Consider the following 144,179-nt stretch of genomic DNA (forward strand, 5'->3'; position numbering starts at 1 on the left):
TACGAGATTACAAGAGACTTAGGACACTAATCCCAACACAAACCACACCATATTATTGAGGATATGTGGCATCAGTACGGTGTCAATATTAGTTATGACAAGGCATGAGGTGCGAGAGAAACTGCTTTTGCTCTTGCAAGGGGGATGCTAGAGGAATCATATGCCAACTTGCATGCATATGGTGAGGCTTTGAAGATAGAAAATCCTGAAACCCCATTTGAGATGAAGCTTGAAGAATCAAAATATTTCAAATATATGTTCATGGCACTAGGTGCGAGTTTAAGAGGTTTTAAGAGTTTTCGACTCGTAATCATTGTACATGGTACTCATCTAAAGGGTAAGTACAAGGGAACAATGTTAGTTGATGTTGCAATGGACAATAACTACCAACTGTACCCATTGGCATATGCAATTGTTGATAGTGAGAATGATCGAGCTCTGAAGTGGTTCATGACGAACCTTAAAACAACACTTGGAGAATGCCCTAACCTTGTATTTGTCTTAGATCGTGGACAGAGTATGCTAATGCCGTTGATGTCGTATTCCCCAATTCTTACCACAGATTTTGTACTTACTATTTGAAGAGGAACGTGGAGAAATACTTCAAGGATGAGTTCGTTAGAAAATTTTTTAACGATGCTTGCAAAGCATATTGAGAATCAGAGTTGAAGCACCATTGGGTCCAAGTAATGAACTACAACAACGGTTCGCTTGCAAGATATTTGGAGGATGCTGATATACAGCGATGGGCATGGTGTTTGAGGCGTTGGAAAAGGAGAGGAAAATAAATATGCAACTTATGTTATGCATTGATCTCCATACGTTGATGGTCATGCGTTGGACTAGAAAATATACAATATGCGTTTAAGCATGTATACGATGACCATACGTTTCTGCCACAAGTTTTCTCGCTTTCTCGCTAAGTATAACAAAAACGCAAGTTTCTTAAGATGATCTGAGGTCGAACATAGGGACTTGTAACTTAATGTTTGTGAAGTAATGCATTTGAGGCAATGAATAAAAGTAAAAAAGATAAAAGTAAAGGATTATGCGCTACTCCTACTCCTAACTAAACAAATTGAGCAATGGAAGTTTAACTATGAGAATTGATAAAGATGCAAGAGTCGTTAACGCATAATAATATTCATTATGTTAGGTCGCCCGAGTAATCTCAGCTCGTCATACTAACGCATTGCGCACCTCTCAGTGGCTAGCCGCATGCTTATATCTCTATAATACATGGTTGCGTCGAGCATAAGATCGTGCCTATCTCTAGGAATAATGCATACTTTGCTTTAATGTGTTCCACTACTCACCCTTTTAGGCAGTTAGTTGCGGCTAATTAGCTCATAGACAAGAATTGCAACAGCCCATAGACAAGCGTTGCTACAGCCTCACACCAAACGAAGAGGATTAACTCACTATACTCGCACAATGCACACCTCTCGGTGGATTGCTATATGCGTCCTATCTCTAGGCTACACGATCGAGTATGCAGTCGCCTTTGATAACTAAACGATGAAGGTAAACGATGAAAAAGATGAAGAAGATGAAGAAGCTGGCGTTGAAGGAATTTAGATATGCATTGATTACAAAATATATTAATGTCTTAAGCCAAAATGTAACACAATACAGAGACAAGAGGAGAAAGGGAATGCTAGATGAAAACAATCTCTTGTTTTTCATCCGAAATGCGTCAAGGCTGCTTGTGGTGCCATGGATGGATGATGGAGAAGTCTCTCTCGAGCTCTATCTCTAGTGAAAACTCCGGTCGTCACTCGAAATGGATTGTGGAGGTGAAGAATCCTCAAGGAAAATCTCGCTCATGCTCTCATTTGTGATCGCAAGTATCTGCCTTAAGGCAAAAGCTCGGATGCCTTGAAGTGAAGGTCCAAGGTGTTATTCATAGAGCTTAAACGCTGACAGCATTGGTGGTCTCGCTCTGAATCACTGCCACTTCTGACGTGGTAGGTGAAATGTCAACATCATCTTATCCTTTTGATACTCCCAAGGTATGCGTTCATGCTTGTTTTTTCGAAGTACCAACGCATTCCACCTACCTTGCGATCAACCCTCTATCATGGGTATTACTCTGTAGCTGCAACATCCATGCGATGAGTGCATGCAATCAACTTTGCGATGGTCTAGGATTCAACGCATGCGATCGATTCCTGCGATAGCTACAAAAATAGACATTTTGACGCCGTATAACGCATGATATAGTGTTAGCGAGGATTTTTAGTGCTGATCGACGCAAGCTCACTTTTCACATAAATTCTTAGTATTATCACCGCATATATTGCTTGTTAATCCTTATAATTCTAAATAAAATGCTACAATAGCTTATATTTCCATCCGCTATCAATGTTACCAGTTCAGGAATCGATATGATATATGACCAGCAATAGTGTCGAATGCTTCAATGCTATTACCAAAAAAGCCCGAGTGTTGCCAATAACTTTGTTGCTAGAATACATAAGAGGTCACTTCAAAGTTGGTTTCATGAGAGGCAAACAATGTTGTCTAATAGCATCGACACATTCAAAGTATGCAGAGGAAATAATGGATTTAGAGTGTGACAAAGTTAGGCGATACTGAGTAAATCCAATCGATTATTATAGATTTCATGTCAAGGGCGATGGATTAGATGGTATCGCCAGTCTTAACACTCGAGAATTTAGTTGCGTACAATTTCAGTGTTTGGAGATTCTGTGTTTGCACGCTATTACTGCAGCTAGAGAGTGCAATACTAATCCGTTTACTCTATGTAATAGATTCAATAGTTTTGATTCTTTAGTGCTAGCATATACAGAGTAAATAAACCCGCTTGGTTATGTATCCGGATGGAAAAAGCCACCAGGGTATACTGAGTTAAAAATACTCCCACCGAAAATAGTGGTACAGGTTGGTAGATGAAGAGTAAATAAGATACCTTTTGCTGGAGGACATGTCACATTAAAAAAACGTGGACAGTGTGGTCAATCGGGACATAATAGAAAAAATTGCAATGAACCACTTGATACGTCCAAATGCAACAAACAGGCAAGGATCGAGACTCAAGGGACTCAGACAATGACCAATACTTTATAATTTAATACCATGCATTATATTGTTCATTATGTAAAGTAAGGAATTTCAGACAAATACTCGATTCACGATACTCGATGCATGTTATTCGTTACAAGATACTCGATGCATGTTACTCGATACATGATTACTCAACAATACTCAATCCAATGACTTCACTCGATATACGATACTTGTTATACCATACTCGACGTAAGTTACTTAATACACGATGCAAGTTACTCGATACTCGATGTCTGTTACTCGATGCTCGATGCATGATACTCGATACACGACACTTAAAATCATGTACGTTCAATACACATACAATTGCTTACTGTGGAAAACTTGCTCATATGAGTATGGAAATATACGAATTGCTTATTTAAAGTTAATAGGTTCATACATTTATAAAAATTGTTAAAATTTACATAGAAAGATCTAATAAAAAAGTTGATCGGCTCACAACTCCGCACCATTTTGCAACCTATATTCATGCATTTTATCTTGTTGTAAACTCTCCAAATTGACCCAGTCGCCATTTATTCAAAGAATTTAAGATAGAATATCCCACAATCTAGTGTATCTGACCCCTGTAGGAAGCTTGTATTAACACGGCTCAACTTCCAAGGACTATGTGCAAGGTCAGGCTTTGCAACATGTAAGTTCTAGAAAAGTGCTAGTGAAGGGAGAGTAAAGCATAGAGGCCCTAGGGATAATACCAGATCCTTCTGTGTGATATACTTGGGCAGTGAGAAATACAAAAGGACGCATCCAAGGTTCATGTCTATCACCAACATAATCTAGTGCTGCTTGTAATTGAGTGAGCTATAGATATAACCAACATCTGCCTATCCAAGCTTATATTCAACTACTTATTCGACATGATTAGTAGTGTAGGTGTGATCCTTGTCTGGACAAAACAACGAAGAACTTTTTAGTTATATGTGACATTCACCTTCAATCCAAGTAAATATTGATGCAATACACTAACCTCGTTGGACTCAAACACGTCTCATTGTATTGTTTTGATTGGCAGTGAGTATGTACACTTCCACCTCATAAATCAAGGTATGACATGTCTACTCAGTCGGTTTGCAACCTTTTGGGCAACTATTGATATGATCTCATATGCCCACACCTACCATAATTCATAAACGATTATAAAACAAGAATAAATAGTAACTCATATTGTAACTAAAATAAGTAGATCTCGTATGACCAATGGATGGATTTTACCTGAAATGCATGAGGCAACCCTGGTAGGTTGTACTTGACAATATAGTTCTTATTGTTCTTGGATCCTTTTTTATACTTATCTACCTTGCCACTCATTCCTCTTTGTAGTCCAAGTAACATCTTCTCCCATAGCACGTTTCCCCAATCCATGGAATTAAAGTAATCAAAATCCTCCACATCAATTAATAATGTCTTATCAACATTTTCACTCGTCTTCTCCTTCCCTATCACACCCAATTCAGTATAACAGACCAATGTCATCTTCACAACATCCGTGTTGTTATCAAACTCCATCTCCTTGTACACCATCTCTAAGGTACTAATGTGAATGTCCCCCCCAAAATCATTCTTGAAGTACCTACTACATAGTGATCCAAGTACTTCACCCTCCTCACAACTGTTAGATTAGGTGACCACAATCCCGTCACCAATAGGAAGTCTTCTTTTGAGAATGTAACAACTGTACAATTTAAATAGAAGGTTATTGCATCCTTCCTATCGTCTGCAATCTCCCTTCATAGAATATAGTGGACTAGTGGACTGTTGAAGATAATGTCCATGTCCATGAATCAGTCAAATACCATATTCTTGAAGAGAGCAAGTTGAGTGGGAGTAAGCTTCTCTTTCAAAATCTTGTTAGCCGCCCCAATGTGAGAGAATAGGCTGGTCGCTTGGCCTGGGAAACAATCCTGGGGAGAAATCTTGAATTTTCTAGCCATATTGCATAGAATAACAAAGAATACCAAAAATTAAGCATTTTATTCAATACTCGATACACGATACATGATACACGATTGCTCAATAGCAGATACACGATACATTCTACATAGTTTCCCTTATTTGATACACGATACACGATATATGATATACGATACATGATACACGATTGCTCAATAGCAGATACACGATACATTCTACATAGTTTCCCTTATTTGATACATGATACACGATATACGATACATAATGGCTCGGTTTGATTTTCCACCTTCATGACTTATCCTACTCAAACCTTAAACTCTAGGCGGTCTGAAATACCAAAAATATGAAAACTGAAACGAAAAAATTTGAGCTCTAGCCAAACATGCAAGATATGGAATCGAAATGAAAATCGTATCGATCGAGTATCGAGGAATATGATGCCAAAATATAACAAACAAAGAGACAAATGATGCCAAAATATAAACAAAGAGAAGAATGTTACCTGATGTAAAGGGAATTGAGAGAATTTCGAGTAGAGGAAATAATGGATTTCAAATGGGTTAAAAATTTAAAAAGTTCAAAATGATCGAGTATACATTAATCAAGTATCGAGTACGGATAGCTATGATCGAATATACATGTGTCAGTTGCACACGTATCGAGTGACCACACATCCAAATATCGAGTGAACGTGCATCGAGGATCGTGTGACGAGTAATCGAGGATCGAGTAACGAGCTATCGACGATCGAGTTCTTTGGTAGTGGCAGACGCGCGAGGTGCATCTCAGAGGCGAAGCAATAAAATCATATGTGGATGACATCAGCCGAAGGTCACTTTCCATTACTTTTTCTATAAATGGCCATTTTTCATTTGGGCTTCCCAAATGAGGCCATTTGTACAAAAAAACCCAAAATGAAATGAGTTGCTTATCTTTTTTCTTTAAAAAAAGGCCAGTGTAAAAAAAAATATGCCAAATCACATGTCAGATACGTGTCAGGGAAGTATCGATATCTGATACGTATCTGATATGGATTTTTTGCTTCACACGAAATATCTCTACTTCATCGCACAAATATGTTACTTAAGCTTATTTTAAGTTATATTTTAAAGACTATATAAAACCATCAAAGTTGAATAGCAAATCAAACTTATTTGGATAATGTTTCAATGAAATTGAGTCTTTTGAGCCTAATGCTCCATTTGACGTCACGATTTAGACAAATGATTTCAAATGACAGGATATTAAATACAGAAAATGATTTCAAATTATTATGTGCATTTGGAATCAAATTGATTGGAAATCATTTAAATGAAAATTTCAATCAATTTGGTTCCAAACAAGAAATTTTCATAATCATGATCAAATAAAAAATCAATAAAATAAAAAAAATTAAACAATAACTCACAAATGTCTAGAATCAAATAAAACCAAAAGGTAAAGAAAAAAAAATCAACTAATCAAAACAAAATTCTCTTTAGTTATTATTATCTATTTTCCATTTCAACCGTTTTTTCTCATAGATTCTAGACATCTAAAAAAAAGTTTACGTGATTATTGAACCAGATAAAATGAAGCTAGAAGCTCTAAATGTCATCTCAGGTGAAATTTCCATGTTTAATAGCTCCTTAAAAGCATCTTCAATACTATAAATAAGTCGATTATGCTCTCTAACCATAGCATTTGCCTCTTTTAACAACATGATTTCCTATACATTACGAAGAAAGAAACACACACATTAATCTTATTAGAATATTTTTTTCCAACAACAAATATGGCTTAAAATATAAGGAGGTACCTACTTTTATCAAGTACAAGACCAACTTTATCCGTAGTATTTGTTAGCATCTGCAATTTTTCTCCAATCAAATCAAGAAGTGACGAAAGAAGATGCTTCATTCATTGATGCCTTTTGGGACTCACTATTCATAGAACCTTCATACTATGGTTCTATGAATATGGTATTAAAAAAAAATACATAAATGTTGTTTACTTGAATCCTTTGATAAATCCATTTTAAGAAAATATAAAACCTAATTAGCAGATAAATAATCTTGCCACATATGTACTGCAACTAAATCTTGAATTTGTTCATCTTTTTGTCCATCCTCAATCAAATTTATTGATGCCATAAGGCTAGTCTATGTCACTAACCCGAATTTCATTATCAACATCTGAAGTTAACCGCTCTTTTGAATCGAAATTCATAAGAAAATTATGTAGAATGCAAGCTACGACTGTTGTAGTTTGTCTTAAAATTGCAATATGGTTCAGTCCCACTAACTATAATTGGAAACCTTTTCTTAATAGTGCAAATACTCTTTCAATTGGATTTCGTAAAGAAGCATATCTATGGTTAAATAATTTTTTTTGGAGATTGTGGTGCATGTGCTGAATACTCCTTTAAATGATATCTTGTCCTACGCTAAGGTGTGATAAATCCAGACCGTAACATAAAACCGACATCACCAAGGTAATATTTTCCTATAAACAACAGTTATAGAAGTATATTTAGCATTATATATGATTTATTTGTTTCATTTACATAACTCTAGGAGAACTTTTATATGTATACCTGAAGGAATTTTTATATTGTCTTCTATTGTTAGTGCATTGTCTAGAATCTGAGGATCTAAAGCAAACCCTTCCCATCTAGGTAACTAGAGTATTTACCGTAAAATATAGAAAATATCTTGTGCTATTTTGAATATTTTGAGGTGTTTAGACCCATTTGGCTGAATTAATTATTTGTCCTCCAATGAGATGATTGCTATTAATACTTGATGAAAATATCAACTCACTGCTTCACTTGATTGACTAAAGAAAAATCCAATTGTTCTGTTTCTCACATTATGTGTAATATGCAAAATCTTGGCTATCTGTTTCTCTATAGAATCCATCTGTAAGATATCTCTACTCCGCTCATCGTTAGAAATAAAACTCATCAATAAAAGACCCCTAAAAAAAAATCAAAATTGAATCTCAAGAAAAATCAAATATTATATATATTTTTTACCAACAACCATTTTAATCTTCAATCCCTAACCCATCTTTAGTAAGGTTTCGATTCGTTTTGTTTCTTAAAGAAAATTAAAAGAAACAAAATTTTGTTTAAGCTAATTTACATTCATATAAATGAAACAAATTAAATCAATGTAGAATTGGAAAAGAACATATTATTCTTCTGAGTAGAAAGAAACCAAGAAAAATATAGTACTTATCTTAGCAATCATATTTGTCTGCACGAGGTTTTGAAAGAAACTTGTTTCGTGGAATTTGAACTTTTCAATTTATATTAATTTTAGTATAATGAGTATAATATCTAATACATAATATTGTGATGCTTTCAAAATAAACTTTAACATTTAAGTTAGTTGATGGCTTGTTGATCTTCTTGGATGATCGACCTTTGGGCTTGTTGATCTTCTTCGATGATCGGCTTTTGGGCTTATTGATTTTCTTGGATGATCGACCTTTGGGCTTGTTGATCTTCTTGGAAGATTAGTGTTTGTACGTAGCTTTTGGAGAAATGTATTTCGTGAAGTTGAACTTGCGTTGATGTAAATTTGATGCGGATGTGGTCCGATCTCTAGTACTTGATTATCTAATTCTCTCTTAGTTGAATGTGTATGCTTGGCTTATGGAAGTGGAGACTTGGAATAAACTTTGAGTGAAAATTTTTTCAAAAGCAAAATTTAAAATATTGATTGAATTAAAATCTTGTACTATTTTAAATTTATCCAAACATGAGATGATTTCAAATTGATTATGATTTGAAATCATCCCAAATTGTTGCATTCCAAACAAGGGGGTAAAGGACCACAAAAACCTTTCATTCAAGTAGCATCCATCAAACTTCTCAACAAAAGAAAATTATTTTTGTTATGACTATATATACACACACACGTTTCTAAGCATTTTTGTTAATCTTTGTTTGGAGGGGTTTTGGTTAAATCAACATATCTCTATTTGGAGGGATAGTGAAAATTTTTAAATAAACATTATTTAAAATGGTATATCACAAAGACATTATTCAAATATTGTAGTATGATTTCGATAATATACGATATATATCTTTTTCATATAGATCAACTATATATTTCTAAATTGAATATACGATACATAATAGTTATGTCTATATGTAAATTGAATATACGATACAAAACAAGACTCTACCGAAACAAAGCCGAAACAAAAGCAAACACCATCCACTTGGGAGAAAAACAAAGTAAAGGAAACAAAACTCCACAACCTGGGGCCAACTGCAAAACAAAGAACAACGACAAGAACAAAAAGAGGAAAACATCCGTAAATGCATTAAATAAGACCAAGAAGATCAACTCGCCAGGAGGCAGTACGAGCACGAACCGTAGAGACCATAATGTGAAATAGAGCAAACATCGTTCTCGGACTACCCCCATGAAGCCGCCGATTACACCCCTGCCAAATGTAGTAGATGGAAGCACACTAGAAGACACGGAATAGCTTACTATGCACCCCCTTACCCGATCCCACTCGACACACCCAAGACAACTCAACATCCCAACCCGCCACCCGATGAGATGAACCCAACTGACGCAACACACCTAACCACACCTCTCTCCCAAATCCACACTCAAAAAATAAATGATCCCGCGACTCCACACCTCATCCACACAGAAGACACCCCTCTGACAACACATCCCAACTTCTCAACCAATCTCGTGTATCCAACCTGTCCCTCATAGCTAACCACGCACAGAAGGAGTGGCGCGGAATACCACCCCCAGACCACAAAAGCCCTGCCCAAGACACCCTAGGACGATGAGGGCGCAAACTTTCTCACGCACTAGCAATAAAAACCGACCACTAGCACCTGACACCCAAACCCAATAATCTTTCTCCCTCACCCTAGGACCCATTGCCTGAATAAGACCCCAGATCTCAAGCAACTTTCATGACACTGTGGGCCACCTCCAACCTCCTTCACCATCCATAAACTCCGACAACGCACCTCCATACTACTCGCTGCATCATAGATCACCATAGGCCCATATGAATCCATAATCGCACCCCTCGATAACCAAGAATCCCACCAAACAAAACATGACCTTCCATCATTGCCAAGTCCCTAGCAACGATGCCAAAAACTTGTTGGATTATAAAAGGAACGGGTGATGGGGTTATTGCACGCAATCAAGCGTTGGACATGCTTAAGCTATGAGTTTATGCCTATGCATCGGAGGTCATGCGTTGGAATGAAAATGCGTTAATCTAGTATGCAATGACCATGCGTTCCTATCACAGGTTTTCTTGCCTTCTCACCAAGTATAACGAAAACGCAATCTCAGGTAATCCGAAGTCGAATACAGGGACTTGTCACTCAATACTGCTTGTGAAGTAATGCATTTGAGGCGATGAATAAAAGTAAAAAGAAGTTTAATAGATATACACACTACTACTCCTAACTAAATAGATAGAGCAATAGGAGACTTGCAATGAGAATTGGTAGATACACAACAACCGTTAACGCATAGTAATGTTTATTATCTTAAATCGCTCAAGTAATCCCAGCTCATCGCACTAACGCATCGCACACCTCTCGATGGTCAGCCACATGACTATATCTCTATAGTGCATGGTTGCGTCGAGCATAAGATTGTGCCTATCTCTAGGGACAATACATACTTTGCTTTAGTGCGTTCCATCTCTTACCTTCTCAGGCATTTAGACACGGCTAATTAACTTATAGACAAGCATTGCAACAACCCATAAACAAGCGTTGCTACAGCCTTTCACCAAGCAAAGAGGATTAACTCATTATACTTGCACAACGCACACCTCTCGGTAGGTTGCTACATGCGTCCTATCTCTAGGCTACACGATTAAGTATGCGATCACCTTTGATAAATAAACGATCAAGGTAAATGACGATAAAGATAAAGATGATGAAGAAGATGGCATTGAAGGAATCAAGATATGCATTGATTACAAAATGTCTTAATATCTTAAGCTAAAATGTAATACAATACAGAGGTTAGAGGAGAAGTGAAAGACTCTGCGTCAAGGCTGCCGATGATGCCATGGATGAATGGTTGAGATATCTCTCTCGAGCTCTATCTCCGACGAAAGCTCCAGTCGTCACTCGATCTAGTTGGTGGAGATGAAGAATTCTCACTGAAAATCTTGCTCATGCTCTCATCTGTGATCGCAAACCTCTGCCTTGAGGCAGAAGTTCGAATGCTTTGAAATGAAGGTCCAAGGGGCTATTATAGAGTTTAAACATCGATAGCTATCATGATTGCGTTATGTCTCACTGCTGCCTTTGTCACGGTATGGGTAAATGTCACATCGTCTTATCTTGTTGATACTCTTAAGGTATGTGTTCGAGCTTGATTCAGCTGAAGTATCGATACATTCTACCCATCTTGCGATCGCTCTTCTATTATAGTTGTCACTCTGTGGCCGCAATTTCCAATTGATCACTGCATTCGCTTGATCACCACAACTTCCATTCGTCTATGCGATAGCTCGGTTTTCAGCGCATGCGTTTGTCTTTGCGGTCGCCTGGCTTCAGCGCATGCGTTTGTCTGCTTATTTCCAACGCATGCGTTTGATTCCTACGATAGCTACAAAATAGACACTTTGGCACAGAGTAACGCATAATATTGGGTCAATGAGGATTTAGGTGCTAATCGACGCAAAACTCAATTTTTCACAAATTATAAGTATTATCACCGCGTTTTCTACTTGTTAACTCTCATAATTATAAATAAAAGGCTTATAATGACTGATATTTCTGCCAATTATCAATCACCCACCATCAAATGAACCAGATGTTTGAATCTCTCCCTACAACGCAAGAGAACCCTCAAGCACCAAGACCTCCCAACCTCACATGAAACAACCCACAAAGACCGCCCACACAAAAACTAAGACCATAAAGGAAACATCTTGTTTTTTATTTCTAGTTTTTAAAAACTAAGCCTATTTACTCCTAATTTCTTACAATGATTTGCATCTAGGGTTGGCAAAAATCCCAGAGCAGGAAATCCCCAGTTTGACTAGGGATGGGAGTCAAACCGGGGATTCTAACCAGGTCTCGATTGAAGACAGGACAGGACGGGGAAGGTATCTCCGTCCCATCCTCGACAATTTTTTTTAATATACATATATATAATTTTGCAAATAAATATATATACCCTAAAACTATTTTATTTACAAATATGTATATAATTATATATAATTAATATATGTTTTTAAAAAAAAAAAGAACGAGGATGGGTCCCAGGGACACATTTCCCTCGACAAGGAATCCCCGTCCCTGTCTCTGCCTTCAATTGGTGGGGACGGGGGCAGGGATATGGGGAAATATCTCCACGGGGTTGGGGATGAGAAATCCCCCCATCCCACCTCGTTCTTGTTGCCAACCCTATTTGCATCTTTCTTAAGTTCAATGGTTAAATTCTTAATCAAATTCCAAAAACAAAAACAAAATTTAAAAGCTACTTTTTTTTAGTTTTCAAAATTTGGCTTAATTTTTTTAAACCATTTGTAAAAAGTACATAACAAAGAAGAAATTTAAAGGTGATAGTGTCAATAGACTTAATTTTCAAAAAAAAAAAAAATTAAAAATTAAATAGTTACCGAACGAAGTTTTTTTTTTTTTTTTGAACATTTTTAAAATAAGGTGGTCGTGGATTAAACTATATACTTAAATATTCCTTTTGAAACGCTCATATAATTGTGCTGGGCCAAGAAGAGAAACTTGAGCATGAAATAAACCAAATCAAATACATTCAAGATAGGAAAAAGATAATGATACAACCTATTCCTTAAACAATAGTGAGGAAATTCTTAAAGCTACAAAGATTACAGATATTATATTAAACTTCAGCACGTTTATTTACTTCGTGACAACTGTGTTTGTCGCTCGATACGAACGATCGGGTGCAAGTGGTTTTTTCTTTTCCTCCTTTCCTCTCTTTTTATGAAGATGTGGGGAAGAAACAAACAATCAGATATGGCCAAGGTTAATATAGAGGCTGAGGCTGCACTTTTCTCTTAATCCTATATGAGAATGAAGGATGAAAGGTTAGGAGATGCTATATCTGAAGGTAATACAAACAATAATACTCCTTTCATTTAATAATTCAACTGTGAATCAATTAATTTCAACTTATTCATTACTTTCAATGCCCCACATTATAATCAATGTCTGCATCTTTTTTTGGACAGTATTTCCAATAAAAAAAAAAATCTAAAAAAGAGTCCTCAATGTAAACAATGATAACATCCTAAATTTGAAGCTAGAGATTAAGGTGGACCAAAAGGCTCCTCCTAACTCAATTATTGCCAATTCCCTCAAACACAGTGGACTTTATCCACTGCTTCCCAGTTTTCCATAATAAAATCAAACTCTATATTGAAAGACCATTACCTGAAACCTAACAGAGCACATATGTTGATACAATATGGGACTCGATAGACGTAGAGTGACACCTCATAGTTTACTCTATTAGCATACTACTTAGGAGACTTTAGCTGCTATCACTTATTCAAGGGAAGAATGAGCCAATCAAGAAAGCCCTAAACAAAGTGATTGCCTTACTCAGCCCAATAAGATCACAGGTAAATGTGATGTCACACTTGATTTCTTTCTTAATAAAGCAACCACTTTCATTGAGAAAAAATGAGATAAAACAAAAGGGCATATAGAAAAAACAAGCCCACAAAAAGGAGACCAATCAAGCAAAATAGTGCTTATAGAATAGTTATAAAAAACTACAAAAGAAACTTCGAATTCAAAGTCCAAAGAGAAACAAGAAACCTAATAAGGGCCCAAAAGTCACTAGGCTCCTTATTCAACCTTCTAAACACTCTATTGTCCCTTTCATCCCAAAGATTTCAGGTGATAGCACAAAACCCCGCCAACCATAAGAAAAGGCCCTTCTCATGAAAAGAGAGGAACTCCCCAGCCATATCACTGACATCCCTTTGACTGACATATGCAAAGTCAAAAGTATGGAAGAACAAATTCCATACCGAGAGCGCAAATTCATCTGTCTAAAGGATGTGATCTAGGTCTTCCTTCACCTTCCACATAGAATACAACAAAATGGACCCCATAACAATGACATCCTCCTCAAGAGCCAATTGAAGGTGAACACAAGTGCATTTAAAAAAAGAATATCACTTGCTTGGGAATCTTGATCCTCCAAAGCGCAGAAAAAAATATACTCACTAGAAGGAGAAGGGTCCAACAGATAATGAAAAAAGGAGTTACAAGATAAACCCTCCAAAGGATTGGGAATCCAAATATGGGCATCCCTTCTTCCACGCCTAAAGCTAAACTCTCCTGATAACGACAACAAAGAAATGGCGTCAGTCGCTTCCCTTTTAGTGAAAGAGCAACTGAATCCGAAAAAAAAAAAAATGACACCAAGTTCCCCAACCAAGATAAAGAATAGACACAAGATGACTTTTAAAGGAGGAAAGATGATAAAGACGGTTGATGTTAATACTCTTAGATCTAGAATGCTAATCATGGATTTAATGGAAAAGGTAATACAGGCATTTCTAGGGTAACAGCCACCTAGGTCAAACTACAATCATTCCTACAAGGAATAAAATATACAACCCTATTATGACTCCTAGGTTATACGGAGTTCTATATTTTGTTCAAATTTTAGCAATAGTCCGTTCACTTTTCCACTTTTAAGCATTTCTATTTTGACACACATTTTCCCAGCAATTCTATTTTGGTGCATATATTAATACTACTTTTACTTTAGTGCATATTTATTTTTAAACAAATCAAATTCAATCCTCAATCATTCATGTGATGTCACATGACATAATCAAATTTCATAACTATGATGCATAACTGATGTTGGAAACTCAATTGTTCTGAAAATACAAAATTTACAACGATAAAAATGATATTGACAGTGCCTCAGAAAAAAAAAAAAAAGGATATTGACAAGGACCATATTTGTATTTCATTTTATTATTATTATTTTTGTTTGAATTCATTTGAAGGATAAAAACTAAGCCATTGGCATGTATAAGCAAACCCTCAAGGCTGCAAACCAACTAGGGAGGGGAAAACACATTCGCATGGTTCAAAATCCCATAAACATTAATTTCTTAAACACAATCAAATAAACACTGAACTCTCTTATGCATTCTTCTCAGGTTTACTAATCCAATGAAGTCAATGCCATCCTTTTTTGCAAGAGATCACCAGTGCTGAATCTCCTTGGAGCTGATAACTAAAGAAATACATTAGCTTTTGATGAGAGTGTGTTGAACCATAATCAAACTATAAGGGCCTAGATCAGATTTGAAGAATAATCTGGACAGACTTTCTTCATCCATGTTAGAATATGCGACTCTTCTATCTCCTTCCATTGAGTCAACTATAATGCTAACTTTAGTTTTAGGAGGATTATTAGTGACAGAGAGATGATGGTGGCGTCTGAAGAATAGAATTACTGTCTTCCAGATAGGATGATGATAGGAATGGTATTAGAGGGGTAATAGGGGTATATTAGAAGTTGGTTATAAATAGGGAGGTAGGGAATGGAGAAGACAATCAATATTTGGTATATGAATTAGGGCTTGAGAGTTATTTCAAGATTGAGAGGGTCTAAGTACCTCAAATACTTGGATTATCTTATATTTTTGTTATAGTTCATCTTTCAATATATCCGGGTTCTAAGTTCTATCAGACGACCGAGTCTAGGATCTTGACTTATCTAGTTCCCATTCTTTATTTTCTTGACATGTCTGCTCATGAAAATTGCTTGAAAAGGTAGGTATACATGGCAAGTAACCAGTGAAGGATCGATCACTACAATCTAATTTGGAGGGTGTTTGTTACATTCACGAGCTTCCATCCTCAACGTCCTATGGGAAGATGGCCCCTGGCATCAACATCTCCTGATAATGATTCCTTGTTCACGTGCTTCCATCCTCAACGTCCTATGGGAAGATGGCCCCTGGCATCAACATCTCCTGATAATGATTCCTTGATTTTCCCACAAAATCGTGCACAATCCTTTCTAGAAAACAGGGAGAGTTGTGCTTTATTTTAAGCCTATTGGTCAATTACATTGACTAATGAGGATGCATATGCATTTCAAAGTGCCACCGGGTGGTACATGCTTTTTTCCCAACTGCGGCTGCATGTGTAACAAGGATCCTGAATCCATATGACATCTGTTTGTCTCATATCCCCAATCCTCATAAATTTTGGTTTTCAATCCAAGAATCTTTCAGTTGGCAAGCTGCAGCCAGCAGTTCCTATCAATCCAAGAGATCTTGTTATTGCCACATCGGTCACCAATTTAAGAAAGAGAAAGAAACTCTGTCTCCACATTATTTGTCTTCTTTAGGAATTCTTTTGTTCGAAAGAAACATTAGCATCTTTGACGAGATGAAGGATACTTTTGAATCCTTTTTGGACTCGATTCTCACTTTAGCATAATATACGTTAAAATCTAATCTTCCTTTTCCCATGGTGGCCACCGTTAGGATATCTCCTAACAAGAGAACACAAGAACACAAAGAACAAACAAGAAAACTAAAAGATAAAATTATATTGCAATATCAATTAAGAAATTACAATATACCTCAGCACATTCTAGAAGGCTGAGAATCCTCTCCGGAACTCCCAATTAGGAAATCACCACAAAATTCTCCAGACCTTTCTCCAACCCTCCTATTTATAGCAATATTCAATAACTAACTTCCTATCTAATTACTCACATACCCCTTACTAATACCATACTATCTAGGTACCTTAGAGTCACCTACTTAGGATTTAATATCCTACGAGTTTCCTTGACACCCAAATGTCGTAGGTTCACTCGGGTTGTCCCGTGAGATTAGTCGAGGTGGGCGTAAGCTAGCCCGGATACTCACGGATATAAAAAAGTTTTTTAAAAAATTAATCTTCCTTTTCCAAACTATAGTCTTAACACTCTTTTGGTCAGATGGAAGGTCCTTTTGAAATCCATAGGGCTTGGGGAATCTCCTAATCTCTTTTGTAATTTCATTCGTCAACAAAATTTCCAATGCCTTTGAAAGAGAAAAGGGTCCTGCTTTGAGCCTCAATTACTTTCAGGCATCTCTTTTCTTATTTAATAATTGGAAGTTTAGCTAGAAAGTGTGGGCTATCCACACACATATTAGCTAAGTGTTGGCTCACATTTTTTTCTCTCCCGTTGCATCTTGTGATCATCATCTCTCTCAGTGGAAATCTTTTTTTTTCTTCCAAAATTCTACGTAAAATAATAATAAAATTACTTAGAATGCTTGCTGAAAACAATTTAAACAATAGCCAACGGAAGAATCAATATTAGAAGTAGTACAACTTCCTAAAATGAAAAGATAAAATGAGTTTAATGATGAAAAACTACCTCATTTATTAAAAGAATGGGTAAATAGTGCAATTTCTTTATGAACTCACCAGTTATCTTGAGCCCATACACAACCTTCTGTATCAACCACGTGTAGGCTATATGCATGTCTTGATTTTGGAGACTGATTCTCAAAGCTAGTTCACGCATAATAGAGAAATTGGACAGCAATCAGCTTGAAGATACAATTATCATAATTTTGTTTTAAGGATCAAAATATACAACCCTAGAGAGTTTAGCTCATACTCCTCAGGATGCTTAGAAAAATAACCAAACTTAACATGTAATGTAGATGTTTAATATTAACCAGTAGTCTGGACAAACACAAATTCAGAGACATTGTAGAAGGATAGATTAATTGGGGAAAAAACATCAAAAACAACGATGCAAAGGTTTGAATACAGAACATCCTGAACCAACCTGCTCTGATATCATCTTTAATCACTAATTGACCCAAAAGGTTAAGCTCATTATAAAACCATAGAAAACATCTCTTCTTTTTCGTTTTGAAAGGTAGAAAACATCTCTTTTTATATATGAATTTGAATCAGTAGCATTAGTATGATGGTATGCAGTGTAATCACTTAAAAAGAATGCACAGAATGAATCAGAATACTTCTGTGTCAATGCCAATGGGAATTCAACTGAAGTTGCTAAGATAAAAAATTGACCATGGTATAAATGTGAAGACAAACCACATTGTCTATCAACTAATGAAATGGTTTTACTATTCATTCCACATACCTTTGATGAATAAGGTCTCCATGAATGACAACCAAAGATCCAGCTTTCACTTCAATAGGCACGAAATCTTTCTGTTCGTAAGCAGGAGAAGGTTTATCGAAGTACACTCCTTTGTCACCTCTAAGAAACCTTCTAACAAGTCCATCTAGAAACAAGATTCGACAAAAAATAAAATTAATCAGACATCAGGTAAGACATTTCTGCTATTTAAGAAGTGGCTTGCTAGGGGGATACTTTTATGTGATCCAGGAATAGCCCAAAGACAGCCGTTTGTTGTATTTGCATCTTCAAGTGCCAGCCATAGCCCCGTGCAAGTAGTTGGTTCAGTGTAAAGAAATGAGTTATCCTGGTGAGGCACTACTTCACCTCCAATACCTGGTTGCTGTCAGTGAGTTTTCCAAACGTTATTGTACCATTAACTTATAATAATAAACTAGTATTGATAAATTGTACTGCAATATAGGGAGAACCTTAAATATGTACATAGACTGAATGACTATCGGCCTCTTGTATCCCAAGGACAACAATAAACCTGAAACCTTCTCAGAGTCCGAGAAGCTTTTGAAAACTGGGTCAACCTCATGTAATGCTACAAAAGGGAAGGTTAAATTAGGAAAAAAGATCCCAATTTTGCATCACAAAAAACAAAGAAAAATGCAAAAATCAACTATAAAGTATGGTGATAGTTGCAACTATATACTTAAACTTTCAATGGTAAAACTTTAGCCCTCAAACTTATACCATTGTTAAAATTGGGTCCTCAAACTTACAATAGTTGTGAAAATTAGACTCTCAAATGATAAAAACTTATGTGAGAGTTCAATTTTTATCATTTGGGATTCTAATTTCTAAAACTATTGTAAGTTTAACGGTCTAATTTTAACACTTGTATAAGTTTGAGGCTCAATTTTCAGAATTAAAAGTTTGAGGGTATAATTACAACTACCATCATACATCAGAGGTGGTTTTTGCAATTTGCCCCTAGAAAAGGGCAGCATTTTGAGGTTTTTATAAGCTTCTAGGCATGGAAAAATCTATTTTGAAAGTCATAAAGACCAAGAGAAAGTAATAAAAGTTAGGAGTATCGTTAAACCGAAGTAAGCAAAGATGAAGTTGAAACCCATGCTAAAGAGACAGAAAAGACAGTTCAAAAGTTTCTACCGGGTCAACAGTCTGCTAAAATAGAAGAATACAAACCATGACCAACTTTGTTAACTGAGAGTTCCTTTGCTTGTTTCAAGTTTCCATCCTCTCGAAATGCTTTTTCTGCAAAACAGAAAAATAGAAAGGAAGATGAAAAGAAAAATAAAAAGGCTAATGAAAACTAAGTAGTAGACGACTCATGAACAACATATTTGAACACAGTCCTATCCATGACCAAATCATGTACACATTTCCTTTTTAAAAACTTTCAATTATCCTGAAATCTCACTGAAAGAGCTCCATCAATAACGAACCATGGCCAGCATCTACACCTAAATATGCCATGGATTACGTGTGTCGAACTCAACACATATTTCTTTTGCACACGAATGGATATACAAGTTTTGAATTGGCAACATAAAACTTCTCTTCTTTTTTACTAATTGCTTAGGAACTAAGTTCCCAGACACTCTGATACTAAAATAAAGGGAAGCTAATCTAATCCCTTTTTCAACGTTCCAAAACAAAGTCGATATGAAATGAAATTATCACAATGAAAACTTAGAAAGACGATAAAAGAAAACACAAAAGTAGAAATTGTGGATACCCTCAAAAAAGAAGGAAATATTCTCAGCGCTTTCGAAGAAGTAATCGTCGGTCAACTGCCGCTGTAGAGTAACAAAAACATGGAAAGAGTATACATCAATACAAACAGAGCATTAACGATAGTAGTTAGAAGTTGGAGCACAAATTTCGTCTTAATCAAAAACCTGATTTACAGAAGAGAAAACAGAGGAAGTGGAGCAGTCAAATCCCTCAAGCAACTGCTCCATTCTGTTTCTCATGGCATGAATTTCATCAGGAGTGGCAAATGATTCAATCACAAGATAACCTGCAAGAAAGGTAAACAAAGCAGGAGGAGAAGAAGTTGGATGAACAAATTATAGAAATTGGAAGTGCGATGATGATGAAAAAAGGGTTGAAACTTGAAACGTACCGTGAGAATCAAAGAAATGGAGTTGATCCGAATCGAGATTACGAACAATTCCCATGGCAGTCTTACTTCAATCGCTTCTATGGATTTTCTCAGATTGAAATGCCTAACAGAGTTTGCAGGTAATGATACAAATGGGAAGAACTCCACCCAGATATTCGTGTTCAAATTTAAAAGGAACGTATCTATAAAAAAAATACAAAAATCTTTTAAAGGAAATATCAATATCCGTTTTAACTTCAGAAATCGGATTAGGTCAAATTAAAAAATGATGGAACATTTGATTTAATGTTTTATAGTTATCCATAAATTAAAGATGGATGTGGTGAAAATAAAAGATGATCGTCTTCTATTTTGCATATGAGAATATTATTAGATTTTTCATAGTAATAAATTATTTCTGTATTTAATTTATAAAATTAATCACGACATCTATATAAAATTTCAATATAATTTTCTAAATTATAAATTTGATTTTTATATATTAATAAATTTAAATTAATTATTTTTAAAGAATATTAAATAAATTTATTTTAATGATATATAAAATAAATTTATGTATCAAAAGTTGGGAGAGCGTGGACATCAAGAAAACTCACAGGGTATCATCTGCCAGCCTAATCATCCTATTCGCTCCAACAGATAGACATGGTTTTGTAGTCAAAGCAACTTCGTCACTTTCGTGTACCCATTGGACAACAGCCTTTTTGGGGGGTTCCTTAGGGACTGATCCACTGTGCATAGATTGACTGAACGCAGAAAGCCTTCCATTGACAGGCGATCGTGTTTTTCGCGGGATTTCTAGTTACTCATGTCAGCATTCTCACTTATGATATCTCAAGGTGTTGCACCAAAAACCTTCCCTGATTGATAGAACGTCCCGCTACTGACACTTGAAAAAGTTGCTTTCAAGGTCTCATCGCTTCGGTGAATCACTTGAGCCCCGATACATTTTTGGTGCCATGGAGCTAGACCAGTGAGCTATTACGCTTTCTTCAAAGGATGGCTGCTTCCAAGCCCACCTCCTGGTTGTCATCGCTCGATCACTTCCTTTTCCACTAAGTGATTGCTTAAGGACCTTAGCGTACGATTTGGGTTGTTTCCCTCTCAACTTTGGATCTTAGCACCCCAAAAGTCTATCTGTACAAACAATCTAGGCCTGTATTCGGAGTTTTCCTGATGTTGGTAAGGCGAAATGGAGCCACCCTAGCCCATTGAGTGCTCTACCTCGGGCCATCGACATCATACGCTCTACTGAAATAGATTTCGCGAAAAACTAGCTATATCCGATCTCGATTGGCCTTTCACTCTTAGCCACATGTCATCCTTATATTTTGCCACATACATGGGTTCGGTTCTCCAAGGTCTGTTAGAGCTCTCTTCAACCTGCTCATGGCTAGATCGATTGGTTTCGGGTCAAATAGGAAGAACTTCAGATCCCACTATGGAAAGCGCCTATAAATAATGCATGGGAATAGCTTATTCTCATGCATAAAGCTTCAAAACTTATACCACACAATGGATGTCTTGTCACTCTTATTCTGATCCTATTTCTCTCAATCCAAATGCCTCCTATGGGTTTAAACACAACCACAAAATTATAAAAAGAGGCTGCTTAATTTTTTATTTTAGGTAAAAAATGCAACTCAACTTTCAAAACACATATGATTCATCCCATGAGAAACTAGAAAAAAAAAATATAAATGAACTTTTAAAAGGCGTAATCCTTGTGGAGGTCCACTTTAAGTAAAACCCCAAAATGAAAATCCCAGTTTACAAATTATATATCCTTCCTTATATATATATATTTGAAAAATTATTTCAAATGATAAAACTACTAAAAATATTTACAAAAAAGATAAAATTTTAAAATCTATAATGATAGATACTTTCCTATCAGGGTCTATCAATATCCCTGATAGACTTCTATCAATGTCTACAAGCGTCTATCATGGATAGTTTGGTTCATTTTTTTCATATTTGAAAACAGTTGTATATACTTTAGTAATTAGCTATGCTAGCTCAAGGGAAGTGTAAGAGAAGTTTTCTTTTTCTTCTTTTTCTTCTTTATTTTCTATTATGTTGTGTTATGTTTAAAGTTATGCTTTTTCTGTTTTTATTATGTTATGTTATGTTAGTCTAATGCTTAATTTTTTTATTTTTGTAACTACTTCGTTTTATAATAACCAATTTACAATTATTGTATATGCAAATATTTTATGTTCTTTAATTTTGTAAATAATTTCCAATATTTGATTCTATAAAAAAAAAAATCCAACATATGATATTATTTTGTAATTATTTTTTCATTTTTTTTTAAATTTATGCTCTTGCATCAACATTTACACTGATATTTTACAATATACATATAAATGTTATCTTATTTTATAGAAATGATGATTAAAAATGGTCAATTACAGACTAATTCAGCCATAATCAAAGATTCATTAACTAATTATAAGATTTTTCATCAATTTGTCTAAAATTTTTCGAAATTTCCATCGATATTTTCATAAAATCAGGATCTCAATATTTCCATCGATATCGATGTTTCAAACATTGCTACTAATATTAATTGTATATAATAGAATAAATATATTTTTTCCCTTAATTCATCACATTGATTTGAACGTTTCAAATTATTCTTTCAATACATTGATCCTTGTTGGTCTGTTATGAGCTAGCAAGTGGACCTTATGAACTTACAAATTATAAACTTTAGTGATATGAGATAATTAATTAAATTCTTTAATTAATTAACCTTCATTCATTAACTATGGGGCAACCCACTATAGACTCGTAGTTGCACTCTTATGCACTGTAGGACAAGTTGTGTCTATGGATATAATCATTACATGTAAGTCGATTCTTTACGAGTTGTTCATAATTACAACTGGGTCAAATCTCCGTTTTATCCCTATAATTACCCTTTATGTCCTTAATTACTACTGATCTTCTAATGAACAATTTGTTTATGGTCCAACAATAAACCAAGTCCCTCTCAGACTAATGAGAGGATAAGACCTTTTGTTCAAGTCTTGGAGTCAGCACTTAAGAGAACTACTCATCTACTTACCTGTTGGATGCGATGCGGTTAACATATACTGCACTGGAATATCTATGCGTTAAACTAATTATGCACCCAGTTATAGTAAATCATGCACTGGTCACAAGTTTTCTTATAAATTACCAAGTATAATAACCTATAATTTTCTCGGTGTGAGCCGAGGTCGAACATGAGGATTTGCAATGTGAATGGTTGGAACGTACGTGCATGCAGTGAAAACTAAAATAACTATAAATAGAGAGTAAAAAGTCATGCGATGAAAGAAACTATGCGACAACTATCTAAATAGGCAAAGAATTCTCCGAGTGTAATTCTGAGAAACTTATATAAACAGCAACTTTAACGTGTTGTAAGGAAATATATGGAGAAGCAGGACTTGGGAGAAGTCAATACCACATCCTTAAGTTTAGTTCTAAGGTTAATCCCAACTCGCATCATCTGTTCATCGCACACCTCTTGGCGGCCAGCCACATTTGTCATATCTCTATGACGCATGAATGATGATGCATTTAGTATAAGATTATTTCTATCTCTTAAAACACTTATTCTTTGCTTAGTAAAATCCAGAATTACTTACCCTCTCGGGTAGTTGGTTATAGCTACTTGACTCAATGAGTGATCATATGTAAGTATTTAAATATCCACACATTAAGCAAACAAGATTAACACTTAAAAATTTAATTTAGCTCATAGCATTAAGCTCCCCCCTTACCCCATTGAAAGTAGTTACTCACGATGACTAAAAAAATGGTGGAAGTAAAGAGAGATGAGATCATGGAAGTATACATGTTGATATTGAAGGACTATGAGGTCTGATGCAGAAGTGGGGATCAGTCCTAAATTTCAATTTCATAGAGAATTAAAATTATAATGATCAATATCATGCATATTATAAAAGATAAATTGGCAGCATGCTAAAAAATAATATAGAAGGAAGTTAAGGTTCGTCTTTACTTACCCTTGAAGTCGTAAATCTTCATGAATTCCTCCCCAATTGGTCACGAACTCAACTTGGATCACGAATAAAACCACATCAATACCAAATATCTATTTGGTTGGACACCACCAACAATGAGACCTCCGTATTCTCCTTAGGGTGAAGTAAGAGCAAGAGTTGTGAGCTTTGCTCTTAACTTTGGTAGAGGGTGAGGGAGAAGAATTTTAGTAGAGACCTTCACACATACAGAGAGAGCGTCTGCGTGAACCACAAGGGAGAAGGAAGAAAAATGTTGCATAACTCCCTCTACCTCATCCCACAGTTCCTGAGAGAAATTAGGGGAGGGAAGTTATTTTTAATAACTCCCTCCCTTTTAATTCAAATTTAAATTTTAAAAAATTAATGTAAATAATAATACAATAACTAATTTATCATATATGTTATATCAAATATAACACATAACATATGGTTTATATTATATCAAATATAATATAACCTATAGTTTGTAATACTCTCAATAATCTATGGTATTTGATATAAATCAAATTTATATTAAGTACATTTATATGAATCCAATTCATATAGTTAATACTTGAATCATATTCATACATTTATATCCTCTCAATAAACTTTATATTATAATGTATAAAATACATCATGTTAATTATATCATATATAGTTAATTTAAATTAATTATATTATATATAATTAACTCATCAATTATTTGAGCGATTCAAATTAATAAAAAATTAATTTGATTCTTAAAAATCCCGATTGATCTATAGAAGGGACCTTATAGACATGTAGATTGAAGCTTGTTAGGTTTTTAAAGGATGTATATTTTATATGTTAATTCCCCCAAAATTGTGTTGATTATTTGCTTTGATTGCTAATTTTGTAGGATTAAACGATCTTCGAAGCATTTTGGAGTTATTACAAGAAAATTGTGCCAAAAAGATAAAAATGATCAAGAAAACCAACAAATTGAAGAGAATCGAATAAGGCTGTTGGATCATCAACCATCGAGTATTTAGTAGAATACTGTCAAATAGCATCAAGTAAAGACTATCGAGTATTCAACCATCTTTCATCAAGTCATCGAGTTTCGTTTCATTCATTTTCCATCGAGTTAAGGCAATCGGGTAAAGAGCATCTTGAGCGTCAAGGATCAAGTATTGACCGTCGAGTGTCAAGAAACGAGTATTAAACAGAAAAACTTGATGCGTTCGTTCTTCTTTCCGGATTTTGACGCGATCCATCAGTGCGCTTCACGATGACTTCCTGCTGGTATAAACAAGTTCAGTTCTTCAACGAAGAGAGAGAGATATCATTTTTCAGAAAATCCATCATTCTCTTGAGAGAAAAACTTAGAAGAAGAAAAACCCATTTTTTTAGAGTGAGTTTTTGAATTCCAAGAGCGATTCTTGTAATTTTCTGTGAGATTGAGTCGATTTGTACTTAGACTTGTATCAATATGCAACTATCAATAGAATGCTTGAAGAACTTCAACCTCCATGAGTAGGTAAATATTTTTCTTGGGGTACTATGTAATTAGACATTTTTTTGAGACTTTTCTTGAAATTTCTTTTATGTAATTACTTTCCTTTGAATGTTCTTACTGAGATTTTAGAATAAAATTGATTAAGATTGAATTGACGAATCAAGATTAATCAATTTTTGTATGCAAAAATTACATGGTTCTATGACAAAATTGTAATTGTAATTGCAAGAATTAGTAGTCTTGATAGAAAATGTGACTTCTTTTCCTTTTTTCTTTAAAGAATCTATTAATTCAGAACATTCATGTAATCAATCTTGAATTTTCAGTCTTTTGATTTCAAGATTGGAATAGTTAAAAAAACCCATGAGTTCAATGCAATTTAGGGATTAGTTGTGAAATGTCTTTAGGAAGCAATTAAGACCTAGATGAGGGTTAATTATGAAATTAGCTAATTAGGGCATTATGAATTTATTCTTAATGAACTATTGAATAATCTAATTGCATGATTTCTTATTAAGTCAATGATAGAATTGCTTAGTTATATAAAATCCTTAGATTTAATTTCCATTGAATTTTATCTCACGATATCTTTCTTATTTCTCTCATCAATAAATTTCTTATATCAATTCTTGTCTTTTGCTTAGTTAGTTTTCTTTAGTTTTTAAAACAAACCCCCCATTTAATTTTTCGCATTTAGGAATTCAAATAGTCAATTTTTAGGCCAATTATTTGCGGTTCTCTTGGGATCGACCTCTTACTTCCACTATTACTATGTGTTAGTTCTAGTTGTAGTTAGAGTTTAAATAAATTTCATTTGTTTTGGATAGATAGAATTAACGACACCTACTTTACACCGAACAAATTGGCACCATTGCCAGGAAATCGTGCAATTGATTTTTTAGAATTTAGAATTCCTTCTAAGAAATAAATAATAATAATAATAATAAATTCATAAAAAAAATAGTTAGTTCATTTTAAGCTTTCCTTTTGTATATGACCCGCTCCTCTCAGAGTTTGCTTTGTGATTTGATTTTAGATATTGACCATGAGGAAAGAAGATTACGAAGGGAAAGATCTAGAAGGGTGTAAGAAGAATTTGAAGATTTGGATCAAGAAGAAGAACAACCACAACCAAACATCATGGGCGGAGCAAGAGAACAGACTTTGCGTGAGCTAGCTAAACCAGATTATAATCAACAACCTCTTTGCATTGTATATCCGGAGACAGTTGTCCCATTTGAGCTCAAACCGGGGCTAGTACATTTAATTCCAACTTTCAGAGGGCAACCTAGTGAAGACCCTTACAAACTCATGAAGGAGGTCCACTTTGTTTGTGACGGGATGTGTCCTCATGGAGTGACACAAGAGCAGCTCAACCTTAGAGCTTTCCCCTTCTCTTTGACGGATGTGGCTAAGGATTGGCTATACTCCCTACCAATGGGTTCTATTACTACGTGGAGTGGGTTGGAAAAGAAATTTTCAGAAAAATTCTTTCTGGCATCTAAAGCTCATAACATAAGAAAAGAAATTTATGGAATTAAACAAAGTGTAGGAGAATCTTTGTATGAATATTGGGAAGATACAAACATTTATGTGCATCTTTTCCACATCATCAAATTTCTGAGCAATATCTAATTTAATACTTCTATTAAGGTTTACTCCCGTCTGAGAGAAACAATATAAATGCGGTCGCTGGTGGAGCTCTAGCATACAAAACACTGACCGAAGCGAGCCAACTCATATCAACCATGGTGGAGAACTCTCAGAATTTTGGGACAAGGACTCTTGATGACAATGTTGTTCAATCTAGTGAGGTAAGTGAGCTTAGATCACAAGTATCTAATCTAGTTTCTCTTTTTACTCAGGTAGCCTAAGGAGGCCTTCCCCAAGTCAAACTGTGCGGGGTGTGTGGATTAGTCGGTCACAATTCTGAGGCTTGCCCACAAGCCCAAGTCAATGCCACTGGTGGATTTCCGAGAAAATACGACCCTCATGGGCAAACATATAACCAAGGATGGAGAGATCATCCCAATTTCAAGTGGGGATCTCTAGGGCCATATGAGAACCGTAACGTACCATCTTCCTCAAGCTCCTCGGTATGTCTCTAGAAGACGTAGTAAAAATCTTGCTGACCATTCATTAAAATTTCAACAGGAACTTCACAATTTGTAAAAGGATAACATTCAACTTCATCAAGAAATCAAGAAACTTCAACAAGACACTAAATCCTTTCAACAAGAGACTAGACAAGGCTTAACAAACTTGGGCCCTTAAATCACACAACTTACAACTGTGGTTAGCAAGCTTGAGAGTAAATCTTATAGAAAGCTTTCTGCTCAACTGAAGCATGCAAACGTAAGCACGATCACTCTAAGAAGTAGTAAGGAAATCCCCTCCTCCTCTCAAGATGCAACCCCGGTTCAATCTCCTCCAAAGAGGCAAGAAAAGGTAATGAAAGAACAAGAGAGCAAGGTAAGTGAGCCAAAAGAGACTGCTATTTTTCTCGAGGTATGTGATTATTCTCCCCCTAAGGTAGAACCGTATGTACCCAAGGCACCATTCCCTAGTAAACTAGCAAGGCCTAAGGTAGAAGATGTTGACCATGAGATAATTGAGATGTTAAAAAAGGTAAAAATTAATATCCCTTTGCTTAATGTTATTCAACAAATACCTAGCTATGCTAAATTTATAAAAAACTTGTGTACTAAGAAAAGAAATGGGAAGGAAGAGGAGAGAATAACTGTTAGCAAGAATGTCTCTACTTTGCTTAAAAAAGATATGCCTAAAAAATGTAGAGATCCAAGAATGTTTACCTTACCATGCAAAATAGGAGATAGAATCATTACTCATGCCATGCTAGACTTAGGTGCATCAATAAATGTAATGCCCTTTCATGTCAATGAAGATCTAAAATTGAATGGCCTAAAAAAATGAATGTTTGCATACGACTAGCGGATAGGTCATATATTCAACCCTTAGGCATTGTTGAAGATGTTTTGTTGAGAGTCAGAGAATTAATCTTTCTTGTTAATTGTTACATTCTAAAAATGGACGAACCTTACTCTACTTCCTCTTCTAATATTCTACTTGGTAGACCCTTCATGAAAACTGCAAAAACAAGGATAGGCGTAGATAAAGGGTCTTTGTCGGTAGAATTTGATGGAGAAGTAAAATCTTTCAATATATATGAGGCTATGAAATTTCCAGAGGAATAATTATCCTTTTGCTCTATAGACACATGTGATATTTTTTATGAATTTTTATTGAATATAAATGAAAATTTGGATTGTTTGGTTAGCTCATCTATTGATCTTGATGACGACGACTCTTCGGTTGATTCTTTGTTTACTTCTAATGAATATGATTCAAATGATAAATCTTCTAATAATGATGTTGTTGAATCTCAGGTACAAGGGATCGAGCTTAAGGCCCTCCCTTCACACCTCAAATATGTCTTTCTTGGAGATGAAAAAGCCTTTCCAGTGATCATATCTATGATAGGATACATAAGCATGCAACGGAAGCAAAAAAAATCAATAAGCACTCCAATTACATTTAATTTGAGTTTTAAAGCATGCATTTTCAGAAAAACACAAGTGGGTTTCATGTTACATACCTCTTGACGAATTCTTCAAATTTCAAGTTGTTCTTCACTCCAATTCAGGTTCAAATCAATCGTGAAACACCAAGAGATTTTTTTACTATTCTCAGCCTTGAATTTGAGTGGTGGAACTCAGATTTGAGTGAATTTGTTGAAGGTGTTTTGTGGGTTTCAAGAGGAAGAAGATGAATGAAGCAGAAACTTTTTTCTAGCTGATTAACTACTTTCTTCTTTAATTTCAGAGTGTTTTATAACTCTCTGAAGGAAATCAGAACTAAGATTTCCATGAGCAATGGAACAAGATTATTCCAAATTATAATCATGAATGAACATATATTTACAGTCGACTTCAAACAACGGTTATAAAATTCATACAGAGAAATTATAGCATGAATATCTACAAACGCAGTAAGGGAAAACTCTACACAATTTACAAATGCGTCTCCACGCTTTGATGCGTGACCCTGATTGAACAACAGCAACCACAAGCACTCGATCTACACAACCGCAACATCGCATGAACACTTCGTGCTCGTCCTCAACGATATCCTTGGTCACGAACTCCTCCGCAACATGAACGGACTCCTCCAAAACACCATGAATGACCTCTAGAAAACCTCGACGGTGTCGAGTTGAGTCTGACACCACCAACAAGGCGATGTTGGTATTCTCGGTGTGAGAATCCAGAGGGTGGGCTCTGTTCGAACTTGGTATGAGGCAGACGAATGGAGGAAACAACGATCGCGTACACGACTAGGCAAGTGGGAGATGGCGGAGGCCTATCATATAGATCGATGCCAAATCGTTTAGATAAAGCTATGTGATTGTTTAGCAAAAGCTATGCAATCGTTTAGCAAAAGCTATGTGATCGTTTAGCTCGGTCTGTCGCGTATAGACTCTACATGATCGTTTACCTTGGGCCAGCAATCGTCTAGTAAAGCTATGCGATCATTTAGTAAATATTGCATGATCGTTTAGCTTGCTCAGCCGTCGTTTAGTAAATCTGAAATTACTTGACGACTTCGCGAGTTTCTTTTCGCGGAGAGAAAACTCAAATTCCTTTTCAAACTCTTTGTAAAAATTCATTTCAAAATAGAAAAACCATTTTCCTTTTAAACTCACGGTTACCATGATCTAATAACCACCCACTACTTTGGCTATTTAAAAGAAAAAGTATTAATTATCCGATAATTAATATTATTATAAATATAAATGATAACCAACTTATCATACTATATTTATAGCCTATAGTTTTAATATTTCATCTCATGAGACATATAAACCATAGTCCTTTTTCTATTCCATGGTACTTAATATAAATTTCATTTATATCAATCCTTCACTAGATGTATCTTATACATCATACCTATTATATCATATATAATCAAAATACCTCTTGTCAATTTGAACATTTCAAATCAACACCAAGAATTGATCCTTAACATAATCCAAGCTACTAAGGGGACCTCATGGACCTATAGCTCCGAAGCTCCAACGGTATGTGAATAACTAACTAAACTCTTTAGTCACGGGATCTACCATCCGTTAACTGCTAGGCACTCCACTAAAGACCGACAACTGAACTCTCATTACTATAGATATATTATGTGTTCATCTTAACCAATCAGCAGTGTGAAAACCCTTCACAGATCGCTCGTAAGTACACTTGGGCCAATAACCATTATGCCCCTGTAGTTACATCTGTCTCCTTAAGTACCACTGATCCCTCTAATGAAAATAAGTCATAGTCCTACTATGACTGAGTCTTCTCTTCTAAAGAGAAGTTGTGGCCACTATGTTCAAGCCCCGGAATCAGCCCTTAAGGGAGCAATCTCTCTACTTATCCCTGCTTCAGGAAAGAAGTGAATTCCATATTGTGGATTGAGTTTCCAGCTCCCAGATCAGACAAGTCCCCAAAAAGGTAGGCATGTTGAGTTGGCAATGTGGCCACTCTCACCCATACTAATCAGAGAACCGCCCTCAAAGGCAGAAGTTCCCAAAACACTCAGGATTGAGGTCATGTCACCTATGATTGTTTAGGTGAGATGCAAGTCTCTAGTATCAATGGCGTTATATACAATCTAGTTATCTCGTGGTTCAGGTCTTATACAAACTCTTTCCATAGGACACCCCTGCTCCACGTTTCCACACGAATGGTCAGGATCTACCATCTATAGTAGTTTACAACACTTGTAAACCTCTACAAAGCGAGCCGTATCCGTAGTGTTACCAGGATCAGGTATCCCCCTTAATCCTTATGCTACAGACCGATTTAGGTTATCACTTAAGGCATGATCCACTTGTATATCACATATACATGCTTAAGTTTACATAAGATAACCAAGGAGCTTTGTTTATTAGATATGAGTAAATGCTAGAATTAAACAACATTTATTTTATTCATTGAACAATGTGTATCTTTACAAAACAATGAGACTCCGAGAGAATTAGGACACCAATCCCAACAATCTCCCACTTGTCCTAATGACTCGAGAGACTAATGTACAATACAATATAAAACTGTACAATATATAATAAACTAGGGCATACCCCAGTATCATCTCCCAGTTTCCCTAGACAAGATGCCGCATGTCTTTCAGACCCAGACTCTCCAAGTGACCCTCGAACACTTTAGCCGTGAGGGCCTTTGTAAAGGGATTAGCAACGTTGTGCTTCGATGCGATCTGCTTGACTATCACGTCACCGCGACGCACAATCTCCCTAATCAGGTGATATTTCCATTCTATGTGCTTACCTCGACGATGACTTTGAGGCTCCTTTGAATTTGCCACAGCCCCACTGTTATCATAATAAAGAGTGATAGACAAATCCATATTTGGAACAACTTCCAAATCTGTAAGGAACTTCCTCAGCCAAACAGTCTCTTTAGCTGCTTCACAAGCTGCTATGTATTCTGCTTCCATAGTGGAGTTCGTGATGCATTCTTGCTTGATGCTTCGCCAAACTACAACCCCTCCATTCAGAGTAAACACTGACCCCCGATGTCGATTTGTGAGAATCTCGAAGTTAGAGTCCATGTATCCTGTAAGGATCAGATTCTTATCTTTATACACAAGCATGTAGTCCCACATTCTCCAAAGATACTTAAGGATCGTCTTGACCGCCGTCCAGTGATCAAATCTTGGATTGGACTGATATCGACTGACAATCCCTATTGCATAGCAAATGTCGGGTCGAGTACACAACATTGCATACATCAAGCTTCCTACAGCAGAAGCATAGGGAATCCGTCTCATCTCCTCAACCTTTTGAGGTGTCTTAGGACATTGATCCTTAGATAGAACGATTCCATGCCTGAAAGGTAACAAACCCCTCCTGGAATCCTGTATCCTGTACCTGATCAACATTTGATCAATGTACGATGCCTAAGATAGGGCTAATCATATGTTCTTGTGATCCCGGATGATCTGGATCTCGAGAACATACTGTGCCTCACCCAAATCTTTCATTTGGAACTGGGCAGCTAACCAACTCTTAATGTCAGTCAGATATCCTACATCATTCTCAATGAGTAGGATATCATCCACATACAGTACCAGGAAAGCTACTGAGCTGTTGATGATCTTCTTGTAAACCCAAGGCTCATCAACGTTCTGGTCAAAGCCAAACGACTTGACAACAATATCAAATCTGATGTTCTAAGATCAAGATGCTTGTTTTAGCCCATCAATGGACCTATTAAGCTTGCAACTCTTTGCTCTTGATCTGGAACTATGAACCCCTCTGGTTGAGTCATATAAATGGTCTCCTCAAGATTACCATTCAGAAAGGCAGTATTGACGTCCATTTGCCATATTTCATAATCATAAAATGTGGCTATAGACTGGAGAATCCTGATAGACTTTAGCATGACAACAAGTGAAAAAGTTTCCTCATAGTCAACTCCCTTAACTTGGGTATAACCTTTGCCACGAGTCTAGCCTTAAAGGTTTGCACCTTTCCATCTACACCTCTCTTTCGTTTATAGATCCACTTACACCCAATAGGTCTCACCCCATCAGGTGGATCAACAAGCTCTCAGATGTTATTTAAGTACATAGACTCCATTTCTTGGTTCATGGCCATAACCCATTCATCTTTGTCAACATCCTCCATTGCTTTCTTAAAAGACAACAAATCCTCGATCCCATCATTCGTAATGACATTTTGGGCTTCAGTCAAACCCATGTAGCGATCTGATGGGTTCATAACCCTCCCATTACGTCGAGGTAGTCTCAACTCTTGAGCTAGTTAACTAGACGTCCTGACCTCAACAACTCTTGAGCTGGTTGACTAGACGTCTTGAGCTCAACAACTCTTGTTGATCTGTCGGTCTGTTCAACAACTTTTGTTGAACCTTCAGCAACTCAGTCTCACTTCGTGGCTTATGATCCCTCATGTGATCTTTGTGGCTTTTGATCCTTCGGTTGACTAGACGTAAAACGAGCTTACTTCGTGGCTTATGATCCCTCATGTGATCTTCTTCTAAGAAGATAACATTAGTGGAAACAAACACTTTATTCTAACTTGGATCATAGAAGTATCCTCCTCTCATTTCCTTGGAGTAGCCCTAATAACTTGTAGAAATACAAGTTATTTATATCGTTTTATTTAGATTATGCATCAAAAAGAAAGAAAAGTTACGTCGACAGTATAGAAATTGACTTAGAAATACGAAAATTGTAAAGTGTCGTGAGCACACCCACTAACCCCATTGCGATGGAAAAATGGAATGTCTAAGCCTTTGTTTTGCAGGAAATAGGTCACCGGATGCGACAATCACTCAAGGACAAAAAGAACGACGCATTATCACAGCATGTAGCAATCATTCAAGAACAAAGAAAGACAACGCAATTGCAACGCATGCGACGATTGATCATGGACTCAAGTGATCAATGCATTTCCACCGCATGCGGAAATCGATAAAAGATCAAAAAAATTACACCGCATGCAGCGATCGATCAAAAATGAGAAGAGTAGCGCATTCGTAGGGACTTCTGACATATGTACAACTTTTCTGTTGTACTATTCTGACAAATCAATCGTGGAGTAGAGCGGACATTTCAACTAAGCCATGCCAGGAATTATTAGATTTTCAAAGCGGGACCAATAAAACAGAAAGAGCCAAGGTCTATAAATAGCTTCATCGAATTCAATGAAAAGGAGGCTGGTTTGAAGTGACAATCCAGAGAAAATCTGGGATAACGACGAGACAAGACTGAAAGGTAAGTCTCCGAGCAAGAAATTATTTCCATCCCCGAAGAAGAAGCTCTGTGCGAAAGGTCACTTCTACCTAGAAAGCAAGCCTAAGAGGGAAGCTTTCCACTCCATTTCTTCCACACGCTGGCAAGCACAATGTCTTCGATCGAGATCTGTGTCAAGACATTGACACTCTTTCTGTATTTGTTTTTATTTTCGAATTCATCTACTGTATTCATCTATCTTTAATAGGCAAGAATAGGGACTTAGAGATAAACTCTATTTGTCAACACTGCATCACATGCACCCTAGGAATAAGAATGATGATATGTGGTCGCCTTGTTTGTGTATCATCGCATAGACAAGAAGTAAAGGCTTATGTGTAGGCCCTATAGACACCTCTGCACATACATCGCATGCATTCTAGCATTAAAATCCGTAGCATTCACACCGAAAGGTGGTTTCCTATTGTATAAGTGTTGCATGATCACATTAGTTTGCATTGGCTAAGGTTCCCTTGCGGTCACTCTTAAGTTTTACAACGAAAACATCTACGCATTTTATCCATTTTCCCATTCATTTACTTCATGTCAAGGTTTGTCGTATCTCTACCTTTCATGCATATTCTCATTGTGTTGTCTGTTAGATAGGAGTAGGAGTAGGATTAAAGTAGCAACATCCCCTCCATTCTTTTATTTATACCGCTGCATGCACATCACCGCAAACATATAGCTACAAGTCCCTGTGTTCGACCTTGAATTACCCGAGAAACTTGCGTCCATGTTATACTTGGTGTGAATGCAAGAAAACTTGTGGTAGGACGCATGGTCATTGCATACATTCGTTAACGCATTTTTCATTCCAACGCAGGATCATCGATGCATGACTATCAATGCATATCTTAAGAACATGCATCGTACCGCGTCCAAGGGAAGTTGGTTGTCGAGTAAAATTGACTTCAAATTTATCACCATCAAGTTTTTGGCGTCGTTTCTGGGGACTTGGCAGCTAAATATTTGTTAAGTTTTGTGTCTCTGCGAGCAAACTTTTTATCTTGGGAGTATTGCAGCTTGTGCAACCAGGTTGAAAACAATATTGAAGTGTAGGCGATGATCTGAAAGTCAATGTTAACCCCAAGGTAGAAGGGCAATTAGTCGCAAAAGAGCTGAAGGCAGTTCTAAGCTCATGACGGCCGCATGTGCCCAACAATTGCTGGAAGTTCTAATGGTCAGGGCAACTTGACCCAAGCAGTCGAGAACCATCTCCTGCATGGAAGACTCCTTGCGGTGACAGCACTCTTATTTTTCCAGGGATGTCTTCTGCTCTATCTTTACTTTGCTTTCTTAGTATAGGTTTTTTTTTTTATTGTTATTTTGGATATATGGCTACTTCCTTGGTTGTGGTACGTTTGCTCTTGTAGGTGCAACAATAAGTTTCCTCGGTTCGTAGTTCAACGGAAGAATTCCTTTCACCCTTCAATGCATGGCTTCAATCACGTAGATTCTAACGCATGTGCGCATGCATTGTTCCACCTAAGGTATTTTCTTGTTATCTTGTATGCCTTATCCTTTTGAAATCCTTTCTTTACCGATTGTGTTGTTTTGCGATGTTTCTATGATGGTATGTATAGTTCACCGCATTCTCTAACTAATCAACGCAAGGCATCCTTTACTTTTAATAGCTTCTTCAAATTTTGAAAGTATTAAGTTTTATTTTGTGCAAACCTTCGTTCAAATATTTATTACCGTATTCTTGTAATTTTGTTTTTAGCTTTGCGAAGAGAATGCTGCAAACCTCTAAGTTTGGGGGTCGCAGCGGTCTCGAAGAATTGCGTTCATTATATTGCGATCATTTGTTTTTTTTAAAAAAAAGGTTGAAGTGAGATTTTGGGAATAATAACTCCACTGTCAACGCAATGAGGAAACTCATGTTGATAAGAGTTAAGCTGTGAAAGGCACTTGCTCGAAGTTGGATGTCCGCATGACACACATGAGGGCAAGCCAAAATGAAGGCAAGTCACCAGGATCAGTGCATTAACGCAACTCCTCTGTCCGGCGCAAGCCAAAACAAACGAGACAAGAGTTGAGTTGAATATAGAACGCAACCGAAGTTAGATGCCTACATGACACACATAGGGGTAAGCCAAAACGAAGGGTGTAACCACGTTCAACGCCGCATTTGAATAAACCATCTCAAAGTTTTGAAGTATTTTGAATGAACGCAATCTCAAAAAGCTAAACACAAAATTGCGGTGAATGAATAAAAGTTTTTTAGCAAAGGCTTGCTGGATTTAACTTAGAAAAGATCTTTTTGAAAAAGCAGCCTAAGTGGAGGAGAGCATTGCGGTGATGGTCAAAGGTGTGTGTGAATTATATTCTGAGAAGCTGGTCATCGCAAAGGAAAGCATGAAGGTGAGTTAGAATTTCTCAAGTATAACGCATGATTGAGGACAAGCATGATTTTAAGTTTGAGGGTGTGATGACATGCAGAAATGCATGCCATCTTATGCCTTTTACTTAGAATTATGAAGGTTGTTAGGTAGAATATACATCGATCATGATAGGAATTCACAAGAATATGAGCTTGTGTTGATCAACATGTTGAAACTCAACTAACCTGTTATTTTGCGTTAATTATCGTTCAATGTTCTATCTTTGTAGCTAATGTAGAAGATGAACGCAAACGAAGAAACTGGACCACTGCATAGACGATCGCATGCGAAGAAACACTCCATCGCAAAGGCAAACGCATCGATCAACGCATGGATGTTGCGGTAATCAGCCGTATGCGTCCATCGCATGGGAGTTGTGCTCGTCAAGCGATTGCGGTCATCATGTAGAGTTGCAGTGTTAAGTGAATGTGGCCATTGAATGATTGCAGCTACGCAACAACACATTCTAATGGGATCAACCCAGGTAGGTGGAATGAACGCATCAACGCATCTACCTCGAGAAAGTCCAAAGTTGATGTTGACATTTTACCTACCACGCCGTTAGCGGTAGAAGTTCAGAAAAGGACTAACACGCCGAATGTCAGACTTAGAGCAGTCCAATTAATGTTGTCGCGACCCAAGCTCTATAAATAGAAGCCGATGAGCTGAAACTCATTTTATCCAAGGTTTTCGTCTGAGGTTCGCCTATGGTGGATCCTTACGATCTAGACAAACGCGTGAGAAGACGGCTGAGAGTTCTTTACCTCCTTCATCCATTCCGAGTGACGATCGGAGCCTTCGATCAGAGTTAGATCTCAAGAGAGCCAGCTCCTCCGCCCATCCATGGCACCACCAGCAGCCTTGACACACATCCGCTGGAAGCAAATCTTTGCTTCCAGCCGGTCATTTCTTTTCCTTTCTTTTCTCATATTTTATTGTATAACATTTTTGAATTAAGAAATCAATACAATCTGTTTTCAATGCATTTCTCTATTCCTTCGACTCCATCTCCATCTTCTTGCTTAGCATCTTTACTTTCATTGTAACACTTAGTGGGATTGCTTGGTTATTGCATACTTAGTCATGTGGATTAGGGATATGAAGCATGTAGCAAACTACTGAGAGGTATGCGTTGCGTGAGTATGTGAGTAATCTTATTTGCTTAGTGTGAAGCTGCTGCAATGCCTGTCTATAGGCTAATGCATTGCTTGTCTATGAGTGAAGTCAGCAACAATCAACTGCCCGAGAAGGTAAGTGATTGGTCGCATTAAGTAATGTATGTGTTGTTCACTAAGGATAGTAACAACCTTGCATCAACCAAGTTCATGCGGTTACCTTGTCCTATGAGCGCATCATTCATCATTTAGACATACTTGAGAGAGTAGTCTATAAAACCCAAATCTAAGACTCGAGAGAGTGGATTGGAATGCATAGGCAAGAATGAGGACTTAGAGATAGCTCTATTTGTCAACACCATGCACCCTAGGAATAGGAATGATGATATGTGGTCGCCTTGTTTGTGTATCATCACATAGACAAGAAGTAGAGGCTTATGTGTAGGCCCTATAGACACCTCTACACATACATCGCATGCGTTCTAACATTAAAAGCCGTAGCATTCGCACCGAGAGGTGGTTTCCTATTGTATGAGTGTTGCATGACCACATTAGTTTGAATTGACTAAGGTTCCCTTGTGGTCACTCTTAAGTTTTGCAATGAAAACATCTCCGCATTTTATCCATTTTCCCATTCATTTATTTCATGTCAAGGTTTGTCGTATCTCTACCTTTCATGCATATTCTCATTGCATTGTCTGTTAGATAGGAGTAGGAGTAGGAATAAAGTAGCAATATCCCCTCCATTCTTTTATTTATACCGCCGTATGCACATCACCGCAAACATATAGCTACAAGTCCCTGTGTTTGACCTTGAATTATCCGAGAAACTTGCATCCATGTTATACTTGGCGTGAACGTAAGAAAACTTGTGGCAGGACACATGGTCATTGCATACATTCATTAACACATTTTTTATTCCAACGCATTATCATCGACGCATGACTATCAACATATATCTTAGGAACATGCATCGCATACCGCGTCCAAGGGAAGCTGATTGTCGAGTAAAATTGACTTCCAATTTCCCGCCATCAGTTATGCAAACAAATCTTAATTAACGGCATGCTTTGAAGAAGAAAATGATAAGGGAGAGAGTTCCATACTAGTTGAAGATGTTCTTCACACTTTGGAACTCCAAAATAGCGGAAACCTACAAGCGATCTACCAACGCCCAGCATAGCGTCAACAACAGTGGCACGAACAACCGTGAACACGAACGTCGTGGGGATGACACCACCATTAAAGAGTCCCGGGTATTCTCAGAGTGAAAATCCAAAGGGTGGTCTTTGGTGAATTTGGTAGAGGAAGGAGGAAACACGAATCATGTAGGTGATAAGCAAGTGGGAGGGAAAAAGATGCCATCGCATAGCTCGCTTATCGTTTAGGAGAAGCTACAGGATCGTGTAGGATTTACTTAACGATCATTTAGGAAAAGGTATACGATCGTTTAGCAAAAATGGCACACTATATGATCATTTAGAGAAGCTATCCGATTGTGTAGGAAATAGCGTGCGATCGTTTAGGCACGAGCTAAACGATCGTTTAGGTGGAGAGGACTATCGTATAGGCTCTCGTTTTATGTAAGCAATCGTTTAGATGTTCACCAACGCACATTCTCACTTTTCTCTTTGGGTGATCGATTGAACAACTCAAAATTGAAAACATTTTTCATTTTAACTCATCAGTTACAATAACTGACGTTGCCCCACTAACCCACGTTCGAACATGAATTTTTGGCTTAATTATCGTATAATTAACCAATTAATTAATTAATAAATATAATCATATTATATTTTATCCTATAGTTTGATATCACATATCTACTTTAGTATTTTCTCCTCTACTTGATATAAATCGTATTTATATCTAATTTCCTCCAAAATAATGTATCTCATACATTTAGCCAATTATATCATATATAATTAACCAGTCCAATTATATCATATATAATCGAACTTCCTCTTGTCAATTTGAACATTTTAAATAAACCCAAACACTGGTTCTCGACTTTATCCAAGCTACCCAAGGGACCTAATGGACCTATGGCTCGAAGCTCCAACGGTCCGTGAATAGCTGACTAAACTCTTTAGCCACGAGATCCACCATCTGTTAACTGTCAGGCATTCCACTAAAGACCAACAGCTGAACTTTTCTTACCACAGATATATTTCCGTGTCCATCGGATATAACTAATCATGAGTACGATGGCCCTTCACAGATGCTCGTAAGTACAGCTAGGCCAAATTACCGTTTTGTCCCTGTAATTACACCTCACTCCTTAAGTATCACTGATTCCTTTAATGAATAATACAACATAGTCCAACTATGTGTGAACACCTCTCGGGTTAAGAGAATGTGTGTGGCGCCACATCGTTCAAGCCCTGAAATCAGCCCTTAAGGGAGTTATCTATCTACTTACCCCTACTTCGAGGAAGGAGTGAATTCCATCTTGTGTAGCTGAGTTCCCAGCTCCCAAATTAGAAGAATCCCCAAAATGGTAGGTTTGAATCGACGATCTAGCCACTCACACCCATACAAATCAAAGGATCGCCCTCAATGGCAGGAGTTCCCAACTCACTCAGGATTGAGGTCATGTTACCTATGGTCATCCTAGTGAAGTAAAGTCTCTGTCATGAATGGTGTTATACAACGAGACATTAACACTTCTTGGTTGGGTCTTATGCAAACTCTTTGTATAGGATGCCCCTGCTCGTATGTCCCCAACACGAATGATCAGAATCAGACCATTTGTGATAAGTCACAACACTTATGACCATTCCACAAAGCGGACCGCATCCGTAGCATTACTAGGATAAGGTTTCCTTCCTATATCCATATACTACAGATCATTTTGGTTATCACTCAAAATATGATCCACTTGTATGTCACCACATACATGCTCGAGTCACATATAGATAACCAGGGATTTTATGTTTATTGGTTTATAGTAAAGCAAATAAAACAAGCAACTGAGCAAAATAAAGATGTGAAGTAAATATCATATATTAACAACACAAGCGTTTGTACAAACTGTTTATAAACTACAGGACACGAGACTTTAGGGCATCAACCCCAACAGTACCTCACGTGAGCAGAGAAGTACTTCTCGTAAAATCATTCTTTGAATTGTCCTACGTTGTTTGGCCCCTATTAGCTTCTATCATTCTTTCGGCTGAGTGCCACCAGCACTTGGCATTATCAACGAGAACAAAGGCCGTCACTGCAACTTATGCTATTTTGGGCACTTCATGTACTGAAAAATCCCTTCCATAGTGGACAACCATAACTCTGTTTTAGTGGGGTCTTTCAGGGACCCATTAAACGTCGGAGGGTCATACTTCTTAAAGTCCCGTAGATATTCGGCCTCCAAGGAAGGGCTTGCCACAGTTTGAATCGAGGCCTTGTCTTAGTTCTGAACTTGTGGTACCAGGGGTGGCACCTGCTGCGACTATGCGTGCTGAGCTAACTGCTCAGCCACGATATCCTTTAGCTGCCCTACTACAGCTTGTTTGACGACATTCTCAATTGCTGCAGCCATGGTAGTGTACTCTGTTGGAATCTCTGAGGAAGACGGTCCTGTTGGGGGCACGGTTGAAGTTCGAGGCCCGCTTCTTGGTCTAACCCTTCGCCAGGTTGACCCAAAAGGGTCAAGAGGCGGCGAGTCCCACATTTCTTGGCTTTGCACCTCAGGGTCTTGTACATCAGTCCTGCTCCCCAATAACATTTTTACCTCGACTGCCCCTTCCTCTAGTTTGTGGTGCCATACTTGATAATCACATGAAACACTTTAACAAAACGCTAGTAGGGAAACCCGTAAAAAAACGACTGTACAACAGGTAAAATTTCATACATAGTTCCCTAGAGAACTTAAGGGACATACCTGGTGATGACGAGAGATCCGTTTGTGGCCATAAGAAACATTTTGGACTCACGATGTAAATCAGTCTACAGAACCTAAAACTTAAGCTCTGATACCAACTGTAAAGACCCATATTTCTATTATGTTTCTAGGACGCTACTCTATGCTTGCATAGGCTTGACAACATATTTCTCGAAGAATAATTAAATAGAGAGATTTTTTTTATTTCATTAAACAAAGCTCAAATAATAAAAAGAAATCTTGAAAATATCGTTCGAGGTACCCCTGACCCAACTTTAAAATAAATAACAATTAAATAAATCAATAAATGAAATCAAAGAATATTCATAGGTTTTTAAATGCCCATCTCCTAAATTAGACACTAGTAAATGAAAACTATGTGTGGAAGCAATAACTCGTCCAAATGCCAGGTCATAGATCGCTTTTGTCATTCGCCGGTTTATCTCTACCTTTACTTGAAAAACATGAATGAAAAAGGATGAGTATATAAGTATACTCAATAAGCGACCCACTACTGGACCCACCCAGTAATCTGTTAACCCTCGTGTCTGGATACAAGTGCACAATGACATTGTAGGCATAAACATAAGGGGCAAACCCAAAGGCACGCTTTCATAAGTAGTGCACAATCAGCTCTTACATTTTGAGTTGGGTAATATGAGTTATTCGAGTTGGAACACTCCTAATTTCAATCAAATTTGACATCTTAAAACACTTCTTTTTTTCTTTTTTTTTTTGAATTGGAGTAAATCTCATTTTCAAATGGACCAATTGGCACCAAACAGGCCGATGTTATTATGCAAAGTTTGTACGAAATGTGAGATAAATTTGTACGCTTTACCGCTTACAAAAAGTTGATCATACAATACAGACAATGTCTGCGGAAGCAAAACCCAGAATTGTAGGCGTATTCTTCGAAATGATTCAATAGCGGAACTGCAAGGCAAGGTGTAAAGCTTGAAGATCATGACGAACCCAAATCCCTTTTTCATCTTTACGGTTGTCCGTCTCATCTTTCTTGTATCTGGAATTCATTCCTATCCTTCAATTTGATTGGCTTCTTCAACACGCAAACCCCTCGTATAAGCAATTGCAGACGATTTGAGAATCGGGGGAGTTTTTCTTTTTCTTTTCCGCCGTACGAAAATGGATGACGAGGTGGTTCAGCGGGTTCTTCAGGAAGGCAGGGATTTCTACCAAAAACAACCCTCCACTTCCACTTCTTCCTCCTCCATCCTTCAATCGCTGCCTCTTCATGTGGTATGTACAATCAATCGCCTGAAATCTGTTTTGTTTTTTTTGGTTCTTTTGTTACTGACTCGAGCGGATTGGATTTGGATTTCTGAATTGATTGTATTTTTGTGTTGCGTATTCTTCGTAAATTTCGATATAGAAATTTGAATCCCCTTTTTTTTTCTTCTTATTGTGTGGGTTTGTGTACACTGGTTTAATGCTGTATTGGATTCTTGAATTGATGCTGTTTTTTCTTCATGATTTTCGTCATGCAAAGCATATTGTGATCTGGTAGCTTTGATTTTCTCGTTCACATGAACTGTTGTGTTTATTTATTTATTATTTATCTTTTTTGTATTTGTTTGAGTTGAAGAAATTTGAACCTGAACCTTTTAGGTGAAATGTAATATGATAACATTTGGACTTGTTTTCTTATAACTTGGTACTATAATTTTCATCTTTCCTAATTAAACACTTGAATTCTTAGCTAAATTTTAAAATAAGAAAAAAGTATTTTAAAATTATGTTTTTCTTGGCTTTTGAAAACATCCTTAAAAGTAGATAATTTCAATCAGGAAAATACTACAATAGATGACAGTAGTATTTATGAACTATTTCAAAAACCAAATAGTTATCAAATGGAGCTTCAACTAGCTGAGTTATGCTCATTTAACATTCATTTGATTTGTTCTTTGGATTTATGCTCAATCGTCTGTATGTGATGCACTCTGAAGAAAGCTTGTGAATAAGGCTAATCATTTCCAAAATTGACATATGCAGTCTTTCGATCATGGATATTATCTATTAGTGAAATCCATTCAAGAACTTAGAGAGAAAAAATATGGACTTGTAACAGTTGGCATTGGTGGTCCAAGCGGCTCTGGTAAAACCAGGTATAACATATATGTACTTTTTCTTTTCCTTCCTGATAAGAAGCATTGGTTAGAGTTACTTGCCTCCCTTTATTTGCTCTGATATATCATGCTGTGTGGTTTTGTTGAAGCTTAGCAGAGAAAGTGGCATCTGTAATTGGCTGTAATGTTATATCAATGGAAAACTATCGAGATGGAGTCGATGAGGGGAATGATTTGGATTCAATAGACTTTGATCTTCTAGTTCAGAATCTTGAGGTTATTTTGTCTTCTTTACTTGGCTCTTCAAGGGACCTTTACTTTTTATACTGCCCAGAACTTTGAATTCCATTCCACTATTCATGCTGAATTTGTAAAAGCTTGCGAAAAAGCAAAAGCATTGATTTGGTTGAGTTAATTTTTAATAGTAGTTTCCAGTGAAAAATAATGTTTTAAAATGTCCCTTCTTTTCCACTCATTATCTATGTCTGGCTTGCAGGATTTGACAAATGGAAAAGACACCATGATCCCAGTTTTTGACTTTCATCTAAAGAAACGGGTCAGTTCAAAAGTAATAAAGAGTGCTTCATCTGGGGTGGTAAGTAGTGATTACTGTAGCTTCTATGATTTGTGGATTTGTGGACTGATTTCTTTGCATTTTTTTTTTGTAGGTAATCATTGATGGAACCTATGCATTACATGCAAAATTACGTTCTTTGCTAGATATTCGGGTGGCAGTGGTAATTTGTTATTATATTCTTTATTTCTAAAAAGGATTTTTGTGTGTGAAAAGTTTCCAATCTATTGGTTGCATGGATCACATTGGTCACGTGAATCTTTAATAAGAACATTCAAACTTAAAGGAAATGTTGGGATATAAGATTCATTATCTGTTGCAAGCTTGCTTTCATTACTCCTTTATAATTTCATATCTTTAAGTATCCTTGTTTTTCTTCATCATTGTTGTGATTTGATTTATTTTTTTGTCTGTATCCTTTTGTATCTCCGAGCATTAATCTCTCATTTCCTTAATGAAAAGTTTTGTATGCTTTTCTAAAAAAAACTAACTTTGCTCCAGGCATGACTGTAGCCTTTTTTTGGCTTCTTTTGCTAGTTGAAGTAGTAGTTGATTTATTTATTTTTGGCAAATTAGGTTGGTGGGGTTCATTTTAACCTTCTCTCCAAAGTTCGGCATGATATTGGAGATTCCTGTTCATTAGATTATCTTATTGATAGCATCTTCCCATTGTTTAGAAAACACATAGAGCCAGACCTTCATCATGCCCAGGTTAGTTTATCGCCTTTTCTCTGTTTTTGTACCTGAAACTTCAGCTTTACCTTTTTATGTGTTTTAATATTGCAGATAAGAATTAACAACAGCTTTGTCTCATCATTTAGGGAGGCAATATACAAGCTGAAATGTAGAAGTGAGGTCTGTGCTAATATTTTTATTTTTGCTAACTACCTATTTTTGTATGTTAGAAATGATGTCCAAAGATTTTTAAAAACTTTATTTATTTATTTTTAAATCACTTATGGCTTGAGGCATGACTTCCTTCCAAAAGCCTTATCACGTTCTTTCTCATTACTGGTGTTCTTTTTGCGAGGATAGGGAACAACTCAAGTCTTCCAATTGCCCCTTTGCTTGTGATTACTGGAACTTCATTCTTTACCTCTTTAATTCACACGTGGCCCTCCCCATGGATACAATATCCCTTCTTTCTTTGATACTTATGGGGTATCTCTTAAACAATATAAGGTCCATGGGCTTGTTAAATTGTTCCACCAGTTATGAAAGAATTTTAAGAAGTTCAATTCCAGGCTTCACTATGGAGGTTTTTACTTCCTACTCAACTGATGTTCCACGAAATATAGGAGTTTCTAGAAGAAGTTTTTGGGAAAAGTAAAAAAATCTAAACCTATCAAGGAAGAAATTCCAAAGAGCTCTGTAAATGGCGAAGGTAGAGAAAGACAAAAGAACAGGAAATTGCAGGGAAGCAAAGGAAAAAAGGAGTACGAAGTTGTGAAGATGACAATGAGCCTTTTATGGAAAAGGGAGCTTTTTTTTTTTTTTTATATAATTTATTATTATTATTATTATTATTATTATTTTAATGTGCCAGATGGATGGATAGCAGGATTAGCAATAGTGTTTCGTTGCAACACCAGTGTTGAAGACAAAAGTAAACTTAAATGTTCCCACAATTCAGTTTCAATATTGGCTACTAAGTGAAAAAATCAAAGAATTTGAAAATTCACTGGAAATCTGATGATGTATAGTAAAATAAGAAGGATCCGGTGACTTGAATAGATTAAAAACATAGTAGAACCACTCCTGAGATAGCTTTTTTTTGCAATTTGAAATCAGAATTGCAGTAGAAAAACGATCCATAATTTATTGCAAAAGGGGGAAATTCATACCTGGTTCGTCCTCTCCCTCTCATTTAACTACACTGCCTTTCTCTCCTCCATTCGCAGAAATCTTTGCTGCTAAACTCATCCAATATAAGGCCTAACTAACGGAAAGAGACCAACTGACAGAAAACTTTATCGAAGTGGTCAATTGGGTTTATGTTTTTCAATTAGAAGTTTGTAGGTGAAATTGCAACGATTTCCATAGTAAAGTTTAGGGGTGATTTGATTACTTTCCATTATACTGCATGTCCTTATTTTTAATGCCATCTTCTGATAGCTTGGAGTTAGAGCGGTATTAAGGAGTTCTTTTTTTTGGGAGGAAAGGATGGTAGTAAGATTAACCATTTGGCGCATTGGCAATTAGCTTCCAAATCCCATTCCCATGGTAGTCTTGGTATAGTGCTTTGAAACATAGAAATTTGGCTCTCCTTACTAAATGGGGTTGGAGGTTTATGCAAGAACCTCCTTGGAGAAAAGTGATTATTAGCATACATGGATCAACCATTCCCCTTGGCATACCAAAAGTAAAGGCAATTTGAGTTTCAGAAGTCATTGGGTTAGTATATGAAAACTAAAGTTGGCAATGGAAAACGCACTTTGTTTTTGAAGGATCCCTGGTTTAATGGGATTTTTTTGAAGGATAGACTTTCCTTTTTGCTATCACCATCAATCCAGACGATCCAGTGTCTATGGAAGGTAACATTTTTCTCATATGGTAGCAAGTAGGTTCTAGTCCTTACTCCCGTCTCCTCCTTAAGCTGGCATGTGGCTGTTCCATATAGCTTAAAGGGTTTCCCCATGTCATGTTTGGCCACCCATTTGTCAAGGAAGATCCTTCGGCTTCAATTTAATAGAGTTTTTTAGAACTTCTTTTTAATCTATGGGTCGTGATGAACAGTAGAACTTTGAATAGTCTAGTAGACAAATACTTTCTTTTTATTTATTTATTATTATTGTTATTTTTCTAACTTCATATCATAAATGAAATTGGTTGGTTTCCTATAAAATAGAAAATCTTCATAAATTCTTCGTACTTTCTAATATCCTAGAAAAGGATATGCTGAGTTTTTTCTTTTTCCCTATAACAAACTGTTATGAGTTATTAAACTTCCTCGTCTTGATTTGAAGTCTCTCAATGTGGGTAATAGTTAGCACATGTAGATAACTATTTCAATTATTTTCTTGCACTAAAATGTCTTGTTTTCTGACAGTTCCCAGATGTACATTCTGCCCATCCTTTTCAAGGAAATAAAACGCATACAGACAAGTAGGTAAATCAGTAAAACTATTTCAAGTATCTACTTGTCGATATAGGTTGGTCTCAGTGATAAATTTTGTTCAAATTTCAGTTTTATTGAGATGTATCTTAGGCCTCCATCTGCAAGTGAAGAAGCACGTATAAATGACTGGATTAAAGTGCGACAATCTGGTATTAAGTACTACCTCTCACTTGGTGACCAGAGGATAGTTGACAAAAATTTTATTATCAGACCTAAAGCTGAATTTGAGGTAATATATCTAATCCCCATTTTGATGAAGCACTAAATTGTTCGTATCAATTCCTGATGAAGCACTAGACTGTTGCTGTAGGAATTGATAGAAGTTAGCAAACTCCTGCTACTTTTTGTCCATTAATATTGTTGGGAATTGTTAGTGGCCATGACATTTTTGTTTTAACTACAATGCAAGTATTCTGTATTAGTTATATATGGAATTTTGATTATGGTAAAAAAAAAAAGGGTTGTCCCGTGATATTAGTCGAGGTGTGCGTATGCTAGCCTAGACACTCACAGATATAAAAAAAAGAAAGAAAAAAAGAAAGAAAATTATGGTAAAAAGGGAATACATTTTCAGGGGACTTCCTAGATGGGACATTTTATGCAATGAGTTGGAGGTTTGACCTTGAGGAGAGTATGGTTTCTAAATGTTCATGGTGTGGTTTAAAATTATTGAACCTTGGAGCCTTTTGTTTATTTTGTTATTATTTTTTATAGGACACATACATTTAATTGATATGATAAATTACAAAAGGGGATGTTCTATCTAACGGATTTCAAAAAGCTTTTATAATTGGTCATGGGATTTGTAAAGTGATAATTACAAAAAGGTGAACTCTATACCAATTGTGAGGAAAAAAATTATGAAATGGCGAACTCACTTTACACCAATTGTGTGGAAAATTTAACAAAATGGCGTTGCACCAGTTGAGAGATGAGTAAATAATAGATGTAAGAAAAGATTGAGGCTCTGGTTCCTTTTCATTGAATATTCGAGAGTTGTAGATCTCAAAAAGGCCCCAATAAAATTTTGCGAAAGAATTCTTTTCTTTCTTGTGAGGATGAGCATGTAAAATGCAGAGCCCTTCCTATATATTAGTCAGTTAGTGTCATATAGTGTTTACGGTTTAGCATTTCATTATTTTAAAATTATGTTAGTTGACTTTGTTTTAGAAGTTATCATCTTTTGATACATTATTTTTCTGTTATCCATTGATGGATTCCAATTTCAGTTGATTTTACTTGTTTTCTATCTTACTTTGGAGCAGGTTGGACGGATGACTTTAGGTGGATTGCTGGACTTGGGCTATACAGTGGTGGTTGGTTATAAAAGGGCATCTATATTCGTAAATAAGGGCAATGTTTCTGTGTCACTTGAAACAATTGATTCTCTTGGTGAGACATTCATGGTGCTTCGAAGCTCAAATAGAAAAGTAGGCACTGATTTATCCTTCAACTTATATATATTTTTCCTTGAAGGCTATTAGTTTTGGTATGTTCCCCTTGTTTTCCTGTGATTTGAGACTGTTCATACAATTTTCAGATTAGGACCATGGTCTCTCTAATATGTGTTAGTCTTTTATGTTGAGATGAAATTCAAGTCTTTTTGTATGTTTCATATCATAAATGAAATTTAAGATTTTTCATTGTTGAGTTTATATCCTCGTCATAAACTTATTTGCTTCTTGAGGTACTCGACCTAGTGAGAATGTGGTTTTTTTCTTGATGGAAGGGATTCCGTTCCATGGTATATCATCCTTTCCAGGCCTATGTCCAATTGTTATCCCAAATTACCTTTCTTACAATTTCTTTTCCCACTTCTGTTCTTTTCATTTGGAAATAGTTATTTTTGGTTTCGGTTGATGATTTCAGTTTTCACTCTAGTCTTCATTCCTCGAATACCTATTTTCTAATTTTCTTGAAGTTGAAGAATGTATTTGCTAGCTATTGCATCTATGTCATTCCTTTTTCATGGTAAAATATTTCTTGCTACATTTATTGACTTTCTTTTGCGTGAACTGCTCTATGAAGGATTAGAAGTGGCAAGTTGTACTTGTTCAATGATGTTGAACATGTTTTTCATTTCATCCCTGCTCCTTTGTTTTCTCCTTTCCTTTTTAGACAGTTGGAGAAGAAGTGTTGAGGATGGGTATCAGAGCATCTTGGATTACAAAGTCTTATCTGGAGATGATTCTTGAAAGAAAAGGTTGGATGACGCTTCAACTTTGGACTCTAGTATTCCTTGCTCTGATGTCCTTTTCTTTCTTCTTTACCTCTCCTCCCTGTCTTTCATTTTCAGATTTATCTTGCTTTCTCTGATTTTTTGGGGTGGCTTTTCTTTCTTCTTTCCTTCTCCTCCCTCACTTTCATTTTCAGATTTATCTCTCTGATTTCTCTTTTTTTTTTTTTTTTTTTTTTTTTTTTTTTTTTTTTTTTTTTTTCTATAGGCTTGGTACTTGTTCATCCCTTTAGAATCTAGTGTTTCTTGTAATTTTCTAAATTTTGGTTTGTTGTTTACTAACCTCACCTGCAGGTGTACCACGATTAAATACACCTCCACTTCTACCAAATACATCTCTGGCTAGTAACCAAGAAAAGGTTATCATTGCTCCCAGGCCTATCCGTGTTGCTTCAAATCCTGTTTCTCGACTTGAGGATCTTTCTCAGCCGTGGACCCGATCTCCAACAAAATCTCAAATGGAACCAGTAGTTGCAACGTGGCAATTTATTAGCCCACCTCAGTCTGATAGTTTAGCGACTGGTATATTTCTTTAACATTTATATAACCAATTTTATATGTGTGATCTATTAGAATGTTACATGTTTAGATTACTCTCATGAAGCAACCACAGATCCCGCCTCTTTCAGGGACTCTTTGAGGCTTGCTCCAATGCCGGATTCATGTGACCTTGACAGAGGTTTGCTTTTAGCTGTTCAAGCGATTCAGGTAGTAATGCTATGTGAGTTGATAGAGAACAGTTGAGCACTCTTCATATAATTCTCCGTAGTAAGTGCAGGTTTGTTCTTGTTTCAGGCGTTATTGGAGAACAAAGGTCTTCCTATTATTGTTGGAATTGGTATGACATGTTTGCTATCTTCGCATATCTTTCACCGTCCCCTTTAAATGTTTGGGCTTCATGAGGAAATTTTTCTGAGTATGGTTGTATTTCTACTTTTAAGTAGTGATGAGTTACCATGCTATAGCGCCTATTGGATTTTTGAAATATATGTGAAACTCAAGATACTACCTTTGGGTAGGACACCATGTCCCCTTTCTCTCCCCACCCTCCTTCCCCAGCCTCGACCTCAACCACCTTGAGCATCCAAACAAACCCTTTCTTTTCTACAATAGAGCGGAAACAATATTCCATTGAAACCAACCACATACCAAGGAAACAAAACTCACAGAAATGATGAAAAACCGTACTTCATCTCTATCCTAAGCTCCATACTTTGGTTGATCGATTGTTTCGTAGAACTTTAGCACACACCCTTGATCAACTATATGCCCAAGAATTCAGATTGAAAGTTCAGATGGTGGAGAAGATAATCAGAAGGGATTCTTCGCAGAAGTAGCCAAATTTGACAGCATTTGGGTGGTTTTAAATCGTTGTCCCTGCTAGAGAGGACAGGAAGGGTAGAGTGCTTTCTTATTAAATCTCTTACCAACTAATTAACCATCTACCACAGTAATAAATATCCACCAATGACTCATTCGTTATTATGAGACCAAAATACAGAAGAGTCATACTCGTTCTAAACATTAGAGTTCCATACGTATAGGCATACATGAAAGACTTAGACTAAGAATAGTAAAATTACAATAAATGACAAAAGACTAATAAGCTCCTATAGTTACACATATATACTGTAACACTCCTCAAGCTGAAGCATACATGTTCATCTTGCCCAACTTGTTACAAAAGGTGATCAATTTGAACTCCATTTAAAACCTTCGTGAAAATATCTCCTAATTTCTCTCCAGTCTTCACATATTTAGTAAACACCAAACCTTTTTGTATTGTCTCACGAACAAAATGACAATTTCAATATGTTTAGTTCGCACATGAAATACTAAATTGGATGCAATATGAATAATAACGTGGTTGTCACACCACAACTTGGTGGAATTGTAATATTGAACAACTTTCTAGTCTTCTACTAAGTAGACACTAAACATTTTTGTATTTTCTCACGAACAAAATGATAATCTCAATATGTTTAGTTTGCTCATGAAATAGTAGGTTGGATGCAATATGAAGAGTAGCTTGATTGTCACACCACAATGTGGTTAGAACTGTAATATTGAAGCCTAACTCAATCAAGAGTTGTTGTATCCACATTATTTTACGTACAGATTGAGCCATATCTCTGTATTATAATTAGGTTCTCTGATATAGCCTAAAGGATAAAAGGACATAAATCTCTAAGAATAAAATCAAAGTTTTTATTATGAATAAAAAATTATCGATACAAGAAGACAATGCCTCTATTTATTGAGAATTGGAAAGCATACTAATCCTAAACTTAATTAATCAAGGAAATTAATCCTAATCCTAATCAATCAAGAAAACTAATCTTAATCCCAATCCTATTCATTGAAGGAAACTAATCTTAATCCTAATTAATTAAGAATTTAACCAAGATACCCTAATTGACTTTAATCCTACTATATCATTCTATTTCTCCCAAAAAACATGTCTTCGAGTTTTAAAAAGAAAATGAATATATTTTTTTAAAAGAATATGATGAAAAGGGACTATTGCGCAAAATACAATGACAATGAAACAAAAAAGTTCAAGACATCCAGAGAAAAACTAAATAGAGAAAATGAAAAGCATTCCAATTCATATATATATCTTGAATAGAAAAATTAACATATAATTTAGAAAGAGAACACCAAGAAGAGGTATTGGTCCTTGCAACTTCAAAATGCTTGTAGCATTGAAGAGAACTATCAAAAATGAATATTATATAAAAATAACAAAAAAACATCCTCAGACATCAAAATCCATTATAAAATGTTAAAAAAAAAATGACTTAACCGGAGAAGCTTTTATATGTCCAAAGTTGAAAAAGGTTGAGTTCTCTCTCTTTTTTTATTTTATAAAAAGAAATAAAAAAAAAATTCATTGATGTATGAAATTTACAAAAATGGGCCAAAGCCCAAGCCAATTGAGTTACAAAAGCGATCTCCAATTGGTCAAAAGGGAAGAAAGGGTGCATGAATTAAAAGGAGTACATTTACATCGACTCACAGGATGAAAGATAATGAGTTCCAAAAAATTATCAAAAGAGCTTCCCTTGTCATTGAAAAGACGATTGTTCCTTTCCTTCCAAGTAATCCATAAGAAAGCACAAATCAGGTGATCCAGATGAGCTTCTTGTTTTTGATAAAAAGGATGACCAGTGAGAGTGTAGGATAGATCACTTTGGGAGAGCAATGTACCAACCAAAGGATGAGAATATCTCTTTCCAAAATCTCTGTGCAAAGTGACAATGGACGAGTAGGTGACTAGTTGATTCATGTCCAGACTTGCACAAGAGGCAACAATGAGGAGATAGGGCCTTGTGTGGGAGCCGTTTCTGTATCCTGTCACATGTATTGATGGCATTGTGACTAACTTCCCAAAGAAAGAATTTAACCTTTTGTAAAATGGGTTGAGTTAATTGTGTAAAAAGAATGGGCTTTATTGGTTTGTAATCGGCCATGGTTGGATTAATGGAAAAAAACGAAGACAACTGAAGTGGGGTCAAATTGCACAGGTCATGGGGCCAAAACATAACCCAACTGAAGTTAGAATGTGTAGATTGCGGGTTGAAAAAAATACCAAAACAAGTTGGGTCAGGTTGGATGGGTATTGGGTTGAAAATGGTCGTATATTCTTCCTTCCCATCTTCTTATTCTTTGCAAGCAATAGCACAACCACCTTGGATCACAACTTTTCTTCTGTTGCTTCACCAAGGACTGCAAGCGCCATCATCTGACCTTCTTGTTTCTTGCTCACGATTTCATCAATACACCAATTCCTTTTCCATTAATTTTCTTCTTCGCTGCCCACAGTGTCCTTCACACTTGATTCTGGAATCTCAATGTGTTGCTTACCACTGCTTCACACTTAGTCTCGAATCTTCTAGATTTTTTGTTTCATTCGTTGCTCACACGGTTTCACAGCTTCGAATGAGTTCTTGAATTTCATGAGGGTTACTCTTAATATTTGCGATTCTAGCCTTATCGAATTCTTGTCATCTTCTTGAAAATTGTTTCAAATTCTGCATCACGTTTTTCAAGATACCACAAATATTAGCAATTCGCACGGTTTCACACCTTTCCTTTTTATTGTCGGCTTGGGCTAATTTAGTAGAATGATGGTAAGTGTGAATTTGAATAAGTTCATCAAGGGTATCAAGATTGGTAAAGAATAGTTTCAGATCCACCCTTCGCATTTTACCAATGATACCATTCTCTTTTCATCCTTTGATAACGTGGTTCTTGATACCCTTTTGGTTTTGTTTCATCTTTTAAAGAGCTCCCGAATGGAGCAGCCCAAGCCACTTTATCAAACCTTCCCACCCAACAAAGGTTGCTTTGATTATTAAGAGACTATAAAGCTATGTTGGCCATGGTATTGATGCTCTCTCCTCTCTCCACTCTCCCCCTCCTTTCTCCCTTCTCCCTTCCCTGATCAGTAGCTCCGGCCAGCACCCTCTCTTTCTGATCATCTTGTTCGTAAATTGATCTATCGTAAAGCATGGAAGTGAAAAGTTGTAACGTGATTGGATTCTACTTTTGCATATGGCATGATTCTGGTATGTCTTTCGTGGAGGATTTGGAAGTCAACAAGTTGAAGGAACAGAGTTTGAATCTTTAGATCATTATTTGGATTTGCTGTTACCTTCTCGGTTGTCCTTGAATTTTTCAAGAAATTCATTAGCTTCCAGCATAAAGGGTTGTCCTTGAATTTTTCAAGAAATTCATTAGCTTCCGGCATAAAAGGGGGTAAGCTCAAGATGCATAAGCCAATGGAAGTTGGTCATTTGGATTCATTTGACTCAGATTCCTTTCCATGGTCGTTGGAGAAGATAATCAGGAATTCATCTACATCTGATGTGAATGCGGAGCAACATTTCTTGAAGAGTGAGAAAGCCATTGGTGATACAACTGTTAGCCAAATAAAGACCGCTGATATCCCTTCGAAAGAATTTCAAATAGTCTTTGTCGCCAAGAAAGCCGCCGTCCTAGTTGTTCCTTGCCTGAAGCTGTCTCATGTTCGTCTGTATCCCTAACCAAAGAAGGTTCGCTCTTAAAGGATAAAGCTATTGGGGTAAAGCTCTTGTTTCCTACTTTAGTGAAAATGCAGTAAGTGATTGTGCTAATTTTCTCTCCCCTGGAATTACAAGCTGTGGTAGCCCTCATCAAACATTAGCCCCCTCTCCATTGCGTCATTGCAAAAGTAATGTTGATCTTTCTTTCCCTGCATGTGTCTCTCGACCGGTGGAACCAAAGAAACGTTCATATTTTCTCAAGCATTTTGGGTTTAGGGTTTAGGGTTTAGGGTTTAGGGTTTAGTCAAATCCCCGGGCTTATACCTGAAAAGTCTGAAAATTCTTCCTCGAATCATCCTTCTTTTCTTCATTTTGACTTTAAAATTCCCGGTTCAAACATTAATTTTGGGAGAGGTCTCCTGGCTAGTCTTCCAAGCTACTCTCATCATAAAAAGCTAGAATCAGACGAAGAATCAATAGTAAGTGCTAGTAGTGAAGAGCTTGAAAATCCTGAAACTGAGAAATACGAGATGAGGAAGAGACAATTGATGAGTTTGGTAACGATATTTGTCAATTATTTCAACCGGAGGAAGCTTAGTCGATTGGTAAGGCTGAAGTTTCTTTATTGACTCCTCTCAATGAGGAAGATATTCCCAAGCATCAACATTCAATAATTGATGCTCGTAGTATCGTTCTCAGCTGAGCTTTGGTTATAGCTGTTTGTGAGATTTTTGGGGTTGCTATCTTGTTTTCTCTTCTATAAAGTTCCTGACGTGGAACACGAGAGGTCTTGGAGGTCTTTCTAATTCGTGGGTGTCTTTATGTTGTTTGAAAATTATTGTGATCTTGGAAGCTTCTCCAAGTTTTATTCTCTCTAAGAAGGCTAGTCCGAGAGGATTTATCACATCTTTCTGGAAGCTTCAGTTTGGAGGGTCCAGTCTGTTGTTGCTTGTTTGATTGTTTTATCCTTGTGATGCCTGTCAAAGTCCTTGGTTGCTTCTTTTCAAGACTCTTGTTCTTTTGTACATGGTTGCCCAAGAAGTTTGGTTGGCTCTGTTTATGGGGAGGCTTCTTCATTGGCAGATTTTTAGTCAATCTGGTTTAGAGTTCAGCTTCTAGCTTCATCTGCTTTCAATTGCTTTCAAAGTTCTTTGTCACTTAAGTTTTCAAGCTTCGTTCATTGCCAGAGTTTGTTGTTTGGAAAAATATGTTCCTTGGTTGTTTCCTTTTTGTTTAGCCTCATTTGCCTCTAAGGTTTAGTCCTCTGTATTTGTTTTTGTTCTTTCTATGTATTCTTTCTTGGTATGTTTCATTGTACTATGAGCTTTTGACTCATTTCATTATATCAATGAAGAAGTCTTGTTTCTGTTTAAAAAAATATATATATATTAAGAGACTATATGTAACTTCCTTTGGAAAGGGGGACCTACCTTATCCAATCACACCTTGTACAGCGGGAAAAGTCACTAGATCCATCATACATGGGGGCCTTGAAATACGGAGAATGAAAGTTAAGAACAGTGCACTACTATCAAAATGGATATGGAGATATTACCATGGAGAGAATGCCTTATGGAGACAAGTGATCAATGAAAAATTGGGCAAATCCAAATTCAATCCATGGTCACATGACAGACTTCTAAACACCATGAAGGGACCTTGGAAATCCATTTTACGGCAGCAAAATTTCATTAGAAAGAGAGTTATACTGGATGGGGCAAAACACATCTTTTTGGTTTGATTGATGCTTGATAGATGATTAGCTGGCAGTCTCCTTTTCCCATATCTTCTCCTTGTCTCTATAAAGGACTCTTGCAGATCATCATCAAAGGTGGAATCTTAGACTGAGAAGAAATCCTACCGAGGATGAAATTGAAGAAGGGTTCATGCTCAGGACCTTTTGGCTTCTATCTATCTCCATCCAGGGATAAATGATCTTGGAAAATTGATTGGAAAGGAATTTTCTCCACCAAATCGCTTTCTGACTGACATACACCATAACCTAGATCCAACACGGCACCCCCTTAACGAAGCAATTTGCACAGATTCTACTAGAAGAAAACCAAGATTTTCCTTTGGGAGCTCAGATACAATTCCATCAACACTTGTTGACAAAATGCAGCACAGTCTACCTCAAATTTCATTGTCTCCACACACTTTCACTATTTTTACAAGAACTCATGAATCTCAGATCATCTGTTCATCAATTTCCTAGTTGCCGACTGATTTTGGAAGGAGATTACTACTGCCTTTTGCTGGATCACAAGTCCTCTGATGTAGCCTAAGTATTCTCAAAGAAAAACTTACAAGAATCAATCTTGTGCATCTTTTATTGAAGTGATAATATTTGTTTCATATAAGAGGGGAAGACTCCTATTATAGACTATTATTACAAGTTTGGGTAAAAAGGGAATTAACCTATAATATTACCCAATTACCCAATTAACCTATTATCCTAGTGTAATATCAGCCTCCTTAGCTCCACTCTCATGGGCCATTCGCACAAATAGGAGAAAGAATCTTTGGATGCATCTCATTAGGGATTTCTTGTGGACAACATGGAAGAAATGAAACAACCAAACAACCGCCTCCTCAAAGAGAAGGAAAGTTCCATAGACAGCCTTTTTTAACAAATTATATCTAGCTTGCTAATTGCCATCTCTTGGTGTAAATGCACATCCTTTTCAGCTCATTTAATCTCTCCTCTTTTGATCAGTTGGAAAAATTTTTTGCAACTCCTTCAGTTTGGGCTTTGCCTTCTGTTTTGTAAAGTTCATACATCAATGAAAATTGTTTATCATTAAAAGGAAAGAAAAAAGGAATTGATGTGAAATTTCTCTAAAAGACACAAACTCAGCTACCTTTTGCTTGAAAACACAATAAACTGCCAAGTGTATTGCCAGTGACCACCTTGCAATAGAAACTCAAAAGAGTGAATTGATCCAAAAACGAGGTTGATAGCTTTTCGAGGAAGCTATCCTCATGTTCTAAACATAAATATTACCCTTCACTGCCCCTTTATCTAGCAATATTAGGTAAATGCTAACCATCTCATATAATTAACTAACTAATCAAATCTTATGCTGACTAAACTTCTTTTGTTGGCAATACTTGCCGCCCATAGGTCACAGCTTGTTCTCAGTTGTTGAGAAATAACCCAGATTTTAGGTTATATTCTTTTCATAGAGCATGAGTTACTATCAAATCTTATACTTTCTATAAGATTTTCAACTACTATTGATTCCAGATTCTACTGTCGCAGGTGGTCCAAGTGGATCAGGGAAGACTAGTTTAGCTCATAAAATGGCTAATATTGTTGGATGTGAAGTAATTTCGCTTGAAAGTTATTACAAATCAGAGCAAGTGAAGGATTTCAAGTATGATGATTTCAGCACACTTGATCTGTCGCTGCTATCCAAGGTTGAAGATGCGTGTGTTTTCAGCTTTTGTTCAGAATGCTCATTTTATTCCTACTTACACCTTTTAAACAGCCAGAGATTTGTAGCCCTTTTGTGAAGCTGACATTTTTATCCTTCCTCAAATGCATCTTTCAAAGATTGAATAAATTACTAATGGCTAGAAAAGAAAAACCTCACTGAGGTTTCTTGAGGAAGAGCATTATATGAGTTAGGCATGACTAAAATTACATATGAAAGAGAATATGGTCACAAATAATTTTGGTAGTTGTCTTATGCTTTTTATTTCTATTCTGCATTTTCAGAATATCGATGACATGAGAAATGGTCGTAGAACAAAAGTACCGCTTTTTGACTTGGAGACGGGTGCTCGAAGTGGTTTTAAGGAGCTTCAAGTTTCTGAAGACTGCGGAGTGGTCTGTTGTTGTAGTCCTTTGTTGCTTTTTTCTCTAACGTTAAACAGATATAAAAAGTTTGGAAAACTGATGTCATGCATATAGGGTGGGTTCCTGAGTAAGGGCTTCCATTAATCATGGATTTGGTGGTGTAAAAGAATAAAAATAATAGAAAATCAATATTTATTTATTTATTCTTCGAAGAGTATATAACAACCATAGAGTGAGTGGTTTTCTCGAATTGTTTTAAAATTTAGTTAGCTTACTTTAATTATATCTACTTTTCAACGATTGTCTCCTTACAGAAAAATAAAAGCTCATATACGAGTTCCTATATTTATATCAAGTTACAATGATTAGAAGGATACACATTAGGAAACAGCAAAAAGTATGGACATGGTTGTATTGCAGTGATAGGAATCAATCATTGAAAGTCTTATTTTTTGAAATGGAAATAAGCCTCAAAATGTAATGAAATGAGATTAATGCTCAAAATACGAGATATTTATACAAAGAACAAAAATGCCAAAGGATCAATAGGCGCACCCGAACATCTCAACTAGGTTGACACTCCATAGCGCCTTCTTCATATCCATTCCAACTATCCATAATATAAAATTGAAAACCAAACAGCAAGAATCACATAGTAAAAAGCTTACAATCGGGGAGAAATACTCGATACACAAAACAACCCAAAAACTCAATTAGTTCATAATAGCTTAGAACAGAACTGAGAATTAAAAAGGTTGGCTGAATGAATGCTCTCCAATTAAGAACTATATCTTGCACCGAGAAATCTGCAAAGGTCTTGGACAAGGCACACCAGTGAGATGCATTGAGTCTAGCTGCTTTAAACTCATCCAACCAAGTAGATGCCCTTTTATGGAAGACTCTTTGGTTTCTTTCAAACTACAACTCTGCTAGAAGTGCTTTTACAGCATTGAACCATAGTAATTGAGAACCTTTATCCAGCAGCAGACCTATCAAAACTTGTAAGACGTTTTCTTGAAAAGAGCTACCAAATGCCCAACTCAAACTGAATATGCCAAATAATTTTTGCCAGCATCTGTTCGCATGAGAACAATTCAAAAATAAATGCTGTAGATGTTCACTGGCTGCTGAACATAAGGGGCATATTGAGGGAGATAAGTGGTGAGATGGAAGTTTTTTTTGCATGACTTCCAAACAGTTCAAAACACCATAAATCATTATCCAAACTGTGATATTCACCCATTGTGGACTCTTGGATTTCCAAAGTGCTCTCTCCCACTCGTTGTCAATGGGGGATGGCAATGCTAAGTGCTTAACAAGTGATTTAATCGAGAAAACCCCACTGGATTCTAAAGGCCAAAGCCTTCTATCAGCGCTGTCTACTACTTGCTTTCTTGAGATCAAGCCGAGAAGACTTTGAAACTCTCAAATCTCTTCTTCCTTAAGAAGCTTGCGGAAAACAAGTGACCAAGAAGAGGAAGTGTGGCACAAAAATATCTGAAAAATGCTATCTCCTCTCTCCTCTCTCCTCTTCCCTCCACACCTTAGAACTTTCATTTTCTAGCCTCGACCACCATGCCCCAGCCTCCACCGATTACCCCTTCTTCATCCATCATCCGGTTGATACACATATTGATCGGAAAATTTTCTCTAACACCGATTGTTCCGATTAACGGAAAGCATTGCAAGCTCTCGGAACAAAGCCAATCCAACATACACTTTGTCTTTATCTCGTGGAAATCGCTTGAATGGTTAGCCTCCTCTTTCCAATCTTTGTTCAAGGATCCTACATCCAGAAATACTTTAGAAAGTGATTGATGATGGTGTTACTCTTTGGTTTGAAAAACATAGCAATAAATATGGATTTTTTACCAAGCTTACCCTATTAGAGCAATTTGGCTGTCGCTCCATAATCCTCATCCCTGTTATGGAAGACAAAAGAGGATGGTTGGTTTTCTTTGCCTTGGTTTTGGGATATCCTGGGAAACCTAAATCAATGATCAAGGCAACAATCAATACTACCACGCAAACTTACAAAGCAACTGTTCAAACAAGAAACATCCCCCTCTCCATGACCAATAATGACATTCCCCCATCAAATCCTGGTGCTTTACATGTCTCTCCAACCCCTTTGCTACCACAGTTCGATTGGCAAGCTATGGTGATTCAACGGTTTGCAATTACTGATTCATGATTGGCTATCCGAGACTCTCTCCAATCTTATCTATCACCTCGTTGTACTATCAATCCCATCTCTGATGTCAAAGCTCTGCTGCACGTTTGTAGCTTGGATATTTCTCAAAAACCATGTGCCAACTCGGATTGGACTACCATCGGTCCTTTGAAACTTAAGTTTATCTCTCCATACGTACCCTTATCTTTCCAACAACAAATGGTTGCATCATGTGGAGGCTAGATTGATGTGTTTCATCTCCCAATTACTCACTGGATCGAAGCCATCTTTAGGTACATTGGTGATATGTGTGGCAGATTTGTACAACCTTCAAATCAAACTGAACGTGGCTTGGTTCTTTCTTTTGCTCGCCTGAAGATCAAGGAAAACAAGCGAGGATTTATTCCATATGAAATTAGTCAACCCAAAGAGTTGGCTGCCGATGAAACTCTAGCGAGAATTTAACCTGTCGGTGCCGGATTTCAGGGTTATGTTTCTCTCTCTCCACAAGGAAATAGCATTAAAGGGGTTGCTGAAAAAGTGGATCTAATTGATTCTCGTCTAAGTGAAAAAGGCAAGTCAATAGCTTTTGAATTCAAACAATCGATCTCTCCCTCTTTCTCCCCATATCTTGATCCTTTGACCGAATCTCCTATAATTATGGAGAATATAAATCTTCCTCCTTTGACCGAATCTCCTATGAATATGGAGAATATAAATCTTCCTCCCTCCCTTTCCTTAAATGACCAATTTGTTGGCCCACCATCTGAACCTTTACCTTCCCCCACTTCAGCCGCAAACCCTAGCCACATTACTTCACCCAAGTCAACCTCATCTTTTAGTTTCCAAAACCAGCATACCAGCCCTTCCAACTTGGCCTCACCCTCTTTTTCATAACCTTCTCTCTCCGCAGTCACTTTCCGTGAGGGCCCCACCACTTTACACGCTAGTTTTCTAAACTCCACCCCAGCCAACAAACCAAACTTTCCTTACCGGTTCTGATACAAAGGGTTATCTTTCCAGCCCCACCAAGAAAGATGAATTCATCGCTTAGCCCTTGATATGGCCATTTTTGGCGATCAACTGGGTGATGCCAACCATTTGCCAATTCACTCTCTTCCCCTTCTTCCACCAAACTTGAGGCCCAATCAAAATTCCCCATCTACCTCCCTGGTTAACCATGGTTCCGACTCCCCATTAAATGTCCTTCACCCAATTAATCAACCATCGTCATCTTCTCCACCCTCCTTACCCATTAGTCTTCATGACTTGGCTTCTTTATTGTCCTTACATGGTTTTTGTGTTATGGCTATTCCTTCTCTCTCTCCTCTTAATCCCAAAAACAAAAGAATCACGCATACTACTAGCAAAAAACCCAAGCTTCAAAGGGAATTACAAGGCCTTTTTTCTTCAATCCACTACGATAAACCTGCCACCTTGGTTATTAGGGAGGGATCATCTGAGAATCCATGAGATTCACTTGGAATGTCCGTAGTCTTAATTCTTGGCGGAAGCGTGCTTTGGTTAGGAAGCTTATTCAACAACATAACCCTGGTATTGCCCTCCTACAAGAGACAAAATTGTCATCTGTTGATTCATCATCGATTATAAATCCATATGGAGCTCTTCCTTTATTGGCTGGACTGCTTTGGATGCTATTGATATGTTAAGGAGTATTCTTATTTTATGGAGTGAGCCTGATTTCTCAATCCTCGAGGTTATACAGGGCCACTTTTCCATTTCAATTCATGTATCACTGACTGATGGTTTTTCTTTTTGGCTTTCGACAATTTATAGCCCCCTGGTAATGCTTTTCGAGCTGATTTTTGGCAAGAACTTGACCATTTAGCTGGTTTGGGAGGTGACAATTGGTGGTGGTGACTTCAATATCACTAGATGATCTTGGGAAAAATCACATGACAGAACAATTTCCTCTAGTATGCATACCTTCAATCAATGGATATCTGATTATCAATTACGGGATATTCCTTTGTCGAATGGTTGCTTTACGTGGTCGAGCTCTGGTCCTATACAATATCTCTCTTCTTGATCGGTTTTTGCTTACTGAGAATTGTCTTTGTAAATTTGGAACAGTTACTCTCAAGCGATTGGATCACATCATATCTGATCATTTCCCATTGGTCTTATCTTCTAGCAATATTGATTGGGGCCCTTGTCCCTTTAGATTTGAGAACTCTTGGCTACACAGGTGTCTTCTTTCCATTCCTTGGTCGAGAATTGGTGGAATTCCCATCTATCTATTGATGGCTGGTCGGGCCATGGTTTTATGTTGAAGCTTTAGGGTTTGAAAAATATTATTCGTGATTGGAATAATGCTCAGCATAGTGCTGTTTATAATCTTCCTTCTCTTGTCTCCAGTTAACCAATTTAGATGATCTGGAAGATAAAGGTGCTCTTAATGAGGATCAACTAATACGACGTCGCCTGCTTCGTGAACAGATTGAAAACTTGACCATTCAAGATCACATTAATTGGCAGCAGCATTGTAAGCTGAAATGGCTTCTTGAGGGTGATGAAAATACCTGATTTTTCCACAGAATTGTTGCTGCCTGCTGCAGTAAGTCGTCCATTATAGAAATTCTCTCCAGGTATGGCAATAGTCTTTTGACTTCTCATGATATGGATACCAAATTTTTGTCACTTTATTCACCTCTCTTCACAAAAGACATGGGTCAACGTTTTCTTCCAACTAATCTTGAGTGGAATCCTATTTCTTCCCCTCAAGTCATGGATCTTGAGCGTCCTTTTATTGAAGAAGAGGTTTTTGCTATTGTTTCCTCCTTTGGTGTTAGTAAATCCCCTGGACCAGATGGTTTTACAGCTGAGTTTTTCAGGTTTTTCTAGACTACCCTTAAATTTGATATGATGTTATTAATGATTTTTATATGCCTGAGGTTATTAATGTGAAGCTAAATGAGACTTATATCTGTCTAATTCTCAAGAAGGTTGACTTGAGATCTATTTCTGACTATTGACCTATTAGTCTTATTCAATGTGCTTACAAGATTATTGCCCGTGTTTTATCAAATCGTCTGAAGAAGGTTCTTCATTCACCATTGCTGCTAAGCAGCTTGCTTTTGTGGCTAGCAGATAGAGTCTTGATGCCTCTTTGATGGTTAATGAGCTTGTTGATGATTGGACATTGAGGAATAAACCAAGTTTGTTTTAAACTTGGACCTTGAGAAAGCCTTTGATACGGTTGATTGGTATTTTCTTGGTTCTATTCTTCAGATAAAAGGATTTGGTTATCATTGGCGCACTTGGATCAGAGGTTACATAACTAGTGTGAATTATTCCATCATTGTTAATGGCCGCCCTCATGGCAAGATTATTCCTTCACATGGCATAAGATAGGGAACCCTTTCTCTCCATTCTTATTTATATTAGTTACTGATTGTCTGAGTCGTCTTCTTGACCACAATTTTGCATTGGGTCTTACTGTTGCTCATCCTATTGGTCATTTGGATTTTTCTCTGACTCACTTACAGTTTGCTGACAACACCTTATTGTTCTCAACTGCCGAGAGATCTGCCTTACAGAACTTGTTTCACATTGGCCACATTTTTTAATGTGTTTCGAGGCTTAAAATCAATCTTGCTAAGAGTGAGCTCCTTGGGATTCATGTTTTAGACTCTGATTTTGATTGGTTGCTGCGTTCTTTTTGTTGCAAAAGAGGTTTCTGGCCTGCATCTTATTTAGAACTTCCTTTGGGTGACAATTCTAAGTCTGTTTTGTTTTGGCAGCCCGTGGTTGAGAGTTCAGCATAAGTTCCATAATTGGAAATATGCTTATATATCGGAAGGGGGCTATCACACTCTCATTCAAGCCACTCTCTCTAGCCTTTCCAACTTATTATTTGTCTTTGTTTCAAGCCCCCTCCTCTATTATTGGTTGCCTTGATACTAAGTTGGTTAGAAAATTCTTTTGGAAAGATCGTGGTGATGGTGGCTTACATAATGTGAGTTGGATGGTTTCTCAGCGCCCTCAATTATTGGGTGGTCTTGCCGTTGGAAATTTTAAACATTAAAACTCTGCTCTTCTTGCCAAATGGACTTGCCGATTCCCAACTCGGCGGTAAAGAAGACTTCTTTTGAAAAGCCGCGGAATTCGAAACAAAGACAACACCTTATTGTTCTCAACTGCCGAGAGATCTGCCTTACAGAACTTGTTTCACATTGGCCACATTTTTTAATGTGTTTCGAGGCTTAAAATCAATCTTGCTAAGAGTGAGCTCCTTGGGATTCATGTTTTAGACTCTGATTTTGATTGGTTGCTGCGTTCTTTTTGTTGCAAAAGAGGTTTCTGGCCTGCATCTTATTTAGAACTTCCTTTGGGTGACAATTCTAAGTCTGTTTTGTTTTGGCAGCCCGTGGTTGAGAGTTCAGCATAAGTTCCATAATTGGAAATATGCTTATATATCGGAAGGGGGCTATCACACTCTCATTCAAGCCACTCTCTCTAGCCTTTCCAACTTATTATTTGTCTTTGTTTCAAGCCCCCTCCTCTATTATTGGTTGCCTTGATACTAAGTTGGTTAGAAAATTCTTTTGGAAAGATCGTGGTGATGGTGGCTTACATAATGTGAGTTGGATGGTTTCTCAGCGCCCTCAATTATTGGGTGGTCTTGCCGTTGGAAATTTTAAACATTAAAACTCTGCTCTTCTTGCCAAATGGACTTGCCGATTCCCAACTCGGCGGTAAAGAAGACTTCTTTTGAAAAGCCGCGGAATTCGAAACACCACTTTCAAGTAAAAGTTACATTTTGTTCAGAAGATGCCGAAGAGACACCTGCCTTAAAGACAGAAGAAAAGAGTCTCCCCCTGATCAGTTTACCTCCCCGGAAGTTGAAAAGTCCTTGAAGAATTTGGTAGCTGAATCAGATGCATACTCTGGCCGAAGCTCACACCTCCTCAAACCATTTCCCAAATACTTCGAAAGAAGAAGTTCCTCTGTTAAATCATGATCTCTAGTTGCAAATTCAGATCTTTTGGAAGATTGTTGCGCCAGGGTACAAATCCCTTTTGACAAGACAGAAAGGTCGGTAGCTTCTCTCCTTAATCCTTCTTCAATCACTCCTCAGTTGATCAAAAACTTAGATCCTTCTTTCCCTTCCGTGCAAGGATCTCCTTTCTCCGAGTCAAAAAGACTCTCACAAGGCCTTGATGAAGTCTCAATAGTCAGTGTCAGCAGTGAAGATTTAGATTTTGAGGAGCACAAAATCAAAATCAAGGGTAATGAAGATCAAGACGAAGCTGTAATGAACCTAAATCTTCTTTTTCAAAATGAAGAGTTACAAGAGTCAGAATCTATAATCCCTCCAACCCTTTCTGACTTGCCTTGGGAACTCAATTCTTTTTTGGAAATTTGTGATATTGTCCTGTCATAATCAGGATTGGATTACTGCCTTTTCTGCTCATTTTCTGAACCAAAATCCGTAAATGAAGATCATCTCATGGAATATTAGAGGCCTTGGCGATAAAACAAAAAGATTGGTTATAAAGAAATTCCTGAAAAAAGTTAATCCAGATATTGTTCTACTTCAAGAATCAAAAAAGGACAGCTTCGACCTCCATTCATAAAAAGTCTATGGAGTTCAAAGGAGGTGGGTTGGGCTTTTGTGGAAGCACAAGGTAGATCAGGAGGCATCCTATCTTTGTGGGATGAAAGCAAGATTTCAGTTTTGGAGGTTATCAAGGCAAAATTCTCATCAACTCTAAAATGCAATACCATTTGTAAGAAAGTATGCTGGATATCAAATGTTTACGGTCCAAACAATCACAGGGAGAGAAGAAATTTGTGGTATGAATTAACCTCATTAGCAGAAAGATGTGAAGATGCTTGGTGTATTAGTGGGGATTTTAACTGTATCCGAAGAAGACAAGAAAGATTTCCAATGGGAAGAGCAACTAGAGAAATTAGACAATTTAACAACTTCATTAGAAATGCAAATCTACTTGAAATTCCTATGTCAAATGGAAGATTCTCTTGGTCACTAGAAGGAGAAATAGTCTCAAGGTCGCTCATTGACAGACTTGTGATGATCTTTTTGAAAACTCAAGAGTTTCAAGGCAAGCTAGACCAATTTCCGACCACTTTCCTCTTTTGTTTGAAGCTGGAGCTATCGAATGGGGTCCTTCCCCTTTTAGATTTTGTAATAGTTGGCTACTCAAGGATTGCTGCAGAATTATTGAAAGATCCTTAAGTCTGGAAAGTCAACAAGGGTGGGCTGGTTTTGTGTTATTGGATGGGATTTTAAATAATAGGAAGATTCTCACTGATTTGGAGGTTGAAGAGTGGGCTTCTCTCTTTATCAAACTACACAACTTTAGACCTGTAGAGAAGATTTGAAAGTGTGGCAGCTGATGGCTCTTTTTTGGTCAAATCTTTCTCTCCTACTTATTGTGAAGCTGGGAACTTCAATAACCAGAATGGAATATTATTTGATAACCAAAAAGGTCAAGGTCTTCTTGAGAAGTTGAATACTTGGTGCATGTTCAAGTGTTGATATAATTAAGTGGGAGGGAGTGTGAGTGTTGATATTCTTTTTGTGCCTGTTCGCTGCTTGCATGCTAGTTGTTGGGTAGGGTGATTCATTTGGTCAATATTTAGTAGTGTTGGCTGAACAAAGTTTCAGATGCCCCCACCCTTTTTTTTAGAAAAAAAAAAAGGAAACATAATTTTGACAAAATAAATACTGAGAAGTAAACCATAAGCAAAGAGTTCTCGAACAAATACAAATTAAGCCGAAAAAATGAAACCCCAGCCCTCCAATTTAAACATATGTCTTGAATAGAAAAAAATAACAAAAAGCTCAGAAAGAGAACATTAGGACCTCATTCAAAGCTCAGTTGAAAATTCTTTGGTCCAATGGAGTTTTGCCCTCCTCTGGGGACTTTGGTTTAAAAGAAACTCCAAATCTTACAAGAAACAAAGAGGGATGTATTTTGGAATTTTGTTACACTTTTTGCTCTTGCTTTTGAACACTTTGGTTTAACCACTTAATCACTTGCCTTTAAACAATTGTAAGTGGTTTACAAGAAACTAACAACTAACTACAACCAAATTTGGTTAAAGGAAAGATTGACAAAAGAAAAAGGGTAACAATTTCAAAATTAATAACCATTGCATGCGATGTAAACTACAATCTTTCTGTTGCTTATTTTTGGCTCCATTATCAAATATTCTTCCAAAGACCAGTATTATTCTCCTTTTTTTGTTCAAAAATGATATTTTCATGTAATTATGGAATTAATGGTTATGACATTTAACTATCCTTTTTACGATGAAGGTTCCTGAACTCACGGTAGTAGATTTTAAGATAATAATATTCTTCCCATTAGCATTCATATTCTTCTAATTTATAATCAATATAATATACAGAAGGGTAAAGTACCTTGTGTGCTAGGCTGGATCAGTACTGTCACAGTATTTTCTTTTGAAGCTGACAGTTTCTATAGTTCACAAGTGAGAAATAAATAAATTTTGTAACTGTCAACTCTTGTGTCTTTTGAATGGACACGGCTTACTTTTATTTTCTTTTCCCAGATAATTTTTGAAGGAGTATATGCTTTACATCCGGACATCAGAAAATCACTCGACTTATGGATTGCTGTTGTAAGAATGGAAAACTACATTTTTATGGTTTAGTACCATAGTTTTGATCGGTTGATTTTATTTTCTAATGTTCGTTGCTGCATGTATGAAAATATTCCTTTAGGTGTATAATACATTAATTTCCATCTCATTTTGTTTATTCTTGTGAAACAGGTTGGAGGTGTTCATTCGCATCTTATTTCTCGAGTACAAAGAGATAAATGTAAAGCAGGGTGTTTCATGTCACAAAATGACATAATGATGACAGTTTTTCCTATGTTCCAGCAGCACATTGAACCACATCTTGTTCATGCACATGTAAGTAGACATGAAATCACCTAAGATTAATCTAATTACTAAAGTTAAGGATAATTTTTATGCCTCTTGCCTATTATGTCCTTCAGGTTTTGGCAACTTAAACCATGTTTTGAACAACTTCAGTTGTAGTTTTTTATCCTTTAATGAATCACAGAGAACAATATTTGGATAATGAAAATCAACAAATAGATAGTTAAATTTTTTATAATAACAAATACTAAATAGGACTGAACTAATTAATAGTATGCCTTGTGTCATAGCAACATTTTGCACCCGTCAGCTTTTCATGTAGAAGTTTCTGTAAAATTATAATGAATATTGTGCTGATTATGCAGCTATTGTGCTACCTTTATGAAAATACATTTGATATATGACATTAAAAAGCATATTTTTGGCTTGGTGGCAATTCATAATATCTATAATGCCACATTGTTAACTTGCCTTCATACAGCTCAAAATACGGAATGACTTTGATCCTGTGCTTTCACCTGAGAGCTCATTATTTGTATTGAAGAGTAACAAGCAGGTGAGAGCTTTTCTGGACAGGGATTTTGTATTCGTGAAAACTTTGAGCTTCATGAATATTTTCCCTATTTCAATGCAGGTTGCTTATCAAGATATACTCAAACTTCTTGAATCGTCAAAGGTTTGCAGTTCTATACAAAATTTCATTGATATATATTTGAGGCTTCCAGGAATTCCTTCAAATGGGCAGTTGACAGAGAGTGATTGCATACGTGTTAGAATTTGTGAAGGCCGATTTGCATTGTTAATACGGGAGGTTTGTTAGAGTTTACATAAATTTCGTCTACTTGACCATACTTTTCTCATTTATGATTTGATCTGACCTATGTTTTTTTTTAAAATTTTAAAATTTTAAAATTTTTACTTTTTCCTGAATATGTAGCCTATAAGAGAAGGGAATTTCATCATTCAACCTAAGGTGGACTTTGACATTAGTATTAGTACAGTCGCTGGCCTTCTTAATCTTGGGTAAGCTAGAGAACCATGAGTCATACACTCTTAAATTCTTGCACCAAATCTTTGAATTAGGATGTAACTATATTGATTTCAAGTATTCAACTTATGCATATTGAAGAATATTTTGTTTATCATTCAATATTTTGCTTTTAACTTTGTTTAACGAATTGGTTGACCTTTTATTTGTAAGGCTATAATTGGGTCTGGTTACTACCGTTAGTTTATAATGTGCCCATTCTTGTCTCACAAAATAATTTATAGGTTTGTGAGTATATATTAAAATTTTATGAACCAATTATTGGGAAATAGAAAATAACAGTGTTGCACTTTTGTAGGCGTGTTAAATCCTAATCATTGATTTTGTTCTTGATGTTCATGCTTTGATAACTTTTGTATGTGCTACATCTGGTACACAAAATATTGTTGATATTATGCATGACGGATATGTTCTGCACGATTGAGACAATTTTGCTCATCATGTCCAATCCAAGATGACATGAGCTACAAACAAAGGATATTCCTTTCTTTTCCTTCTTCAGTGGTTTGAAGCCAGTTTGGTTGGGCTTTTGCATCTTTCTAACCAGTCCTTTTTGCATAAGAAAGATCGAGGAGATTCATGAGTCATTCAGTTATCTAAGTTTAGATCTTCAGATTCGTTTTTTGATTGTGTTGTTTTGCCTAGCATTGGAGGAAGGATGAATATTCACATTCCAGCTGGTTTTAACAAGGATGGTTAGATATTTTTGCAAATGGTTAGAGATTCTCATTAGCTTTCATGTATTTCCAATGCAGCACCTGTGGTTGAACCAGTTTATCCATCAGAGAAATTTGGGATGAAAGGAATGGTCAAGAGTTATGTGGAGGAATTGATGGAAAATGAGAATGATCTTGCCTTTATTTTTTAATAAATAATTTTAGACTCAAGTAATGCTCAGAACTCTTTTTAGGTTAGAAAAAAGATCATGAGGTGTTTCAACCTGATTTCGATGCGTTAGGGGTGACTTCAAGACTATTTGCACATAATGATTGGAAGAAAATTCTAGTGGTTTTTGGAGGATCATTTCAGAACCAAAGTGCTAATTAATCCGTTCTTTGAAGACAAAGTGCTAATTAAAGTTGTCGAGGGAAATTTAGCCAACTTTATTGTTACTCCAGGGAAATGGACGCATTTGAGGATTTTCATTTGCATTCTTGAAAAATGGAATAGCATAATCCATAGTCAGCCGAGATTTATGAAGGGTTATAGGAGTTGGATTTCAATTAAAAATCTACTCTTAGATTGTTGTTATCGGTAGACTTTTTAGGCTATTGGGACATATTTTGGTGGTGTAGTTAGCATTGTTGCTGATACTCTTAATATGACCTTGGTGGTTCATTTTCAAGTCCAATGTAATCTATGTGGTTTCATGCAAGTAACAATTGAAAATCGAATCGACACCGAAGGAAATTTCTCTCTTCATTTTAGTGATATTTAAGTTTTGGATCCTTAAATGTAGTTCACGATCGTGAGTGATTTTTTTCAATTCGGTTATCTTTTTTGTTTAAAGCATGTTATGGAAGATGAATGCATTGAATCAGCTCGTCAAATTCCAGATTTTGACTTTTATGAATGAATTTAGTATATTATTATTGGTTTTTCATAAGGAGGTTTTAACTTTATTTGAATTGTTTTTTCCTTTCTTGGTGGAGCTTTGTATTTTCTAACTTGAGCTTCTTTTCATCATTTCAATGAAATTTTCTGGTTTGTTGTTTCAAAAAAGAACATGTTGAGGACAATTATATGCTTGCATATATATTGAACATATGTGTATGTAATATGTATTCTTATTTGGATATTTCATAATTGATGGAACATGTAAATTTAACCTAATATACACGCACACACACACTTCACTGGTAACATATGAAGTTAAGTCAATTAACATTATTTGAAGAGTTTGAAGTTATAACAGGGTTTTTGGTGTAGCCTAAGAGACTGAAGGAGAATTTTCTCTGAGTCTATCTCAAATCTTTATTATTAATCAAAGGTTGATGAGTACATGGAGAGACTTTGTAGAGAATTTAAAGCAAAGTAAAATGCAAACTGAGAAGGAATTAATCAAGCTTTAACCAAGAGTAACCACCAAACCTACTTCATCAAATACTGTTCAACTCTTGAATATCTGTTTTATTATTTCATGTGTTTCTTCTTTGATAGTTTGTCACGATGACAGTTTTACTATTGTTGTCTTTTACAAAGTTTTGCAACTGTATCAAAAATGAGTTCTATTATTCATAGAATATGATCTGTATGTGTATTCTTTTCATTCTTTGTGCGGCCAGGTATCAAGCCATGGCTTATATTGAAGCATCTGCGTACATCTACCAAGATGGAAAGGTAATATTATCGATTTTTTTAAAAATAATTTGAAGGTAATAGTAAATTGAACTTTTCATACATATTTCTTTTTCTTTTTTTCTTTCTTAACTTTATTTTAGTCCCTTAACTTTTAGGTTTTTTGTTTACGCTTAGAAATTTGTGTTAGATTATTATTATTAGTATTATTTTTCATGTGTGTGTGTGTTTTTCTTTGAAATTTGTATTAGAAATAATTTGACTTACCAGTAAATTTTGTTTAATCATTTAACAAAACTTTGAATTCCTTTTGAATCTTGACCTTTGACCTATTGACATGTGGCTTTAAACACTTGTTTGTGATAAAAATCCACAAATCAAATAAAAGAATAAATGATATGCCTATGTTATGATTTTACTAAATAATTTTTAAAAGGACGAAAATAAATTTTATGCAAGCTTCAAAGGCCAACAAAATATTTGATACTTCAGAGTTTTTTATAATTAATCCAAAAGCTCATGGACCATGTTGTGATAGAGTTTCTTACAAAAGATGCGGTTGCATCTCATGATTGATTACTGCTGTCTTTTAACATTCCATGCCTGCAAACCCTTTCCAAATCTATCATAAATTTGACCTTTATGTCCCTTTATAGATTCTAATTGAGGTTGACCATTTGCAAGATGCTCCTTGTCCTTATCTACAAATAAAAGGGGTTGATAAAGAGGCTGTTGCAGCAGCTGGTTCCATGCTCGAACTGAATGAGTCGTATACTACAAAGGTTATCCTTTACTAGTTGTACAGCACATTGTTCTTTGATTTACAGGATTCCTTCCTTTGTCGTAACTTGATTTTCTACTTTTAGAAAGATCGTTAAATTATAAAATGTTTGTTATTGGTTTCCATGAATGTAATTTAGAGCTTCCATTATAATTAAGTTTCAGAACTTGCCATTGTGATTTTATAAAATTATAAAAGTGCTTAATCCAGTGCTATGCCCAATAATAAAAATGTGTCAATATATTTGTTGTCTCTACTTAGACCATGGGTTGGGAGAGTTTAAAAGGGAGGAGTGCAACTGGGAGTCTTTCTGGGATCGTGTTCAATTTTTTGCTTCTGGTGTACAATCACTATTGCCTTCTGTAATTATGATATTATGCAGATCTTTTTTCTTACAAATTATGTTTCGAGTATCAATGAATACAAGTATGAAAGTGGAACATTCTTCTTTGTACTTCATATTGACAGTTACCTTTTTTACTTGTAGAGCTATCTTCAAATAGTTTTGGAAAGTTTGCCAGTGAATCGGAGTTCTGGCCTAATCCATAATCATCAAGCTGCGAGGCTGCAAGAACTTGTGGAATTTATTCAATCTCAGGTATGTTGAATTTGTTGGATAAATTCAAGCCTGAATATACTACTCGGAAGACTAACACTATAATTGTTATTCAGTAGATTTCAGCAACATTGTTAACTCGTAAATTGGAATGCATATCGGAATTAAAAATTAGTGTATTGTGTATCATAAATCTTAATTTTTAATTAATATTTAGATAGGAATTATTTGAATAAATATAATCAAGAATTAGTAATGAGTTGTTAATGAAACCTTGTAAATATGAGGGTTTTTTTTTTTTTTTTTTTTTAAATAAGACTTAGTCATCTGTCTTTAATATTTTTCTGACCTATGGTCTTTTCATCCTCTGAATTAGAAGACTCTTTAATTCTCTGACAAGTCTCAGAGTGAACGTGAATTCCTATTTAGGCCTTTTAACTTCCTTTAAAGTTAACCCAGTCCCAAAATTGAAGAAAATTCGATAAAGTGATCACATCTATCCCTTCTATTTATTTCTCTCCAAGTCCCAAGATCATCATATGGCCTTCAACCTTCTTGTGCATGTGCCACGGCTGTCATCATCTTCAATTTTGGTCCCCCTTCACTTCTTCTTCTTGAATTTCTCTGTTCATCTACTTCAATTTTATTCTTCTTAGTCATCTTCTTCAATTTTTGCCCTCAGGCCTCATCTTCTACTGCATCTTCTTCTTCAACTTTTTTTTTTCTTCTCTTTCGATTTCCTTTGGGTTCAATTCCAAATTTCCACCCATGCTCTAATCCCTATATTGTGATTGAGGTGAGTCAAAAGCCTATTATTATTTTTTTCAACTAGATTGGTCCGATTTGTTTCGTTTCTTACGATTCAACGTAAGAAACAGACGATACATGTTATTTCTGAGTCAAAAATCGATTTTAGTCATCGTGCCTGCGTTTTGTTCTGACTTGTACGATACAACTTGTGTATTGTATGAGTTTAACAACACTGAATTTCAGTATAAAGGATGTTCTTGAACTGTTTCAACTCAGATTTTGGAACATTCCATCAACTCATTTTTTATCTTTCTCATTATAATCTTGAAGTAAAATTATCGTAGGTGGATGTTAATATAGTTGGAAGGAAGGATAGAAATATATCAGAATTTCATTTTTACAGATATATCTATAAATATCAATATCAAATATCGATGAGCATTTCTATAAATAAAAAAAATTATAAAAATTATTTGCATTAGTAATTAGTTGCTTTACTTCCAAACTAAATTATAAATCTTGTCATTAAGTATATATTCATTTTAGAATTTATAATTGATATTTATTTTATATTGTATGGGCGTTCATAAGAAAGCATCAACGATATCCATTACTCCTTAATATCGATGTCGAATCCTCCAATTGGTGACATGCCAGAAGGATATTAAATCCTTAGTTGAAGGAACATGAATTCTTTCAGAGCATGATAGGTGTTACCTAGAGATGTCAGAGCATGTGAGTTTGGTTTGGATCTTGGCCTAACGAACACCGAAAGCAAACTTTAACTGACTGGAAAAACCAACCAAACTGACCATAATAGTAACAAGAATTGAAGGGATTAAAACCAGCAAAATCAATCCATATTGAACTAACCAACTGTTTTTCAAGTTTGGCTTCCACTCCTTTTATACATTTTGAGAAGCAGGACTCAAAAACTAGTAAAAGAATTTCCTCTCTGGTTTTTGGTCATTTTTCTGGTTAGGTAGGATGTGTTTGATTATAGGGTCTTTGTAAGACCGATGGTAGGATTATTAGTAAATATTAGTATGGTTACTAGGAGCATATTAGTAATTAGATAGTGAGTTGCTAGGGTTTTTAATTATAAATAGAGGGAGTGGCATTGAGAGCAGGGTGTGAAGAATTTTTGTGGTATTTCCTTTGGGAATTTAGAAAAGTTTAGCCCTCTCAAAAGGCTAGTGGTTACCTTGTTACTCCTCTTATGATATTATAGCATATTTTCTTATATTTCCATATTTTAGTGTTATTGAATTTTTTGTGGTATTCTTGAGTGTTCTTGTTAGGAGCTATCCTAACAAGTCTCATTTTATTTTCTGGTGTTGTCTATGTAGTCCGGTTGGGTTTTGTGTAAATTATGTAATCTCTTCGTGGAGCTTTTGAGTGCTTGTTCTTTTTTTATTTTTTGGTTGGGCAAAAATTATGTCTCCTGGTAAAAGAACTGTTTTGCGAATGTTGATTTACACTCCATATATTGTGGAAAAATGATTGGAACAGGGAAGTAGTACAGCTTCAGAATCCTCCCCTAGTAGGGAGGCATCATCTCCATTGGAAGGAATCATTGAAGACATGCAATCTAGAATCAGAAGACTTGAACGATGGCTTGCAATTAATACGGTAAGGATCCTTCCATTTCTCCCAATATTTTATTTTGTGTATGTGTGATATTTGAAGTAGTGATTTCAGAAAAAGGGATTTAAGTACCATTGATTTTTTTACTAGAATATTGATGTTTGGTTTTAAAAGTGATTTTCATTTATCTAAAAGTAATTTTGAACTATTATGTTTCGTCTCTAAAGTGACTTTAGAATTATCAAATTACTAAAAAAATGGTATTAATAGATAAATTATTAAAAGAGAGCAAAAAATTATTCTTAAATATAAGAGTAAAATCTAATATTTCAATAAAGGAATAAAATGAGGGTGAGTGATTTCCGGTCAATCACCTCTCAATTAATTATTGAAAATCCATAAAATCAATTTCAACGTTCGTCAAAGTGATATTTGAAGAGAAGTGATTTTTATAATGGCTTGCTGAGATCACTCCCATATGTTCCCTTGGACTAACATCTACTATTCTTTTAAGCCTTAGCATGTGTTTTTGGCAGGTTTTGTGGACCTTTTTTGTTTCTGCCCTAGTTGGTTATTCGCTCTACCGAACCAAGCGTCAGTGATTGTGTTTTTTGCCGAGTGACTCGACTAGCTTACTTCCCCCCTTTTTATGCACGGTTTGGCTGAAGTTATCGACCTACATATACAGAAGTAACAAAAGAAATTAGATGATAGAAGTTATCGACCTAACCACAATAGCAACTTGTGCAAGCTCATTCTGAAGTGAACATAATTGAGTCTTGATGCCCGAAGCTTCACATTGAACTTTTGGAAGGTTTTATTTATCATTTCAAGCGTAAAATATATGCTATCCATTGAAGATAGTGTATAATATTCTCATTTGTGATATAAATGGAGCACCATTGTGTTCAGCCAGTGCCACATTTAAAAGCCATCCCATTTTTTCTTCCTCATTATATATGTGATTTTTGTGTACTCTTGTTGGCTCAATCACTTTACCGAAGCATCTCTAATTGTGTTTTTTCATCCGGTGATTAGATGGATAACCATTAAAATATCGATCTCGATGAAAATATCAATGTCTTAGTTTTAAGAAAATGTCGATAGAAACATTGAGAAAATGTCAATTGAAAATAAATAAACAAAACATTCAAAAATAAATATAAATTAAATATACATTTTATGGTTTCTTAATATTAAAATGTCTATTGTTTAAATTATATATACATTGGTGTTGTTTTGTTGCTTATATTTTATTTTTTGTAGATTTTTTTGTAATATAATGAAAATATCGATTCATCCATTTTGTCAATGTCAGTCTGAAAATATGAAAATATCGATATGTTGACTAAAATTTAGTAATTTTCATTGTAGCTATTATAACAAAAATCTGAATTAGTAGAAACAACCTATTAGAAACAAGTTCTAAGTCGAACTATTAAATCCTAACACGACAACCGTTGATGTCCTATGTTGGAATGTCAAACTTCACTTTTTTAAAACTATCACTTGATCCTTCATCTGAAGACATTTTGGAGAAACAACGATCAGTACAAAAACACTGAATAAGTCGTTTTCATATTTAGCTTTGAAACCCATTTGCTTTTAAAACTTTTTGGAAATACATGCAAATCATTGCAAAACTTTCCATCAAAGCTTTGCTACAAACAATACTTTTGAAATCAAGATCTTTCAAACGAGTAAAACTTCAACAAAACCAAACTGTTCAAATAAACTTTTAAGACCTTCAACAAATAGAAGTTTCATACTTTTCAAAAGCAGTAATCTTTCAATACTTTCCATCCATCTATGTTTTATATAATACAACTTTCGATCATTTAGAATCTTACTTTTCAAAAATTTTCTGAAGTCACCAAAGCCAAGACGAACACTTTCATAAGTAATATCTACACCCCTTCCACAATGTATGTAAATTTTGATAATTATGTGTTTTTTTACTTTTGTGATTTGATATAAGGTTGAAAATGTGCTTTGGTGTTTCGAAATATGCTTTGTACCGTTTTGAAACCGAATTTATTTGTTTAGGATGTTTTAAATGTTTTCCTATTAGAAAACATGTTTTATGTGATTTGAGAATGGACAGAAAATATTTTGTATATTTTTTTAGTTGATTTTGTTAAATATATGTGACTGTTTTGATAGTTGGAAATGTTTGGACCATTTTGAATTGAAAGTGTATAAGTTGTAAAAGCTTCTAATTGTTTCGTTTTCTGAATTTTTGTTATCATGGTTGTACTGAAAAATACGGGTTGTTGCAGTTAGTTAATGTCTCTCTCTAATATTTGTTTATTATATGATAAATTTTATTTAAAAAAAATGATGAAATACCATTTTGTCCCCGTATTTGAAGTTTTGTAGATAGTTTATTTATTTATTTATTTTTTTTTAAATATTAGCATATATCATGAATATTATAATAGAAAATAGATGTCCAATACTTAGTATCTCAAAAGCTATGTGTCACCATTCATATTGTCAATGTGCCATGTAGTTATTCATGTCTGATGTCCATGTAAGTCCACATCCTACTTGCCATTTTGCCTATAAATAGTGACATTTGGTGGATCTTAAGAACACACCAACATTGATGAGAATTCCACTTCCACAAATTTCCCTATTATCTAATTTCATGATTTTGGTTATTTTATGTTTTAGTTATTTTATTTTATAATTCTAGTTTTTATTTATTTATTATTATTATATAAAAATTTTATTATATTATATTTTTCATATCCATATTTCTATTGTGTTCCTCAAATTTCATAACACCTTATCAGCACGAGTTCCTGTTGTTTTCCCTGAAAGGTAGGTCCTAAAAATATATCGTTTTTTCCCTCTTTGTTATAATTAATAAATTAATGTTATTTTGCATATTCAATATCTATTAAATTTCTAACATAAGTACAATATTTTATGATAATGGTGTCATGACAAATCTCACAAAATAGAATTTTTCGCCCTTGATATTAACGACAATAATTATTTGTCATGTGTAATTGATGCTGAAATTTACTTGGATGCTATGAATCTTTGGGAGACTATTAAAGAAAGAAATATGACATCCAGTCAGGACAAAACAAAAGCTATGATTTTTCTTTGTCATCATATCCATGAGGGATTGAAAATGGAGTATCTTACAATAAAATATCCCCATATCTTGTGGAAAAATTTAAAAGAGAGGTATGATCATCAAAAAATAGTTATTCTTCCTAAAGCTCGTTATGAGTAGATGCATTTGAGGCTACAAGATTTGTAAGTGACTACAAGTCCACATTATTTAAAATCAGTTCCAAATTGTTATTATGCGGAGAGAAAATTACTGATGTTGATATGTTAGAAAAGATATTTTCTATATTTCATGTCTCCAATATGCTCCTGTAGCAGCAATATCGAGAGAAAGATTTTAAACAGTATTCTAAATTAATTTCATGTCTTCTCGTGGCCGAACAAAATAATGAGTTATTGATGAAAAATCATGAATTTTGACCAACCGGAACAACACCATTTCCTGAAGTGAATGCTGTGAATTTTAATACTAATTGTGGTCGAGGTTCGTAGTAGAGGAAGAAATAATTATTATTTTCGTGATGGTCGTTCTAATCATTTAAATTTCAAAAGAACCACACAAAATGATGATCACAAAGGAAAAGCTCCACAAGATAAAAGTTAAGAAAGTGTTAAAATAAATGCTTCCAATGCGGAATGACTAGGTATTAGTCACGTACCTATCAAAACACTTAGTTGACCTCTATCAAGCCTACCTCAAGGAAAAAAAAAATGTGGAAGCAAATTTTTCATACTAGGATAATGACATATTTGACCCATAAAAAATCCTCGAAAATGAAAATAATTAATTGCAAAAAAGACTTGGTTGAGGATGTAAATACCCATAAAAAAAATCCTTGACATGATTAGCGAGGAAGGTGAAATATCTAAATATAATAATGAGATTTTAGTAAACTATGTCATGACAAGAAAAAGATGGAATCAAACTAATGTAATTATTAACATTTTTGCGTATAATGTTGCTTTTAATATTATATCTAAAAATGAGGATCCTGAACCAAAATTTGTTGAAGAACGTCAACATAAAAAATATTGGTTTTAGTGGAAAGAAGCAATCAAGACAAAATTAAACTCACTTTCAAAACGTCAGGTTTTTGGATCTATAGTCCAAACACTAGAAGGTGTTAAACATGTGGGTTACAAATGGGTATTTGTGAGGAAAAGAAATTAAAATAATGAGATTATAAGATATAAAGCAAGATTAGTTGCATAAGGTTTGTCACAAAGACTTGGTATTGATTTTGAGGAGACGTATTCTCCCATGGTGGATGCAATTACATTAAGATATTTAATTGGCTTAACTATGTATAAAAGTTTGGATATGCATCTTATGGATGTAATCACAACATATTTATATGGACCTCTTGATAATGATATTTATATGAGAATCCCAGAAGAATTTAAGGTACCTGAAACATACATCAACTTCCCGAGAATGGTATTCAATAAAGTTACAAAGATCACTATATGGATTGAAACAATCAAGACGTATGTGGTACAATCGCCTAAGTGTATATTTATTGAAAGAAGGATATCAAAATAATCCAATATGTCCATGTGTTTTTATAAAGAAATCACAATAAGAATTTGCTATTATAACTGTATATGTTGATGACTTGAATATAATTAGAATTCTTGAAGAGCTTTCAAAGGTAATAGAATATCTTAAGAAAGAATTTGAAATAAAAGATCTCGGAAAAATAAAATTTTGCCTTAGTTTGCAAATTGAGCATTTAGCAGATGGAATATTTATTAATCAGTCAACTTATACAGGAAAAATTTTGAAAATATTTTATATGAACAAAGCACATCCATTAAATATTCCAATGGAAGTCCGTTCATTGGATATAAAGAAAGATCTATTTCGACCTCGAGAAGATAATGAAGAACTTCTTGGTCCTGAAGTACCATATCTTAGTGCAATTGGTGCACTTATATAACTTGTTAATAATACAAAATTAGATATTTCATTTTCAATAAATTTATTAGCTAGATATAGTTTTTCTCCAGATATTGCATTTTCAGTAAATTTATTAGCTAGATATAGTTCTTCTCTTACAAAAAGACATTGGAACAAAATTAAGCATATATTCTGTTATCTCCGAGGAACAATCGATATGGGTTTGTTTTATTCAAATAAATCAAATTTTGATCTAGTTAGTTATGTAGATTCTGGATATTTATCTGATCCACACAAAGCTAGATCTCAAACATGATATTTGTTCACCATGTGGAAGAACTGCTATATCATGGTGATCGGTGAAACAGACTATAATGACCACTTCTTCAAATTATGCTGAAATTCTTGCAATCCACGAGACTAGTCGAGAAGGTGTATGGCTAAGGTCAATGACTCACACATTCGTGAAACATGTGACTTGTCTTCTAATAAAAATCTTCCAACAATATTATACGAAGACAACACATCTTGCATAGCCCAAATCAAAGGAGGATATATTAAAGGAGATAGAACAAAACATATTTCACCGTAGCTTTTCTACACTCATGATCTTGAAGAAAATGACGACAACACTATACAACAAATTTATTTGAGGGATAACTTGGTAGAATTACAAAGGCTACCAACCGCAACTTTTGAAACATTGGTGCACAATAGTGGAATGCGGCGACTCAGAGATTTTAAGTAATGTTTTCATGAGGGGGAGTACTAGTGACGTGAATTTTGGATGCATTATTACGATGCATGTCTTAGGTTATGTGTTTGTCATGCGTTGGAATGGAAAATATTCGTTGATCTCATATGTAATGACCACGCGTTCCTGTTGCAAGTTTGTTGTGCTCTCGCCAAGTATAACGAGATTGCAAGTTTCTCGGGTGATTCGAGGTCGAACTCAGGGACTTGTAGCTAAATGGTATGCGGTAATGTGTTTGCGGCAAAGAAATAAAAGAATGATGAGGGTTATGGGCTAAGCACTACTCCTACTCCTAACTAACAGATAAAGAAGTGGAAGTATGACTGAGAGGTAGAGATACGACAATTGTTAATGCGTAGATACATGGAAAAATAGATGAAAAGGCGAGGATGTCTTCACTGCAACACTAAGTTTGACCGCAAGGGTAACCCCAGCCAATGCAAGCTATGCGATCATGCTATACACACTTGATGTAGACGCATGCGATGTATATGCGATAGTGTCGAGAAGTCTATTTCTAAGCCTCTACATTCCTACTCACGTGCTCTCACACATAAGCAAGATGACCGCATACCACCATATCCTACTTAAAGGGTACATACGTTGTGTATTAGCAAACGGAGCTTATTTCTAAGTTCCCCATTCTTGCTTATGCGATCCAATCCGCTCTCTCGAGTCATAGATTTGGTTTTTAGACTACTCTCCCAAGTATGCCTAAATGATGAATGATGCGCTCATAAGACAAGGTAATTGCATAAACCTGGCTGACATAAGATTATTCTTATCTCTAGTGAACCCTTGCTTAAATTGCTTAATGCGACCAACTACTTACCCTCCCGGGCAGTTAGTTGCTGCTGAATCTACTCATAGACAAGCATTGCGTCCGCTTATAGACAAGCGTTGCTACAGCTTCACACTAAGCAAATGAGATTTTCTCATGACACTCACGCAATGCACACCTCCCGGTGGTTTGCTACATGCTTCATATCTCTATGTCGCATGATTAAGTATGCAATACTCTAGCAGTCTTACTTAATGATGCAATGAAAGTAAAGGATGCTAGGTAAATGAAGATGGAGATGGAATTGAAGGAAAATATAGAAATGCATTGATCACAAAATGTATTAATTCCTTAAGCCAAAATGTAATACAGTACAAGGATAGAAGAGATCCAAGGCCAGATGGAAGCAATGTCTTGCTTCCATTAGATGTGTGTCAAGGCTGTCGATGGTGCCATGGATGGGCGATGGAGTAGACTCTCTTGAGCTCTAACTCCAGCGAAGACTCCGGTCGTCACTCGAAATGGTTAAGGGGATGAAGAACTCTCAAGCTATCTTCTCACGCTTTGGTCTGGATCACAGAGATACCCGAAGGTAGAGCACCTTGGATGGAAAACCCTGGATAATTTCAAGTTCTGCCCAACGACTTATATTTATAGAGCTTGATCGCCGAAAACATTAATGAACCTGCTCTGAATCACATTCGCGGCGTGATAGTCCTTTTCTGAATCTCTGCTGCTAACGGCATGGTAGGTGAAATGTCAACATCACCTTTTGATACTCCCTAGGTATGCGTTCATGCTTGGTTTCCGGAGTATCAACGCATTCCACCACCCTTGCGCTCATCCCTCTATTGTGGTTATTATTATGTAGCCGCAATCTCCCTGCGATGACCGCATTCGCTCGACAGCTGCAACGTCTACGCGATGGACGCATGTGGTTAATAGACGCAACATTCATCCGTCGAACGTATGTGTTCGCTTCTGCAATGGGGAAATCTCCGCATGCTGTCGTCCTTGCGATAGCCTGGCTCCCGCGCATGCGATCGATTCCTTCGTTAGCTACAAAAATAGACAATTGGATCATAATAACGCATAAAAGTGGGTTAGTCGCGATTCTTAATGTCGATCAACGTAAGCTCGTTTTCTCATGAATTCCAAATATAATCGCCGCATATTCTACTTAACAGGTCTCATAATTCTAAATAAAAGTGTGCATTTCTGCCCGTCATCAAGTACATATATTGTATTTTTTTGTAGGAATATGTATTATAAGAAATATGTACTCTTTTTCCTTTACTAGGGTTTTTCTCATTGGGTTTTTCCTAGTAATGTTTTAACGAGGCATATTTCATATATATATATATGGGCATCTAAGGGGAGTATTATGAATATTATAATAGAAAATAGATGCCCATTGTTTAGTGTCACTAAGGTCATGTGTCACCATTCATGTTGTCCATGTGCCATGTAATTATTCATGTTTGGTGTCTATATAAGTCTGCATCCTACTTACCACTTTGTCTATAAATAGTGGCATTTAGTGGATTTTAAGAACACACCAACATTTGTGAGAATTCTACTACCACCAAATTCCATATTATCTAATTTCATGATTTTGATTATTTTATGTTTTAGTTATTTTATTTTATAATTTTAGTTTTTATTTATTTATTATTATTATATAAAAATATTATTATATTATATTTTTCATATCTGTATTTCCATTATGCTCCTCAATTTTCATAACAGCATAAACATTTTTAATAAAAATTTTGAAGCATATTCACATATTATATTTACTTGCATGAAAATTATTATTTATTGAACAATTTTTAGTTAAAAATAACTTAAAAGACTAAATTTACGATCCATTAAAAGTACATAAACTAAAATTAAAGAATTGAAAAGTGTGATGATTAAAATTGAACAAACTTTGAATGACTAAAACAGTATTTTAATTAAAAAGATATTATTTTATAATTTCATCAAAGTTCACAAGCTGAAATGGAGATTTGAACCTGACTTCTAAAAGAGAATAGATGCTTCAACTTCAAAAACAATTATCTTTTGATCAGCAAAATAATGTTCAAATTAATGAGTCAATTGAAATGAGCTAATAACCACAATGTTCAAATCAACGAGAATATATACATAGATCAACAAAACATTCAAAATGTACTAGTAACATAAGATCTATAGTTCGAATTCCCTACCCTCAGTTAATGAGAATGCTATACAAATCAAAGCAGAAAGATGATTTACTGCTCGTTTCTGCACTCACCTGACATCCTCTTTGTTTAATTTATCTATAAAAACTCGACCCTTTCTTCTATGCTATTTATAAAGTGATCAATATCTAATAGAATAATACCGACAATGGATATTTCTGAAAAAACTATTAAAAATAAAAACATTAAAAAAGAATATATCACTAAATAAATAAATATTTTTGTGATTTTTAGACAAATTAATGTTTTTATTATCTATATTATATTTGCACTATCAATGGAAATATCAACATTGTCAACAAAAAATTAAATACAATGGTTGTAACCATGTTCCTATTCTTCAATATTGCATCAACAATCACATTCATGAGAAGAATTGTGAACAGTACTGTGACAATTCTCAATAATCTTTTGTTGTTAGAGGAGAAAATAAGAAAATCTAACTAAATTAGGAAGTAAAATGTGAGAAGATTTCAATTTTGAACACTATATTAAAAAAATTGGGAATTTTACATATAACATAGAATTAGGAAACCACTTATTTGGATTTGAATATAATTAATTCCAAGGGAAAGTTTCAATTCAAACTGTTAGGCTCTTTGTTCCTCAATATTCCACCTTTCATTTAAGCACTGAAAAAGGCGGGAAGCTCAAACTTATGAATTTCATAATTGTTGATGAAATATGCAGCAACAGCAATTAACATGATGAATATGACGATCCACAAGTTAAATCCTGCAGCCAAATTAATGGTAATTTAGTGATACCCTCAGTTTTCCATTGGCTAAAAGACTACTGAAGTTAAATAAAGGGTAAGCAAATTTTTACTCTGATGTAAAAAGTCATTATACTACATGAATTAGATATCAATTATAGGTTAATATACTACTATCTATTTATCTATGTATATGAAGGTTGAGCCTTTACTTATTCTGCAAGTTTAAAAATAAAAATAAATATAGAATTTTACTCAAACAATACATGTCTATGAATATAAATTTTCCCAAGTATTTTTTGGCTAAAATATTAAAAAAAAAAAAAAAAAAAAGCCCTAGACTGTTTCAAACATACTCCTAAACTTTTAAAGTTTTAAAAATATCCTAAAACTTTGCGAAAGAGTTCAAAAATACCCTTAGAATTGGGTTTTTGATAGAAACTGTTGGTGTTTTCTTAAAAAAAGTAGAATAGAAAAAACTTAGTTTAAAAAATATTCTTAAATTTAAAGAAAAGTTAGGAAAATACTCTTATTTTAATAAGAGTTTCCATCTAAAATTAACAGTAAGAATATTTTTTAACCTTTTTTTTCCAAGTTTAAAGATATTTTTGAAGCTTTTGAAAGATCAAGAGTATTTTCGACACAATATATAAAGTTTAGGAATATTTTATATAATTTAACTTTTTTTAAAGAAATACATACCAACAAACATATCTAAAAGTATAACCAAGAGGTCTGAGCTTTGAGTCTCTTATATTGGGACTTTAGAAAGGAAAAAAAAAAAAAAAAAAAAGAACAATAAAAAAACAAAAAACCAACCCTTCAAATTTTTATCCTTTTGTCATTTTCAGTTAAATGAGAGAACATACGTGACAACAGGCACTTTTAACTTTTACGTAATATTGTTCCAATCAGGCTTGCATCAAGCACATCGCATCTTCCCCCATTAACAACCATGACCAAACAATCAACATAAAATCCATCGACTAAAGCCAAAAGTAATATCATAATGTTTTCTATCAAAATTGAAACATCATACTGTTTTAAACCTAAGCCTGCTATTAGTGATGATGCCGCGTGGTTACATATTTTTTAGATTGTTAAATGATAAAAAATACCCTAAAATTTTGCCATTTCTTTAAAAAATATTCCTTTACTTTCAAAAACATCAATTTTACCTTTGAACTTTCATTAACGTTTCAAAAATACCCTGATATTCTATAAATTTTTTAGAATTTTGGACAGACGTTGAGACATGAAATGGTGTGGCAGTGATCTAAATTCAAAATTTGAATCACTAGGTAGTTTTAGGTCATCACCACACCGTTCTAAATCCTAATTTCTGTTTGAAATTCCAAAATATTTCTATTGAAACAATTATGAGAGTTGGGAGGTAATATTTAAATGTTTAAAAGTATAGGGGTAAATTTGTTTCAAATGACAAAGTTTAAAGATATTTGTTATAAGTTAGCCTATTCTTTATTTCGTTTCTATAGGGAGTGCTGTGGGGTGACAATTGACAACTGTGGCACGTATATACGTTCGAATTATTAGACAAGAAAGCAAGGATACAAGTACCGTTTTTCTGCTCCTCCTCAATTACAGTCACCCTAGCACTGGAGTCCATTGATGCAGAAGCCAAAGCTCTGGATTCAAAGAAATAACATATTTCATAATCGATATTTTATTACAGTGATATCTAATCATGTTAAATGGAGATGTTCGATTAAAACCTTGAATCGGGGGAAAAGCTCAATGCCGTTACAAAACCAAGGTGTGCCTTCTTAACTATCTTTTGAACTCGCATGCTGGTTGAATTTATGATCAGAACATCTCCCTGAGTTGTACCACTACACCAACCATGAAGCAGAAACTGTTATTGAAATGTATTAAAAAGTACAACACCCCTTCAGATACAAAAATAATGTATATTAAAGAGTAGCCGCCAAGCCAACAAGGTAACGAAATGAAAATGTCATTTCGTTATCTCTAATAGAATAATTACTAGCGAAGGCTTGTTGAAAGAACTATCAGAATACATTTTTTGGTCTTCAACTAAATCTCATTGCAAAATAGCCTTTGAACTACCACTCGAATAAACAGTTACAGATAATTAACCTTGACCTGAATTTTTCTTATAAACAAAAAAAGGTGAGATAAGATATAGTATGAGAATAAATAATCTGAGTTAAGTTGGCAATTGGCATTAACCTATTGAAAGCCTATAAAAGTAAATTCCAAAATTTTCTTCCAACTACCTAATACGTCTTATTCTCTCAACCATTGGGGTTCGGTTAAGTAACCAATCTCACAGTGCACCCAACGAAGGCCTAAGTAAATCGATAAAATATATCTTTTCTCACCATCCAAATAGTGTATGAGACAAATGTATGCATTTCGATTAAGATTGTATTCTAGGGTTACAATTCTACCATATATGTCTTTTTCATTTGAAGGCCTACGTAAATCATGGACAATATCACAGATAGCAGCCTACAAGGTGTTGATAGCAGCCTACAAGGTTTGAACACCTAAGTAGCTAGAATGTCCCCTCCCATTGTGTATTGACATTTTCTAAGCATTTTCTAGAACACCTAACCAGGCATGACTACAATGTTCGAGTATTATAAAAAATAATAAATAAACAGATCCTTGCAAGAGAAAAAAAATTCACTTATTTTAGTACCAGGCAAGGAGTCTCCCATTAGCTGAAACATTGAATGCAGTAATATTATCACGAGTTATGAGCTTTGAAGCCACCCTCCTCCAAGTGGCTGCATTCCAAGATACAATGCTTCCACCTTTGCCTATTACATCCCTCAATAAAATTAGATAACAATACGATTATTATAACGCAAACACAAGTCAGAAGAAATATCTTTACCAGTCACTGCAGCAGTGTATAAAACCATATCCCCGTTGTTCGCGAAGGAAAATCTGCATGAGATAAAAACCTCATCCTGCAAACCACAAGAAGTTTATTACCTAACGGTGAGCTCCTTTTTTTTATTAAACATGAACAAACTTCTCACTAATATAGTGAAAAGGAATAAATGTTCAAGGGATACTGGCTCCTGAACAGAGTGAAAATAAAGAAACAATTAAAAACAAGAAATTAGAGAGAAGTACAATCAAATAGTGATTAACCATGAAAACATTTAAACAATAGACAGACCCAAATCCTCGCCATCTGAGAACCAAAATAAGACACTGAAAACTTGCAAACTATCTTTGAAACTAAGAAGACTACACAAACCACTGAAAATTAATTAAAGACATCGGCAAAGGGCTGACTTATCACAAAACCAATATCCTCCCATTGGTTTGTAAATTTTGTACTGATGATAGTTTTTAAACCTAATAGAAGATAACCAATTTGTCACATATTCACTGCACCATGGCATATGAGACGATCCAAAATGTCCCAACTGATCTGCCAACCGTGCTCATATAGTCCATTGTGCAATCAACTTTACTTGCCTTCACCAGATGTCAATTTGTTTTCCTTTCTCAAATGGCTCATTCTTCAAACATAAAGTTTTAGGGAGAAAAATAATAATTTATTTTTCAAAGACAGAAGTTGCAAGAAGATATCTTACACATAAAACATAAAAAAGGAAATTACATTTTGAAACTAACAAATATAATGTAAAAAAATGTAAATTCAACTAAATAAAGATAAAATATTTTGATGGAAAATAGAGTAGGGAAAAGAAAATAGTACACCAAGGATTTACGTGGAAAACCCTAATTAGGGAGAAAAACCACGGGATAAAGGGATTCTTATTAGACAACTGATATAAAGAAATACAATAGACCAACAACTTAAATAGAGAACAGGGAAACCCTAGGGTACAATGAAAAAGACAAAGTTGCCCCTAGAGTACAAAAACCCTAATTTCAACACTCCCCCTCAAGTTGGGGCGTAGATGTCAATAAGATCCAACTTGCTCACACATGCGTCAAACAACTGTCTGGGAAGTCCCTTTGTTAGGACATCTGCAATTTGTTGATTGGAAGGAATATAAGGAACACAAATGTTGCCACTATCAAGTCTTTCCTTGATAAAATGCCAGTCAATCTCCACATGCTTTGTTCTGTCATGTTGAATAGGATTATTTGCTATGCTTATGGCCGCTTTATTATCACAGTAGAGTTTCATTGGACCGGAATGCTCTTGATCAAGGTCTTTCAAAACTTTTTCAAGCCAGATCTCTTCACAGATTCCCAGACTCATGACCCTGTATTCTGCCTCGGCACTACTTCTGGCAACGACACCTTGCTTTTTGCTTCTCTATGTAACAAGGTTGCCCCACACAAAGGTACAATACCCAGATGTTGATTTTCTGTCTACTACAGATCCTACCCAATCAGCATCGGTGTAAGCTTTGATGCATCGTTTTTCAGTTTTCCTAAACATCAAGCCTTTCCTTGTAGAGGTTTTCAGATATCTCAAAATGCGCTCTATTGCCCTCATGTGTTCTTCGTATGGAGACTGCATGAACTGACTTACCATACTCACTGCATAAGAGATATCGGGTCTAGTATGAGATAGATATATTAATTTCCCAACAAGTCGCTGATATCTTTCTTTGCTCATTGGAACACTTTCACTCATATTACTTAACTTTGAATTTGCTTCTATAGGGGTATCAACTGGTTTGCACCCCGTCATACCTGTTTCCTTAAGCAAGTCCAGAGTATACTTCCGTTGGGAAACTGAAATTCCTTCTCTTGATCGAGCTACTTCCATTCCAAGGAAGTATCTTAGTTTTCCAATGTCCTTGATCTCAAATTCCTCAGCCATCTTTGCCTTCAATCGATTAATCTCTGAGGTATCATCGCCTGAAATAACAATGTCATCAACATAGACAATTAAAACTGCAATTTTCCTCGATACAAATCTTTTAGTAAACAGAGTATGATTTGAATGACCCTATTTATATCCTTGCGACTTTACAAACATAGTAAATCTGCCAAACCAAGCCCTTGGTGACTGTTTTAGCCCATATAAGGACTTTCTCAATCTACACACTCGATGATTAAACTGTTTCTCGAATCCTAGGGGAGGACTCATATAGACTTCTTCCTCCAGTTCTCCATTGAGAAAGGCATTCTTCACATCAAGCTGGTGAAGGGGCCAATCCTTATTAATTGCAACAGAAAAGAGGACCCGAACTGTGTTTAGCTTTGCTACTGGCGAAAAAGTCTCGGAATAATCAACCCCAAAAGTCTGAGTAAAACCCCTGGCAACTAATCTGGCTTTGTATCTGTCAACAGTTCCATCGGACCTATATTTTATTGTGAACACCCATTTACATCCGACTGCTTTATGACCATTTGAAAGATTGACTTGATCCCACGTATGATTTTTCTCGAGAGCTCTCATTTCTTCCATAACTGTGGCTTTCCATTCAGGACTTTCCAACGCTGTGTGTGTATTGTTTGGTATCACCACTATGTCTAGGTTTGTAGTGAGGGCCTTGAACTCAGAAGATAAATTACTATAGGACAGGTAAGTCTGCAACGGATATTTAGTACATGATCTATTACCTTTTCTTAGTACAATCGGAATATCAAGGGATTCGTCTCTATCTTTACTTTCTTCTAACATACTGCATTCTCCCTCCGGTTCTGTTATTTTCCCTCTCGACATTTTTTCCAGCGGGAATAAGAGATGCTTCTTTTCCAGGTTCTACCATGTCCTCAAGAGTCACACAATCATCTGTCTCTACACCATCATCGACCTCAATCACATCCTTACTATCATTATCTTCCCTACTTTTGCTCTCAACTCAACACAAGCATTAGTTTTGTCACATTTATTATCATGATCAGGGATAGAACTACTAGTACTTGGAACTAATCTTTGTTCAAACTCATGAACTGGAGCCAGAGAGATAACAGGCGGCGCTATTTCCTTCCTGAGATTCTTTCTATAGTATGTGATCCAAGGGACTTGTTTGGTTGGGAGGATAGGTACGTTGATACTGATACTCACATCAAGGATGGGTTCAAGTTCAGGTAAGGCAGAAAGGCTGGGACCCCAATTGGTTTCTTCACTGGAATGCTCCCCCTGAAGAGAACCATTGGGAAAGAATGGATGATCTTCAAAGAATGTCACATCCATAGAGACAAAGTATTTTCTAGAAGGAGGGTGATAACACTTGTACCCACGCTGATGTACAGGGTACCCTACAAAAACGCATTTTTGTGCCCTATGGGTAAACTTGGTACGGTTAGGTCCGTGTGTATGAACGAACACCACACAGCCAAAGACTTGAAGGGGTACATCAGAAAGAAGTTTGGAATTTGAGTAAGACTCTTTGAAGAAATCTAAGGGGGTTTGGAATTTTGAGACCCAGGATGGCATGCGGTTTATTAGATGGGCTGCTGTCAAGATAGCATCACCTCACAAATAAGAGGGAAGGGAAGTTGACAACATAAGAGAGCGGGCAACTTCAACGAGGTGACGGTTTTTCCATTCGGCCACTCCATTTTGTTGAGGAGTGTATGCACAGGAACTCTGATGGACAACACCTTTGGAGACAAGGAATTAGCGTAAGGCGTTACTAAGGTATTCTCGACCATTATCACTCCTGAGAATAGCGATTCTAGCGTTGAACTGGGTTTCTATAGAATTGTAAAATTGTTGGAAAAATGAAGTGACTTCTGATTTATCGGTCAGAAGGAAAACCCAGGTTAGACGAGTATGATCGTCAATAAAGGTTACAAACCAACGCTTCCTACTTATGGTAGTGGCTGGTGAAGGACCCCAGACATCGCTATGGAACAGAGTAAACGGTTTAGAGGGCTTATAGGGCTGAGAAGAGAAACAAACACGAGGCTGTTTAGCCTGGACACACATCACATTTCAATTTAGAAATATTAATGTTGCGAAAGAGATGAGGAAACAAATAATTCATATACTGGAAATTAGGATGGCCAAGACGATAATGCCATAACATATAATCAGTTTCAGAAATAGAAAAATTGGAAGAAAACAAACTAGTCCTATCACATATCCTAAAGGAAGCTTCTTCAGTGAGGAAATAGAGTCCCCTGTCATGCCGGGCAGTGCCAATTGTCATCCCCAAGTTCAGATCCTGAAAAACAACATCATCAGGTGAGAAGATAATACGACACTTTAAATCTCTTGTAAGTTTACTAATAGATAACAGATTGTAAGACACTTTTGGCACATGCAACACATCTTGGAGTATTAAGTCGACAAAGGGTACACCCGTCCTTTTCCAGCAACGGGAGCAAATGACCCATCTGCAATTCTGATTCTTTCATTTCCAGCACCAGGTTGATAAGATAAAAATTGATCAGAAACGCCAGTTAAGTGATCTATGGCTCCTGAGTCTAATATCCACGGTTTATTACCAGTTATCCTCACAAGGCCAAAAGAGTGAAAAGTACCTGTATGGGCAATTGCACTTACACCCACTGTAGTAGTAGTGCTCTGAGTAGTTTCCTGATTCTGAGTCTGAGTATCTCCCGTAACAGATTCACCTACAAGAGCCCGACTTGGCTGTCGTTTCTTACCATTTGGCGGTCGGTCGTGAAGTTTCCAACACTGATCTTTAGTGTACCAGGGTTTTTTGCAATGTTCACACACTGGGGGTGGCTTACTGTTTTGTTTATCTTTTACAGGGCCTGATGTCTTGAAAGCAACAGAATCTGTTGGTGTTACAGGTGTACTGTTCATGGCCCTCGACCTATCTTCCTCCAGGCAAACTTCAGAACAGACTTCCATTAGGGATGGTATAGATCTGGTCCCCAATATACGACTGCGCACTGTATCAAATTTAAAGTTGAGTCCTACAAGAAAGTCATACATGCGATCTGTTTCTTTAGATTGATAATGAAACACTCCTCCAAACGGACAGTTCCAAATCATCTCACGGCACAAATCCATCTCTTGCCACAACAGAGATAGCTTGTTAAAGTAAGCAGTAACGTCCATCGTTCCTTGTTTGCATTCATGGACCTGCTTACGTAGAGTATAAAACCGTGAGGCATTCTGTCTCCTGGAGTAGAGTTTCTGGGCTGCCACCCAAATATCACGGGCTGTAGCTGCATATAATAAAGGTTTTCCAACCTGAGGTTCCATACTTCCAATCAAAATCGACCTCAACAAAGAATCCTCTCCTTTCCACATTCACTCTTGGGGATCACTGATCCTTGGTTTTTGTATTTCACCTGTTAGATATCCAAATTTATGACGGCCCTCCAAGGCCATTTTAATCGATTGAGACCAAGAGAAGTAATTATCACCATTCAACTTTTCTCCTATAATAACTCCAGAAGAATTGCCTATAGTTCCAAAACATAAATTTGAGGGGTAAGCAGGGAACGAAGTTACTGAGTTTTCAGGGTATGGTTGGATCTTGGATGTCGATCCTAGGGCTTCCCCAATAGCAGCAAGCTGCTGCTGAAACATCTCGTTCTGTCGATTAATCCGCAACTGCAATTGGGTAACTTGATCTTGGATTATATTTCCTTGGTCCTGGTGGTATGACGAAGACTCACCCCCTCCAAATTCATCCGTGATCGGCGAAAACTGCCCTATTCGGTTGCTAATACCCGGCTGGAAAATACCCATACTTCTTCCATCTGTCCTTTGATGCGGCATAGGTTGAGATGAGACACTGATCTGAGAGGAGAAGGCCGGCAGCAACCCCAACGGACAGAAACATGACTGATCGGCGTTGGGCATCACGGATCTGGACCGGTCGGCGGTGGGGATAGCAGATCGGGGCTCCAACAGACGAAAACCTAACTGATCGGTGCTGGGCATCACAGATCTGGACCGGTCGCTGGTGGGTATAGTAGATCGGGGCTCCAAGGCGTCGGTCGGCACCGCCTGAGATCGGCCGAACAGGATTCGAGTGGCCGACCGTTGGTCGACCTCGTCTGCGTCGTCTGAACCGGGTGTGTATTGGCTGGTTCGCTGCTATCTTCATCTGCGCATGGCTGGATCGGGTGGGTAGCGGCTAGTTCGTTGGTCGTCGGTCGCTGGGTCTGGCGACTGGTTGTTGGGTCTGCGAAGGAGATGGCCGGCTGTAGGTAGGGCGGTGGCGGCGACAGCTGGTCTTCATGGAAGTGGGGAAGAAGGGTTTGGAAGTACCTGTCAATGGCTTTTTGAATAATATTGGTTATATCTAGGTTATTGGTTTGGGATTCTCCTGTTGGATTTTCCTCAATGGTGGCCAGGGTTTCGTCTCCATGCTCTGATAGCATGATGAAAAATATAGTGAAAAGAAAATGGTACACCAAGGATTTACGTGGAAAACCCTAATTAGGGAGAAAAACCACGGGATAAAGGGATTCTTATTAGAAAACTGATACAAAGAAATACAACAGACCAACAGCTTAAATAGAGAACAGGGAAATCCTAGGGTACAATGAAAAAGACAAAATTGCCCCTAGAGTACAAAAACCCTAATTTCAACATATTTCATAGAAAAGGAATAAATCTACAAATTGTTCTCTTGTTAACTTCAGTGACTAAATACAAAAATTTTGTCAGCAACCAATAAACCAAGCCTCGCTCAAGGATTGTTAGGATCAACGCTTCTATTGCTATCATTCCTTGCATCTGACTTAAAGGTACTTTTTCAAATCAACTGATATCACAAGTTCATCCCGAATGATTTGTGCAAGTGGCATGGTTTGTCCTAAAAACATGGAGACTTCCTTCAATTAAAGCTTTTAAAATGTTTCCCTTTTCCAAATCATGGGATGAATTTTATGCATCTCGAGGCCACAAGCTTCAGTAAGAGAAGAAAATTTGCAAGCCACCGAGGAGGAAGGAGGAAGACTGATTTCACACCATTCAAGCTAACTTTAGATTCCACATTAGAGTCATCATCACACCCTAAAGGAGATTGAGAAGGTGAGATGTCTTTTGTCGAATGGATGACTCTAGTGAAGGCAAAAATTAGGATCTGCTGAAGACAACTCCACCAGCTGTAAAGTATGCAATAGAAAATGGGAGAGACTAGCCCATTCAATCACCTCCAAATCATTAAGATTAAGATGAAGACCCAAATCCCAAGCTTTTTGTGAACTATTCCAACCTTAAGCAATTGTATTAGGTTAAGTAGTTAATCAACAAAGGTTTAACTGTAGCAATAATCCCCATGTCAACCAAGAGTTATGCCAAAAGGATGTAGTGGCTTTTTAGACATCTTTGAGCACAGTTGGCAACTAGATCAATGGTAGAACAAATAAAATACCAACAAGATTTGTAAGGACCCCTCGAGGTATGGTTTGGCCAAAAAGAATTAGCCTCTAAATGAAAGTTTTTACCAACAATGATGTTACACCATATCACTATTTAATCATTGTCGAGTAACTTGTAAGACATTCCTAATAACCTGTTCATTCTCATGATCATGTTGGTGGAGGCTATTTTCATATTTCAATCTCCAATGGGTCTTTGGCAATTCTCTTCAAAAGAATATCTATCAAGTCTTAGTTGGTCCATTATTATCTTTCAAATCTCAATTACTTTGGTCCAATGTAGTCAAGGCTTTGTTATCAAAAACTTGGTTCGAGCATAACAGAGGGCTTTTCATGAAAATTCTTTAGCTTCATCTGATTGGTTGGGTTGTGCTCGTCTTCTCGCCTCTTCTTGGTGTTCTCAATCCAAAGTTTTTGCTGATTATTCCATACAGAACATTTGTTTAAATTGGACTGCTCTCATATCTCCAATTTAACTCGTGTAGTCTTATATTATTGTTATTTGGTATCTTGTATTTTTTAGCATTACGCTCTTTTAATTATATCAATGAAAAGCATTGTTTCCTTTTCCAAAAAAAAGAAAAAAAAAACATTGTCGAGTAACTAACACTAAAGATACAACCACAAACCAAAGTCCTTCACCTTATTTCCTTAGAATTGCATCCAAAAAATCCAATCAACTTCATCGATAGCTCTTTCCAAATCAAGTTTAAGGACCACACCTTTCTTCTAAAATATTGTCAAATCATCCATCACCTCATTTGCAATTTAAAGAAGCGTCCAAATTTTGCCTATTAGCCATAAAGGCTATTTGGTTTTCAGCAATAGGAAAAGGTAGAACATTCTCCCATCGATTATTTTTCGAAAGGATACCCCACTTTTCATTGAGAGAATGAAAAGAGACTATGACTAATTAATCACACCAATCTAATTTTGTAGGAAAGAAACGTGGGCTACTGGCCTTTGTAAATAAGGCCTTATAAAAAGCAATGAAATCGTTTTCAACATTTGTGGATATGTAAGTAAAATATGCCCCTCACAAGAAAGTACTTCACAAATCGAGTCCATTTTACAGTCTGCCAGCCAAAAGCCGATGGAAGAAAGTAGTATTTCCGTCTCCCTCTTAATCTTGAAACCATTATAACTTACATTGTCCCACCAATAAGTATAATCTTTCGCAGTCAAATCTTTGATCTTTCCTCGTAACTGAAACCTCAAACCTCACGATTTTTTGATCAAATGTCGAGCAAACCTGTCTTCAAGGCTGTCCAAATTCCTTAATTCCAAGATGAGTGAAGGGAGTAAAGATGCTAGAGCTCTCTGTGTGTTCCAATTTCAAAGAACAAATTTCAGTCCCTTAAGTCCATCATAAACCATGTCCCAGCCATCCCTGACGAGGATTTTGAGCCCACCAACTGTCTACCACATCACAAAAGGAACTATTCTGTAACCACAAGTTTTCAAACCTAATAGGCAACGCCCCAAGAAATGTCTCCAAAAACTAAAGTCCATAGGTAATGGTTAGAAGTTACTCGGTCAAGTCTACAGAGATGTTGGTGAAGACTAAAGAGTCTTCGAGAAATCTTGGAAGAATCTTGGAGCTAAAGTTTTTATTCATTGATTAAAATGAGTGATAAGTTCCCTTTTAAATAGGCCCAAAGGGAAAGGGCTTGTACACACCTAATTAACTAACTAACCTAACCTCCTTTAAATAGACTCAAAGGAGAGGAGTTTTGTCACACCTATTCTAAAATTAAAACTGAATTTAAAAAGAGAATACAATCTGTCATTTTACAAGAAATATCCAAAATACCCTTTTTACAAGAAACGCTCAAAATACCCTTAATATCCCTACATCAACTCGGACCCCTTAGAATTAAACTCGTCCTCGAGTTTGAAGTTGAAAGCTTGAACTCATCCAGGGTTTGATAAGGGAAGATGTCTGCAACACTGAAAGTATTGCTTATGTTGAATGAAGATGGGAGGTCGATCTTGTAAGCATTATCACTGTATTTCTCAAGGACAGCAAATGGTCCGAGCTTTTTGTCATTAAGTTTGTTGTATGCTCCTTTTGGCAAGCGGTCCTTTCGAAGATATATCATTACAAGGTCTCCTGGCTTGAATGAAACATGTCTTTTATGACTATCCGCTTGAGCTTTGTATGTGGAGGTTGCTTTCTCTAGGTGGTCAATGACTTCCGAATGTAGTTCTTGGATATGTTCATCAAGTTGTTCAACTTCTTCGCTAATATCTACGTTAGAAGGAAGAGTCGTAAGATCAAAAGTCAAACGAGGGGGTTTAGTGTATACAATCTCAAATGGACACTTCCCTATTGATTTATTCTGCATGTTGTTGTAAGCAAACTCAGCTTGTGCAAGGTTAGTATCCCATTGTTTTGGTTGATTTCCACTTAGACATCGAAGCATATTACCCAATGTTCGGTTTGTAACTTTTGTTTGACCGTCCATTTGTGGGTGGCTTGAAGAGCTAAATTTGAGGTTAGTGCCAAAACGTTTCCACAAACTTTTCCAAAAAAAACTCATAAATTTGACATCTCTATCAGACACAATTGTCTTTGGAATTCCATGAAGCCTGACAATATCTCGAAAGAAAAGATTAGCAATGTTCAAAGCATCATATGTTTTTTTACAAGGTAAAATGAGCCATTTTGCTAAACCTATCCACAACGACAAATATAGAGTCAAACCCCTTTGTGTCCTTGGCAACCTTAATATAAAATCCATCGATAAGTCCTCCAAATGTTAGTAGGGATTGGAAAAGGAGTATACAAACCGATGTTTTGAGTGTGACCTTTGGAGATTTGGCAAGTAAAACACCTTTTTACTAAATTGTTGACATCTTTGCGAAGCTGAGGCCAGAAAAATCGTGTGGCAAGGGTTTCATAGGTTTTGTCACGACCTAAATGAGCTGCTAGGCCGCCCGAATGGCCTTCCATGATGATAGCCTCGCATAGAGATCCTTGTGGGATGTATAACCTATTACCACAAAATAAAAAAAAACATCCAAAAGGTGGTAGTCCTTAGGAGGAGAGTTAGAGAAACATTTATGCCAAATATCATGGAAATCAGGGTCATTCTCATGACAATTTGATAGATGGTCAAAGGCAATAATTTTACTTTGAAGCATGGTAAGGAGAGATGACTTTCTACTCAAGGCATCAACCACTTTGTTAGTGATTCCAGATGTATGTTTGATGATAAAATCGATTTTTTGTATAAAATAAATCCATCTAGCATGCATTCGGTTTATGTTTTTCTGAGAATGAAGGAATTTTAAGGAATAATGATCAGTTATTAAAACATATTCCTTGCCTATAAGATAATGTTCCTATTGATGGAGGGCTCTGACCAATGCATAAAGTTCTTGTTCATAGGTGGGACCACTTTTGTCTAGCCTCACTTAACTTTTCACTAAAAAACTCTAAAGGATGGGATTCTTGTGAGATGACAGCCCCTATGCCAGTAGAACTTTCATCTACAACTACTTCAAATACTTTACTAAAATCTAGGAGAGCTAAAACCGATGGGTTAGCTAATTTGTCTTTTAAAGCATTAAAACTATCCGTAGTCTCTTTAAACCATGCAAATTTACCTTTCTTTAGGCAACGAGTTAAAGTGACAGCTATGGAGCTAAAATTCTTAATAAATTTGCGGTAAAATAATGCTAAACCAAGGAAAGATTGCACCTCTTTGACCGATGTAGGTATTGGCCATTCTTTGATGGCTGCAATTTTTTGAGGATCCACTTGGACACCTTCTTGTCCAATAATGAAGCCAAGAAATTTGATGTTGCTGCATAAGAAGACACATTTCTTAGGATTGATGTATAGAGCATTAGATTCAAGGATAGAGAATACTTCTTGGAAGTGTGTAAGGTGGTCATTGATAGTCTTGCTGTAAATTAGGATGTCATCAAAGTAAATGGTCACAAATTTGTTGATGCAACGTAAAAATATTTGGTTCATAAGTCTCACAAAAGTGCTAGGTGCATTTGACAACCCAAAGGGCATTACAAGCCACTCAAATAGTCCTTGGTCAGTTCTGAACGCGGTTTTCCACTCATCCTCTGGTCTAATTCTTATTTGGTGGTATCCACTATGTAGATCCACCTTGGAAAATACCTTTGCACTAGTTAATTGGTCAAGTAGGTTCGAAATTCTTGGAATTAGAAATCTATATTTGATTGTTATCTTATTGACCGCACGACTATCTATGCATAAGCGCCAACTACCATCTTTTTTAGGAGCTAAAAGAGCTGGGACAGCCCAAGGACTGAGGCTAGGTTGAATATGTTTCTTATGTAAAAGATCTTGGATAATGCCTTGGAGGGCTTGATACTCACTAGGGCTCATTCGATAGTGGGGCAAGTAAGGTAAAGAAGATCCGGGGATGAAATCTATGTTATGTTGGATGTCCCGGAGTGGAGGTAGGCACCTTGAGACTTTAGTAATGGAGGGAAACTTGTCTAAAAGGTTCTACACTTTGCTGTCCATAGGGGTTGGTAATAAGGCCTCGGGTTTGGCATGGACAAATAAAGCTCGTTTGAATGTGTTTGCATTTGACCAAGCTTATTTATAAGGCATGATAGAAAATAAGTTTGCCTTGTGCTTCTCCTTGATGATATGTTTGCTCATAGGAGTTTTCAAATCAATAGGTACAAGGATCACCTTTTTACCCATCCATTCAAACTCATATGTGTTGACATTACCATTATGTTTGGTATGATTATCGTATTGCCAAGGTCTTCCAAGTAGAATATGACAAGCTTCCATGTCTAGGACATCGCATATGATTTGATCTTTGTAATTTGTTCCAATTGACAATAGAACCGTACAAAGTTCATTAACAATAATCTCTCCCCCCTTTTTAATCCATCCTACCTTTTGGATTACACAAGAAAGAATGCCTCCCTCATCCGGTTGGGCCACATTGATATCTTCCTTAGAGTAGTCCTCATCTTCTTCATCCTCATGTTCTTGAATTGTGAGGTTCTTCCTTTGGGGACAATAGTTAGAAAGGTGTCCCGTTTGACCACACCTAAAGCATTTGCCAAGATTAGTTCTATTATAAGGATTATTTTATTTCTAGAAGAAAAAGTAGGACTTCCCTTAGATTCAACTTCTTTCCCCTTGTTTTTAGTAGGTACTTCACTGGACTGCCCTTTTAAAATTTCTGCCATGGATTTTTTGGTGGTTGTTGAATTTCTATCCCAATTGCTTCTTCGGCCAGCCCATCGTTTCTGTTTTAATGCTTCATCTTCCTTGATTGTAGATGCCACGGATACTGCTTCTGCCAAAAAAGATAGGGGCTGTAAATGTAAATTTTCCTTTATGTCTTGTCTCAAGCCATTGACAAATCAAGCTACTTGTTGGCTATCACTTTCAGTCAAATTGTTCCTAGCACTTAGGCGATGAAATTCTTCCGTATAGTCTTCAATTGTACGAGTTCCTTGCTTGCAATGGTGAAATTGGTTGTAAAGGAGTCTCTCATGATTAGCCGGCAAGAACCTTTTTTATCATTAATTTCAACATTTTTGGCCAACTAGTGATAGGTCTTTTACCATACAAACGTTGATTGCCTTGAATTTGATCCCATCACGTCGATGCACCACTTTTAAGTTTCAAAGAAACAAGTTTTATCTTCTTGTGTTCCGGGGTTCCCATATAATCAAAGAAATTTTCCATGCTTTTCACATAATCCAAAAAGATTTCAATATTCATCTTGCCATTATATGTGGGTATGTCGATCTTCATTTTAAAGTCATTTTCTTGACTCTAATTTGGTTGTCCATGCCAATCTTGATAATAATCTTGATTTCCATACCCCTATGCTTGTGCAAAAGGAATTTGTTGTTGAAAAAGTGGGTTATTGCCATGAGGTGGATGCATCATTCTTGCTTGGCAATGTGGTTGGGGACTAGCCGAGTCTTCATCCTCGGATGAATCAGAATCCAGCCCCAACAAATTTGGTGGCACGGGTCTAGAAGCTGGGTAAACCGGCAGATGATGATTATGAACAGGATTTGGCAGCCACTCTCTATCTTCAAATCTTTGATGCATTCTTGTTGGTTCTTGAATTCTTGGAGCTCCTAGGAAAATCTTGGTTTCTTTGAAGTAATTGATGCTGGTTTTCAGGCCTTTGTTGAACTTATTGCAGCTGATCTTGATTGTTTCCACCAGCTTGGAGTTCAGCTAGTGCTTCTTGATGAGTTCTTGGTTGATTTCAACCACTCTTCCCACGTCCAAAGTCAACTTTTCAATTGCTTGTTGCAAACCCACCATAGAACTTTGCATAGCACTCATATGATCCATGATGCCATTGACGGTAGTTTCTAGATTGCCTAATCTTCGGTTGGTGGTTTGAGGAGAAGTGGAAAAAGATACTTCCGCATCATTAGAAGAAAGGGGGAAAAGAGTGAGGAGTTTACCGAGCCCTTTACTCGTCATGAGGTCCCTTCACGAGGTCACTCTGATACCAAATGTTGAAGACTAAAGAGTCTTGGAGAAATCTTGGAAGAATTTTGGTGCTGAAGTTTTTATTCATTGATTAAAATGAGTGATAAGTTCCCTTTCAATAGGCCCAAAGGGAAAGGGCTTGTACACACCTAATTAACTAACTAACCTAACCTCCTTTAAATAGACCCAAAGGAGAAGAGTTTTGTCACACCTATTCTAAAATTAAAACTGAATTTAAAAAGAGAATACAATCTATCATTTTACAAGAAATATCCAAAATACCCTTTTTACAAGAAATGCACAAAATACCCTGAATGTCCCTACATTAGATGTGCACCAAATCATGTTTTTAAATAAGAAGAAATAGAAATATGAATTGTAAACATTGCCATGGTGTCAGGGGATGAGATGACATCAGGATGGAATGGTGGTAATGTTTTCAACAATGAGTGAAAGAAAACATATATAACAAGTTTCTTGGTGTAACTTGTAAAAAAAAGGGAAAAAAATAAGAAGTGGGCCATGCTTCTATCTCTCATGAATTACTGGGGTAACCAGATGCCATGGTCAAGACGAGTAATTCATAAAAAGAATTGTCACTTCTACCATGCATTCAGTCATTATGAAGGATCTTGGTCAAGGTCAAAATCTTATTCGTCCCAAGGAAATACTCAATTTAAAGCTGGAGATTTTGCTTTTTTAAATAAATGAATGAATAAATAAGAGAAAACTAGGTGAAAGGAAAAAAGTAGAGGGAAGCGTCCAAAAGAACCCAACGCGATCAAACAACAAGAAAGCCCGAAAAAGACCAAAAAGAATCCCTCCCAGCCACTCCACCCCACCCCAAACACAATCTATCAAAAAGATGAAAAACTTAGTAAATGTCAGTGGGTCAATGACACCACACGGGTCCAAGTATCGAAGGGCATATAAAGAGCTTTTTCAAACATTCCTTCTAGACAAGGGATGACTTATCCCTTTGTCCTCTAGGACGTTTTTTATGGCTCCAGCCTTGAATGAAGTTTTCTGTTTTATATATATATACGTATAAAGAGCTTCTACAAACATAGATGCAAGTGCCTATTATACAACTAAAATCATTACACCTTCAAATAATAAAACAGCTACTTGCTCACGTTTTCTTTTGGAAGAGAAGTTACTAAAGTTGATGTAGTCACATCCCACACTCTACAAGGGCCACCTAAGGAGACAAGATACTTGTCATCAAGACTGCAAAAAATAAAATGACGGCTATCACTATAACTTCATTACACAACGGAGTTTGGATAAACAAGCAACATACACGTATCATGTTATCTAACAAATGCAGAAGCTATCAAGAAAAATAAATTATAACATTGCAGACCTGAAATCCAAGTCCTTCACAGTAGAATGGGCACTGGGCTCATTGAGAACGATGTCCAAGCTAGGCCACTTTAAGACCCTTAAATTGCCATCCTGTACTGCATTCAAATCAGAAAATAATAATGCAAGCTACTTCTCGATAATAATCAAACATCATACAGCATTTTAATATATACAAACAATGTGTTTAATTATTGTTCAACCCAAAAGATTAATTCTAATTACATTAATATTTTAACACTCCATCACTTGTGGGCTTGGAAATTTATAGAAAGTTTAATAAGTGGAAATCAATATTAATTGGAGAGAAAATGACATTATAAAGAAAGTGTAGAGTTGCAAACAGCGAGCACGTCGAGAAATGCACTGGCTATTAACATTCTAGTTTGTAATGATTCAATTTGTAAGCTCCTTTTATTTGTCTGGGAGAATATCTTGCCTTCACCCATCTCATATTGAATTATGTGTGTGTAGAAAGTTGTTTTCCTTTCCCCAAAAAAAAAATAATGAGCAATCAAATCTTCAAAATTCCTACCTCACCACCCGTGGCAAGCAAAGAGCCCCCATTGTTAAATGTCAACGCTAACTGCTGTCCAACATCTTCTAACTGGCTGAGCACCTCCTGAGAGAGCTTTAGTCCAAGTTTCTCATCTCTAGCATCTTTCTTGGTATCCACTTTAAATAGGCTGAATAGAGAGCAGAATATTAATTACAAATCAACACCTCTCAAGTTACACCATGGTATAATAGATGACTCAATTTAAAAAAATAAAAAATAAAAAAATAGAAACAACTTTCATTGAGAAAGAATGAAAGAATACAAAGACATAAAAAATACAAACCTTCTACAGAAAGGGTTTCCAACTAAGTAATATATTACCTAGATAATAATTACAAGAAAGTTTTGAAACCGAAGCCCAAAGCGAAACATGAAACCTCACTAAGAACCAAACTTCACTAGGGTCCTCCAAACTTCTTAACACTCTCTTGTTTCTCTCACCCTATATCCCACAACACTGTCGCAAACCACAAAAACGGGCCCTTCTTTCTAAAAGACGGATGGATGGAGGAGCATATCCGCACGGATGTCCCTCTAGCTGGCAATCTGAATATCAAACTCTTGCAAGAAGCATATCCACACAGACCTTGCAAATTGACAACCCCAAAGCAGGTGATGACTCAATCAAATTAACCACAGGATACGACTCTACCGTACAGTTAAATACTCTTTTCTTTTTTGGAAGGAAAAAAAAAAGATACTTTTCATTTATAAAATGAGAACAGACGAATGAACAGGAAGATTTATTTCAAGACTGAAAGAACTATAATCCAATCTTATTTCTTAATTGACAACTTAACCTGTCATATTTTCATCCTTCAGAAAATGGCACCTATTGGAGGACCTTAACGTGACAAATATGGATATAACATATCAAATTTTTGAAACATTCTTAGTTTTTGTCATAACATATCGAACAGTTTTGTGAGTGGGTTTCCTCAACTCCGTGCCCCTGTAGGATGTTTCGTTGGCCCTTTTGATGAATATAAAGATCCGTTTCTTATAAATTTAAAAAATATCTATAAATATGTCTGCCTGCCTAAAACAGTTATTAGTATATTGAGACTTAGACTGCCCAAAAGTTCATCCAAGAAAGAACTATGATCCTTATGTTCGGTTCATATTGATTGCTGTGAAGTTAAACAAAGGAAATGGCTGGACCTGCAACTTTTTGGCAAAGAACAAATAATTCCATCTCCAGCTGGATGGACAGCCATTCTGTAAGGCAAATCAGAACCAGTTCCATATTTTGCAACCTGGAAGGATAGATTACTAATTAGTGCACACAAAAAAGTATAAAAGAATACATTTTTTTGAAACGGAAACAATTCATTAATTTAAGAGAATATCGAACAAAAGCCCAAAGTACAAGAGGATTATACAATGAGCTAAATAACAACCGAAAACCAAAACGGATCAGCTAGCGCACCCGGGCATCTCAACTAGGTTGACACCCCCTTAGCGCCCTCATCATAACCAATAATTATCTAAGACTAGCTTAAAGCAGAAGCATAGCTTCTTTACATTCCCAAAAGGACAAACAACGGGGCTAATAATTAAATAAACATTCTGAAAAAACTAAGAAAACCACTGGATGCTGAAGAGACTAAATCCTGTCACTTGGGAGGGAGGCAAACACCCTCCAATTGAGATTAAATTCTGATAAACTGTATGCATTAAAATGCTTGGAGAGGATACACCAAGAAGAAGCTAACCGACGGGCTGATTCGAACCGATCTTGACATCCAAGCACCTTATCATGGAACACCCTCTGATTTCTTTCAAACCAAAGATCAGCCAGAAATTGCTGGGTTTGTGAAGGTTTATACCAACTAACAGCTGCTGCAAGTTGCCCTTAAAGTCATTACACATAACCCATGAGATGTTGAAGAAGGACAGCAACTTATTCCAACACCAAGCTGAATAGGAACAATGAAAGAAAAGGTGGAGGGAGTCTTCTGACCAATTTAGACACAAAGGGCATATTGAAGGAGAGATATTGTTGGCGGCCATCTTACTTTGCAACACCGAGGCTACATTCAACTACCCACTAAGCATTATCCAGACAAGAATGTTAATTCTTCTTGGGCTACAAGTCTTCCATAGGGCCGAGAATAGAGATTTATCCATTGGGGAGGAGTGGGAAAGGTGTGTTCTAAGTGAGTTGACCGTAAAGAGTCCCGAGGCTGAGATAGACCATACCTTGCTATCAACAAATTCCGAAACTTTCCTTGTTGCAATGACCCCAAGCAAATCTTGAAAGGAGGTGATTTCATCATCTTTAAGCAATCGGCAAAAGGTGATTGACCAAGCTGCCAAACTAGTGTCCTAATGGTCAGCAATCGAACCGTTTGGTAACAAAGATATTCGAAAGAGATTTGGGAATAAGGAACGGAAAGGAGTTGCTCCCACCCAAGAGTCCAGCCAAAAAGCAATTCTTCTACCATTTCCAATCTTAAGAGTGGCCAACAATTCAACTTCTAGCCAAGATTTAGAAATACTAATCCAAGGGCTTCTCAGACTTCTACCCCCTTTACCTGCAGTGTGCCAATTGAAAGAATCTATGTCATGGATGCTTCTGATAACTTGCCCCCAAAATGAGCCTTCTTCTTTGAAGAACCTCCAGCCCCATTTAGCAAGTAGGGCTTGGTTAATAAATTTGAATCCACCAAGGCCGAGGCCTCCATCTGTCAATGGTTTTTGAACCATAGCCCACTTCACCAAATGATTTAGCTTGGTGCCATTTTGCCCTTCCCAAAAGAAATTTCTTGTGATTCTCTCCCATTTCGAAGCAACTCCTTCTGGCAATATAAAAATGGACATGAAGTGTGTTAGGAGGTTGGATAGAACTGACTTGCATAATGTGACTCTGCCTCCTCTAGAAAGATTGAAACGCTTCCATTTATCCAATTTGGCTTGGGAGTTGTCCAAAACTGGTTGCCAAAAAGACAGCTTCTTCAGGCACCCTCCTAGAGGCAGCCTAAGATAGAGGATTGGAAGCTGATCGGCCTTACAATTTAATGCAGCAGTCATTGAAAGCAACTCTTTTTCATCCACATTTACGCCGTAAAGGGCTGATTTATCCCAGTTTACCTTCAGCCCTGAGCACCATTCAAAAAACTCCACCGTTTGCTTTAGTTTTGCAAGCATGCTGCTGTCATACTTACAAAACAAGAGCGTATCATCTGCAAATTGAAGGATGGAGATCTGGATTTTATCTTTGCCAACCACAAAACCTTCATATAGACCAGCTTGAATGATCTTAATCACCAAAGCACTTAAAACTTCACTTACTAGAAGGAAAAGGAAAGGTTAGAGGGGATCACCTTGCCTAATGCCTTTAGTGGCAGCCACTCTTCCCCTTGGTTTTCCGTTGATGAACACAGAAAACATTGGATTTTTAACACAGCCCAGAATCCAGTCAATCCATTTTTTATCAAAGTTTTTGCTTCTCAACACCTTTCTAGGAAATCCCAATCCACACTGTCAAAGGCCTTCTCCAAATCAAGTTTGAGGATCCATCCTTTCTTCTTTTTCACTCTATACTCTTCTACAACGTCGTTTTGCCTTACTTCAATAAAGGCACTTTGGGAAGAGGCTATAATGCTAGGCATTACCAATTTTAATCTTTCAGCCAGCACCTTTGCAACAACCTTATATATCACTGTAGTTAAGCTAATTGGCCTGAAATCACTTACTTTGACTGCTATTTTCTTCTTTTGAATAAGACAAATGAAGTTTTCCTTTATGCACGCATTTAGCTTACCATTCTTATAAAAATCTTCAAAGGTGGAATGCAGATTATCCTTGATCAAGTGCCAAAATTTCAGAGTGAAACCATCGGGTCCTGGTGCTTTACATTTTCCTAGTTTCCTTACAGCAGCCTTGATTTCTTCAAGAGAGAACTTGGCTTGTAAGCTTATGTTTTGAGTAGCATTGATACAAGACCAATCAAGGTTCAATGGAAGATGCCTTAAACCCGGAGACTTCAGGAAGATGTTGCTGTAAAAATTCAGGATTAGATGTTCAATCTCTTGAAAAGAAGTTGTTGGCACCCCTTGATCATCTATTAATTCAGCAATGAAATTTCTTCTCTTCTTTGCAACTAAATACTTATGGAAAAAGCTTGTGTTCTCATCTCCCAACTTCAACTAATTCAACTTACTTTTTTGAATTAAATTAATTTCCTCCAATCTGTAAAGAGACATTAAATCTGACTTTAAAGTGGATCTAAGTGCCAATTCACTATTATCAAGGATAGAGCAATCAGCAAGAGCATCCCGTTTTTCAATTTCTTTTAACAGCCCCTCTTCTTTGCTTCTTTGATCCTCCTGAAATTTAGAGTACCAATCCTTTACTGCTGCCTTTACACATTTCAATGTCTGATTAAGGACAAAACCAACCCACCCTTGAATGTTTCTACTAGACCAAGCTGATTCGATGATTTTGATGCACTCTTTATTAAACAACCAGCTATTACAAACTCTAAAAGGGGAAGGACCCCAGCTGAACGACCCCGCTTCTAGCAAAATTGGAAAGTGATCCGAGAAGGATCTTACTTGTCTATTGGCTCTAGAGTTCTCAAACAACTCGTCCCACGTTTTGGTGATGAAAAATCGATCTAAAAGAGATCTTGAAGCTGAAACACCTTCCCTAGACCAAGTGAAGCTGCCATTTCCCAACCGTATCTCCAAAAGATTGGCTTGGTCTATAAAGTTGTTAAACTTCCTCATTCCTTTAGTGCTTTTGCCCAACGAATATCTTTCATGTGCCCATCTTGTGATATTAAAATCTCCCCCGATACACCATGCTTCTACACAATAAAAAGAAAGAGATAAAAGTTCTGGCCACATGAATTTTCTCTCTTTGTAATCATTTGGTCCATAGACATTAGTGATCCAGCAAGTCTTATTGCAAGCAGTGATGCATTTTACTGATAACGAATACCCCCCTTCAAAGTTTCAACAACCGAGATCAAATTCTTATCCCATAGAGTCAATAATCCACCTGAATAACCATAAGATTCCACAAATTCCCAGCCTATATCTTTAGAACTCCACAAGCTTTTGATGAAACTCCCTTCAAAGCTATCTTTTTTTGACTCTTGAATTAGAACTACTGTAGGATTAATTTTCTTTAGAAAACGCTTGAGAGCTAACCTTGTATTAACATCTTTCAGGCCTCTAGTATTCCACGACACAATTCTCATGATTCAGATTTAAAGGAAGGATTGTAGCCTCAACTTTTAAACATTAATCAAGGATGAGATGACAATCCTTGACAATTAAGGTTAAATGAGCTGGAAGATCACAAGGAATGGCTGGAAAAAATTGAACCAACAGCCTCTGAAAAAGTGTCATCCTCTATCTAAAACAGGGGTTCAAATCTTGAACTATAGGGTCCTCTTTACTTTTTTCTTGTAAAAAACCAACTGATCTTGCCCAAACCTCTTCTTCACTACTCATACTGAAAGGAGAATCAATAAGGACCTCCCCTTTATCTGCTGGGAACTCCCCCGGATGGGTTGTGGAACCTCTCAAGAATGTATGCTCTGTATTAGGTAATGAAAAAACAGAGTGTTCAAAGAGAGTAGGGAGAGGAGAAGGGGAGCCCGACCTGGAGCATTGAGGTTGTCCTTGAATTTGGGTGCATTGGGCTTCTAATAAATCCGGGTTGTGAATTGCCACTGATTTGGCTTTAAAGCTTGGTTTCTTGGATGAGTCCTTGGCTAACTTTCTTCTGATGAAATGATTAGGGAATGATTTAAAAAGGTAGGGGGATGCTTGAATTTGTGCTGACGTTTAGCCCTTGTTTTGCTTGCCTTTGGCGCTTGTTTACTACAGGGAGGGAGGAGGAGTGCCGAGGAGGGGGCAGAGACTTTTGAGGCTAGCTCGAAGGCCGGCTGAAGCAGAGGAGCTGGATTTTTAGTGAAAACAGAGGAGGGAGACTTATCCGGACTGGAACAGGGGAGCAGAGCAGCAGCCTTGGAAGACGAAGGGGTAAATTTGTTGCTTGAGAAAATCACTACTGATTGCTTCGAAATAAAATTAACTTTAATTCCCATTGACTTTTCATTTTTTTGAATAGGTGACTGTTCAGATTCCTTAGCCAAGGGGCTGGATACCCCATTAAAGGCACCCTTTTCTCTCTTCTTAAAGGCTCTAGGCACCTTTTCAACTTTTTCATTAAAGTGCAGTGACTCTTCGACTTCTTTCACACTAAACTCTTCACTTGTAGGGGGCTAGACAACTTCCTCAACAGTAAAGGAGGCAGGGGTGGTTGGATTCTTTGTAAATAAACTCCTTGCAAGGGGAGAATGAGACTTTTCGACTTCCTCTGTGTAAATTTCAGCTCTTTGCCGGGGTTCTTGGACCGGATTCGGGTTCCTTGAAAAGGTGGGTTTGGAATGTGAAGAGACAAGGAAATTCCATTCCGAAATATCCAATTTGAAATTAACTCCTTCATCTTTAATTACATCATTTAACCTAACAAGGTCAATAGGATTAGAGAAGTCCTTAAATAATAAATTCCCCCGTGCCTTAGAAGGAACTTCTAAACATTCGACATCTCCAAAATTTAGAAAAAAATTCCCACGAATTACATCCTTTATTTCGATTGTGGCAGGCATAAATCCACATAGGTTTCTTCTAACTTGAATTTTGGCTTCCAAACAATTAGTTAGGTTAAGAGTTTCTGAGGCAATTGATTCCAAACCCCCAAAGTAAGCACCTATGGCTTCAAAGGTCTTTCTTCCCCAAAAATCTAGTGGAAGATTCTTGATTGAAATCCAATCACCAAAACCTTTCATCACAGAGGCTCTTCCATGCATTTTGGGATTCCGCTTTTCGAATAGCAAGTGAAAAGAACCAAACAACTGTCATTTGCCTGGATTTGATATCAAAGTGGCCAAATCACCATTGTTGACTTTGATTAAAGCTTTATCTGCAAACAGAGGATTGATAGTGACACTGGTTTTAAAGGCCTCACTCAATACCTTCGAGATATCCTTCCAATCATTGAAGACTAAAAGCCTTGAGATGAGCCATAAACTATTGAAATCTTCTTTGAGAACTTCATGATCTTTTTGAATCCAATAAGAACCCTTTCCTTGATTTAATTGACCTTGACTACAGGATTTTTGAAATGCAACAAACTTAAACTTTGAAGGCTTTAGATATGGTTGATAGAACCTACCTTTCACTGCTTCTGAGAAACTCTTCACTTGAGGGGCTTGCTGAGCTGAATTATCTTTGAAGATATGGATGCTGGCATCAATCATTTCCTTGAACTCTAGCCAGCCTGAACATCCAACCCCATAAGGAACATGAATATTCTTTCTTCCCCTTGTGGTAGGCCACACTGCACATTCTACAAACCAATTGTCTTTGACTCTGAATTTGGCTAGACGTATGAAACTCTCATCTACTCTTTCTTTTAACAAAAAGAACTCAACCGTTGAGGCAAACAAAATTCTTCTGAAGCTTTCTTTTAGCCAATTGGCTGCTGCTAAAGAGAGGAACAAGGACTGTCCTTTTTTCAAATCTTCCACTATGAATCCTGGACCCTCTTGCCACATACAAAAGAAATGACCGAATATGTTGCAGTTTTTAATCTCCATGACCGGAAAGCACTCCTATCAAGGAGTCGAAAGGTCTTTACACAAAATGCTCACTTTTACTCGAAGCAGCAAGGGTTAAAAGACAGGGCTAGAAACAGGGCAAGAAACAGGGCAAGAAAGGAGATCGGGGGAAGTGAAAGAGCCGGAAGGGGGGCAGAGGGAGAGGGGTAGGAGAGGCGGTCAGAGGGAAGGAAGGCTAGGGAGGGCATGGTGAGCTCCAGTGGGGTGGTCGAAAGGGGGGAGGCGGGGGAAGGGAGAAAAGGAGGAGAGAGGGGAGAGCATTTTTTTAGCCCGAAACTTTTGTTGATATAAAAGAATACTTTTAAGGGAAAAAAAGCAAAATGATAACAAGAGATTTACAGAATAGCAAAAAATATACTTAAAAAATGTTCATGCATATGAGCTACCATTGAGAGTGAAAATAACAAACAAACTAACGAAGGGATATGAAAGCCCCCATCCCCCGTTCGTACAAATATCACTTTTATTATAAGAACCCTGACAAATTAAAAATAAAAAAAAGAAAAGAGAAATAACCTAAGAACATGGGAAAAGAGAGACCCTCCCACTAAATAACAAGGAAAATTCATACAAATATCACTAAAAGAGTAATTTGCAAATAAAGGAGATGGAGAACACCAATGAGAAGATTTAATCTTCACTAAATCAAACTGTTTCTACCAAGTTAAATAAAACCGATCCTTGGAAGTAATAGCCCTGATGACACTAATCCAAAACCTCCATGATTTTAGCTAAGCATGCTGGATTTGATGGTAATAGCCAATAAGCATATTGTCTATTCCATTCATTTGCAAAAGAAGGTATGCATGAGTTGAAGAATAGAAGGAAAACACAAAGGAATTGTCTTTAATTTAGATCTTGAGAAAGCATATAGCATTGTTGATTAGGTATTTTTGCATGTTATTCTCTCTATGAAAGGTATCAGCAAGTGATAGAGAAAGCAGATTATTGAATGTGTTCTTAGTGAAAATCGTTCGCCTGAATGACTTGTCCGCTTTATCTTGTTGGAAGATTGTTAACGTCAGCTTCAAGATAGAGGGAAAAAGTTTGAAGTTGCAAAGATTTTCACACAGGCAAAATGACACTGGCAGGTCAGAAATAACAATTTAATAAATGAAAACCTATAACAAAATGTACATTTAAAATAAAGGGCCCATAAATAAAGCACAATTTCTAGCAATAATATATTTTATTCTATATTTTCTTCTATATTCTCTGAGACGAAAACAGAATTTTTCATTGAACTATTGAACATAGATTAATGCTCAAATTACAAAGATACTAAAAGCATAGAAAATAAGCAACCAAACCACAGGCAAATCAACAATGAAATAAAGTACTTTAGTGGGAAAATAGAATAGTAGATGTTTACACTCCAAGTCAAATAAATTATATATTAGCAAAGAAATGATGTTGGTATAATCTTTAGAACTCAAGAACACAATGGTACAACCTATAGAACATATCCTATTCAAGTAACGTCGTATGATCTCTTGAGCAATTTCAATAGTCACATGGTGTTTCCTATAGTGAATTGAACATACACCTCCCAATTGATCCTTGATCATCCTTTAATATAAATTCAAGATACTTTTAATGCTTCCTTTGTACTTCATAGGAACGTATGTTAGAGAGGAATAGAGTTTTCAATAGGATCAAGGATGTATAGGCTTTTGTTAAATCATAAAATGTAACAAAGATCTTATTTGTTCTGTTACTTCTGCTTGATGTACTCTAAGGCCAATTTCAAATTGGAGAGTATCTTTGGCGTCTTCTCGGGAAACACTGGGAAGCTTATCTTCATATTTTGCAACACTTCATCATTTCACTAATATAAAGTTCACATTTCCCGGATTAAAGAAAACAAAAAAAAACATCAAAATGTACTGGAAAATCATCGGGTCAACCACCAAAACCGCAAGACAGTAAGGGACAATTACGCCGCCGAATCATAAGGAGATTTGAGGTGGCAAAATCAATGTAAGCATCCAACACCTTAGATTTTCAAAATTTCACCCAATTCAAACTTCTATATATACGTGAAAAGAAATCATGAAAATTTAAAGACTACTAATATAGCAAAGAGTCAATAAGAGAATCAACAATCGAAAGAATTCATAACCCGTCCCCATTTCTGCTTCACTCAATAACATATTCAAAATGATAAACAACGCCAAGCATTTAGCGGAAAAGAAAAACTCAAACACGCGAAACAATCACCAAAGAACAGAGAGAGAGAGAGTTTACAGGCTGGTCAGAGAGGGAGCGGGATTCAAAATCGAAGTGAGCGAGTATGAGGGCATTGGAAATCCCACTCCGACCTTCTCCGCCACCGCCAGTGGCGGCTACGTAGTAATTATCAGCGGTGGCGGGGTGGGATGGAAGTGATTTGTTGTCGTCGGCGGAAATGTCAGCATCAGCGGATTGATCAGAATGATTTTCAGATTCTGGAGGTTCCTGCTGGGATTTGAGAGAAGTTGAAGGAAGCCAAGCGACTGCATAGAAAGGGACGCCATACTTGCGGGAATTTGAAGGTTGGGGAGCTTCCATTTGTGTCTCTCTCGAAGCTTTTGTCTCTCCGCTCTCTGTTTCCGTTGTGGTTTTGTGTTTCCAATTTAAGCGAGAATCTAGTACTCTTTTGGGCCTTTTCTTGCTCTTTTTTTTCCCTTCCTTTTCCTTTTCCTTTTCCCTCAAGTTTTATTTTGTAATTTTAATTCCTATTTCTTATTCATTTGATTAAGCGTGATTTTTAAAAATTAAAAAGTAATGGAAACTATTTACACGAAATAGTAAAATTTTAATTAGATGATAAAAGTGGATAGAAGTCTATCAACATTTATTATGGATAGAAATGAATAAGTCTATTCGTTTTTTTTTTTTTTGATATTTTTGTAAATAGTTTGACTTATTTTTTACCTGTGAAAATTTTCATTTGACTGACTTTATATAATATTCTTTTTTTTCTTTGAACGCCAATATTTTAGTACAACAAGTGAGATACAAGGGTTTGAACCTCGAACCTCAAATAAAAGAAATATATATCAGACTTAATTATGCTCTTTTTGGCATTAAACTCTATAACTCTCCCTTAAGTGAGTGATTAAACCTTATAAGTTTAAGTTATTTTGGGAAAATGATGTGTTTAATTTTCTTTTCTATAGCATTATAAGTGGTTTGATGTAAAAACAAGTCAAACATGAGTGTGATCAGTGGAATAAAGTAAAATAATTTCAAAATGAGTGAAATTTTGAGTTTCACTTATGTTTTTTATGTCATTTGTAGAAAATTTTCAGCCCAAGTTACGATTTCAACTCATTAAATAAAAAAATGAAGAGCAACTGATATTTGTGTTATAAAATTGGATTAGACATTTAAAAAGATAAGAAACATGCTCATTTAGGTTAACAACTTGTTTTAATAGTCAAAATAGGTCGTTATCTTATAAAATTCGGTTACAAACTCAATTGGACCATAATCTTATCTAAGGCTGGAGGTATTTAAGTTGACGGTTTACGTAACACCTGCTACCTGGGGATTATGGCCAAAATGTTGAGCATTGTTAACTAGTTTTATGAGCTTGCGTGAGCGGTGTGAGGTAATAAAATGATTTTATCACCTAGACATTGTAGGTTAAATCCAAATCTAAGAGTTATGTTTGGAAAAACCACATAGACTTAGGATGTTCATTAACCAGAATATACCTAAGTAAAACAATACCCAAACACTAAGAACACTTCACTGGGAGATAAACAATATATACGATATATCGTTTTTAGCTCTCACGTTCCTAAGAGTTCACACCGTGAGATCCATGCTCAGCTCATGTCGCTTTTACCACAACTACTCCATTCGGAAAGTGTTTGCATGGGTCAATAACAAGGTGAATGGAGGAAGTAGTTCATAGTAAGTGGGTGAAGAAAATGTGTCAACATATCTTACGGTCTCCTCAATTAGTTTGAACCATGATATTATTATGTTGCGCCTGCTATCGTTTTTAGGTGATACTAGCTAGTCATTAACCACGGCGATCTCCTCGGAGGGTTGTAACATAAGATTTAGAACAACCCAAACTTCATAAATGAATAGGGTTTCATAGTTACGTCTTGAACATTGTCGTCCTTTTTAGGGGCATATTCATACCGTTCTATGAAATCTGAAAAGGGAGGGTCACATTTATAAAGGTTACTAAGTGTTGGTAAGTTCTTGACCAAAAACGATAACTAAATGACTATAGGAATAAGAGTTATTTTGAATATAGTATTTGGTCAAGATTGTCTTGCTTCAGTGAAGGAATTTTTTTACTGCCCCTAGGTAGCATATATTCTGACTCACTAAAGTATCATTACAAATGAATAAAGAAATATGGGTACTTCATTACTTTTGCTAAAATTGGGTTTAATACAATAAGTCTAATAGAATTTGTTTAAATTTTCAGCAATGTCAAACTCGATTATACAACTACTTGCTTCTGATAAATTCAACGGAGAAGGGTACTCAAACTGGAAGTCAAATATAAATACAATACTTGTCGTTGATGATTTGAGGTTTGTTTTAATGGAGGAATGTCCTCCTCTTCCTAGTTCAAACTCTAACCGAAATGTTTGGGAAATCTATGACAAATGGGTTCAAGCTAACAAAAAGACCAGAGCCTATATCTTAGCGAGCATATTTGATGTGCTCAATAAAAAACATGAAGCCATGGTCACTGCACGTGAGATCATGGCGTCGTTGCAAGAGATATTTGGACAACCATTTTCCTCGATACGACATGAAGCTATTAAATATGTCTATAACTTCCACATGAAAGAAGGGACCTCTGTTAAAGAATATGTCTTGGACATGGTCCATTTCAACATTGCGGAAGCTCATGGCGCTATCATAGATGAAAGAAGTCAAATTATTATGATAATGTAATCTCTTTTGAAGAGCTTTCTGACATTTCATACTAATATAGTAATGAATAAGATTGATTACAATTTGACTACTCTTCTGAATGAACTACAAACTTACCAATCCTTGATGAAAAACAAGGAAAGTGAAGGCAATGTTGTTTCACAAAAGAAAACTCTGAAGGGATCTTCCTCTGGAACAAAACCTTCAGAGAAAAAGAAGTTTGTTTCTTCTTCAAAGGATAAGAGTATCCAGATGAAGAAGAAAGGAAAAAGAAGAATAGAAAGAATAAAACACCTAAAGGAAAATGTTTCCATTGCAATGAAAACGAGTACTGGAAACGTAATTGCCTACAGTATCTTGTTAAAAAGAGAGCTGAAAAGGTAAAACAAGGTAAATTAGATCTACTTTTCATTGAAACATATTTAGTGGAAAGTTCTCACTTAACCTAGATACTAGATTCAGGCGCCACTAATCATATTTGCACTTTTCTTCAGGAAACTAGTTCTTGGACTCAACTTTCAGATAGTGAAATGACTTTCAAAGTAGGAACAGGTGAAGTTATTTCAGTAGAAGCAATAGGAGACATCAAGTTATATTTAAGAGATTCTTTCATTTTGCTTAAAAATGTATGTTATGTACCAAAAATGAAAAGAAACTTAATCTTCGTATCTTGTCTACTGGAAAATATATATAAAGTAACTTTTGAAATCAATAAAGTGTTCATTTCTTCCAGAGGTGTTCATATTTGATTTGTTAGACTTGAAAATAACTTGTATGTATTAAAACTGACTGAAGCAAAAGACATTTAAAATACAGAGATGTTTAAAACGGCAGAAACTCAATATAAAAGACAAAAAATTTCTCCAAACGCCTATCTTTGGCACCTCAGACTTGGTCACATAAATCTCAACAGGATTGAGAGATTGGTAAAAAACGGTCATCTAAATCAGTTAGAAGACAACTCATTACCTTCATGTGAATCATGTCTTGAGGGTAAAATGACCAAAAGATCTTTTACAAGAAAAGATCTTAGAGCCAAAGAACCTCTACAAACTTTTGTAGTCCGATGAATGTGAAAGCTCGAGGAGGATATGAATATTTCGCCAATTTTGTTGATGCTTATTCGAGATATGACTATATTTACTTATCAAGTCACAAGTCTAAAACTCTTAAAAGTTCAAAGAATTTAAGACAGAAGTTGAAAACTTAATAGGTAAAAGAATCAAAATGCTTCGATCAGATTGAGGTGGTGAGTATATGGATTTATAATTCTAGAATTATCTAGTAAACCATAGAATTCAATCCCAACTCATAGCACCTAGAACACCACAACAAAATGTTGTTGCAGAAAGAAGAAATCGAATTTTACTGAACATTGTTCGTTTGATGATGAGTTATGCTTAGTTACCTAAATCCTTTTGGGGGTATGTAGTATAGAATGTTGTACATATTTTGAACATGGGTCCTTCAAAAAGTGTTTCAGACACACCATATGAGTTATGGAGAGGATATAAAGGTAGTTTACATCACTTTAGAATCTAGGAATGCCCAGCACATGTGTTGGTGCAAAACCCTAAAAAGTTGGAACGACGTTCAAAATTATGCCTATGTGTAGGATATCCTAAAGAAACAAAAGGTGGACTATTTTATGATCCTCAAGAAGATAAAGTATTTGTACCGACAAATGCTACATTAGAAGAAGATCATATTAGGAGTCATCAACCTCAAAGTATAGTATTGAGTGAAATGACCAAAGAAACTACAAATAAATCAATAAAAGTTGTTGATCAAGCTGGTCCATCAACAACAATTGTTGCTCCATCACACCTTTGTCAAGAGTTGAGAATATCTTGACATAGTGGGAAGGTTGTGTTGAGTTTTATGTCCTAAAACTCGCAGTTTATAATATTAAACATATTCTATTATCAATAAAGATGTTATTGACGTTTATTCAATAAAATTGTTGTTGAATATGTGAATTGCACTTATAAACACAAAATCAAATAAACTAAATATCCATGGCTATTACATGAATACATGAACTTTATGTGGAGACATAAGAGTGGATCAAGTTCAGTAAATAGCCAAAATAGTCTATAGTATACGAATAAAGTTGGGTACCTTATTCTAGTAACACTATCGGATGCGACCTACTCTGTAGTTGTTACAATTTGTTGTAAAGTGCTACAAACGAAGTGATCCTGATTCATTCATGTACTGACATGAGGAGCGGGGGCATCCTATGCAATGAGTTTGCATAAGATCAGACCAAGAATTAAGTCACTCTTACTTTATAACATTGTTTACTATTTAAGACTGACTATTTCAAAGCGATGACCTAGGTAACTTGACCTTAATCCTGAGCTAACTATGAACTCCTATTTATTCGGGATTATCCTTAGATTTGTATGGGTGAGGTTTGACTCAATAGAGTCGAAGCCTCCCATTTCAGGGGTAAGAATGGGTAGATAGTTGGGGACATAGGGTGCAAGACGGAATTCACTCCTACCCATTTTTAAGGATAGTAGAGAGGTTATTCCTTTAAGTGTTGACTCTAGGTCTTGAACAAGGGACCCCACCCTCTCATTGGCTCGAGAGGGACTCGGTTTAGTGATTGAATCACAAACCAATTATTCATTAGAGGATCAGTGGGACTTAAGGAGCAAGATATAATCTCGGGGGTAAAACAACTTTTAACCCAGCCGTTATTACGAACAACCTGTGAAGGGTTAACTTACTAATCATGGTTATATCGAGTGGACATAATATATCTATAGTGAGAAGAATGCAACTACTGGGCTTTAGTAGAGTGACCTGGTAGTTAACGAATTATGGTTAATTAGGTTAAAGAGTTTAGCTAGTTAGTCGCAGATCGTTGGAGCCCATGATCTGTAGGTCCATGAGGTCCCCTACTGGCTCATATCAGACTAAACCTTAGAATAGTGTGATGAATGAATTTGAAGTGTTCAAATTTGGTTTTTAGAGCAAAGCATTAAATATATACAATATATTTAACCTAACGTTTAATTGTGAATTAAACATAAAGAGAGAGAAAATAGAAGATATTTAAATAAGATTTAAATATCAAGATTATGAATAGGGATTCATATTCATTGAGATCATTGTTGGATTTAATATTAAATTAAATTAATTAAATTATTTAGTTAATTATTTAATATTAATTTAATTTTAAAATTGATTATTAGAATTAATTTTGAAGTTAAATGAAATTGGTCAAAATTTCATTGTAAGTCAAATTGGTTAACTTTGGACTTTGGGAGTCAAACTTTGATCAAGTTAATGGAAAGATCTAATATTTATGAGTAGAAAATGCCAATTTTTGCATGGCTAAGTGTTGTCTTCATTTGAAGACACTTGTCCCACTAAATCACGCTTTGAGTTGGTGGATTTTTTAGTGTCAAATTCTCATCAAACTCAAAGTTGCATGTTTGCATGTAATGGTCTTTAAAAGTGAGTGTTTAATGTTTTTGAAGAACTCTTGGTCATAGTGGAATTGGATGAGATTATGTGATAACCTCATTACAATTTTCTCTCAAAGTCTTAACTTTTTCCTCTCCAAATTAGTCACTCATCGGATCCCACCATCCCGTTCCAAGGCCGAAGAATAGTCGGGAAGTCTTTTGTGGTGGTCTACAAATCGTTCGTGAGGAGATTGTAGCTAATTTGGAGAAGATTCAAAGTCTACAAAGGTTGTATTCTTTCCCCCTTTTACTTGATTTATTTGCATGCTTATCTTTGTAATTAACTTAATTAAAGTACTTTAGGTCAGTTTTTCTTCCATTGCGCATGTGTTCGTTCCATCAATTGGTATCAGTACATGCTTAAAGCACTCAATTTTTGGTTAATTTTTTTAATATGGTGGGCATTGATTCATGCGATGAATGTTGTGTGTGCTAAAATAGATAATTTCGGTTTTGGCATCCGTTTTTCTTCTTGGATTGTAATAATTATTGTAATTGCCCGATGTTTTATGGGCTTTAATGTGTCGTGAAGGGTTTGTAAATTTGCTAGAGTCATTAGAGTCTATATTAGGTTGTAATTGCTCAGTTCCGACAAAGAGGACAACTCCAATTTGGTGAAAATTGCTCTCAGACTTGAATGACCTCCCAGCCCAGTTCATGACCCGCGACTCGACCCGGACGGTTGATCCAACCCACGAGGAGTGGCTGTTTTCTACTTATTATTATAATAAATGTAGCTTTTAGCTAGCTTAGGATGCCAAAACCGATCCATTTTAGTGTGTTTATTTAATTATGCATTGTGAATGTATGAATTAAATAATTTATCTATTGTGTGCATATTGTATGTCATGTAGATTTAAAATCCCACCATAGGATAAGTGGTATAAGGTCAGATTCACCATCGTCTATGAACCCGTGCTACACAAATAGTATTTATATGCACCGAACTAACTACTTATACTAATTAGTAGTACAAGCGGCAAGTCCAGGGTCGAACCACAAAGAGTTGTTTTGGATTTCTGAAAAATTGATACTGGTAGAAAGTAACCAAAGGGGTGGAGGGGAGGGGTTTGTGAAAATTGTGAATAAAAATTGCAAGAAAATGAAAAGTGCACGATGTGAAAGAATGTGAAAATTTATCAATTGAACAAAATACTTAGCTTGGGTAATTCTAGTTTAATTCATTCCTTTTCAATTCTATCACGGACTATTCAAAAGATGTGTGAGAAATTTGAATTGCGACTTAGCCTACTCGATTAGAATCCTAACCGGTAGTCCATAAAATCAAGTTAATTAAAGAAAAAGCGAGAATCCTCAACTAATCAATCAATCAATAGGCATTAAGATTCAAGGCAAAGCTAAGCTAAATAATTGATTTCCATCGTCTAACCAATTAATTGAGTGAGAATTATCTAAGTTAGAAAGTAAATGCTTGCTAAATGAAATCCCAATTTAACACAACAAACTTACTTAACCCTTACTTCTAGGTGACGACTACCTAATGATTACAAATTAGGGCTAATCAAAGCAATCAATTATACATGCATAGCTAATTTGTCAGATTATCCCTTACAAGACAGTTGTAGAATAAGCACAAGATAAATTCTCATAAATTTAGAATAAATTCACAGAATTACATAACAAGTCTCAAGAATCGAATTGGAACAAAATTAAACTACAAAACCTAAGCTAAGTTCTTACTCTTTAGCCATGAAACATCTTCAAAATAGATACTATATTCAAATAGGAAGAAATTATTACAAAATTCTGGTGAAAAAGGAGGCTAAAACTGTGCTGGAACAAAGTGGCGGTGCTCAAAACCGTATGAAAAAATCGTGATCTCATCGGCGGAACCCCTAACGATCCTTTTATAGATTTGTCGTAGTGTGGCATGCTAGGGAGAGCATTGCAACACTGCGGCGTAATTGTGCTGAGTGCCACACCACTACCTTGACGCTTGGTTGCATGTGCACTGATTTGATCGTCCATCAAACTACGTAGCGTCGCAACACTCTAGAAGAGCATTGCAGTCCAAGAGTGTTGAAGTGTAGCATTGAGCAAGTGGTGCAATAGTGTCATTGTGACATCTCCGGAGTGTTGCAACTCTTGGAGCAGCATTGCAAGGCTACCCTGCATCTGAGCATTCTGTCTTCTAGCGTTGAGCTAGCGTTGGACTTAATCATATGAAGAGCGTTGCGACGCTTCGTAGGGCATAATTCTTCATTCCTTCTTCATTTGTTAAATTTGGCTCCTAACTTCATCATTTTAACACCTTTTTGTCCTGAATGCTTAATTCGACTGCTTGTACACTCAAGTCCTACAAAATAATCAATTTAACTAAATTAAGTAGCTAAACAACCCCAAGTTAAGTAGAAGAAGATAACACATTTTTGGTGCTAACTATAAGCATGCAACATGTGTTGCAAGTATATTATAAGTGTTATAATGTATAGTATGCATGTGTAGGATTCCATGGCTTTTGATATAAGTTGTTATATTGTTGCATGGAAAGAATGTTAATATAATTGTTATATAAAAGCATGTTATGGATGCACTGTATGTTTATTATTTTATAAGTTGTTTTAAAATTGGATTAGAAATTAAAATCTATAACAAATATAAAAGCATGCTCACGTAGGTTAACCACCTGTTTTAATAGTTAAAATAGGTCGAAATCTTATAAAATACGATTACAAACTCAACCGGTATATGATCCTGTCTAAGGTTGGGGATTAAGTTGATGGTCTACAGAACACCTCTTACCTGAGGATTATGGTCGAATAATTGAGCGTTGTTAACCGGTTTTATGAGCACATGAGCGGTATGAGGTGTTAAAATTGGTTTTTCACCTAGACATCGTAGGTTAAATCCAATTATAAATGTTATACTTGGATAAACACCTTGACTTAGGTTGTTTAATTAGCCGAAACATTCCTAAGTAAAGATTTACCCAAAAATAAGATTGGTATGTTTGCAACTTGTTTAAGAGAGTTGTAAGGTTATATTTCACTTTGTTAAGAATCACATTACTAACAAAGTGCAGGAAGCTCTCCAACAAAGAATGCAGGATTATGCTAACCTGGCTGCCCTCATCGATGGTAGACCCATTCAACTCCGCCACATTGAAGTGGACCATCATGTTTAGCACATGTTCACGAACATAGGTGCCTTCTTGTATTTTAGAGTTGAATATGTATTTAAGAGCCTCATGCATAAACTGTTCAGACGGTTGTCCAAACATCCCTCGCAGGGACTTTATGATCTCACGCACTGAGACCATAGGCTCATGTTTCTTGGTCAAGACTTCAGAAAGACTTGCCAAGATATAGGCTCGAGCCTTCTCATTCACCCTTGTTCATCGCTCGTATGCCTCCCGAACATTTCGAGCGACATTTGGAGCTGAAATAGGAGGACAAGCCTCCGTGAGAGCGAACATGAGATCCTTGATGATTAAGATCGTCGCGATCATGTGTTTCCATGTTGCGAAATTATCGCCAGTAAGTTTTTCAACGCTTAACAAAGCTAACGTGGCTGTTGCCATTTAAAAATGTTACTGAAAATACGAACAAAACTTTATTAGATTTTGCTAAACCATTTTTAAACCAATCAGTTTTGCAAAACAGTTTCAAGTACCCTAAGTTATAAACTTCTATTTTGCAATGATGCCCCAGTGAGGCAGGACAAATGCCATCGATGGGGTGATCAGTTGCCCCTTCGCTGGGATGAGACATTCTCAACCATTAGGTAGAACTAACTCTTGGAACTGAATCTAACAGCCACCATTTTTTGGTCCAGAATCATTAACCTTTAACTATTCCGTGTAAGCGTAACCCCTCACTTTCAGTGCCAGAGTCCCGCCCTAATGCGCTTACCATAGGGAAAAGACAGATTAGGACAAGAGACTAAGTTGCCTTATCCTCTTACAAGAGATCAAATAAAGAAACGCGCAAAACTGCCATCCTTTAGGGGGACACTCCCAGGGTGCCTCGAGGCGATGCACAGTAACTTTATTCAACCTAATGAGGGAGACCGAGGGATATACTGTCGCACTTCTCGCTCCCACTTACTATGAACATTCTCTCCATCCACCTTGATATTGACCTACCCAAACACCATCCGTTGGGGGACATGCCAAAGGTGTCGCGAGGCCGAGGATAGATCTCACTGTGTGGACTATTTAGAAGAAATGTAAAAGGTTTAAGTGAAGCATCTTATGCCCCAAGTACCTCCCATTGAATGTTCTACCTAAGGATTCATTAACCTAGACAATCCGACTATTGATTTTAGTCTAAGTCATCTTTTTAAACTCTACTCATAAACAATGTTTGTCTATGAAATATAAACTAGTTAAAGTAGTAACATTTAAACACTTTAATGGACTGTCCTTAACTTGCATGCATACATCAAATCTATCTAATTCACCTTTCCAGTTAAGTTCCCAGGTAGGGGTGTTACGTTTCCGTCAACTTAAATACACCAGCCTAGACAGAACCCTCCTTAGCAAAAGGTCCCTTATAGATAGATTTGCTACACTTTAACCTTTTATTAGCCAATTTAGTCCTATTAAACTGATTAAAAGATTAAAGCCTAGGGTTGCTAATCATATTAGAACCGTGATCTTAGGTCTATCTGATTCAAGTTTTAAACATTTTAAAACCATGAATTAAACCTAAGTGAATATGCATGTCTTTCTTATTTCTTTTAGTTCTAATTTCTCTTTAACTTTTAAAAAAGAAACAACTAAAATCATTGCATACAACGAGGTGCTTATAACATTTATAAATTAACCTATGTGTCATGCTTCATGCAATGTCCGGTCATTACTATATATAACTTTTATATATATAACCCGTAACAACCTAGCAAATATGCTATCATTCACCCTTATACTATAACATTTATAATATAAAGATGATGCATGTCAATGCTTTTTATGCATGCATAAATATAACTCTAATGATGCATGAGCATGCTCTTACATAATTAAAATCATGCTTCTCTAAATTATAACAATTACAATAAAGAGATGATGCATGACCATTACATAACCTAAGGTGGGATTTACTATATGTACATACCATATGACATATAAAGACATACATCGCATGTAATAAACAAAGGATTAATAGACCGGGATGAGCCTTTACAAAAAATCGAAATGAAAAAACCCTATCTATTACATTTTTCATCGAGCAAACCGGTTCACAAGCGAACTGGGTCTTGAACCACCAGGAGGTCTTCATCGTGTAACAAACTCCAGAAGGTAGACGATCATTCAGCGCACACTAGATGATAGGAGCAATATTAAACGATCGCGTAGATGATGACGAGACTGTGAAGCCTGATCGTTTATGCGATCATGTAGCGCCAACGATAGGTAGACGATTTACCTTGCGTTACTAAGCGATCGTTTAGTCAGTTTCTAAGCGATGAAGCTTGTTGACCTAAACGATCGTTTAGCGCGCACGCTTTAAACGATACGTAAGCATATCATCATCTACACAATGCGTGCAACCAAGTAAATGATTTACCTTGCGATGCTAAGCGATCGCTTAGTCAGTTACTAAGCGATGAAGCTTGCTAACCTAAACGATCGTCTAGCGCGCATGCATTAAACAATACTCAGCGAACGCGTACCCGATCATCAACACGATACGATCAACTCTTGATCGCATACCCCATCGTTCAATCGATGTGTTCATCAGCGATCGCATACTCCTTCATCTTTACGATGCGATCAACAGTGATCGTGTAGAACTTCTTTTGCAAGATGCGATCAACCCTAGATCGCCTCATTCTCGAAGAGCCGCAATGCTTGCCCAGAACTTCGACAAACGACTCAAAACTTCAAACAAACTTTGAATACAGACTCGATAACGATTATTATTGCCTAAAAACGCAGGGGTCTTTACAAATAACCGCAAATGTAAAAGGATCTAAATCAATAGAATAAACATCCCCAAAACATCCGTAGTAGATTTAACAATTAAACAGCGTAGAAATGCACCCACCATGAATGTAAATCTTATTTCGTTGCAACAGATGAAATCGGTTCTAATACCAATTGAAGGATCTCATATCGATGAGTTCCATGAGCGCATTTGGATCGCTCCGATCTCATCGTGACCAAAATATAACGTTATACATTCAACACATACAGTTAAGCAACCAAAATTTAATTAACGGCATGCTACAAACAAAGATAAATAACAAGGAGACAGAGTTCCATACCAGTTGAAGACTATCTTCAATCTCCGAAACTCCAATGCAGCGGACCTTCTAAATGTTCTACCAACGCCCGGCAGAAAACGTTGACTGCAGCAGCACGATCAACATGAACTCACGACCGCAACGGGGACGACACCACCACTAATGAGCCCCGGGTATTCTCGGAGTGAAAACCCAAAGGGTGGGCTTTGGTGAATTTGGTAGAGGAAGGAGGAAACACAAATCGTGTAGGCGATAAGCAAGTGGGAGGGAAAAAGACCGCTATCGCATAACAGACTGCTTATCATTTAGGAGGAGCTACACGATCGTGTAGGATTTACTGAACGATCGTTTAGGAAAAGGTATAAGATCATTTAGTAAAATCGGCACACTATACGATCGTTTAGAGAAGCTATCTGATCGTGTAAGCGACAGTGTGCGATCGTTTAGCGAGGCGGAGAAGAGCTATCGTATAGTCTCTCGAAATGCTTAAGTGATCATTTTGATCAACACCAGCGCGCTCTCTTTTCTTTTCACGATGGACAAACGGGCTATTGATTGCACGATTCAAAAATGAAAACTTTTCTCATTTTAACTCATCGGTTACCATAACCGATGCTACCCACTACCCATGTCTGAACGTGGAAAAAGGATTAATTATCATATAATTAATCAATTAATTAATTAATAAATATAATCATATTATATTCATATCCTATAGTTTGATATCACATATCTACTATAGTATTTTATCCTCTACTTGATATAAATCATATTTATATCTAATTTCCTCCATTTTAATGTATCTCATACATTTAGCCAATTATATCATATATAATTAACCAGTCCAATTATATCATATATAATCGAACTCCCTCTTGTTAATTTGAACATTTCAAATTAACCCAAATATTGGTTCTCAACTTTATCCAAGCTACCTAGAGGACCTAATAGACCTGTGGCTCGAAGCTCCAATGGTACGTGAATAGCTGACTAAACTCTTTAGCCACAAGATCACCATCTGTTAACTGTCAGGCATTCCACTAAAGACTAACAACTGAACTCTTCTTACCACAGATATATTTCTGTGTCCATCGGATATAACCAATCATGAGTACGATGACCCTTCACAGATGGTCGTAAGTACAGCTAGGCCAATTTACCGTTTTGCCCCTGTAGTTACATCTCACTCTTCAAGTACACTGATTCTTCTAATGAACAATACAACATAATCCAACTATGTGTGAACACCTCTCGGGCTAGGAGAAGGTGTGTGGCACTACATTGTTTAAGCCTTAGAATCAGCCCTTAAGGGAGCCATCTATGTACTTACCCCTACCTCGGGGAAGGAGTGAATTCCATCTTGTGCAGCTGAGTTCCCAGCTCCTAAATCAGACAAATCCTTAAAATGGTAGGTTTGAATCGGCGACCTGGCCACTCACACCCATACAAATCAAAGGACCACCCTCAATAGCATGAGTTCCCAACTCACTCAGGATTAAGGTCATGTTACCTATGATCATCCTATGAAGTGAAGTCTCTATCATGAATGGTGTTATATAACGAGATGTTAACACTTCATGGTCAGGTCTTATACAAACTCTTTGTATAAGACACCCCCACTCGCATGTCCCGAACACGAATGATCAAGATCAGACTATCTATGACAAGTCACAACACTTGTGACCATTCCACAAAGTGGGTCGCATCCCTAGCGTTACCAAGATAAGGTTTCGCTCCTATATCCATATACTATAGACCATTTTGGTTATCACTCAAGACATGATCCACTTGTGTGTTACCACATACATGCTTGAGTCACATACAAATAACCAGTGATTTTATGTTTATTGGTTTGTGGTAAAGAAAATAAAACAAGTAACTGCGCAAAAAATACAAGATGTGAAGTAAATATTATATATTAACAACACAAGCGTCCGTACAAACTATTTACAAACTACAGGACACGACACTTTAGGGCATCAACCCCAACAGTTTCGTCCAGTCAGGTGCGATCAAAACAGGCGCAGTAATTAATACGTTCTTCAGTATCTTGAATGCATTGAGGCATTGTGAATCAAAGTCAAACGTTCTATCAGCCTCTAGCAACACACTCAATTGTCGAGCTATCTTCGAAAAGTCCTTCACAAAACGATGGTAGAATCCTGCATGTCCTAGGAAACTTCTTACAGCCTTCACATTAGCTGGAGGTGGAAGCTTTTCAATGGCCTCAATTTTCTCTTTATCCACCTTCAACCCTTCCTTGGAAACCTTGTGCCCGAGCACAATACTTTCGTTCACCATGAATTGGCACTTCTCCCAATTCAGCACAAGATTTGTCTCTTCGCATCTCCTTAATATCTTCTCCAAGTTGTTCAGACAGACTTCATACGAAGTTGTCCATAAAAATTTCCACTGAATCCTCGAGATACTCGGAAAAGATAGCCATCATGCACCTCTAAAACGTGCTTGGCGCATTGCATAATCCGAGCGGCTTGCGGTGAAAAGCAAACGTTCCGTATGGGTAGATGAATGTGGTCTTTTCTTGGTCTTCAGAAGTGATCATTATTTGGTTCTAGCTCGCATACCCATCAAGAAAATAGAAGTAATCATTCCCTGCTAGGCGGTCTAACATCTAGTCAATAAAAGGCAAGGGGAAATGGCCCTTCTTCGTCGCCGCATTGAGCTTTTGGTAGTCCATGCAAATCCGCCAACCAGTGACGTTCCTCAATGGTATTAACTCATTGTTTACGTTTAGGACTATCGTCATCCTCCCTTCTTGGGCACTCATTGCACGGAGCTGACCCACGTGCTATCGGTGATTGGGTATATAATGTCTGTGTCCAACCATTTAATTATCTCATTTTTCACAACCTCCTTCATCGCAGGGTTTAGTTTGCGTTGAGGTTTGGTAGACCCTTTTTGGTTTTCTTCGAGACGTATTTTGTGCATGCAGTATGTTGGGCTAATTTCTCTTATATCTGCTAGCATCCACCCGATTACATTTATGTACTTCTTTAGGATGCTAAGCAGCGCATTTTCTTGTTCTTCTTTTAGCGTAGAGGAAATTATTACTGGCAAGGTTTCATTTTTCCAAAGGAAAACATACTTTAGATGACTTGGTAGAGTTTTCATTTCCACTATAGGTGGTTGTTCCAAGGAAGGTTTTTATGCTTTTCTCTCTTGTTCTTCTGTTGTTTCTGTGATCACATTGCAGACTTCTATGGATGCAGTCGCATCCTCTTTTTCATCTTTTTCTTCGGATTCCTCTTCTTCATTACAACTGTGTTCATTGTCAGAATCGAATAGGTCATCATCTTCCGGATACTTCATGGCTTTGATGATGTTAAACTTGAGCTTCTTCCCATTTATACTCATCGTGATCTCTCCCTTGTACACATCAATTTGAGCATGACTAGTAGATAAAAATAGTCATCCCAATATGATGGTCACATCTTTGTCCGCCTCATAGTCAAGAATGATGAAGTCTGCCAGTAGAATGAATTTATCAATTGTGACCAGGACATCCTTCAACTTTCCCTCAGGGTGAACTAGAGACCTATCCGCAAGCTGGAGAGTCACTGTCGTAGGCGTCAGCTGGCCCACATTCAACTTTTTAAAGATTGAAAGGGGCATTAAATTGATACTGACCCCAAGGTGGCATAGTGCTTGACCAATATAGATCTCGCCAATTGAGCAGGGTATCGTGAAACTTCCTGGGTCGCATATCTTCAATGGGATTATGTGTTTGACTCTTGCGTTAACGCCACCATTGTGAACTTTCCCGTGCTTCTTTTCTTTGTCACCATGTCCTTTAAAAACTTCGCATATTTTGGCATTCGTTCTATAGCTTCTGTAAATGGGATGTTGATGTGTTGCTGCTTTAACATTTCCATGAAGCGATAATACTGCACTTCATCATTTTGCTTTTTCTTAAGTCTTTGCGGGAATGGTGGTAGCTATACCTTCACGGTTCCATGTTCTATAGGCTTAGAGGTAAACACAACTTCTGGTTCCATCGTCTTAGGTTCTTCTGGTTCATTCTATGTCAACGGGTTCTTGGATTCTATCACAACTGGATTAGTCCTACTTGGCTCCTTCTTTTCTTCCACTATTGTCTTTCCACTTCGCAAGGTCACTACTTGACATTGCTCATTTTCTGTGTTCCTCGAGTTATGAGGGAGTTCAGTTGAGCTCGGCAATGTCCCTTGCGGTCTATTTTTCAGCTCTCCCACAATCTATCCTATTTGGATTTCGACATTGCGGATAGAAGTCGCCTGGTTTTGGAGAACCGTCTCATTATTTTCAATGTACTACTTTAATAATCTCTCTAGAGAGGAAGATGGCGGTGCTTGCGACCTGCTGGCTTGATGTTGTGATTGACCGTACATTCGCTGGAAAAATCTTGGCAGTTCTTTTTTTGGCACCATGGGTTGATAACTCTATTGTTGATTATTTGTCCAAGTGAAATTGGGGTGGTTTCTCCACCCGGGGTTGTATGTGCTAGAGAAAGGGTTGTTCTTTACGAAGTATACTGACTGCGGGTTTCTTGGATATTCTTCAATCAGATGTGATTTTCCACAAGTAGCAAAACTCATGCTTGTCTGTACAATTGCATTGACCTGCCCTCTTTGCGTTCCAGGGTTGTTGATTGCGATGCCCTGTAACAGATTAATCATCACATTCATTTGATTCTGTAGAGATGCAATGGCTCTATTGTTTGCGTCACCTTCTCGAATTTTTAGTCGATCGCTTTCTCGCTAATCTTCGTGATTCTTTGATATGCGATCAAGGATATTCTTCGCCTCATCATAAATTTTATCAAGCTGACCACCAGGTACTGCCGCATTGGCAGCTGTCTGCGATGTAGGGTTCAAACCGTGATAAAATATCTCTATCTGGAGCAGTCTAGTAATCTGTTGTGCGGACAGTCTTGCACCAATCTCTTAAACCTCGCCCAGGCGTCGCTGAGCGATTCGTCAATTTCCTGTTCAAAATTCGTGATTAACTTCTTCCTTCTTGCATTCTCTGTGGGAGGTTCTTCATGAACTTCTCTACGACTTGTTCCCACAAGATTATCTCCCATGGTTCGAGAGAATATGCCCATTTCCTTGCTTGGTCGCATAACGAAAATGGGAACAACGTTAGTCGAACTTCTTCAGCAGAGATGTTTGGGAACACAAAAGTGTTACAATTTTCAATGAAACTATGGAGATGGACGTTGATAATGGGTAGAAATGCACGTTATTACAACGGAAAGATGTAAAACAATGTAGGATTGCGACGGTAAAAATATGTAAAATTGTGTTCAAAAGCATTAAGTTGAGAACATTGCGATCGCATGCGTCCATCGCACTAAAAGCAACTAATTTACATATTTTGTGCAGGAAAATGCATTGGCGCAAGATAGAATTGTGATCCAAGGAATTCAGCGTTCGAGCGCATTAAAAGATTGCGACCGCAAGGCTATGCGATCGTATACGTTTACGAAGATCTGCTTAAGAAGGTGGCTGCATAGAGACGACGCATCAAGGTGGAAGCTTAATAAATCACGATGGGAGAGAAAGTTGATGATGGTCAAATCCGAATTAAGTTGACAAGCAGTTAACGACACACTGTAGCAAGTATACTCAACTTTTCAGTGACAATTAATCGGCGCATTAGACAGAGAATTAGTGACATCCCATCAGTGCAATCATTTGAGAGATAAGCTCTTCACCCTGAAGCTCTATAAATACCGAATGCCACCTTCGTTAAAGGGGTTCCGCTATTCAGAATTTAGAGTTCTTCTTTGCCATATACATAGATAGTCGTAGTCTATAATGTTATATACTTAGAAGGTGGAGGCGAGTGAAGAGAGAAGACGCCAAAAGATCGTCTTGGTTAGCTCCGAAGAATGCCAGGAAGCGTTGAGAACGGAGAGAGGGCCGACTCTTGCCATTCTTTTGGGCAGAGTAGAGAAAATCTCATTGTAAAAGCCTTGGGAAGCAAGACATTGCTATCAGGCTCTCTATCCCTATTTTCCATTTTCATTCGGTATTTCGATCTTATTTATAAAATGGAATTTTCATCTTTATATCTGTTCACTCTATTTACATTACATATGAGTAACTAAACCATCGATGGGTTGAGAAGCACTTAGCTAGCATAACCTGAGATCTTCACTTTATGCGATCATCTTGTATTATGTATGCGTCATTCATCCTTTAGAGATGCTCGGAAGGGTGATCTAAGGATAGAATCTAGGCTTGGGAAAGTCAGATTAGAATCTAGGCTAGGGAGAGTCAGATTAGAACCGCATAATCAAGAGATAGAAGCTTAGGAATAAGTTTTGTTTGCTATTAATGCATCGCATGCACCCTATAAATAGGTTATGGTAGTATGTGGTCGCCTTATGTATGTATGTGTCATTCATCATCGCATAGACAAGAGTAGAGGCTTAGACATAAGTTCTATAGACATCATCGTATACATCGCATGCATCCTAAAACTAGGAGCAATAACATTTGCATTGAGAGATGACTTGCTGTTGTATGTATGTAGCATGATCGCATAACGTGAACGCAATCTTAGGAAGTGTTAGCTAAATCCTTTCTCAACCCGTTCCCCAGCATACTCATTGTAACTTTCATGTTATTAACTCTTTTCTCAATTCCGCCGCTTAGAATCTATACCTTAAACAAACATACCAACCAACTGATTGTTTTATTTGTCACCTCAAAGAAATCTGAAATCACCATCGCATACTGTCTCTATAGTCCCTGTGTTCGACCTTGGGCTTACCAGGCAACCTAGTAGAATTTATACTTGGATTTTGCTAGGAAAACATTTATGCACAACGCATACACCACTATTGCAATATACACCATAATTTCATCATATTCACAATGGATCAGACGTGCGGATCCTCGCCACACCTTCCACCAAATTGTCCGATTGTCTGGATCATTTGTAACATAACCGACTTCATCCCAAACCTTGATCCGTTCAAAGTTGGCCTCATGATTCCTGAGGAGAAATCATAGAGGTTAGGTGATGCATAGTCCCGGATGGGTCTATTGCGGTTGTTCGCCAGGAGAATGGGGTTTGCCTTGATGTTGATTGCATTTGTGGCTCTTTCTTTCGGTTGTTCCGCCATTCTGGGATTTCTCTCTTGTTATTGTCGGCGGTTGTTTCTCCGTCTTCTTTGGAACATTCTTTCAATCTCTGGGTAGTAGTTGGGTTTAGGAATGTGTCCTTCGCTCATGCGACACTTGCTTCTTCCCTTAGCAAAGGAATGGCAGTGCACAGAGGTCGAAAGCTGCAAAGAAAATCAAAAGGTTTACTGTTAGCGCAATATGTACTACCGTAGTCCCCGACAACGGGGCCAAAAACTTGATGCATTGTAAATGTGATGCGATTATGGTATGAGTTTGCGGTGATGTGTTATGCATTGCATATGCAAGTTTTCCTAATAAGACCCAAGGATAAACCTCACTAGGTTTCCTGGTAGGTCCGGAGTCGAACAAGGGACTACTGAGTTAATATGCGACAGTTAATTTTTTATTCTCTTGCGGTGGTGAAAACAAATAAGTTGGATGGTGTTTTGTTTAAGAATATTTCCTATGCGACGGAGTTCGAATAAATAGTTGATGAAATCGAGAACTACAATGAGTATGCGATGAACGGGTTAAGAAGGGGTTAGTTAACACTTCCTAAGATTGCGTACTAGTTATGCGATTATGCTACACACAAACAACAACATGTCATCTTTCAATGAAAATGCCATAATTTCTATTTCTAGGACGCATGCGATGTATACGAAAATGCCAATAGGACCTATGTCTAAGCCTCTATTCTTGTCTATACGATGATGAATGATGCACACATACACAAGGTAACCGCATACTATCATATCCTATTTCTAGGGTGCATGCGATGTGTTAATAGCAATAGAGCTTATGTCTAAGTTTCTATCTCTTGCTTATGCGGTTCTAATCTGGCTCTCTCAAGCCTAGATTCTAATCTAACTCTCTCAACTCTAGATTCTTTCTTTAGACTACTCTCTCAAATATCTCTAAAGAGTGAATGATATATACATAAGACAATATAATCGCATAAAATGTATATCTTAGGTCATGCTAGCTAAGTACTTCTCAACCCATTCGGAAATTTAGCTACTCATGCTAAGTATGGAGTGATTGAACATAAGTTGAAATGAGATTTCCATTTTCTATAAATAAAATGTAGAATATAGAATTGCAATGAAATGTAGAGATAAGAAGCCTGGTAGCAGTGCCTTGCTTTCCGTGGTCTTTTACACTGGCTTTTTCACTCCAACTCTATCCAAATGAATATTCTTGCTTTCGTAAGTGTTGACCCTCTCTCTCCATGTAGCACTTCCCGGCAATCTCTCGATCTGTCCGAGAATGATCTCTCAGCTTCTTCGTCTCTTAGCTGACTCCATTTTTTAAGTGTAAGTATGAATACGAACAAACTAATGGCTCTCTAACTTATTCTCTATATGATATATATGGCGATCCATCTTGTTAACTCCTTTTACAATGGTGGCCTCCGATATTTATAAAGCTTAAGGTGAAGCAGCCTTTCTCTCTAATGATTTCAATGATGGGCGGTCATTAAATCTCCTACTCTGATGTGCCAATTAATGGTCACCGATAGTTGAGTGTACTTGCTACAGTGTGTCTTTAACGGCTTGTCAGCTAAATTCAGATTCGACCATCATCAGCTTTCCGTCCCATCATGATTTATTATGCTGTCACCTTGATGTGCAGTTTTTATGCGACCACCTTCTTGAGCAACTTCTCACGATCGCATGACTTTGCGATTGCAACCTTTCAATGTATGCGGACTCCTAATTCCTTGGATCACAATTTGACTTGCGCCAATGCATTTTTCCTACACAAAATAAGTAAATTAACTGCTTTTATGCGATGGGCGCATGCGATCACAATTTTCTCAGTTTAACACTTTTGGACATATTATTGTTTATTTTTACCGTCGTATTCCCTCATTGTTTTACTTATTTTCACTATAATAACGTGCATTTCTACCTGTTATCAAGGCCTTCCTAAATGAATCAACAATGTTGTGCTCCGAAGCTATCTTCGTGACTCTCACGTCTCGTCGATGCACAATCTTTCATATGAGATGATACTTTCGCTCTATGTGCTTGTCGAGCTTATGACTCCTAGGCTCTTGGTAATTAGCCATATCATCACTATTATCACAATAAAATGTGATGGGCTTTGACATGTCTGGAACAACTTCCAGATTAGTCAGAAATTTCCTGGGCCAAATGGCCTCCTTAGCAACTTCATAAGCCGCTACATACTCAGCCTCCATGGTGGAGTCCACGATGCACCCCTGCTTGGTGCTTCGCCATACTACTGCCTCTCCATTAAGAGTGAACACGGATCCTGATGTGGATTTCCTAGACTTCTTATCAATCTAAAAATCAGAGTCCATGTATCCCGTAAGAATCAAATCCTTAGAACTATACACAAGCATGTAGTCCCTCATTCTTCTTAGATACTTGAGGATGTTCTTAACAGCTATCTAGTGATCTAATCCTAGATTAGATTGATATCTACTGACTATCCCATCTGCATAGCGGATGTCAAGTCTAGTACATAACATCGCATATCAAACTGCCTATGGAAGATGCATAGGGGATCCGTCTCATATCTTCAACCTCTTGAAGTGTCTTAGGACACAGTTCCTTAAACAATGTAACTCTGTGCTTAAAAGGCAATAAACCCCTCTTGGAATTCTACATCGAATATTTGACAAGCATTTTATCAATATACGACGCCTGAGATAGTGCTAGCATTTTGTTCTTTCGATCTCGAAAGATCTGTATACCCAAAACAAACTAATCCTCTCCCAAATTTCATTTAGAATTAGGTCACTAGCCAGTTCTTAACTGTAGTCAGTAAACCTACATCATTTCCAATGAGTAGGATATCATCTACATACAACACTAGAAAAACTATTGAATTGTTGATGATCTTATAAATACAAGGTTCATCAACATTTTGATCAAAGCCATAAGATTTGATCACAATATCAAACCTTATGTTCTAAGATGGAGATGCTTGTTTCAATCCATAAAGGGACCGATTAAGCTTGCAAACCTTTTTCTCTTGACCTTGGGTTATGAATTCCTCGGGTTGCACCATATAAATTGTCTCCTCAAGATTTCAATTCAGAAAAGCAGTCTTGACATCCATTTTCCATATCTCATAGTCATAATATGAGGCAATGGATAGGAGGATCCGGATAGACTTCAGCATGGCAACAAGAGAAATTCTCCTCATAGTCGACTCCCTCAACCTGGGTATAACCCTTTGCCACCAGTCGAGCTTTGAAGGTTTGCACCTTCCCATCAACACCCTGTTTCCTCTTGTAGATCCATTTACAACCTATAAGTTTAACCTCATCAGGTTTATCTACAAGATCCCATACTGAATTGAAGTACATAGACTCCATTTCGAGATCCATGGCTTTGATCCATTCATCTCTTTCAACATCCTCCATTACCTTCTTGTGAGACAATGGATCTTCAACTTCGTCATCAGCTACCATAGTTAAGATTTCAGTTAAACCCATATAGTGAATAGGTGGGTTCGTACCCTCTCACTACGTTGAGGTTCCCTCAACACTTAAGGTGGATTTGATCAACTAGATGAACCCACTTCAACAATTCTTGTTGAGGTACTAGGTTCTTTAACAACTCTTGTTGAAGATTCAGTAATTTCTTTGGAAATATTTAAAGGATAAACATTGTTAATGAGACCTATAAGCATGTTGTTCTAAAGAGGTAAAGGGAAATCAAAATGCTTACCATTGAAGTAAACCACTTCTTTACGTAAATCCTCTCTAAAAAGTCACAAATATTCCCCTCTACAAACATAGCAATAAAACCTTCTAAACACCACCATGAAGTTACCTTATTATTCTTCGGAACAAGGAAAGGATGTGGAGCTCTTTCTTGGTTTTTTGGAGGAGGGAATGTGAGAAGGCAAAGAGAAGTTTTTTTTTTTTTTTTGGGAGAATTTTAGAGAGATATCTTCACGTTCTGTAAAAAAACTTTTAATCCTCATATTGTGTATGTATTCTCAATACAAACTATAGGAAGAAGGAGGGAATGGGAATTACTCTAACTCCCATCCATGTGAAGAATAACTCCCTTTAGTAGGGAGTTATTAATTATATAATATAATAATTATATAAAATTATATTATATAATAACAAATTTTGTAATATTGTTATTATATAATATACATGATTAATTAACTAACTTAACTAATCAATCATATCATATGCTTTTTAATCAGATTAAAATACACATCTCTCATATAACCTATAGTTTTAATATGAATCATATGCACATTAATTTTTAATCTATAGTATTTATATAAATCTTATTTATATGAATAATATTTGAATCTCCTTCAAATATTTATCTATCGCATATTAAATAGTTTTAATTATACATTATATTTATAATTAACTATGCATTATAATGTACAATATACATTATACTTTATATTAACCATATTAATATAATTAACAGCTTAAATTCCCTTAAATAATTTGAAAAATTCAAATTAGTCTAGAAACAATTATTCCTTGTTTCTATCCTTTGTGAGCTAACAAGGGAACCTTATGGACCTACTGATTAGAAACTCAATGATACGAGATTAATCAATTAAACTCTTTAATTAGATTAATCAATATTCAATAACTACTGGTCACTCAACACTGACTGCTGCACTCTTCTCGTTGTGGATATATTTCTGTATCCATGGATATAACAAATCAACAGTAAGTTGACCCTTTACGAATTGTTCATAACTACAGCTAGGTTAAATTACCATTTTACTCCTGTAATTACATTTAACTTCTTAATTACCACTGATTTCTCTAATGAACAAAATAGTTTATAGTCCAACAATAAACTAACCCTCAAGACAAGAATGAGTGAAACGCCTCATTGTTCAAGACTTGGAATCAACCCTTAAGGAAGAAATTCATCTACTTTTCCTCAAGACAAGAATGAGTGAATTTCATCTTTTATAGTTGCTTTCTCAGCTCCCTATTTGGACAAATCCCCAAATTAATAGGCTTATTGAGTCGGTTAATTTGGCCACTCTCACTCATACAGATCAAAGGATTGTCTTCGTAGGCAGGAGTTCACAACTCACTCAAAATTAAGGTCAAGTTATCTATGTTCATCCTAGTGAAATGTAAGTTCTTTAAATAATGGTTCTATAAAAAGAGAGTAATCATTTCGTCGTCCGGTCTTCTATAAATTCTTTGTATAGGATATCCCTACTCACATGTCTCCAAATGAATTATCAGGATCAGATCATTTGTAACACTTTACAATTATTGTAACAATTATAAAGTGAGTCGTATCTATATTATTACCAGCATAAGGTACCTAGACTTATCCATATACTATAGACTGTTCAGATTATTACTTAAAAATGACCCACTTCTATGTCAACTACATACTTGTTTAATTTAAATAAAATAACGTTGAATCTTAGTTTAGTGAATTGAGTTAATGCAAATTAAATGTCGAAAAAAAATAACACTACTTTATTGAATAAATAATTTGTGTACACATAATTTTGCAAACTACGAAACCTACGAGATTTAGAGCATTAATCCCAACAAAGGCCTCACCCTCTCACTGGTGGAGAGAAATTTTGTTTATGGTTGGAACATGAACAGTTTGTTCATTATAGAATAAATGGTACTTAAGGAATAATAGGTGACTATAGGAGTAAAACGGTAATTTGACACAACTGTAGTTACAAAAAAACCTTTGAAGTATTGACTTACATAAAATGGTAAAATCAATGTACACATAAATATACTACAGTTCATTAGAATACAACTATGTAGTTAAAGAATCTTGATTAATTTAATTAAATAGTTTAATTACTTAATCTTGTATCATTGGTGCTTATAACTGTAGGTTTATTAGCTCCCTCTGCTAGCTCACAAACAAATTAAACAAGGTTTTAAAGTTGGAAAAATTTTAAGTGTTCAAATTAATTATTAAGGGAATTATGTTAATTGTATATGATGCAATTTATATTATATACATTATAATATAAAGTTAATTGTTAGCTCTCAGAAAGAGCTATTATTCCTAGCTTAATTCGGACTTGTTACTGGATTTTACGTGTTTATTTCCCTATTTTATAGGTATCGAGCGATCAAGAGGTAGAATTAATGACTTGAAGCCGATCGGGGTTAATTTGAAGCAATTTTGAGTTGATTTGAACATCTAAGGCTTCAAGGAGCTGAAATTACCAAAATGCCATCATTCCACGAGTATCAAGTCATCAAACAGCGAGTAACGAGTATCTGGTAGTGGACACAGTGTTGCAACCCTACTCTAAGCGTCACGATGCTCCAGAGTTGAATCATCGCCAACGTCCCAATACATCTCAATGTTGACCTCCAATGCTTAAAGACAGAAGCATCAGTGTTGCAATGCTTCTCTAGAGCGTTGCAACGTTGCGATGATTGACTGATAAGCAGCAAGGCATGCACGCAAATGAGTGTTGACCATGCGATGGACTTCTTGCCTGATGCTTCCCTTCAGTCGCATCAGCATTGCAACACTACGTTGGTCTCTATATATACTTCTCCTCGGCTGTGGGTCAAATTATGTCGAATTTTGGAGGCCAAATCGATAGAGGCTGAAGTTACTTCATTTTTCTTCTATTCCCTTTAATTTTTAGTATCTTAAGGTTAGTTTTTATTTTATTTTCGGATTATGAATGTGATGGAACACGAGACATACGCAACGGAATTAGGATCTAATTACACTCTAATTGCTTTTAACTTAAAGAAAAAGATGCATGCCATTTGAAGGAAAAACATTTATTATAATTACCTTTATAGCTCCCAAAAATCGCTCTTCCTCGCTGAATCTCGACTCGAACTCTTTCGAACCACCACTAGAGTTGACCTACTATCCTCTGGACTCAGGACCGAATTGTGGGACCCAATGGATGAAGAAAATCGAGAGAGAGAAAGAGATGGAAAAAATAAGATGGAATTTTGGTTTTGAGTTTTCCCTTTTTTTTAAGCACAATTTTGAAAAACTAAATTTGACAAAATTTCAAGAGTTTTAAATCGAAATTCAAAAGCCCAATTTATAGAAAAAACCATGCAACATTTTCATGAAACAAATCTATAAAAAACCCAACACTTATAATCTACTATCTTAGTGGGCTTAATGTCTCCACTATAAGCCAACACCTAGCCCACTATTTTGTTTGTGGAATTATCCAACAAAAGTTTGGATTTTCCCACTAACTTTAGTCAAAGGACAAAATAGTCATTTGGTCAAAATCAAACTTTAACCAAAAAGTCAACATTTTGACTTTTTATGATTTTTTCTGTGTTGACTAATTTTGACCTCCCAAGCATGAATCCATGTTCATTTTCTCGAAATTCAAATCACATTTGAATATAAGATCGGTCAAAGTTTGACTTTCCAAAGTCAAAAAGTCAACTCTTTGACTTTTTACATCTTTGATCATTTCCATTATTTTCGAGCTTCCGAATATGAACGTATTCATATTCTTGATATTTAAATCATATTTAAATATTAAAGCTGTATCCTTAAACTGAAAACCCGACCACTATATCACATATACTTGTCGATTTCTCTCTCTTCATCTAATTCGAACAATTTGAATCATTCTATCATACTGTTCTAAGTTTATTCCATATGAGCTAGTAGGGGAACCTAATGGACTTGTAGATCATGGGCTCCAACAATCCGAGATTAGCTAGCTAAACTCTTTAGATGGAGCTAATCAACATTTGTTAACTAACGGGTCATTCCACTATAGTCCCGTAGTTGCACTCTCCTCACTATAGATATATTTGTGTCCATTTGATATAACCATGATTAGTAAGCTAATCCTTCACTAGTTGTTCGTAATCTCGGCTGGGTCATAAAAACCGTTTTACCCCCAAGACTACATCTTGTTCCTTAAGTTCCACTGATCCTCTAATGAACAATTGGTTTAAGGTCCAACCTATAAACCGAATCCTTCTCGGGCTAAGGAGAGGGTGGGGCCCCTTGTTCAAGACCTGGATTCAGTACTAAAGGGAACAAACTATCTACTATCCCTATAACGGGTAGGAGTGAATTCTGTCTTGCACCCTATGTTCCCAGCTATCCACTCGATCTTACCTCTGAAATGGGAGACTTATTGGGCCAGCGATGATGAGCTGTCCTCACCTATGCAGCTCTAAGGATAATTCCGAGTGAACAGGAGTTCATAGTTAACTCAGGATTAAGATTAAGTTACCTAGGTCATCAATTAACGAAATAGTCAGTTTTATACATAAAACAACATTTAGAACGTAAAAAGTGACTATTTCATGGTTCAGTCTTATGCAAACTCATTGCATAGGATGCTCCCACTCACATATCTCTATATGAACGATTCAGGATCACATCGTTTGTACTAACTACAAAGTGGGCCGCATCCATAGTGTCCCCAGAATAAGGCTCCCAACCTTATTCATATACTATAGACCATTTTGGCTATATATTTGAACTTGATCCACATTTATGTCACTACATAAAGTTCAAACTACATTAAATAGCCTCAGGACCTTAGTTTATTGGATTCAAAATTACAATTTCAATAACAACTTTATCAAAAAACAAAACAGAATATGTTTATTAATTTACAAACTACGAGTTTTAGGACATAAAATCCAACAGAATGTGTATTGGAATGTATCCCGTTGATTTTTCTATGAATCGATGAGGTAATCTTTCTTTTAGTTCTTGGATCGAACGTTCTTCATATTTTGATGAGTTTTTTGTTCAATTTTTGTGCTTTAAATCAGAATTATGTTTTTCTTGAATCTTGTTTAATTTAGACTTGCTTTTATGTGTTGGATTGATGCCTCTATCATGATTGCATGTCTTAGCTAGTTAAATTCAATCTCGCACGCATCCTTGTAATCGTCCATGCTTTGAAGTTACCCTTGTAACACATACATTTATCCTTGTGGCACATGTTAGATGAGCATGCTTAGGTTTATAGGTTGTCTATGAATCTTTGCATAGCATGTTTAATCTAGATTCAAAGAATAAATTGATTATTTGAATACGGTTGTCCTTACACTTAATCAACATAGTTGAATCCTGAATATTAATGCATGTGTTTCTAATTCTTTATGGTCGCTGAAGACCCAATTGCATCTAGGAGCATGTAGGTTAGTTAGGGCAGGGTATTTCAACCTTAATTACGAATTTGGACGCTCGATTGGTTCGAATTAATTGATTGTCGACCTTTGTAGAGATTAGTTAATTCGCATTGATTGGGTAGCTATGCATGCATAATTTGAATATATGACATGTTGGCAGAAAACAATGATTTAATTTACATTGAATGATTACTTGATTCGAGAACTAGATGAATCCATTACAGCTTCATATATTCATTGTATTTTCCTTTTCACTCATATATCTTTTCCTCACCAATCATCTCCCCCCCCCCCAATTTATCGCTCTAGTAAGAAAGTTAACTTAACAAAACAAATTGCGTTTCTCTATGGATCGACTCGGACTTACCACTGTTGCTATGTTTTAGTAGTGATAAGAGTAGTTCGATATTAAAAAATTTCTTTTGATTCGGTTTGGAGTCGAATTAACGACATTGATCCTTGAGCCAAACATTAATTTTAAATAAGATTCAAATTAAACTATGTGAGAAGAGAGTATTAGTATTTAAATAAGATTCAATGTTATTTTAATATGAATTGAATTCATATTTAAATTATAGGTTAAAATTTATGTGAATTGAGATTCATATTAAAAACTATAGGTTATGAGAGTTTACATTAGAATATGATTCGTATGTACATTAAGTTAAATATATGATATTTAATAATTGGATTAATTAAAAAGGATTTAATTAATACTTAATTAAATTAAATTGAATAAATTAGATTTATTTAATTAATAAGAAGTAAATAACTCCCTTGTAATTACAGGGGAGTGGATAGTTTATTAATTTACAAACTACGAGTTTTAGGAATTAATTTACAAACTACGAGTTTTAGGACATAAAATCCAACAAACTCCCACTTGGACTAAAACTCCTAGTGGAGTATCACAATGTTGAATTTAAGTGAGAAACATATGAGTACAATAAACATATGAATACAATAAACTAGGGCATATACCCAAAAGTTCTCCCACACTTCCTAGTTTACAAACTTCGTAGACCTAGACTCTGTAGGTGACCTTCAAACACTTTAGCCGTGAGGGCCTTTATAAAAGGATCAACAATGTTTTGCTCAGAAGATATTTAGGTCACTACAACGTCTCCATGATGTACAATCTCCTGGATCAGATGGTATTTGCGCTCAATATGCTTTCCGCGCTTGTGGCTTCTTTGTTCTCTTGAATCTGCAACTGCACCACTATTATCATAATATAGGTGATAGGCAGATGCATATTTGGAACAACTTCCAAATCTGTCAAGAATTTCCTCAACCATACTGCTTCCTTTGCTGCTTCACAAGCAGCTACGTATTCAGCTTTCATTGTGGAGTCCGCAATATAGTTTTGCTTCACACTTCTCCATACTACTGCTCCTCCATTCAGAATGAACACTGATCCTGATGTAGATTTTCTTGCATCTTTATCGGTTTGAAAATCAGAGTCAATGTATCCAGTAAGGATCAAATCCTTAATACTATACACGAGCATGTAGTTCCTCGTTCTCCTAAGATACTTGAGGATATTTTTAATGGCAGTCCAATGATCATATCCAGGATTGGACTGATACCTACTGACTATCCCTACTGCGTA

The 144,179-nt window shown here is 36.4% G+C and overlaps 4 protein-coding genes across 8 annotated transcripts; 2 read left to right on the forward strand and 2 right to left on the reverse strand.

Annotated features, from left to right (window-relative positions):
- Nucleotides 1–12,763: 12,763 nt before the first annotated feature.
- On the reverse strand, nucleotides 12,764–20,625 carry LOC120081638 (phytanoyl-CoA dioxygenase). The gene is made up of 9 exons (XM_039036681.2): nucleotides 20,293–20,625; nucleotides 20,066–20,187; nucleotides 19,903–19,963; nucleotides 19,350–19,418; nucleotides 18,623–18,741; nucleotides 18,387–18,534; nucleotides 18,153–18,297; nucleotides 17,459–17,545; nucleotides 12,764–13,053 (listed from the first exon to the last, which is right to left on the reverse strand). Exons 1-9 carry the CDS (start codon nucleotides 20,345–20,347, stop codon nucleotides 13,017–13,019), a joined length of 843 nt encoding a protein of 280 aa, XP_038892609.1. The 5' UTR covers nucleotides 20,348–20,625; the 3' UTR covers nucleotides 12,764–13,016.
- A 22,233-nt stretch (nucleotides 20,626–42,858) lies between these two features.
- LOC120081560 (uncharacterized) lies at nucleotides 42,859–76,937 on the forward strand. Of its 5 annotated transcripts, none has more exons than XM_039036549.2 (27): nucleotides 42,859–43,283; nucleotides 44,037–44,149; nucleotides 44,260–44,386; nucleotides 44,607–44,705; nucleotides 44,779–44,847; nucleotides 45,261–45,395; nucleotides 45,471–45,539; nucleotides 47,734–47,789; nucleotides 47,872–48,031; nucleotides 49,068–49,232; nucleotides 49,921–50,005; nucleotides 50,333–50,560; nucleotides 50,652–50,746; nucleotides 50,834–50,876; nucleotides 58,328–58,485; nucleotides 58,787–58,897; nucleotides 68,442–68,525; nucleotides 68,607–68,675; nucleotides 68,829–68,972; nucleotides 69,424–69,498; nucleotides 69,577–69,753; nucleotides 69,880–69,965; nucleotides 72,276–72,330; nucleotides 72,945–73,070; nucleotides 73,557–73,667; nucleotides 75,888–76,007; nucleotides 76,499–76,937. In XM_039036549.2, exons 1-27 carry the CDS (start codon nucleotides 43,170–43,172, stop codon nucleotides 76,562–76,564), a joined length of 2,940 nt encoding a protein of 979 aa, XP_038892477.1. In that variant the 5' UTR covers nucleotides 42,859–43,169; the 3' UTR covers nucleotides 76,565–76,937. The 5 variants fall into 5 exon arrangements, with proteins under 5 accessions (XP_038892477.1, XP_038892478.1, XP_038892479.1 ...); XM_039036551.2 differs by having other exon boundaries at nucleotides 42,863–43,283; nucleotides 44,265–44,386; XM_039036550.2 differs by lacking the exon at nucleotides 68,442–68,525 and having other exon boundaries at nucleotides 42,861–43,283.
- An 8,236-nt stretch (nucleotides 76,938–85,173) lies between these two features.
- Nucleotides 85,174–114,397, reverse strand: LOC120081383 (SEC12-like protein 2). Its single transcript, XM_039036212.2, has 10 exons — nucleotides 113,967–114,397; nucleotides 105,242–105,336; nucleotides 104,057–104,207; nucleotides 103,523–103,614; nucleotides 103,293–103,386; nucleotides 88,312–88,387; nucleotides 88,114–88,234; nucleotides 87,161–87,277; nucleotides 87,006–87,073; nucleotides 85,174–85,447 (listed from the first exon to the last, which is right to left on the reverse strand). The coding sequence occupies exons 1-10, from the start codon at nucleotides 114,267–114,269 to the stop codon at nucleotides 85,338–85,340; spliced, it is 1,227 nt and encodes a 408-aa protein (XP_038892140.2). The 5' UTR covers nucleotides 114,270–114,397; the 3' UTR covers nucleotides 85,174–85,337.
- Nucleotides 114,398–116,156: 1,759 nt separating this feature from the next.
- LOC150034956 (uncharacterized) lies at nucleotides 116,157–116,633 on the forward strand. The gene has a single exon (XM_090315190.1). The coding sequence runs from the start codon at nucleotides 116,157–116,159 to the stop codon at nucleotides 116,631–116,633; it is 477 nt and encodes a 158-aa protein (XP_090171316.1).
- The last annotated feature ends 27,546 nt before the right edge of the window (nucleotides 116,634–144,179 follow it).

The sequence above is a fragment of the Benincasa hispida genome, chromosome 7 (assembly GCF_027475165.1).
Source record: "Benincasa hispida cultivar pf3 chromosome 7, pf3_genome.v1.1, whole genome shotgun sequence".
In the NCBI taxonomy this organism is placed as follows: domain Eukaryota; kingdom Viridiplantae; phylum Streptophyta; class Magnoliopsida; order Cucurbitales; family Cucurbitaceae; genus Benincasa; species Benincasa hispida.

Bases quoted from the DNA above. Each gene is read 5' to 3' on its own strand.
- LOC150034956 (XM_090315190.1), top strand. From the start codon at position 116,157: ATGTCAAACTCGATTATACAACTACTTGCTTCTGATAAATTCAACGGA.
- LOC120081560 (XM_039036549.2), top strand. From the start codon at position 43,170: ATGGATGACGAGGTGGTTCAGCGGGTTCTTCAGGAAGGCAGGGATTTC. The intron at 73,071-73,556 runs GTTATCCTTTAC...TTTTACTTGTAG, and splicing joins ATGAGTCGTATACTACAAAG to AGCTATCTTCAAATAGTTTT. The intron at 73,668-75,887 runs GTATGTTGAATT...TGATTGGAACAG, and splicing joins TGGAATTTATTCAATCTCAG to GGAAGTAGTACAGCTTCAGA.
- LOC120081638 (XM_039036681.2), bottom strand. From the start codon at position 20,347: ATGGGAATTGTTCGTAATCTCGATTCGGATCAACTCCATTTCTTTGAT. The intron at 20,188-20,292 runs GTACGTTTCAAG...CCTTTCTTGCAG, and splicing joins CCATTTCTTTGATTCTCACG to GTTATCTTGTGATTGAATCA. The intron at 18,535-18,622 runs GTTCTCCCTATA...ACTCACTGACAG, and splicing joins AGTCTATGTACATATTTAAG to CAACCAGGTATTGGAGGTGA.
- LOC120081383 (XM_039036212.2), bottom strand. From the start codon at position 114,269: ATGGAAGCTCCCCAACCTTCAAATTCCCGCAAGTATGGCGTCCCTTTC. The intron at 88,388-103,292 runs GTGAGCAAGTAG...TGTGGTTTGCAG, and splicing joins CTTCTCTTCCAAAAGAAAAC to GATGAGGTTTTTATCTCATG. The intron at 87,074-87,160 runs GTTTTAATCGAA...CTTTGAATCCAG, and splicing joins AGCTTTTCCCCCGATTCAAG to AGCTTTGGCTTCTGCATCAA.